Here is a 103,846-nt window from a genome sequence, read left to right on the forward strand (position 1 = left end):
AGGCAGCAGAGGCAGCGTGAGGGGTGAAGCCAGGAGAAACTCCCTCACACAGGCTCAGACCCCCGGGGCCCACCATGTCTTGAAGACCCCCTCAAAGACTCCCGTGTCTGTGACAAGCACCTGGATGGCAAAGGAAGTTGTCCAGAGTCAGGTACCCATCTGGTCCTGCCCCTGAGGGCCACCTGGACCCAGGCACGAGGAGGGCTGCGCAGAGGAAGCCCCCAGCAACACATGCTGGAGACAGCAGGGGAGCCTCGCCATTTCCACATGGAGAGGGAGGCCACACATGAAACCATAACTGGGAGCTTATAACTTCTGTCCAGGCCCATGACGCCCCTGCCCCATCTCCACACTCCTTTGCCCCCCACTCACCTCCATCCTGCCAGGCCCTTGCTTATACAGTTCCCTCTACCAGGAATGCCCTTCTCAAGTCCTCTCCCTCAGTCTCAGCCCCTCCCATCGGTGCGCCGCCATGCCCAGCCCCCGGTGGGTGGCCGTGAGAAACTCAGTGAGGGAGCCTGGCCATCCATCTCACACTTACACACCTAGTCTGTACGGGGAAGTGAAGCAGATGCAGGTCCCACCCTCAGGGGCCTCCAAACAGATTCTGTCATGAGGGGCGGGCTTTGGTCTCCTTGGGTGGGGGGTCTCCACCGCAGGGCCTCAGACATGACTGGAGATGAGGAGTGGAAGGGGTGAGAAGGGCGCTGGTGCCCCATGAAGCAGAGAGGTGCTAGGTTGGGGTGGATGAGTTTGAGCCGTGTTTGAGGAAGGCTATCTGGGGACTTGAGATGGAGACCCGTGGGACCCAGCAGGTCCATAGGACTGGGTGTGGGTGCCCCCTGTTCAGCCCACCATGCCTGGGGCAGGGCCCGAAGCCAGCAGCATCCATATCACTTGGGAACATGGTGGACATTCCAGGCTGTGCCTAGACTGTGATCGGACGCTCTAGGGCAGGCGGCCACTCTGCATTATCACAAACCCTTGGGGTGCTGATGCTCACAACATGTGGGTACCTATAGCGGCTGCTGTCTGCTCAGGGACTTGTGGGAGCGAGCCGCCCCACTCCTGTGGCTCGAGCCCCCTCCTGCTGCCAGAGCCCCAGGCGTGGAAATGCCCGCCTGGCCAGCAGGTGGCAGCATTTGCCCGACTTGGCTGGGCCCCTGGGTCCCGCAGCTGGAGTCGCAGCTCTCCCGCACACAAACGCAACAGACACACACCCTCCATCTTCCAGCCTCACCTTTAGGCTCAGAGACCCATACTTAACTACACACGCGTGTGCACCCCTCCACGGCCTTACGCATGCCAACACCGCACACAGCCCCACACACAGCAAGCACTGGACCCACCCAGACACACTGAGATATGTATGACTATGGGTACATCTGAGGGTACCTGGCTCTTGAGAGGTCTCTGCAGAAGGCATCCGGAAGGGCCTGTTTCAGCCATGGGAGTGGGCTGGATGAGGATGGGAAAGGGTTCAGGCAGGAGCAGCTAGGGCTGCTGTTTCCCGAGGACCCAAGGCAGTTCCCGGCCATCCTGCAGCTGAGAAAATGGGGCACCGCCCCCACACCTGCTCCCAAATGTCCTCGGGCAGGGCTGCTTCTGCCTTGGCTTACCATCCAGGAAGACTGCAGGTCACTCCAGGGGCTGCTCTGAGGCAGGCAGGGGAGAGCTGAGGGAGAAGGTCCTAGCAGAAGATTACATAAATGGCTGTATTGTTTAAGTGCGTCCCCTAATAGATCCCAAAGCCTGACACCAAGGACCTCTTGGCCCCACCAGCCCAGAGACCAGTGGGAGAAAAGATGGTGCCTTGGACCAGATGAGGAGATGCAGATGGAAGGAACAGGCTGAAAAAGTAGGGAGGGTACCTGAACTTGGGCAGCCAGAGGGAGAGCAGCTGGTTGGGGAGCGGTAGGCTGGCCTCCAACCCCCCAAACCCCATAAAGAAGGAGCTTTGCTGGGCACAACTGCCAGGAAGACCCACTGGAGAATGTTATTTCTCCAGTGAGCTTTCCTCAGCTTCTGGGGCCACAAACGCCTCCGAGAGTCTGGTTGCCCAGGAAAGTGTATAGACGGTCACACGCACACAGTGGGAAGAATCCGATAGAAAGGATCCCACAGAGCTGGCCTCAGAGGAGCAATCAGCTGCCAGGGAAGGGACAAATTCTTGACACTCTTGGGTGGCCAATGTCAGGATTCCTTGAAACACCCCCTCCCCCCCATGAGGGGACAGGATTTGGAGGCCTGTGGGTCCTGCCCAGGTCACCTGTGAATGTGCCATGTGTGGGCTCTGAAAATCCAGCCCTAACCACGAGCCTCCTTGTTTCTTTGCCTGTCCAGTGGGCGGGCAGCACATTCCCCGGACGCCTGCCCTCAGGGCCTGAGGTCCTACTGTTCTGCGGATTGTGGCCCAAAGCGGTCAAACTGCGCCCCTCGGGGCCATCTCTCCTTCTTCCCCACTCTGGGCCTGGGCACCCAAGGCCACAGCCCCTTTCCCACAGGGCACTGCCTACCTCAGTGATTGGCTGCTTGGCCTTGTGGACTGCAGCTCAAGGCCACCGGCCTCCTCCTGGGAGTCCCCAGGCAGAAAGAGGAGGCAGGACAGGCCTCCGGAGGCCGAGGGATTAGCTGAGCCTGAACAAACTGAACCTCGGCCTGTGCTGCCGAGAGACCCTGAAACCCATGCCTGGGGCCTAAGAAGCGGGGGTGGCTGTGTTCTGCCAACACCGGCTCTGAGGATGGCCGGGCTCTGGGCTAGGGGGCAGGAGACCTCCGGCTCGTCACCATCCTCTCTGCATCTGTTTTCCCACTCATTAAATGGGCACAACAATCACCAAAACTCCTTCCAGCCGTGACACGTGGAGGCTCTCTCCATGGCCTAAGTGCTGCGTCTGTGCTGGTGGATCTCACTGCTCTACCCACACCCTTTCCCCCCAGCATGCACTTGGCTCCTCCTTCAGGTCTGTACTCAAATGGCACCTCCTCTCTGTGGCCTCCCTAACCACCTGTTTAAGGTGGTAGCTGCACCCCCAGTGCCCTGCTGGGCCCCACTCTGCTTTATTTATAGCACATTTGACCTTCTGATGTGCCCCAGGACTCACTATTTAATGGTGACTAGACTCTTCCCGCAGCTAGACTCCTCGTGACTCAACTGGTTGTGTGTGTTCACAGTTTACTTTTAATGCCTAGAGTGGGTGGCATTAAAAGTTTGTGGGTGGGAAGGGAGGAAAGGACAAAGGAGAAGGGAAGGGAGCAGAGCGGGGCGGGGGGTGGAGGGGAAAAGGGGGAAAAGAAGGAGAAAGAAAGAAAGGAAGTCTTCCTGTGAGGAAGTGTGCGTTTCCTATCTAGTGATGTAACCACGTGACCCCAGCTCTCAGAGTTGGGAAATGTCCAGAAAATACTTCCTTCCAGATAATACTTGCTCCCAGTATCGCCTTGCCCCATGGGATCAATGGCCTCACTTGGGCAGCTGCAAGAAAGTGTGGCTATCGCTAACACTCAAGGACCTAGGACAGTCTCCAGGCAACAGCCCTTGTGTCCCAGGATATCAGAAGGTGTCACTTATTAGAGATGCTGATTTGATGGAGGACCACCATTCCAGGAGAAGGGGCTTGCCTGGCATGGTCCCAGGCTAACTCTCTCTACTATCCCTCAGGTGGGGTCCCCAGCTGTACCAGAACTGCCTGAGCCCAGCCTCCCAGGCAAGAGCCACCCATGGGAGCAGCCAAGGCAGCAACCCACCCCCACCCCCGCTCCCACCCCCCACCCCTCCGGGTGGCCCAGGCAGCATTTCATTGTCTCTAGGCCAGCTCCTGCCCTGCCCCTCCCACAGGCCACCTCCTGATTTCTAACTTAATTTATTTTGACATCATTGCTGCCATTTGACCTCCTTACAGAGTCACATGGTGCTTAAAACTCATTATCCCCCCATTGAAACGGGAAGTTAATTAAACCCTTCACAGAGCCAGTGTTGACAAATGTCAGGATAAGCCCCTGATGCAGCTGCCCAGCGGCTCCAGGGCCTTGGACTGACTGGTAGCGGGGGGAACGAGGCCTGGCCCCGCCAGGGACCACAGGACAGGCTGGGTCCCCTTTCCCAATGCAGCAGCCAGTGTCCATTTTGAAGCAGAGGGTATAGATTTCCTAGGGAGAATCCAACTCTGCCACTTACCTGCTGTGTGGCCTTGGGCAAGCGACTTCCTTACTCTGAGCCTCAGTTTACTCATCTGGCAAATGGGAATTCTAATAGTCCTGCAGGGAGCTTGGCACTGAGGAACCCGCCATGACCTTACTCCCATGGCTGCTAGTATAAGATGACAGAGCACTGAGTGTTGTGAAAGAGGCCCCTGGTCCCCACGAGCTGGAGCAGAGAGGAGAGGCCTAGTCTTGTCTGGGAGGAGTCAGGGCCTTCCCCAAGGAAGGATGAGTGAGCCAGGCAGTGGGAGGAAAGGGTGCAACCACAGCAGGAACAGCTTTTGCAAAGGCCCAGGCCACAGGATACCAGGACCCACGTACAAGGAGGTCCAGAAAAAAGGGTAAGAGCAGAACAGGCCGCAGCAGAGATTATAACAATGGCTTCAGCCTGCAGCAGGGATAGGAGTGGCTTTGGAGGGCTGGCAGGGTGGGGGCGACAGTAGTTAGGGTGGTGGGTAAGGGAGGCTTGGAGCAGGAAGGGGGTGGTAACAGTGTTTCAAGGGCATTTCAGAGCTATAAGGAAGTGAAGTCATGGACACTGGGGGGGCGGGGACGGTAAAGCAGAAAGAGGGTTCTCGGTGTGTCCTGGCATCCTGAGGTACTTCATGTGGCCTGGCCCCAGGATACGCTCCCCACAGTCTGCTCCAGCGCCAGGCATTTGAAACCCCACACTCCTCACCTTTGCACCAGCTGACAATGCCCTTCTCCCATCACTCTTTCTGGAGCAGCCTCTTCATCCTTCAATGTCCAGCTTAAGTTTCTAGAACTTTTTTGGATTCCTTGGTCATAGCCCAACAACCAGAGCAGGGCCTGGCACATGGAAGGTGCCACTATTAGTCTCCTCCTCCACACACAGCAACTGCCAGGCCCTGAGCCACCCTCCTGGGGCAGGGCAGCATGGAGCATGCCCACAGACTACCTGCCCACAGGTCCGAGGGCAGAGGTAGATGGGGTGTGAGAACCACAGTGGCATCAAGGCTAAAGGAACCCTGACGGGTCAGGAGCCACCCCCACTTACAGGTGAGGAAACCAAGGACCAGATTGGTTAAGGACTTGCTCAGATCACACTTTCTAGAATGGCAGAACCAGGATTCCAACCCAGTTCTCCCGGCTCCCAGGCCAGGGTTAAGAACATGAGCTCTAGAGTTAGCCTGCCTGGGATTACAGGAAGTTCTGCCACTTCTGAGCTGAAGGACCACTCTGAGCCTTAGTGTCTTCATTATGGCCACAGCAGTCTTGAATGCTATGTCCCAGGCCCAGCTTTGCCACTTTCTGCCTGGGTGACCCCGATGGTTGTAACCACCAGAAGGTTGCAGAAGGGTGCCATGACTGAATATGAACCAGCCCAAAGGAAGGGCTTAGAAAATGCTGGTGATGCGAAGATGACATCACCCCTGAAGTAGGTGCCCAGGACAGACCCATGCCCAGGAGCCTTTCCTGGGCCCAGACACCTTTGGTACCTCCTGGAAGGCCTCCAGGAAGCCTGCTATTAGCCTTGGAATCCAGCAAGCAGAGAACGAGCTTGGCCAGAGCAGCCCAGCTCCACGCAAAGCCCCTCTCAGTTCCACAGTGGGCATTGGCAGTCCCCTATGAGGACTGAATACAATTCTGTTTTTTTCCACTAATGACTTTTGGATGTGAATCCTGGCACTACCTGCAGACACACAGGGGCAGGTGGAAATTAGGGTTCACCACAGGCAGCCTATGGGGGATGGTCGTGGCCAAGTGGGACATCCTCAGCAACACCATACCCTGCTCCTCCTCTCCTACCTGATTAAGGACTCCTGCTAAGCCCCACTCAGATACCACCTCCTCCAGGCCACCTTCCCTGACTTCCCCAGACAGAGGTAGTTGCTCCCGCTCTGGGCTCACTTCCTTTCAACATTTCTTGCTCCACTTCCTTCATGATCAACAGACCTTCCCTGAGGGCATAGTAGTGTGTTCAAGTTCCGATGGCATTGCCACTGGTCACCATGGAATTTCCTCCTCTGTACAATGCCGGTAATAATATTCCTTGAAGGGCAGATTGAGGGGCAATGTATAGATGGAAAGTGCTCCAGAAACAGCTCTCACCTGTGTCAGTGCTGTCATGGCGCTTCATGGGCCTAAGACCCGCGCAGATGCATGGGGTCTGCACTTGGGAAGGCCCCGCACTTGGTTTAATGCTCTACTGTCGCTGCCCTGAAATTCTTAATTTTTGAACAAGGGGCCCCACGTTTTCATTTTGCACTTGGCCCCAAAAATGACGTGGCCAGTCCTGGTCAGCCGGTTCTATTTCCGACTTGCCTCTGCCCCTAAGTTGCTGGGTAATTTGGATGTCTTCCTCTTCTTGGGGCCTGGGTTTTTTTCATCTGTATATGGGCCAAGAAGTGGCCCAAGTGATGCCCATCTTCTTATCCTGCACCCTAGACAGACATCACTAATCAATCATGGCTCTTTCTCCTGCTGTCCCTCAGGATCCTCCTTAACACAGATCTCCAGCCATTCCAGCAGCACCAACCTGGGTGTGCATGAAGCCTCAAACACAGCACAGGTGCTAGCCTATTGCCACCTCCTCCAGGAATCCCTGACTCCCATGTCCCCGTCTTTGGGAAGGCAGTAAGGCCCAATGGGAAGCACAGACAGGTGGTGTGCCCCATCTAGTTGACAAATATTGTGGGAGCCCTGGGCTGAGTGAAACAGCTAGCCATGGGCCCCACATTCCTCAGTGAGAGGGTACAGCACCAGGCAGCTACATGAAGGTTTTACCCACTGGCCCTGGGTAGGGAGCCATGTGACCCTGGGCATATCTCTTGGCCTCCCAGCCTTAGTGTTCCTGTCTGTCCAGCAGTGGTGGGTGGTCCCGGGGTGGACCTCAACCTCCTGCCCTGCCTGCCACTCTCCTATCCAGAGATCCCCTGAGGGAAGTGACAGGGTAGGGGAGAGTTCCCAGGCTTCAAGGGTAGCCAACCCTTCTTCTCATCCATGGGGTGGGGACAAAGGTAACAGGAGTTGGAATGGTGGGGTGAAGGGGGGTTCATGGGCAGAGGGCTCTGCCCCGAACCAGCCTTGCATGTGGCAGTGGTGATGATCGTCTGCCATCTGGTGGGAGGGGATCTTTGCAAGTTCTTCCTGGTAGCCCTGGGGCCCTGCTAACTCCCTGTTTCTTATGAATATGTGGGAGAGGGGGCAGGCACCAAATGCAGGCCAAGACTATTAAAATAAAATTGTGCTCCTGGGGAAAACCCGAATATTGTGTGACCTTGAGCTTCACTGGAAATAGGTGGCCTCTCGGTATCCCATGAACACATCCAAAAGCCAGGAAAGTTGTCTCCATCTGGGACCCTCGCTCCCTTCCTACTGTCCAGGCGGGCAGGGGCATGGGGGTTCCCTCAGCCCACCCAGGGGCCTGTTTCCTGGGCCTCCAGCAGGGGCGCCCCACAGAGGAGAGGTTCCAAGGGACAGCCTCCGTGGGCTGCTGGGGTGGGGGGAGCAAGGACAGACCCCTGGCTTCCACACCCTTCCAGATTTCTAGCCAGATCTAAACGCAAGAGAAAACTCTCCATTTGGGGGTCACGGCAGACCCAGGGGATGCTACTTTCACCGTAATCTCGGACAGAGCCCTCACCAGCTAGAGCCGCTTCACACCCTAAATCCGGCCCAAGACAAACGTGGAACGTCAAGGAATTGGGCTTCCTGACCCCTCACTGCCCGAATCCCGCGAGCGGAAGAGGACACAGAGCCCAGGCGTTCTGAGCAGGACCGAGGACCTGGGGGCGGAGTTACAGAGAAGGGGGAGGTGCCATGTGAAGCCGAGGCGGGGCGAGGGAGGAGCCAGGCTGCCAGGGCAGGGGTGGGGCGGAGCCTGAGCGTCTAAGGGCCGAACCCAGTCTGGTCAGGCTTGGGGGAGGAGCTAGCATCGAGGGGCGGGTCCAGAAAGGCCTGGAGTCCGGCCGGATACGGTGCGGAGGAGCGGCGAGACGGAATAGATCGCCGAGTACGAGACAGGACTGGGGACAGGGCTGTAGGGCCAAAAGAAGAGTCGAAGAGGCCAGAGATCTACCCAGGGCCGTGAGCGCGACCTCCGGAAGGGGCTGGCGCGGTGAGAGCAAAGCCAGACGGGGCGGGGCCTCGGCGTCGGGGGCGGGGCCAAGAGGCAAGGAACTGGGATCAGCTCGGGGGCGTGGCCTCAGCCGAGAGGGAGGGGCGGGACCAGCGCTGTGCAGGCCGGGGCGGGCCCGCGCGGCTGGGGCGGGCCCGGAGGCGCGGCGTCCGTGACGCTCAGGCCCTGCCCCGGCCCGCCCGCCCGCCGGCCCCGAGCGCCCCGGCCCAGGCCGCCCGGTTCGCCGCGCTCTGCCCACAGGTTCCATTGAGAAAAGCTGAGCGGCGGCGGCGGCGGCGTCTGCGCGGGAGCCGAGGACCGGCAGCAGCCCGCCGCCCGCCGCCCCCGGCGGTCCGCGCGCCCGCAGCGCAGGGCCGAGCCTCCGGCCTCCGCAGCGGCTCCGGGCCGGGCGCGGCGGGCTGGGGGCGCAGGCCGGGGCGGCGGTGGAGCCCCGGGGCCGTGGGCATGAGCCGCCCCGCAGCACCGCCGCGCCCCTGCCGCCCGCCGCTGCCCGCCAGGGGCTAGAGGCGGCCGCCGGGAGGGCACGCGGCGCCGGAGACATGTCCAGAAGGAAACAGAGCAACCCCCGGCAGATCAAGCGTGAGTCAAACTTTGCCCGCCCGACCGCCTCGACCCCCGCCGGCCCCCCGCCCGAACCCGCCCGCCCCACTCTACCCGCGGCGCCGGCGACCTTCACCCCGCGCCGCGCCCCCCGCTCTCTGTGCCAAGCACGCCGTAATCTAATCTCCGCAGCGGGCTGGGCCCCCGCGTCTCGGCTCAGCACCGGGGGTCTGGCCCGGAGAGGTGTCCGCCCAGAGGTCCGGGAGCGGGGTGGCTGGGGGGCGCGCCTACCTAGCAGCCGGCCCCTCCCCTGCATCCCCCGAGATGGTGCGGCGATAAGGCGGCCCCGATCTGGGCTCAGATAAAGTTTAAAATATTCCATTCTGCAAGTCCCATCCTGATAAGATCGCTCTGTCGGGACGGGCTGAAATTGTGATCTTATCTCACGCGGTTGACTCTCCCAGGCTTTGTATCTAGAGGGAGAAAGAGAGACCTGGGAGGAAAGAGGGGGCACCCGGGGCCGCGTGGAAATGCATGGCCAAGTGGCGGGGACCAGCCCGCGCCCACCACCACTCCTGCTGCCCAAAGAGCAGCGTGGCTTGTGGGGGTGGGGGCCGCGTGCGGCTACCGCAGCCCGAGCGTTGGGCTCCAGCCACTCAGACCTCCGAGTCCTGTCACCGGTGTCTCGAACTCGAGCCTTCCTTGCTCGGAAACAGCCTTCTGGAGATCTGACCCGGCCAAGGCCGCACGGGCAGCAGAAGGCGCGCTCAGATGCCCTAGAGCACAACCCCTCATCCAAGGAGCAGCTCCAAATCAGAGGGGGGGCTCTGGGTCAGGGTCGCCTCTATGCGCGTCCAAATTTCTCGCCCATCTGGCCCACGGACCACTCCACGGGGACTGAGTGGCCGTTGTGTCCACACTGCGGATGCCCGGGTGATAAGAGCGCCCCGCACTCTCGGGGCTACTCGGCTGGTGGAGGAGCGACAGAGCTAGCGCACGGGAAGCGCCGCTCCCCACCCCACCCCACGCCAATAATAACTTAGTGCTTCGGCGTCCAGGGCCGGGGCGCGGGACTTCCTCCGGGGGTCGCATCTCCCTGGCCAGATGGGCAGGTAGTCGGGGCTGCCCGTGAGGCGAGGAGAGGGGGCCGGCCAGGCACCCGGGTACTGCTACTTCAGTCCACATGACCACTGCCACCAGGACCGCGTGTGTAAACTCCTGGGGGAATGTCTACTCCAGAGGTCCGGGGGAGAGGGGGGAACGCAAACATGAATCCGGGTTCCCGTAACCCGACTCCCTTAGTGTGCAAGTGGGACCTATTTTCAGAAAGTCGCCTTCTATCAAGTCAACTCAAGTATTAAAACCACCCACAGGTCCGGATCTGCGCGCGTTCTCTGGTTTCTTTTTCCCCTCCTCCCCTGTGCGCCTCTGTTCGGTCTGTTCTCGTGTGTGCGTATGTGTATGTGTTTCAGCGTGATGAGAAATGCAGATAGCGCGGGCAGGGAGATCGCAGGTTGGGAACCGATCGCCAGCGCTGATAAGGTCTCGAGCGGGGCGAGCGCCCGGGCCCAGCTGGGTCAGCCGAGCGGTGCGCGTTGGGGACAGGGACCACAGCGTGCGCACAGGCGAGCCCCTGCTGCCCACTCTCCGCGCCCCTACGACCCCGGCAGGGGAGGAGGCTGGGTCTGGGAGGCGGGGCCGGGCACTCGCCCTGCAGCCGGCGGCTCGGGGAGCCTCCTCCCTACTGCAGATCTTGGCGCGTTAAGATGCGAGCGCTGATTGTCACCAAGCGGCGGCGCCCGCCCGCCAGCCCTCTGCCCGCGGCTGTGCGTACGGCCCTCGCAGCTGTGCGGCCGCTGTGCTGGCCTCACCTGCAACCAGGCCGCTGGTGTACAGGGGAGGGGGCCGAGCGCTTGGGGCCGCCGCCCCCCATGCCCCCACCAAAGCCGGGGCGCAGCTGCCCGCGCCTCTGTGCGCCTTTTGTTCCGCGCAGAGATAGATGTGCCACGCTGATAAGGCGCGTAACCGATGGCGGCGGCGATAGGCGCTTCCATTTATTAACTTCAAACGTGGGAGCGGGGGAGGGCGAGGCGGGAGCGCGGCCTTGGCCGGCCAGATGGCTGACACGATAGGCCGGGCCGCGCTGGTGGAGAGCGCGGGGCAGAGCGCAGCCCGGGACCCCTGACTCCCCCAGCCCACTGAGCTTTCCTGCCGCCCGGGTCGATGTGAGCTCTGATAAACACTGGGGCCGGTCGGCTGGATGGCGATCGCCAAGAGTGATAAGAGGCCTTATCTATGGCCACCAGGCCCCGCCGGTTCGAGGCAACAACAGCGTGGGGGCGTCGCGGCTGAGACGAGTGGGGACCTCAGACCCCAGCGGAGGCAGGGGGAACTGGCGTCTGAGCCAGGGTGCGTCTGTCTGGGCGAGTTTTCGTCCCAAACACTTAATTGCCAAGAAGTTGATTCTCCCCCTGCGGGTGGTACAGTCCATCAAAATGAAAGAAAAGTGACTGCTGGCCTGGAGTGGGGAGGGCAGGGGAGGAGGACACCCCGCCCCTGATTCCTATTAGATAGTGTGAGATAGCCAGAGGTGGGGTTGGCACCTCCAGCAGGAGAGAAGGTGTTTTTCCCCTTGAATCGTGTTGAGGTTGGTATCGTTTCTGGCAAGTATGTGATGTGTAACCTGCTTGGAGTTTTCTTTAAGAAAAAAAAACAACAAGCTGGTTTCCATTGCCCAGGCTGAGTTTTGGGGGACCCGCTGTGCAGGTGTCTTTTTTAGCAGGTCCCCCAAATCAGAAGAGAAAGTCTTCGTAGACCTGCCTTGGTTCACTCAGAATGACTTTATTGAGCACTTGCTGTATGCAAGCACTGGGTCATACTACTTTGGGGAGATGGGAGGGGGTGAGGCTGGGAGCAGTATGGGTAATCAAGACAGGGTAGAGAATGGAGAGTAGATGGGGTATATTAAGTAGTCTGGGACAGTTCCTGGAATGGGGGGGGAGGCTTCCAGTGAGATCAGGAAAAGGCCTGTCATGGCGTTGCACCAGGGCCAGTGGGCCTCAGTTTCCAACTCTGAAAAATGAATCATGATTCCTGGCTGTTGTGGGGAGAGTGAAGGGCTGAGAGGCACATGATGCTAGGGAAGGCTCATTCTGTGGGAGGAGGCGAGAGTGAGGTCAGGAGGGTGGGGCCTCAGTTTCCCTTTCTGAAAAATGGGGATAGGAGTGAAGCCCCAGGTCAGACTGGGGATATTGAGCCCCTTTACAATGGGAGGGCTGTCAGGGACCCTGGGTCCCAGATACCAAGTGGAAACAGGCCAGCTAGGGAAGGGGCTTCCAGAAGAAGCTGGCTGCGCCTTCCCCAGCCCTACCACTCCCTGCCAGTCCCAGCCCCAACACCTGCTCCAGCTCTATCTCAGATGATGGTGTTTTTCACACATTCTCAGAGTTTGATTAAACAAATTATTGGTGGCCACAGGATGACTAATTTACTCCGAGCTTCAAAGTCACCAGGCTGCTCTCCCCAGCAGCCAAACCCCACCTGTGGGACTGGTAGTCAGTGCTTTCTGGCAAGGGCCAGTTCCGGCAGCGACTGGGTTAAGCCCCGAAAGAAGATGAGGTGGTCTCTGTGAGTTTTTATAAACGTAAGCACAATTGTCTGCACAGAGCCCTGCACACTCTCTTTCCATATGTGGGAGGCACCTGGAGTCTGCCTGGTTCCCAGGGGCCACCTTGCAATGCCCACCACCCCATGGGGATTGGCAGAGAAGTGAGGAAAGGGGGCTGTGGTGACCTGGCTGCCTCCGCCTGACTCAAGCCACCATGAGCAGCTCACTTTGCCTCCCACAGGCTCTGAGAAACAGGTGTGACAGTGCCTGCCATCCAGAGGTTGACAGGGACCTAAGTCCTGTTGTTAGTTGGCTTGGGCCCCTTCTTCAGAGCCCTGGGGGCATGGGGACTGGGCCATAGTGAGCAAAGGGGACAGCAGGCTTAGAGACAGCAGAGGGACTTGCTCACTACCCTCACTCCCGAACCTGGACTTGAGTAGCGTTCTGGTACACTCTGGAGCCTAGTCTTACCCGGATGGTGGGGCTTCACCCGGCTCCAGACAGTTCTTGGTTTTTCTGCATTCCTGGGCCTCTAGGAAGGTAGTTCATTTGTTAGTAATAATGGTATTAATAATAGCTAATACTTACAGAGATTACTCTATACCCAGCCACATATTAACTTAAAGCAGGTCCTATTCTTATCTTCGTTTATATCTGGGGGAACTGAAGCACAAAGAGGTTAAGTTTCTCACCCAAGAAAGTGGCAGAGCCAGAGTTGGAATGCAGGCAGCCTGGCCCCTTGCTCTGACCCAGCATGTCCATGAACATCACACTGCTTTCCCGCGGTCCTCTCACCTCTGCCTGCCTCTGGGCTTCTCTGGGCCTCAGTCTCCACACCTGTGAAATGGCCTTTGGGAGCAGAGGCGCTCTGGGGTCTTTCCCAGCCCTGCTCTTGCTGAGTCTCCCATGGCCTTCTTCCTGAGACATTCTTGTGCAGGGGTGGCCCCTGGGGAGACTTCACCCAGTCCTACCCGGGGGCCTGAGACTGGCCTAGTCCCAGCCGCCCAGCCAGCCCCTCCCCGGAGGTCACCGGGAGCCCAGCATGGCACCAGCACCGCCAGCGATTTAAATGGGTCAGTTGAGGAAGAAAGGAGGAGGGAATGCGATGCCATTAATTGTACCCCTTATCTCCTGTTTCTATGCCAACCAGACGTTCCTGGGGCTTGACGGGCTCGTGAATAATACTCCCGGCCGGCCTATCTGCCATCGACAGGCCTCCTCCTGGAGGCAGCTGTTGCCTCGCCGATCGTTATCACCTACCCCATAGACCCAGACCTAGGCCCTCACGTAGGCTGGCCAGGCCACACTCGGGCACCTGGCTGGGCTCCTGCCCACCCAGCCACCATACCCCTGGATCTTCCCGGAGCTACCCTTGGCCCCTATCCCCATTTCACAGATGGGGAAACTGAGGCCACAGCCACATGTGTGCTCTCTGGACCTCATCTGCTGCTCCCCACACAGGCAAGAGTGGCCAGTGGTGAAGGGGGTTCCACCTGCAGAAAGTGTCAGGCTCTGTGGGTCTCAGTGCCCTTGGCTGTGGCAGAAGGGGGCAGATGGCCCCACTAATAAGAGCTTAGCTCCCTTCAAGCTGCACTGCATGTAGCCCTGTGAGAAGGGAAGAGCCTGCACTCGTGGGGGCAGCTCCCATCAGGGCTGAGCCCCTCCGAGGGCTGCGCACAAGCTGAGACTGGGAGGATCTCTCGCTCTCTGGCTTCCTTCAGTCCCTTCCGGCCTCAGTGCCTTTGCACTGGCTGCTCAGAGCCCCCCACCAGTAGGTCATCCCCCACCCCCATCCCCATCTTTTGTGAAGTGACCTCATCAGTTGATGTGATCACTCACTCCCTGGGAGCAGGGAGTGGGTCCTCTCCCCACAGAGTGGGCCTTCCAGAACTCTGTCAGATAAATGATCTAACGGATACAGGACACGAAGTCGACATGGGCTGGAATCCTGGCTGTGGCACTCACTGGCCTTGGGACTAGGAGCAACACCTCCCCCCGCGTGAGCCTCGTTTTCCCCATCTACAAAATGGGAATGATGGCCTTGCTTGCCCCTGAGCACAACTGTGAGAATCGAAGGGACATACCCGTGAAACAGGTCCCACCAACCATCCTGCTGCTCCTTCCGCTTGGCGGTCTCTGCTTGGATGGGTCACATCTGTAGTTTCCAGCTTATATGAGATGGAGAAGTCCCTTTTCCCAAACTCTCTTCCGGAGAGTAAAACACAACCCCTGCCTGACCCTGTGGCCCACAGAGCTCACTGTGCCAGCCCCTGGTCACCGGCTACCCCTCTTCCTGTCTGGCCTTGCCCTCCTGCTCATCCCTGCCACATCTTGCCAAGTGGGTTCCCAGGCTGTGCAACCTTGGCACATTGCTTACCCTCTCTGGACTGGGATCTCCTTTGTCAGAGGAGAGGGAAAGAGGAAGGGCTGCACTGGAGATTGGTCGGTGATGTTCTTCTGCCCCCTACCCCACCTCTTCACCTTCCTACCTGAGCTCTGGATGGATCTGGACAGAACCAGCCCAGAGTTGAGGGGTCACAGGGCAGGCGGCCACACAGGGCAGGCGGCCAAGTGAGAGGACCCCAGAGTCTCCTGTGTCCCTGTGCCCATTTCACAGATGAAATGGGAGCTGGAGGCCTAGAGAGGCAGATGGGCTTGCGGAGGGTCCCCAGCCAGTAGTTGGAAGCGCCAGGAGAGCAGTGAGCCCATCTCAGCCTGGGAGAGCGGGTCTAGGAAGAGTGGAGATCTCCTCAGGAAGGCACACTTAGTGGTTCCTGGCAGGGGGCCAGGCAGCATCAATGTGGTACTCCCTCTGTGCCTCAGTTTGCCCACAGTGGGCACAGCCCAGTCGAATGCCCTATTTTTTCAAGTGAGGACGTGAAGGCCACAAGAGGTTGGGACTTGAATCCTGCTCTGGAGCCATGAGGAAATAGGGGCTATGGTCCAGCCCTGAGAGAGGCCTCCGCCCTCACCCAGCCTTTTGTCTCAGCATGTGGACCTGACCTAGACACCCCCAAGTGAGGCTGCAGATTCAGCTCCAGCCCATGGCTGCTTCCCAGCTGAATACCTTGGCGAGTGTCTCCTTTGTTCCCTGCCCTGGTTCTCTCATCTATAGAATGTATGTAAAATGGTACCTGCTCCAGTGGCTGTGCTGAGAACTCACACACCGCTGGGACACAATAGGTGTCAATACCTGAGGTCCCAGATCGGGTGGGGACCTGGGCCGTGTGCTGTTGGATGACATGTTCCCGCCACCCCAGCTGTCCATCGGGCCACCAGGTGGGCTGAGGACAGAGACCCTTCCCTTGGGGCCTCAGGGTTCCATCCCTACCCTACCCCCAGAGCAAGCAGCTGGGGCTCTGAGCTCCAGGTCTGGGCCACCCTTCGAGGGCTCTGGGCGTCAGGACAGCCCTCACCTCCAGAGTGGGAGGCCAATGCAGTGGGGGCCACTGCTGAGCCTTGAGTCCTGGCCTCACTGTGACCCTGTGGGCAAGTGGCTTCTCTAATGCCTCAGTTTCCACTTTTGAAGGAGGAGCTTAATAAGAGCAGCTCCCTCCTGGGGCCTTTATGTGGGGATCCATGAGATCCCAGATGCAAACTGTAAAGTGCTGACCTGGGGTTGTGTCCTAGGTGGACGCTATGGCCCTGAAATTTGCTGGCTGGAATACTGATATTTTGCCAGAAGTCCTGAGGGCTGGTCACTCCACATAGATCCCTGCCTCCTGCCTTCCTCCCCTGTGGGTATGCGTTTCTGAAGGAGGGACTCGTGGGCAGTGGTGCCCTGACTGTACCACACCCTGGGCTGGGCTGGCCCCACACCCAAGCCCGCTTAGTCCCTTCCTGCCCAGATAGTTTACTTGTTGTTATGATCTCATCATTATTGACTGACCCATTTTATAGGCAAGAAAACTGAGGCCCTGGGAGACTGTGACATGCTTGAGGCCTCATGACACAGGTGCTGGGCCTGTGGGCCCCAGAGGTGGGCAAAGGTTTCTTTGGACAGTGCCCGCTCAGCCCCCTAGTCCTCTCCAGCCCCTCTCCTCCCCTCCTCTTTTTCCCTCCTAGCAGCCCCATGTTTGGGAGAAGACAGTGGCCCTGCTGGGGCAGGAATGTGGCAGCTGACCTTGGGCCAGAGCCCGGTGAGGCAGATAAGCAGGCCCTCCCCTTGGCCTCCTGTCCCTCCATTCTGCCTCCCCTGGGTCGGCAGCCTGTGGACTCTCATCAGTTTCCCCACCTGTGAAAGGAGGGATGGGGTTCTAGTGTGTAGCTCTCTTGAGCCCAGGCCTGGTGCTCCTGGTTCCTCCAGTCCAGGAGCTGGGATGGAGACAGACCCAGCCAGTATCTGAGAGGGCCTGCCTGCGAAGTGCTCTCCAGGCATCCCCTCCTGTGGTTCTCTGGTGGCCTGCTCAGGCTGGGGTTCTCAACCCACTTTACACACAAAGAAATGGAGGCGCAGAGAGAGTGGGTAGCTGCACCAGTCACACAGCACGTGAGTGATGTGGAGCCAGGATGGATGGGGTGGTTTGCGGGCGGCCTGTCCCACCTGCCAGGCTGGGTGTCTGTGTTCCAACTCCCCCGGAACTGGCAGGTGGGTTGTTTCCTGGGACGGAGGGGAGGCCACAGGGGGCATCTCTGAATGTGGGGCTACCACCACTGACGGGTAGGATTCTGGCGTCGAGGCTCTTGGACTGCAGGTATACAGAAGTTACCTTACCTTCCTGAGCCTGTCTCCAGCTCTGCACGATGGCGGTGTCATAGGGACACTAGGCTGAGCTCTGAGGGTGCCCGGGCCTCACACAACTCATTGAGCCTCAGTTCCCCCTTACAAAATGGACCCGACCTCACTGGGAGCCTCCATGAGACGGATGAGACTTGACATAGGAGGTATAGCCTAGGCCAGAGCCGGTGTGTCATCTGAGTTGTTTGACAAAATTAAAATGAAGAGGACAGAGGGGCACCTCTCCCCTCCCCCCTTGGGCTGCTTCCTGACAGTTACTCTTGGTGTCTGACTTCAAGCCCTCCAGCTTTCCCAATCTGCGTATCACAGCCTCCGGCTTCAATTTCCCTTTTCTCCATCAAGCCCCCACCCTGAAAGTCAGACCCAAGGAGCAAGAAGGGAAGGGAGTCCCACGCCAGGGAGTCTTGGCTCCTTCCTGCAGTAGGGGGGGAAGAGCTGCCAGAGGGTCCCCCGCAAGGAACCAGGCCTCGCAGACAATAGTGGGTCCATCCTGGGCATTGCTGGATTCTCAGCCCCCAAGGAGTGATCTGGGGCCTGGGGCTGTCCCCTCACTGGTTTTTGGGCTGTCCTTGCAGTAGGTACTCGGCCCGTCGAGACAGGAGAGAAAGCAGAGGCTCAGAGCCGTGGGCAGCCATAGGGCCTCACGTGGCCTCCCCCATCTGCCCCCAGCTGATCTGGGTCCCCAAGCTCATCCCGTGATCACGCTGGGCTCGCTGGCCATTGGTCACTACAGCATTTCCTAAGTCCCTGCTCTGTGCCCAGGACTTAGCCGTGAGCTCACAGCCTTCCCCACAGCAGCCTTGGAGGGAGGTTTAGTGATTAGCCCAGTACACAGAAAGGACACTGAGGCTTAGAGAGTTTAAAGGTCAGACCCAGGACTGCAGCAAGCTCCTGGGGGAAGGAGGGAGAAAATGGCTACACTGATGGTTTTCAGAGTAGAGCTTTGTGCACCCTGCCAAGCCTGCGATATCCAAATTCAAGTCCAGGAAACCAAGGCTTTTCTGTGGTCCCGGGCAGCGTCCAGATCTGCTCTCCATACTGGTCCTCACGGGCTGCATCACCTTGGGCAAGTCCCTTCACCTTCTGGGCCAACGTGGCCACTGCCCAGCCTTCCAGCTGCAGGAGAGCAACGAGAGCCTCAGTCATCAGACAGCGGCTCCTCCAGGCAGAAGGGGCCCTAGGGTGAGACCCATGCGCCACACCTTCGCTGCCCCTCTCTGAGTGGGAGCTTTCATCCCTAGGATCTTGGAATGAGTGCATTTGGGGACGCCTTCCTCTGAATGGACAGAGGTGTTCTGTTTATGGGCCCTGTGTGCTCCCCCCGTCCCCAGGTGTTTCCTGCAGAGGCCCTGAGGAACGTGGGAGGCCCTCAGCATTTAAGGGGCACACTGAGCATACCCCAGGCTCCACAGGCAGCCGAGGGGCTGTAGAATGAGCCAAGTCTTAGGTCGGGACGGCAGGGGCAGAGCTCACCAGGATGTCCCCACCCTATTGATATTTCCTGCTTCCAGGACTTGGGCCTAGAAGAGGCCCAGGCAGGGGACAGGGGACCCTACAGGTTACAAGGTAGGAGGGCAGGGCATTCACACCCCAGCCCCACTTGCCGTGTCCCCACACCACTGGCCTTCTTTCTGCTTTATGGGCCTGTCATAGCTCAGGAGGGCCTGGGACCACCCAGCCCCACTGGGACCCTGAGGTGGCCTCCTTCCTCAGTTTCCCTTCCTATGTGATCGGCTCACACCCAACTCCACCAAAATCAAACATTTTCTCAGAGAGCAGAAGGACCCCCCTAGCTTACTTCAGTGGTCTTGAGGGTCCGCAGGCACCCAGGCCCTTGGGGGCCCTGGCCAGGCCAGCGGTCCTCCTCTCCCTTCCAGCTCTGCCGGCCAAAGCCCAGTCCGCCCCGAACTGTCTCCTGGTCCGGGCCTCTGGCGGGCGCAGGTTTCAGCTCCTGTGATAACTTGGAAAGTTGAACTGGCCCCATTACTGCGCTGAGATGGTTGGCGAGATACGGCCTTGATAATGGGGAAGATACGGTGTCTCCGTGGCCAATAGCCCAGCCTCTCCACCCATTAACATTCCCCACCAGCGATCCGCTCCCGAGCCTATCTCCTCCATTTCCACTCCTCCCGCAGATAAGAATGGAAATTCTGACTTCATAGCTCACTGATTAAAGTGTCTGGATTTCTTGATAATACACAGATAAATTATGTTTTTGAAAAAGAAGGTAGGGAGGAGGGTGGAGAGGGTGGGGGCCCTGGAGGGGAGCCCTGGGCTGTCTCTCCCGGCCTTTCCTGGCCCCCAGGCTGGCCGTGTACCTCGTAGCGTCCAGCATGCACCTCCCAGGCCTCAGTACAAAGACAGCATCCAGGGGCCCGACTGGGGAGGCAGAGCAGGCCTCCCTTAGAAGGAGGAATCACACTGGAGGAAATGGTGCCTGGGCCCGAGGGGCAAGCCCTCTGTTGGGGGAATTCATCTTTCCAGAGCCAGGAGTCTGGACTCAGCTGCCAGGGCTCTAACTCTTGGGGCATATCTCTGTGCCTCAGTTTCCTCATCTGTCAAATGGGCCCAGGCTTGTGGAAAGGATGCAGTGCCCCCAAGGGCAGGAATTTTGCCTCTTCAGGTCTCTGCTGTCTCCTGGGTACCTAGAACAGTGCCTGGTTACCCAGTAGGTGCCCATTAAAGGTTGAGGGACCAAGCAGGACCCCATTTGGGGAAAGGGAGGGCTCCCGGTTGTCTACCCACCTCATCTCCAGTCATCCTGCCTTCTGTGACTGGCCCAGCTGCCACGAGTGACAGCAGCGCCCAGATGGGACTGAGGTGCCATCTCCGCGTCTGTCTGGATAAAGCCTCCTCCTTCAGCTGATCTGAGATCCAGCGCTGATGGTGCGATTAGCGGCGATTAGGGCCGGTGTGTGGCTAATCCTCCTGGTGAGGGACAGGTGAGGGGGGCTGTAGGGGGCTGGCGCCTACAGAGGAACAGCCAGCCCCCAGCTGTGCAGGAGGGGAAATCGAGACCCTGGCAGCCTTGACATGCCCACTGGGGCAGTAGCCAGGTTGAGCCAGCCTCCCTTGCTGCAGAGAGCCCTGCAGAGGAGCTGCTGGGCTCCCAGTGGGCACAGGGCAGCTGGCCATTACCCATCTTTTTGCACTGGTTTTTAAAGTGAAATAAGATTCTCTGTGAGCCCAGAGGCAGGAGGTCTGAGTGGGCAGTCACCAACATTTTTGAGTGGCTCTGGGTCTCCCCGATTATAATCCTAATAGTAGCCATCGTTAGGTAAAAGCTCCCTTTACTCAGCGCTTGTTGTATGCCAGGCTTGGACTTAACCTGTATTATCTTGTAGAATCCTCCCAATAGTGCCCTTCCCAGGGCACTTCTGACCTCATGTTTCCTCAGAGAAAGACTCAAGGCTCAGAGAGGTTGAGTAGCTCACCCAAGGTCACACAGCATGGGAGGGAGCAGTAGAGACTCTGGCTTAGAAGCCTGGTCAAGGTGAGTGACTGCTCTAGGCCACGTAGCCCTGTCCAAGATCAGTGGACCATAGGTGCCTCTACATCTGCCCCCAGAAAATTGGCTCCTTTGGTAATAAAGTTGGCTCTTTCTGTCTTTTGGGTTTTGTCTTCTAAGGGAAGACAGCTATTTCCAGTAAAATGTGTGTATATGCAGGGGAGTGGGACAAGTTTAGGGTAGGGTGACACGTTTGATTCTTGCCTGGGTGGGTGGCCTGGGCAAGTGACTCAATATCCCTGGACGTCAATTTCTTCACAGTTCTGGCCTCCTCGGTCTTTGAGGAATGAGATGGGAGAGAAATGGGGACAGCACTGGGGGCTCAGGAGTTCTCTAGGGAGCACATATGTGCAGGGACAAGGGTCCCTGGGGCTGCCAGCTACCCAGGCTCCACGAATCCCACCAGCGTTGTTCCTGGACTGTTTTTGGCAAACAGCTCTGGTTTGTTGAAGCCCAGGACCCCATCCTATCCCCCAGTGATAGAGGTGGTTCTGAAACATTTGTCCTGTGGCCCTGGGCGTCCGTTCCATGGACTGCCCATAATTTTCACCAGAGCCAGAGGGAATGCAGAGGAAGTATGGGGTCCAGCCTTACCTGTCGCTGGACTGAGCTTCAGTTTCCACATCTGTAAAATGGAGCTGAAGATACTAAGACCTGCCCTGCAGGCCTTGGGCTCTGGCTGGCTCCCCTGAGGGCTCCACGTCCCTGCCCAGCTATGCCCACCTGGGCAGGACTTCTCAAGGTAGGAGTTCAGCACCCAGTCTCTAGACCACCAGCTTTGTGGCCCAGATTCAAATCCCAGCCCCACCCCAACATTGTCATGTCTCCTCTCTGAGCTTCCCTGCCCTTGTCCATGAAACAGGGAGTCACCAACTCCCAGGGCCCTTTTGTGAGCTGATGAGAGGGAGCTGGGTTCTTCACTCTGCAAAGGTAGATGTGCTGCCAGCTGCTGCTATCCCCATGGTGACAACCACCCTGGAACCTCCGCCCCTTCCAGCCAGGAGCTCTGGGCCAGGGTGCTGGGTGTGTGGACATAGCAGGAGGGAGCCTGAGAGAGGGAAGCCCCACCCCTCGGTTCCTCAGCTTGGGGGCTGGGGGTAGGGGGTGTGTTCCATCCTACCCCCCCAACAAGAAAGAAAGAAAGAAAAGGGAACTGTGATAAAAAGGGCGATAGGCCTGTGTGGTAGGGGAGTCCTATCGCTGTTATCTATCTGCCTGCTGCTCTGAGCGGTTCTGTTGTTTCCCCTTATCTCACCCACCAAAATGCCAGAAACAAAACGTGAGCGCGCACACACACACACACACACACACACACACACTCGCAAGCTCACTGCCCCACAACTCATGGAGCCCAAGAAAGTGGTAGCACTAGATCTAAGTTGAAACCCAGGGGGAGGTGGGTTCAGATTCTCTTAAAATCATCATTGTCATCATCATTTTGCAAAGGGAGCCAAAAAATAGCCCTCCCTGAGATGAGGCAGCTAAAATTATGAAGTTGCCCCCTATAGTCCCTCCCAGAAGGGAAGGACCCAGCTTGGGGGTCAGGGGAGCACAGGACTTGGGGCAAGATCCAGCTGTGCTGCTGCATCCTGACTGTGTGACCTTGGGTCAGTATCTTTCCCCCTCTGAGCCATTCCTAATTAGGAGTGGGGGCAGAACCTTAGAGGAAAAGGAAGAGCCTGAACTATATATAACCAAAGTCTAACCCATGCCGCAGGCAGCCCGTTGTGTCCCAGACTTGGGGCTCAGGTTACCCAGACCCCAGCATCCCCAGGACCTGCCCCCTCAGAATCTCCCCCTAGAGCCCAGCTCAGCACCCTCAGAGCCCAGGCCCCTTATCCTGCCACCCCAGAGTCTAGCATTCCCAGAGCTCAGGGCCCCCCTAGCAAGCCCCCCAGAGTCTGGCACTCCCAGAGCCCAGCACCCTTAGCGTGACCTCCCAATCCGGCCCACCCAACAACTTCCCCCCAGGCACCCCTTGGCCAGGGAACCAAGGTCCTTACCTGTGTGCTGGTAGCCAATGGAAATGGGTCATGCAAATAAGCATGAGTGAGACCCAGGGATTGGCTGAACACTGTGTGGGGCGGGGCCTCCTCAGAGAGGGTGGGTCCTCCTCCATTGGATGCCCTTATTATGGGGTACAGTGTCCCATCCCAGACCTTGCCTCAGTGGTAGAAATCCTCCCTTCCTCCTCCCCCAACTCTGACAGGGTGGACCTTGTTCCAAGCCTTACTGCCAGAGCCACCCATCTGCCTGGGTGCAGGAGGATGGACAGGACAGGCTGGCCTTTAGATAACCTGCTGACCCTCAGAGCCCCGACACCCACAGCATGAATTGGGGGGCCAGGACTTGTGTGTTCCTGAAATCAGCACTGCCAATTCTGACTCCCAGATAGAAACTCCAAGTTCAGAAGTGGGATGGGGACAGCTCAAGGCCAGCCAGCTCCCCCTCCTACTCCCTTTGGGCACCTCCAGACCCTGTGTGTGCTGTCCCCCGACTCTGCCCTCCTCTGGCTATGATTTCTGTCCAGAACCGTGTTCTGCCAGGCTCTTTGTAGCACTATCTACAAGAATGACAGTCCCAACCCGTGTCCCAGACCCGTGTCCCAGACCTGCCTCCCGTTCTGTAAAGGGGAGGGCCTGGTCTCCGCCTCGCAGAGCAGTTTCTGTACCCTCCAGCAAAGCAAGGCCTGTCACTCTGGACCTCAGGTTCCCCACCCACGCAATGACGAGGTTCGCTACACTTTCTGTGTCTGTGGCATGTTCTAAAAACTTGGGGTCTTCCAGAGCTCCCATTTTCAGAAATTTACAGGACAGGAGACTTCTGTCTGTAGGAAGTGTTCGAGCAATTTGGGGGGATTCTCATTGTGTTCAAAAGCACTTTGCACCCCATGTGATATTTTGTCGGCCAGACGGAGTTCAGGTAGGCCAGACAAGCCCACAGCCTGGCCAGAGGCCCCCCCCACCCAGCTCCCACAGTACCGGCAGGGCTCCGTGACCCGAAAACCAGCCACAGGCGTGGGTGTTTTCAAAAATGCGTAAGTGGAAAATAGCAGAGGGGTGAGGAAGGAACGAGTTTGGGCTGAGATCTAAGGGGAGGAAACAGCCAGAACCAGGCTGCTACTGTGTGATCTCAGCTGAGCCCCTTACCTCCCTGGGCCTCCGTTCTCCACCCCGTAAGATTGGGTGGTGGTGCCTCCTGGGTGGGGGTGTGAGGGTCAGAGGGACCCAGAGCACAAGGGTGACAGGACAGTCCAGGCAGCCTCACCGGAGAGAAATCTCCTAACACCGGCCTGAAATCTCTCCAAGAGGGGCCCCCATTCTACTACCAACTCTGTCTCCCCCAGGACAGTGTAGGGCATATAGTAGGTGCTCAGTAAATCCTCCCTTGATTGATTTATATCTTGGGTTTGTTTTTATCTACAAACCCAAGGGAAAAAGGAAACTGGAAGAAAAAAATAGTGCCTGCAAGTGAACATGTCATGGACAGAGGCCTAAAGCATGGGAGCTGGGGTCCTTACTAGTGGACAGTGAGGTCCCCATCCCAGAGGCAGAGCTGGGGTTCACTCCTTCGGGGTTTGGGTGCCTGGGACAGACAAGCTGACCTCTAACTTGTACTGAGCACCTACTGTGTGTGGGGCCTGGACCAGGGATCCCGGTGACTTTCACAGGCAGGACCTGGGTCCCTGCCCTCATGGAGCTCCAGGCTGGTGGGGAGATAGAGAAGCAAAGACTCCCTAACAATGGAAGAACCGCAGTAGCTGGGGGGCTGGTGGTCAGAGGAGGATAGGTGGCCACATTGAAGAAAACTCTAAGCAGAGACTGATGGCATGGTGGCATGTGTGGGGAAGAATGCTGGCGGAGGGAACAGCAGAGGCAAAGCTCTGAGCAGGGAATGAGCTATCACAGCAGGAGACGTGCCAGCCCCCTGCCATGCATGGACCAGCACAGCTAGGTCCCAGTTCAAATGCCAGCACCATCTCCAGGGCAGCCACACGGCCTGTGGGCCCAGAGTGTGAGCTGGGTACACGAGAACTATATGGCTCCTCCCCTCCCTTCTCCATCCCGCTTTCCCTCCCTCTCTTCTCCCTCCTCTTCCTCCTCCTTGTGTACCCGACTTTTCCTCTCCACTTACTTTGCGCTGGCCTGATGGGCTTGGGGAGTCCAGATTAAGCAAAGGTTTGGCACGCCAAAGGGTTTGCCTCAAAGCTGTCATGTCCAGGCCCCAAGGTGACCGTCAGCATCATGGCTCTCATTCACCCTAAAGATCAAAGTTGCCAATTCTGGAGCCACATGCCCTGGGTATAAATCCCGGCCCACCACTCGCTGGGTCCCCTTGGGCCAATCACTAAAACCCCTGAGCCTCAGTCTCCTGTGAGATGGGGATGGGGCCCTCCGAGGTCATGAGGAGACCATTAGGGGCTGTGTGGACCATGCTTCACCCAGGCCTGGGGCTCGATCCAGTCTTCCTTGGTATTCCTGGGCTGCAGGGCATGGAGCTGGATGCCAGGGAAGCCCCAGTCCCCTCCTCGGGGCCAAGCTATGACCAGCAGCAGAACTTTTCCCAGGGTCATTCATGGGATAGGTGAGCTGGTCTGTCCTGCCTCCTGGACCTGACACAGCCCCAGCATCCCACCCCTGTGTGTGGACATAGGACCAGACCCCAGCAAGCCCTGGCCTCAGTCTCCACATCTGGCAAATGGCCTGAGGCAGTGTGGTGGTGGTGGGGAAGGCCAAGTCACTGCAGAGAGCTGTGCACATAGGTAGGGAGGGACTTGTGTCTCTGAATCCCCAAGGAAGGGAACAGGCACTTATGGAGCACATGCTGCGTGCTCCTTGGCAACGGGTGGCAGATATTTTTTAATTATAGTGAAATATACATAAAATTTATCATTATAACTTTCAAATGTACAATTTAGTGGCATTAAGTACATTCACAAGGTTGTGGAACCATCATCACTATCCATTTCCAGAAACCTTCCATAATCCCAACAGAAACTCAGTCCCCATTGAACTCTAAGTCCCCACTCCACCCCCAGCCCCTGCAGCCTCCATTCTACTCTCTGAATTTGAGGCTGATGTTTTAACTCCCAATTTTCAATTGAGGAAACAGACTCAGGGTGGGTGAGGGCCCTGCCTGGTGGGATTTGAACCCAAGTATCCCCTACTTCAGCTTCCTTGACATTGTGGATGTGGGCCCCCTGGGAATGGGGCACACGGGGCCAGGAGGTACGAGGCCAGGAGGTGCGGGCTCAGGCCCTGCAGAGCTGCCAACTCCCCATGGGACTGGAGAGGTTTCTTTATATGTGCAATGGGAGCAGAGTAGATTTGTTGCTTGGGACCTGGCCACACCCAGCAAGGGAAAAGGCCAGCCTAGAGGACCGGCTTCTTCCTTCCTCCCTGCACACCATCCCCAGAGCACTGGAGAAACAGCCCAGGCTGGCTGCCAGGAGTCTGGACACTCGAGTCTCCCAGGCCTGGGTGTGCTCCTGACCACAGAGCTTCGGGACAGCCTGGCCTGGAAGAGGAGATGAGAACCGCCCACCCAAGGGGTGACTGAAATCCCGAACCCAGGCCTCCCTGGGCCGAGTTCCCCCTCTCTCCGGAGGCAGCCCTTCAGTGATGTAGGCAGTGGGAGGCCTCTCTCGGGCGGCTGTGCGGCCAGTTCCAGTGCCCACAGCTGAGAGAAGAGTCTGGAACTGAGGAGGGCTCGGTGCCTGCCTGTCCCTCCTTGGGGTCTCCTGGCCCCAACTATCAGATGGCAGGGCCCTGTCACACTGGGGCCATGTCCCCTTCCAAGAAGCAGTCTGCTGCCCTTTGACATGGGGGCCGCACAGCAACAGCTCCAATTGCCAAAGCCCCACTCCCATCTATCAGCCGTACCGACCCATCTGGAGAGAGAGTCTCTCTGGAGCCAGTGGCACCCCGTTTTCTTGGGCACTATTTCCCGTCTCCTGCCCAGGCCTCCTCTTGCTCTGTTCTATGCCATGACCTTGGCTGCCTGTGCCACACACCATGCGCTGACCAACACCCTCACCCCACACTGTGGCTTTGCCCCTTCACATCCCACCAGTCACGTGCCGGGGTCTTTGCCACGTGGCCCCAAGTGTGTTCTCCCTGACCCCCCCCCGCCCCCACCCCAGCTCATGAGTGGCCTGGCCCCTCCCCACCAGGCTCAGGCCACGTGGTCTGTGTCCCCTCCCCCGGGAGTATTAGTAATCGGTCCTCGGAGTGAAACAATCTCGTGTAATCTATCAGTGGCTATCGGGCCCATCGGAGGGCGGGGAGTGGCCAGGCCCAGAGATGGCGCCAACCTCCAGCGTTGATAAAGTTTCCGAGCTGAGCGGAGATGAATGTTGAGTAAGTGCAGGCCGCGCGATAGGATGTGGACTTGGCAGGCCCGGAGCTCCGGCTGAAACCAATCTCTCCCCTATCAGCCGGGCTGGGCTTTCTCAGGCCCCGCTCTTTCTTCCCACCTCCTCCGCCTCCCCTTTCTCTGCCTCGCCCTGCCCGGCCCCTGCCCCTGGGGACAGGGCTGGGGGACCAGCCCACTGGCCATGGTCCTGGCCCGAGAGAGGGGGCAAGCTCAGGGCAGAGGAGGATCCTGATGGAGGCCTAGCAGGTGGCACCCCGCAGGGGTTGCCTGGTGGTGGGGGCCACCCACAGGCGCTGCAGTCTAGTGCCCAGTCTTCTGCTTAGCTCCCCAGGTGCCTGCCAGCTGCCTTATGCTCCCGCCCCTCTCCCTCCCCAACCCCCACCGTGTTCCCCTGCAGCACCAGAATCCGCCAACCCTTCCCTGATTCCAGGATTTTGCATTGACAGTTCCTTCTGCCCGAAGTGGTCTCCCCTATTCACAGTCACAGCTTTAATATTGCCTCCTCCTCCAAGAAGCCCTTGCTGACCACCCCTATGCCCACCTGCCAGTCTGCGTCCTGTACCACCGTAGCTCTTCATGAGATCTGAGATTCGTGTCCACCCCCCACCCAGGATGTTCACACACACATACACACACCCATCTGGACCTGTTTGCTCACGGTTGATCCAGCACGCGGCAGGTGTTCAGGAACTGGTAGAAGGAGTCACAGTGCTCCTGGGAATAACCCACACCTGGGGGGTCTTCACCTCCTACAAAGTCCTTCTCGTACACTCCCTGTAACAGCACTACAAGGTCAGTGCATCAGTACCCACTTGCCAGATCTGTAAACCAAGGCCCAGAGCCATATGCCCAGGACCCCAACCCGACCTTGGTTCTGCCTTGCCCTGAGCAGCTGTGTGGGCAGATGGCCCAAGGCCTGTGATGGGGCCAGGTGAGGGCTTGTGTAGTGCTCTCTGCTTCAGTTTCCTCATCTGTAGAGAGGAACCAATTTCCTCACAGGCTTGTGCTGAGGAGAGTCCTGGCAGAGCTTCATAAACTGTTGAGGGCTATCCAGTGTGTCCCAGGGATCTAAGCCAAAGGGGGCACAGCTCCTGGAGGGAGGGGTACCAGCCATTGTGCACCCCTGCTGACCCTGTACCACAGCCAGGGAGGCAGGCAGCGCCTCCATATGGTGGAGAGGGGTATACTTGCCCTGGACCACGGAGCGAATAGCTGGCAGAGCCCAGGCCCTGGCCTCAGGAAACAGACAGGGGCTGAGGGTCGGAGTTGGGGGCAGACATGGCAGTCACATGGCGATCAGGGAATGGACGCGGAAAGCATGCAAGGCATAGGCAGGGCTTCTCCAGACCTATCTGTGATACAGGGCCAGGGAGGGAAATTGAGGCCAGGTGAGAGAAGAGACAAGGCTTCAGGCCTGGGAGTCTGCAGACCTAGGTTCGAACCCCCCCCCCCCACTTCTATAAACAGAGTGGGTGGGGGAGCGTAGGGAACACTGGGCTCAGGGCAGGGCACAGGAGAAGGGAGCAGGCAGGCCACCTGCCCACTCTCCTAGCTGTGAGGCCTTGGGCCAGTTTCTCTACCTCCCTTTGCTTCAGTTTCCCCATCTGTAAAATAGGGTAACAGTAAGTTGATGAATCAGGGATCAAAAGTGCTTTGTGGTTAAATCCTTAGAACTGGGCCTGCTGTGGAGGCCGCTCCGCATGCTGCTGCTGTGACTGTTGTCGTTATTGCTGCTACTGTCGTCACTATTACTGCTGGAGTTCACTCCTGCCTGCAGGGGCCAGGCCGGTAGAGGCCCCAGCGCTGCCTGGGATTCCTCCTGCCCCGCGAGGCCATGCAGGGAGTGCCTGGCTCACCCTTGGCTCCCGCTGGGCGTGGCCCCTGGACCGGAGCAGTTAAGCCCCCCAAGTTCCGCCTGTCGGTTACAGCGCTGGCCACAGGAGGAAGTGGTGGTGGCTGGGGGGCGGGATATGGATGCAGCACCCCCTTGCCGGGTGTCAGTACCCTATCTCCCTGCATCTCATTCCTCCCAGCCTGGAGCCCCCATCCCGCCCAGGCCTCAGAGACCCCAGGCAGGGCAGGCCTGGCTTATCTTCTACCAGTGGCAGGAGGTGGCATGTCCCTGTTTCGGTGCTCAGCCCCTGGTCATCCGCCCTGAACACATGGGCTCAGACCCCAAGACTCCCCCCTGGGGCCAAACCAGACTCCCCTTGCCCCTGTGCCTCAGTCCTATTCCTGGGGGGGCCAGGAGGCCCCCAGCCACACCTGGGGATGGTGCTGTTCCAGAGCTGGGGTGCTGGCATGGGGTGCAGTCCATGGGAAGGGTTTGGCTTTGGCACTGAGAGAGGTGGGGAGCTGTGGAGCGGGGGAGCTTGAGTAGAGGAAGGCGGGTGGAGGTTTCCAGGTAAACATCACCCCTGAGCCTGAGTGCAGTGGGGAACACAGGTGCAGACAACTGCCCACCAGAGAGTGTGTGCTTACAATCTGCGCTGACAGCCCTAGGAGGAAGGACCTGGCAAGCTAACCACTGGGTGGCCAGGGAGGGTGAGGCCTAAGGAGGAGAGGGTGGCCACAGGGCGAGGGGAGCCTGAAGCCTAGGAGGGGGTCCTCCTGTCCCAGAGGTGACACGGGTGGACAGCAGGTCTCATTTCTGCACCTGGGGCTGCTCTTGATTACAGCAGGCCTCCTAGGCATAAGGAGGACACAGGGACAAGATACCCACATGAGCACGGTCGCTCATAATGACGACAGTAGCAGCAATAACTTTACCTGTCACCCACCCGCTGTCTGCCGAGCAGAAGGTTTATTTTGTCCCTGACACCCAGGCCTCCCTCCACACCCTTGCAGTGAGGTCTGGTGTAGCCAGCCCAGCTGCCAGGCCTGTGACAGAGTCAGAAAGTGGGTGTGGGGAGAAGGAGGAGGAGGGAAGCGGGGACAATGAACATTCAAGTGGGGGTGCAGGGAGGGAGGGCAGAGGCCCAGGGACCTGGATTGTCTGGGTTTGGGGCCCGAGAGAAAGGGGCTGGGTGGCTGGGGTGTGGGAGAGTTGACAAGGAAAGGTGATAGAGTGTATCTTTGCATGAGACTGGGCCACAGGAGCCCCGGGTTTTATTGGGGTACATAAGACTGTCCTTCCCTTCTTTCAATGAACACTTACGCCTTTAAAAGCTGAGGATGAATTTTACTGTATGTGAATTACATCCCCATAGGATATTTGTAATTTGTTAGAAGCTGGAGTAGGTCCCTGTAGCTCTTGTCCATTAGAGCCTGGGTCTGTGTTCCCAGAGGGTATGCTTAGCCTTCTCCCCTGGCACCGCCAGTTCGTGCTTGATTCTGAGGGCATCTGTTTGCCCTCAGATGGCCCAGAGAGTGTTGTGACAGCGACAGCCATCTCTAGCCTGGCTTACATGGGACAGTCGCACTCACCAGCACCTCTGGGCTTGGCCTGGGTGCCTACTGGGCTATGAGCTCTCAGCCTGGCAGTTATACACAGCGTGACGGGGAGACAAAGGCCCAAGAGGTGCAAGGGTCTAACACTCAGATGTCTGGGCCTCTGGAAGAGCAGTGTGAGCTCCCCATTGCAGGATGCGTTCAAGCAACATCTGGCTGACCTTTGGTGAAGAAGTAGCGTCAAGCTGCTCAGTCCCCATGACTCCTCTGCCCCAGGCCTACTTGTGGAGTTGGGATGGGGTGGGGCGTGGGGGTGAAGGCGGGGCAGGCAGGACCAGTGCTAGAGGGCGTCTGGGCCCAGGTCCTCAGCACACGCAGAGGTTCAGACACTCACTCTGCCCTCTGCGGGATAGGCTGCCCGCTCGAATAAGCCAAGATTATCTTGCCAACATCCTCTTGTGGTCGCCCAAGCTGTCATCGGGGACTGATCCTGGGTTGATGAGAGCCACTGGCAGGCCACAGCAGGGGCCTGTGGGCCCCTCCTCGTCCACGCCCATTGAGGCCCCAGAGACCCTTCTGCTGGCACCACGTGCCTCTCCAAAAGCACTCCATCCTGGTGACCCTGGTGCAGTCCTTGAAAACGGGGCACATGCCACCAGGGCTACTGGGCTGGGCGGTGCCTTCCTTGAAGTTGACTGCAGGGGGGGGTCACACTTCATCCTCCCTCTGGGCACTGGGGGGCAGGCAGGGAGCATCAGCTGGCCAGCTCCTCCCCACCCTCACTCCTCCTCCCCCCCGGGAAAATCAAGAATCGCACAAAGGACTCGCAAATAAATGCGAGGCTTCTGGGACATGCAGACTGGGGGAGGAAGAGTTCGCTGAGGGGTGAGGAGGCCTTAACTGGATAGAGAGGAAGTGACAATGTCCTGGCAGAAGGACAGTGTGGGCTGAGGCCCCGTGGATGACGGGCCAGGGCAGCAAAAGGGGTTTAGTCGTCCTCCTGGGATAAGGATGGAACAGGGAGGATCTAGGGCCCAGAAGGGGACCTGCTGATGGACTGGGCCCCACTCTGGCAGTGGTGTGGAGAGAAGGGGGCAACTTCAGGCCACATTTAGGGAGGTGGAGTGGATGGTATGTAGACCCACCAAGATTACCAGTCTCCATGTGTCATCTGTGCCTGGCCTCAGTGTCCTGGTAGGAAGTGGGCATGAGAGGACCCATTGGGAAGGTCGTGCTAGGGTCTGGCTGGGTGCCCAGGAGGCCGTCCTAGAGCTCTAGCCTCCTCCTGTGAGTACCTGTACCTCTCCAGAGAGCTCCCAGCCTTCTGCGGCTGCAAGCTGCTAGGAGGCAGCGGGCCAGGAACCTGCTTCTGTTCCAGATGTTAGAGAAGCTGTTGAAGAAGTTCTGATTAAGTGAAACCCTTTCCCCAGGCTTTGTAACTTCCACTGGGGGCCTAGAACCTGCTCCCCGTGCCAACCCACCTTCCCTATCAGAAGCCCCATTGGGCATGCTCCAGCCCCCAGTAGGTAACACAAGCCAACCTCACCAGCCAGGGGGCGTCTGGGGCCGTACCGTGCATGCAGGGCCCTGCCTTCATTGGAGCCCCATATGCTGGATTCCCTCCTGCTCGTCTGAGCTTGGTTCTGACCCCCCCACCCCGTCCCCACCCAGTGCTCCCTTCTTCTAACCTGCTTCTCTTCGCTCAGCTGCTTGTCAGAATTGTGCATAAAGTATAAGTCACTTGGTCCCAAGGGGCCTGGACAGTGCGTGGAGGCTGCGTACTGGGGGGGTGTAGCTAACAGGTGGGTGCTGGGCCAGAGCAGCCCGCTTTCCCAGTGCTCAGTGACTCAGTTTCCCTGTATGTCAAACACTAGCCAGATCTCCTATATGGGCGGGGGCTTAAGAGCACCCAGTCCTGCTTGCCAGGACCCAGGGGAAGGAGTGCTTCACCAGAGGTCATGCTGCCCACTGCCGAGAGGTCAGGCTTCAGACCCAGCTTTGTCTGCCGGGCCCCTGGCATGGCTGGGTCCCCATCACCCTGAGCTCCCACAGCACAGCTCCCTCAGGGAAAGCAGGGCTGTCCTCACTGCCTCTCTGTCCCCGCCATGGCCTGAGCTACCCGCTACCCAGCAGTGGGAAAGTCTGAATCTGTTGCTATTTTCTCTCTGTTATCGGGGCCTTATCTGGCCGCTGTGCTGCCCAGAGGCCAGGGTCTCTCTCCTGGCAGCGCCATGCCCCCGCCCACCCACCAGCTGCCCAGGGCCAGCGAGACAGGAGTCCAGGCCTTCTGCCAGGTTCATGGGGGTGGAGGGGGCAGGTCTTTTTCTTCAGCTTGCACTGCCCTCCCCAGCCCTAGCCCCTCAGCCACCCCATACCTGTCCACCCTCACCCCTACCCCCAGAGGGTCAGGTGGCACCCCCTTGGAGAGTTGAAACAATAACAACAGTTGTAATAATAACCAACCACAAGTCTGTGCTCAGCACCCACTGACACCACCTCACTGAATCCTGACCCCAGCCCATGACACGAGGCTGCTTTCGTCCCTGGCTTTCCGGAAACCAGGCTCAAGGAGACATAGCCTGCACAAGCTCACCAGTCTCAGCCTCCTGCTGTTCCTTCTGCCCAGAATGCTTTTCCCTGGCTCCCATTGCAGGCAACCTCCCTGTCCCTTTCCAGATTGCCACTTGCTTGTTGCCTCCTCCAGGAAGCCATCCCTGACTAGCACCTCCATCTCTCTTTTGTGGCAATGGCCACACTTACATTTTTCACGTTTCTTTCTTGGGGGCAGGGTCTCCAATGCCTTTGGTACTCGGTGGACTCATGAAAGGTTTGATGAGTGAATGAAGAACTGGGCTAGTGAATTGTTGAGTGAGTGAAGGAAAAAAAAATGATTGAAAATTAGGTCATCAGAACACAGGTCCACCCACGCTCCAGGGTCTGCCTTGTACCTCTCTCCCACCTCTGCAACTCCCCAGGCAGGCCGGGATATAGGTGGGGGAGGAGCAGAGCACGTGGTCCTCTAGTGTCCACCCTGACCCTAGGCCAGCCGGCCTGCATTCAAAATCGAGCCCTGACACAGGAGGGGGTGCCTGAGCAGCTACCTGCTCTTCTTTCCTCCCCTGTAAGTTGGGACTATAGAGGACCTTCCCAGAGAGGCATAACCAACCCGTGCAACGGGCAGGCACAAGGGAAAGACCGCACCCGTGGTCAAGCCCCAACCCAAGTGGGGGCTCACTGGGACTTTGCCCTGGTTCTTTCACGTTTCCAATGACCTGGAGGGGGACAGTGAGAGTTCCCCAATTCGACACAGATACAGTCTGCAGGGACGAGGGGGTCTTCGCCCAGGGCTTCAGACTCCCGATCCAATGCTCTGCACCCATCTGCACCCACCTGGTAGATCCGTCTGGGGGTATTTTGTCCCCTCCTCAGCCACCAGCTTTCTTCAAGGCAGTCATTCAAAAGGACCCCCCAGCTGCCTGGCCATTCCAAGCCGGGAGGGGGTCGTTAATCGTTGCAGCTGGGGGACTTGGAAGGAGTTGGGATCCTCCCGCTGCACAGAGCCTGTCTTCATAATTCAGTTTTAAAGCATGAAAAAAGGGAGTTGATGAAATTCCGCTATCAGTGCTGAGCCAATATGCAAAATATCTCACCCCCAATCAAATAGCTATTATGTTTTCATTTCCATTTCGGCGTCCAGCTTAATGAGCAGGAGACGGATCGGCGCGTGGGCGTCTGCTCATCGTGATAACCAGGGGGGCTCCGGGCAGCGGGGGCCATGTTGCCCTGGCCGATGGTGACCACTCTGTCACCCGTGGGCTCCCCCGGATAGGTGCCCAGCCTCTCCCGCCTGCCGAGTAATGGGACCAGCATTGCCCCTGCTCTAGGTTCAGCCACAGCGGGTGCCTCTGGCACAGAGAAGGGCTATGGCCTGAGCCAGTGTCCAGAAGGGTGGCGTGTTGGGGGCGACTCCTGCCCTTCCCATCTCCCCTCGCTCCCCACCAAAGCTGCCCCGCCCACGCCCATGAGCAGGTCAGTTCACCCTGCTGGGCCTCAGTGAACTCATCTGCAAGGCGGTCCTGCCGTGCGCTTCGCTCTGGGAGGTGCTGGGAGGCACACTTGTCCATCACTGCTGGCTCCCCCCCCACCCCCACCCCCACCACCGTCCTGCTGTCCTCTCCCACCTGCTGTCCTCTCCCACCGCTCCTCCGCTCCTCCGAGAACCCTGTCTGGCTGCCCGGGAGTGTGCCCCACCCTCTCCACACACATTCCCCACCATCCCTACGCCCGTTGGCTACAGCCGGGTGAAGGGGATAACGAGGACGTGGTAAGATGCGCAGCACAGGGCTCACGTGGGCGGTACTTAATACTAGCACATCCTCCCGCACCCCACCATTTCCCAGGCCCTACTGGGCAGTGGGTGGTGGTAACCAATGGTGATAACAGTTGATGTTTGGGGTACACTTACTGTGTGCCAGCCCTGAGCTAAGCTGGAATAGAGGTGACACTACATTTCATCCTGCCAGGTAGGAGCTGTGTGGTTTCTGAGCACAAACAGGCAGAGTGACTTGCCTTGAGGTCACACAGCAAGGATACCTCCTGCCTGATCATGGGTTGGCCTGGCTCAGCTGTTGGGTTCTCTGGGCAGAGAGGGTCCCACAGGGGCAGGCGGGGCTCTTTCCTAGCACAGGGCACCCAGGAAGCATGACATCTCATTGACACCCCCAGCCAGCAGAGAAACCTTCCTACCTGAATCCCTGGTGGATCGGGGACCCAGGTGGCCCCAGGGGTGTCACAGGGGCTGAAGCAGGGGTGACGTGGCACACGTGTGGGGTAATGAGGTGGGCGTGGGGTGGAATTCGCCGTGCCACCTCCTGGCTGTGGGCTTGTAGCGATTTGCTGGTTGGCAATTGTCTCCTGCATTATCAGAGCTGTTTTAATTGTGCTGGAACTGAATTAGCGGCATTAGAATAAATTGCCGAGGCCGACAGCCTCTTTCTTCACGCTCATCGTCTCGCCTTTGTGTGGAACATGGGCCTTTGTTCTCCATAAATGGACCTGCCAGGGGCTCAGGCCTCCTTGGGTGGCTGAGGCCCACCTGGGCGAGGCACCCAGTCGGGGCGGCTGTCCTAGGGGCCTGGCAGATATAGGGAAGGGAGTCAGCTGTGTGCCCAGCATTGGCCAAGCCCCAATACTCTGGTCCCTGCTGAAAACAGGTGGCTTCATACCTATTCTCCTGAGCAGGCCCCTGAGGCCCTAAAGTTCCAGAGACATTCAGCAGGAGGGGCCACAGCTCTGGGGCACCGCCTCCAGCTCTGAATGAGACACGAAGACATCAGGCCTTCTAGAAAAGGGCCAGCGAATGGGCTGACACCAGGACTGGGTGCTGGCCCCATGCCTGGCAGAGCCGGCTCAGGGCTACCCCACAGGAGAGGGAGTGGAGGCCAGCCTCCACTGCAGCCTCTGCTTGCCTGGCCCGGAGTGTGCCAAGGGAGGTCATGGCGGGGCAGGCCTCCCACCTGTCACAGGGGCACGAGTTGGACCGGTCTGGGGTGTGCCCTGCCTGCCATGGAGCCTGCCCGTGTGGGCGCATGGAGGAGAGCACAGAGGCTTAGCCCGAGGCTGGTTCTGTGTGGTCTGAGTAATTACAGCTCTGAAGTGTCCCGGGGAGGCTGGGACTAGTCAGGAGCTGAATCCAGAGGTCTGCGGCTGGGAAATGACCCCGCTACCTCTGCCAGGACCCTCTGTGGCTCCCCAGTGTCCCCAGGATTAGGATCCATGCTTTCCGCAGCCTCTCGGTCAGCCTTGACTCCGCCCTCCTTCTTCCTCTACCACACCACAGCCTGTCCTGCTTCTGAGCCTTTGCACAAGCTGCCCCCTCTGCCCTCTTCTCAGCTGTCAGCCTCGTCAGCATCATACCAATGTCGTCCCCTCTGAGATCTGCTGATAGCATCTCTGCCTGTTTCTCTCTCTCTCTCTCTCTCTCTCTCTCTCTCTCTCTCTCTCTCTCTCATTTACCTCCCTCCCTTACAGCACATTTATAGTTTTCTGTTGTTTCGGTTTGGGGCCCATCTGTTGTTTGTCTCCCCTGCCAGCCTAGAGGTCCCCCTCAGAGTTCAGAGGTCCTGTCTTTAGATGTTGGTAGAAGGCAGGAAAGGCATCTGCCCCACCAGGAACGACTTAGTTTTTACTACTGTAGCCAGCCGTCATCCACCTGTGGTTAGAGAGGTAAGCTGAGCAAAGAGAAATCAGCTTTCCACCTCCCTACTCCATGTAAATTGCTAGATTTTGAAAGTCAGCCTGGGAACTGGGCCACAGCATTGCTCATTCTGTCATAGCCTCGTGGGTCTCCCTGTCTGTCCTGCTGCCATGAGCCAACTTCTGTGGCCCGTGTTGGACGCTGGCTGCTTGCACTGTTGGTACTCGATGGGCAGGCATCTAAGGTATCAGCAAGCCCCATCTCCCTCTATCAGCCACCCAAACAACTCCTTTCTGCCCTGGAAAACCGGGCAAAGGAGGAGAGTGAGGGCACCGGGAAGGAGCACACCAGCAATTTGGTGAGAAGCTTCTGAAACTGGACAAATTTTGGTCCCTCTGCGTGTTTTTCCAGGGAGAAGGCACTGGATTTCATCAGATTCCCAGAGGGGTCATAACATACAAAAGGTCAGGAGCTACCAGCCACAAAGGTGTGAATCCCAAGCAAGTCTCCCTCTGCTGCTACTTGCTCCAGGGCTGGGGGGCTCAGCCCTTAAGAAGTGGCCATTCCATTCCTCCCAGATCAGGCCTTCCTTCTGGTGCCTTCTGTTACTGTCACCAGCCAGAGCAAGCCCCATTCTACTCCATCAGGTACCTCTGATGTCTGAATTTGCAGATGTTGCCATGGCTTCTAGACTTTTCTTCTTGCTCGTTGTCTTCAACAGCAAGAGGGCCTGGCTGCTTCAGGCTCAGTGGCTTGGGCCCAGAAGTGCACTCCCCACTCCTGAGTAGACACAGCTGGGGTCCATGAGTCACGATGTTCCCCATGTCACACTTGGAAGATGAGTGTCATCTCCCTGATGACCAGTGGGTGGAGAGGCCAGGGCAGGTGGCTGCAGAGGAGGAACTTGGGGAGGTACAGTAAGTCCTCACGTAATGTCCTCTATAGGTTCCCTGATTTTAAGTGAAATGATGTAACGAAACCAGTTTTACCCTAGGCTAACAGAAATAAGCCATAGTTTGATTTCTGTAGCATCTCATCAACATTATAAGGAAACGATGTCCATCCAGGACCTGCTATAATTGGGGCAGGACGCAGCCTCACCGACAGACAGTGATAGAGGGGGCCTAGGGATTTGGGGACCAGGTGGGGTTCATACATCATGTCTTGGGGGCCCCTGGTCGCCACTGTTCTCTCTGCCCACCACACTGGCACCGTCCGTCTGACCTCGGGGCAGAAGTTGCCACCCTGTTCTGCACTCGGGCTTGGCAGGTCCAGCTTCAACACCCTTACAGGGGGTCTGGGGTCACGTCATTTGGACTCTCAGCTGCCGTCTCACCTGTATGGGCTCCGTGGGGCACCCCCTATAAGAGCCTCTAAGGGGAGATGGGGATTGGAATTAGGGGGCCCCAGACCTGTGGCACTCCAGCCCCCGGAGGTTGACTGCAGACACGTGTGCATTCACCTGTGCGCCATCAACCAATTATTCCTTTAGCTTCTCTAAGTGTTTCCTGTGTGCTGGGCGCTAGGGCCCACCCTTACGCAGCTCCCAGACCTCAGAACCGGAGCGTGACCCTCCCAGAGGAGGGGTCTGGGGCAGAGGGAATAGCTGTGCAAGGCCCAGGAGGTGTTTACCCACGGGGGCTGTGGACGCACACTGGGGCTCTACGAACCCCTGAAGTACGTACCTGTGGGCCGGGGGCGGGGGCCATGGCATTTGTGTAACCCCCAGGGGCTCCTGACCCAGAAGGGTCCCCATAGCTCCCATGGCTTGCAGCTGAGCGGAGGGGAGAGGCTGGGACCATTGTCCTGCAAAAGCAGTTTGCGGGGGGAGCAGAGGCTACAGGGCAGGTGAGGTGGGGCGCGGGGGCCAGTGACCCTCAGGCATTGGAATTGTTGCAGGGGTTGGGTTACTATAGGGTGAGGTTCACACATCAAGTCTTGAGGGGCCCTGAGGGAGCCCCCACGCTGATGGCTGCCTCCTCATGGCCTCTGACCCCGTGGGGTGGCCAGGGTGCACCATGAGGGGGCAGTGCCTCATGATTCCCCTCTGACTGTGTCTGCAGGTTCCCTCGGAGACATGGAGGCCAGAGAAGAAGCCCAGGCCGCAGACACTGGCCTCCCAGAACAGGAAGCTGCAGCGCCGGAGCCAGAGGCCGTGGGAGAATCGGAGCCCCTGAGCCCTTCCAGTCCAGGTGAGGCAGGCAATGGCATGACAGGCTGGGGTTTGGCACCCCGAGTTACACCACACTTTCCTACGTCATCACCTCTGACTTCATGGGAGCCAGGCCCTCTTATTTTCCACATCTGTGAAGTGGCATTGAGCTCGGTGTATCTGAGGGCTAGCTGTGCCCAGTGAAGTCAGGAGAGGCCACGGTGGCTCCCATCCCAGGGCCTGACCCCAGGGGCTGGAGCGGGTGTGGGGTAGCTGCGAAGAGGAGGCACGCACACCTTCAGTGGGAAGGTCTTAGAAGTCCTGCCCCTTGTGGGACAGATGAGGCCCCGGTGGGCTCCCTAGCCCAGGGTTAGACAGCAAGTCATATGGGCCACTGAGCGACCTAGGAAAGCCATGCCCTTTCCCAGCTGCAGTTTACCCTCTATGAAATGGGGCAGCGAGGCCTTGCCTGGCTGTGACGCCTGCCTCAGCACACATGGTGCTTGGTACATAGCAGATTCTCCTATTAAAGCATGTCACCCCATTTTACAGACAAGCGAATGAAGCCCAGAGAGGTTAATGACTTGCCCAGGGTCACACAGCCTGTAAGCACCTGAGCAGGGATCTGACCCCCAGGTCTGGATTCATGTTGCTTTGCCCCCACCCCGGTCCCTGCTCCCCACTCCACCCCACCCCACCCAAGGCACCTGGAGTCTCTCCTTGGGCCCTCTTGGTAGCAGTTTCCCCAAGGGAGGGAGGGACAAATTTCTCAAGCTGACAACAGGACTGGGAAGGAGAGACAGCCTCCTACCTGGAGATGAATTAATTTGACACCAGGGACTGCTCTGGCCAGGTCCCCTGTGGGGCCTCCAAGCTAATGAAGCCTCTCAGGCTAGCTGTACCCCCAGACACCTCCACTAGGAGGGGCCTCACTGAGGTGAAGGGCTGGGGCAGGTCAGCACCCTCAACCCTGTTTTCTAGAAGAGGAAACTGAGGTTGGGGGGTGGGGAGCTAGTGGTAGAAGGCTGAGGAGGGTGGGCTCTGCCCGGTCTGTTTGCTGGGAGCCCTGGCTCCCCTCTCCCCCACCTCCCCAGATCCTGTGCCATGGCCACAGGTCGTCATCTTGCTCCTGTTCCCGTTCCATGCCACGAAGCCCTTTGCGCACAGAGGCAGACTTACTACCCCCAGGCCATAGTCTGATAGGGGAGACGTAGCCACAAACTGGACCATGTGAGAGGGTGGTAAGTGGGCGGGCGTGATGGAGTGAAGGAGTGATGGGCGGGGGGACATGGAACAGAGACCCAAAGGATGCGTAGAGCCACCCATGCTGTGGGCGCACAGGGAAAGGTGTATTAGGTGGTGGCACCTGCAGCTCAAAGGCCAGGAGATGGGATGGAGAGTGGACAGCAGGAGAGCTCTGAAGGGCAGGATGGGGGCTTAGACGCCTAGGAGGGGAAGGGGGTGGGCAGAGAGCCCAGCAGACCTTGATCCCTGGCAGGAAGTGTCCTTCTCACTGTGGACCCTCTACCCACAGCATTTTCCAGTCTCAAAACATCAGGGTTCCCCCTGGGATGGCCACAGGCCCAGGAGCCCAACAAGCCTCATCCTCGGAGACCTGCTAGCCCCTGTGTCCCTTTGGGGTCACCAGGATCATGCAGTGAGAAGAGGCTGGGCTAGCAGGACTTGAACCCAGGGCCAAGGCTCACCAGGTCCTCTGGGCCAGGTGAAGGGATCCCGGGCCTGGCCTCTGGTACTGGGTCTGGTCTGTTACTATTATCTGTGCCGTCATCGTCATCATTGTCCCATGTTGCTTAGTGGCACAGCCAGCCTTGCGCACCGCCGGTCCCTAGGCCGTGCTCCTGTCCTTTCTGAGCCTCAGTTTCCACATCTGGAACTGGGCACGAGCCCCAGTGGGTGGCCGAGGGCCTGAGGGAGTGTGTGAGAGGCCCCTTGTCACCAGCACCATTACTATTAGGTGCTGCGCACTAATTGGGGGGCCTTGCAAGGCTGAGATCTGCCAAAGGGCAAATGGCTCATTACTGGTGGACTTTGACCTGGTGGCTTTCCTGGGGAGCCGGGCCCCTTATCTGATCTGGGAGCCGGGGCTGCACGGGGGCGGGGGTGGGGAAGGAGCTGGAAAAAACAGCCGGGGTTGCACCTGGCACAGGCCATGGTGATAACACGGCGATGGGCGCGATAAGGCGGCAGGAGCAATATCTGCCTCTCGGGCGGGCCTAGCGCGGCTCCCTCGCAGTGGCTGGAGCTCAAATGCCAGCCACGTTGATTTATAGCCAAAAATAATAGGACTTTTATACTGTGTGATTGATTTATTTGATGTTAATCACAGCCCTTATCTTGGGTATTAATAATCTGCCGGGCGTGTGACGTCACCAAGGGGGGGCTTTTATGGAAGCTCATCGATTGGGGGCCGAGGTGGTTATCAGGCCGACAGGGAAGGCAAATATGCCCTTTGGGCTGGAATTGGGTGCGGGGCCTACCAGAGGGGGCCCCCGCTGCCTGAGGAGGAGACCGGGGAGGTGGAGCCCTAGTGTGGCCTGGGCGTGCCTGGTAGGCCATCCCGCGCTCTAATTATTAACAGCAGCTGGAATAGCAATTATTATTGCTACAATTAATGAGGGGGATGAGGGGTGTGAAAGGCCAAGGGGAAAATTGGCATATCTGATCCTCCTCAATTAGACAAGCCTAGGGGTGGGTGACCTTAGGCAAACGCTCACCCACCTGGGCCTCCTGTCCTTCCTGGCCCCAGGGTAGGGCGGGCGGGCGACTCTGGCCAGTGCCCACAGCATTGGAAGGGCCTGATTGTGTTTTCCTCTCTGCAGAAGTTAATTCCCTGCTCCCACCACAACCACCGTCCCCCACATCCCCAGGAGGCCCTGAGGAGACCAAGGGGCAGGAGCCAGAGACGAGTCTGGAGGAGGCAGTCAGCAGCTGGAGTGGGCCAGGTAACCATGCCTGCGGTTGAGTCCAACAACATTGCCTCTCTAGGATGCCCCTGGGCCCCTCTGCCCCCGACTCCTGGGAGTCCTGGGAGCTGGCCACCCTGATGGCTTGGGTGGGATTGGCCTGGCCTACTGGCTGAAGAGGTTGGTGGCAACCCACTGGGCCTGTACCTGTTCCAAAGTCCAGCCTGCCTGTGGGGCCGGCAGTATTGCTGGAGGCAGGCACCGCGCCATGCCGATGCTCAGAACTCAATCCCAGGCCCTGTGTGGCAGACCAGAGGTGTTCTAAGGATTCCTAGGAGGTAGAGTCTGACCTGGCTGGGAAAGAGGAGTAGATGGTGAGGGCAGGGAAAGGCATCCCAGGAGGCAGAAACAGCCAGGACAAAGAGGGAGGTGGGTGCGTGTGGAGGGCCTTCCCAGCCAGGCTGGGGGTTCACGCCTATGCAGGTGTTCAGGACTGCGCAGGGTAGGAGAGGACGCATCCCCACCCTGACCCTCCCTGGGGTGGCTGCAGCCACCTGGGAGTCCGGAGGCACACTGCCCGGTCCTGGACCCCAGGGAGTGTCTTTGAGGGCAGTTTTGTGCTGCTCATCACGCCCCTCCAATTTGCAGCTGGAATTCTGACCTTGGAGGTCCCACCAGATGTGTTCTCTCTGTGTGCTCCCAATTCCACCCATTTGTGAAGAGAAGGAAGGCTGGGCATGTCGTTTGTCTGTATGGTTCCTCAGCTCGGGGACATGGGCTAGCGTGTGGGAGGGTTTGGCATGACTGAGTCTCCACGCACAAGTACAACTTGCCATCGAGGGCGATTGCACGGGAGTTGGGGTGGAAGGAGGGAGGGCATGGTTCTTGAGGTTACTGGAAAGATGCAATAGAGACTGCGTCGTCATGCCAGGCACCTGTGTGGATGCAGTAAGCATTTATTGAACCCCTGTGCTGTAACAGATATACAGCTGTGAGCAAACACAGTCGTCAGGGAGCTTGCATACGGGTGTAATCATACAAGTGAGGTTCATGACCAGTGTGAAAAAGGCACATGGTGAGAGCCTCACATCGCCGGGGGGTCAGGGAAGGCTTTGCCAGGGCAGAGGGGCACAGCGTGACCAAGAGGCTTGTCCAAGGTCACCAGCTGGGAAGTGGTAGAGCCGGGTGTGGACCCGCCACCTGGCTCCAGAGTTAGCTGTGGGTTTGTGAGCACCATTTTCAATTATCACCCCAGGAAGTGCCTATCCATGCTGTGGTGTCAGTATCATCATCCCCATTTCACAGACCGAGAAACAGAGGCCTCTAGAGATCAAAACCTGACCCTGGGGTGCACCCGGGAGCTTCCTGAGCTATTTGCATCCTTGGGGGCCAGAGGGCTCCCTATCAGCTCCCACAGATACGAATTTCTGTGCAGTGGGCAGTGATGAGCCGATAAGTGGCCGCTGGCCAACCGCCGCGGTGGCTGCCCCCTATCAGACCCCAAGCAGGCCACACTTATCGCCTGGCCAGGGAAGCCAGAGAGGCCTAGTGGACTCTTATCTCGCAGGAGCGGCCCGTGCCAGCAATGTGGCGGCAGGGCTTTCCTAGGGCCTGTCTGGGTTGGTGTCCCTGAGGGTACTGCCTGGCAGTGACCACCTGGGAGGTGGGGACGCATCCGGTGCTCTGTGCTCTTCACCTGCAAGTCCCGGCGCGCTTCACAAGTCCAAGGTCCTCTCTCCTGTTCTCTGTTCCTCTGGGCCCCTCTGCCTGTCGTGTGTGAGCGTCCCTCCTTCCCCATCTATCTCTCTCTGTTTCTTGATTCCCAGCCTGCAACTAATCCCCTGTCCCCAAGTGTGGGGAAAACCACAGCCCCCACCCTCACCAGCAACTTGGCAGGCCAGCCTGGGGGGCCACGCATCTTTCCATCTGGGATGGGGGACCACAGTGTGCCCCACACTGGCTTTGGATAAGTGACTGGGCCCGAGCCTCAGTTTCCCCATCTGGCCTGTGTGAGGATGAGAGCTGATTGCTGCACAGAGCCCATGCTGCAGCCCACGTTGGCTGCCTCCTTCTCGCCTTTCTGACCACCCTCTGGCCCAGACCCAGGCAACACCAGCCCAGGAGAGAGGCCAGGCATTGGTGCCCCTCTCTGCACCTGCGTGGTGGGTGCAGCGTGGCTGCCCTGCCTCCAGTGGTCAGGGCCCTGAGAACAGATGACCACAAGAACCCCCAGGAGGCACCCATATGGCACTGGGCAGAAGGGGGGCCTCCCGCCCCTCTCCTCCAAGGAGGCCCTCCACATACACTGCAAACTTAGGTGAAGTCCTAGGTATGCAAGGGCTCGGTGCGCACGAGAGTGCAGGTCCTGGGGCCCGAGAGTGACTGTCACCACTGCTTCCCATCCCATCATCTCCTGGCCCCATTACTGGCCCCCCCCAACTTCCTCCTGCCACTGCCTAATACCTGGTGAGCTCCAAACACACACTGGGGAGGTGTTCAGGGGATGTGTTTTCATCTTCAAAAGTTACAAGCTGTGTCAGCTGCTGGTGGCTTGGTTCACAGGGATCACTACTTCAAGTGGGACCCCCAAGCTGTGCTGAGAGCAGGAGCACAGACCCTGAGACTCCCTGCTAGGCCTGGGTCCCGACTTTGCTGAGTGATTGCAGGCAGGTCGCTTAGCCTCTCTGGGCCTCAGTTTGCTCATGTGTACAACAGAGCTAAAGAGAGCGCTGGCCTCTAAAGGGAGCGGTGCCTGGTACAGGGCGAGCGCTTAGCTCAGCTTCACCCTTAAGGCTGTCATCCCTGCTGGCAGAGTGGGTTCCTCTGGGACTAGGGGTGTCGGCAGTTTCCACTGTCTGAGACAACCAGAACTCTACTCTCAGGGCCAGCCACGCTGTACAGCTATGGAGCAGAGAGAAGCATCTTTTGCTCCCCGTGGGGGGTGGTCATCTCAGCCCCACAGATTCCATCCCCCCCCACCCCAGATGCTCCCCTGCACCAGAACCAGATCTCTGTCCATCAGAGCCTAGGGCTGAGTTTGAGGCCCAGCTCTGCGGTGACACCAGTGTGGCCTCTGAGATGTCACCTCTTCTGAGTCATCAGGGGTGGCTGAGAGCTGGAGCAGAGCTGCACCCATTGAGTATTGGAGAAATGCTGGGGGTACCGGGGATTTTCATCCTCCTGGAGTTCCTACAACACCAACTTTACCTGTGGGGTATGGGGGAAGTAAACGGTCCTAAGGAGTGCATGACCCCAGAGGGCCCAACAGGGCAGAAAGGGCCTCGAGCATGTGGGAGGTGAGGGTGCCAGGCGCAGGGCAGAGCCCATGCAAAGGCTCTGAGGTGGGATCAGGGCCCAGCAGAGGCCCTGGGGCCTAAGGAGGGGAGGAGGGGTCAGGAAGGAATCAGGTAGGTGGAGTCTAGTCCCTGGGGAGGGGGGTGAGGGTGGGATCTGAGCAGAGGGGGATCCCTCCCTGCTTCTGGTCTGTGGGGAAGGGGTCACAGCCCGTGGTGGGGAAGGCACCCCCAGGTCCAGGGAAGGGGTGTTGGCCTGGAGCTGCCCTGGTCTGAGTCTCTAGCCCAATTCAAAGGGAGGCGGGGTAGGCAGCAAGAAGGCGGAGAGCTCAGTATATTTATCTTTGAAATGACCTTGTTTGCTAGAGAGGTTGGCTGTTTAAAATTCTGATATGCAAATGGATACAAGCTATAATCTATAATCCCCAAAGCCTGTCTGGGAGGGCGGCTGCCACTGTCTTTGCTCTGCTGGCCCAGAGTTCTGTGCTACTCGGGTTGGCCCCACCCACCCCATGTCCCACCATCACTCTGGCCTGCTGCCCCTCCCTGCATCCCTACTTAATGTCCAGAAAAAGCAGGTCAGACAGACACGCAGCCCCCATTAGGGTCCCATCTGACTAGAGTCCTGGGCCTGTCACGCACCTCATGGCCCCATCCAAGCCTCTGTCCAGTGGTAATTAGCCTGACCTTGGCCTGCCTGGTGGGTTCTGAGAAGACAGATGGAGGGAACAGCTACATGGGGGCTAGGCCCAGGTTTGGGCCCCCAGGGCAGCCTAATCTGTAGGATCACCTCCCCCAGGGCTCTTCAGGGCTCTTCCCACGAGTAGCCCCTCAGCCAGCAGAGGGAGGGTGACTTGCCCCAGGGCTGGCCTGAGAAGGCTTCCCTTTCTGACCTCCCTTCCTGCCCTCGGTGCCCAGCACAGAGGGGATGTGAATGCATGTGTCTCCATCCAGCTCTAGCTAGCTCTCCATCTGCCTGCCTGGGAGGCAGTGGGGTACAGACACCCTGGATACTGTTCACCGTGGGTGCCGGGCTCACTGGGGAGCAGGAGGGGAACCCTACAGGGCTCCCCACCAGCTCTGGAGACGTCAAGTGGCCGTGAGGGCGGCTTGGGCTTCACAGGCCCAGGAAGGAAGGGGGTGGCCAGGGGCACATTTAGTGGTCAGGACAGTGGGTGCCCAGGCCTGTGGCCTGGCTGTGTGATCAGGGCCCCTGGAACAGGGCCTCTTCACCCATTAAGTGTCTCAAGGCCTGGAGCTCTTTCCTGGTGACCACTGTTTACAAAACAAATCCAACTGGGCAGAGCCTTGGAGGCTGGAGACCAGGTGAGAAAGCCTGTAGGTGGTGGGGCAGCCTGTGTGGGACCAACTGCTGTTGGCTTTATCCTGAGGGAACTGAATGGGCAGGAGGCTCGTCATGGGTCTCCAGACTGGCACTGGGCAGGAAGGCAGAGCTGGAGCAGGACGGGACGGGGGTGCATAGCTGGGGACCACCACGTTTCACTCATCAATACTCAACAGTAACCTGGGCCCAGCCCTAGGCAGGGTAACAATTGTGACACTCCTGGGGTAAAGAGTGCCCACAAGGGGCCAGAGTCTGTTGCCCCCAGCCTGACTCCAGGGGCGAGTAGGTTCTGCTCCCACTGGAAACCAGGGCCTTTGGTGGGGGCATGGCCTGGGTTTCCCTAGAGCTGAGACTGTGGTGGATTCCCCTGGGCCCAGCAGCCCCTGCCTGGGGTGGCCCAATTTCAGGAGAGATGGTCATGGGACAGGGATGGGGACCCATGTCCACCAGGAGCAGGACTGTGGAGCATGGCAGGGTCACATGTATGCTTAAGACCTGATGAGAACTGCTTTTGCTCGCGTTCTCTCCGTATCTTAAGCTGCACTTATCCCTTTGTGCCTGTTATCTCTCCTAATCCTGTCAGCGGTCCTGTGAGGGAGCTACTAGTTGAACCCCATTTTACAATGTGGGAAACTGAGGCCCGGCAAGGTGAAGTGTCATGGCCAAGGTCACCCAGCCCATAGGTCACCCAGGGATCTGATCGGGCTGTGCCTGTTTGGTGGGGGGGTGTCTCTTGCCTTCATTTTAGTGTCCACCCCCGCCATACCCCCCACTCCTGGCCTCCAGGAAACACACCTTGCTCCTGGTCTGGCTGTGTGATCAGGGCCCCAGGAACGAAGTCCCCTTCACCCATCAGTGTCTTGGTGCCTGGAGCTCTTTCCTGGTCACCACTGTTTACAAAATACATCCAATTGCCCCAACATCAGGTGTCACCTTCTTTGTCCCAAGCTCCATCTCCAGGCCACGGAGGGAGTGATGAGTAGGCGGGCCAGGTCCTCTCGGCACTGCAGGTCAACAGAGGGAAACAGCCAGGTGGGCAGAGCCGGGTCTGTACCATAGGAGGGCCCCCTGACCTCCTCTCCCCACCGCCATCCAAGCTGAGGCCTAGAGGACAAATTGGAGTGGGGCATGAGTGTTCAGCTGAGGAGCTGGCACACACCAAGGTCCTGAGATTTGACGTGTGGGTGTGGCTGGGGCATTAGAGGTTGGAGTGGGGGTGGGGAGAGGTAGGACAGGACATACACGGGTCAGGGTTTGGACTCAATGCCATGGACTGTGGGAAGACACTTTTGTTTTCTTGACTGTAAAATGGGAGAGCTGAATGAAGGGTTTTCAGCAGGGTGTTTTGTCGGCTGCCACAGAGCGAATGGGTTGGGAGAGAGTACCCCCAGGAAGCGTGAGTGAAGTGGCCGCTGTGAGGGGCCAGACGAGGCATCTGTCAGCCATTTCCTGCTCTGGGTCGGGAGCCTGGTCCCCCATCCTCGGGGTCCCGGGGGGCCTGCTAAAGGTTGGGAATCCTCACCCTGGAGTGTGAGCGAGGGCGTTGGGCTGGCTATCTGGGCTGTGCTTGGCCGACTAATCTTGCTGCCTGGAGTTTCTATGCAAACCTCAAGGTTTGTTATCGGGCAGCGGAGGGCTGGCAGCTGAGGCAGGACAGCCTGTCTTGATGGACAGCCCAGGAGATGGGCCGATACGGCCCGGCCACGAGTCTCCTCCCGCCAGCTCGCCATGTGTGGGTGGGAAAAATCATTTCAGCTATTTTGCGTTATCACCAGACCTGGCATTGCAGCCTGATAGGCCTATTTGTCTTAGATTAACAGATGGGGGAGGGACACCGGAGGGAGAGATGGCGGATGGCAGGGGTCAGCCTGGGGTCAGCTCCAGAGACCAGACCAGCTGGGTCAAGAGCGACCTTTTTCTGGGTGGCCCAGGGAAAGGGACCCAATACTCGGTGCCCCAGAGGGATATGTTCCCTGAGACTACCCAGCGGGCCCTACGCCATCCTGACCTCCCACTTCAGAGCTGAGCAAACCGAGACTCAGGGGAAATGGAGCTTTTGCTGACAAGGGGGCTGTGTGTCCCTGTAGTTGGCTATTCTTTCCTCTCAGGTGTTTCCTGAGGACCTACTAGGGGCCACTCACACTGCAGGTGCCTGCAGAGACACGGACAGTCTTGCCCTCATGGAGGTGTGTTGTGGGGGTGACACAGGCCATAGGTCCAGAGGAACATGGGGTCTACAGCCCAGGGTTCGGCAAGAGAAGGAAGTCGTTTATTCACTCAACCGATATTTGTGTATTAAGTACCTGCGTGCTGCTGGCAGAGTCCAGGCGCCCAGGGAGCTGATGTTCTAGTCAAGGAAACAAACTAAATAATAAAGAAGTAAAAATGTCATGGGTCCGAGGGGTGGGGCTCTGAAATAAAATGAATAAGGGGGAGCAGCTCTAAAGTGGGTGGTCAGAGTGGGCCTTGCTGAGCCCACATTTGACCGAAGACCAGAAGAGTGAGGGGAAGAAGCTGCCATCTGGGGATGGTATACCAGGCACAGGGCACAGTGCAGACAAGAGTCCTGAGGCTGGCGTGTTCCTGTCTGGGTCTGGAGCCAGCAGAGGGGAGAAGAGGGGAGCTCAGAGCAAGGGGGCCCCACCTATGGTTGGTTATCTTGGAAATGGAGTTCAGAGGTCACAGGCTTTGGCCAGCACAGGCCAAGGGTGGCTGACTGACTCATGGAAACCTCAGCTACCCACTGCCCCTGGACCCCCAGCTCTTTCCATGACCCCTTGTCAGCCCCACCCCAGAGCATAAGTTCCCAGGTCAGGGTAGGCCTTAAACCCATGGCTGGCGTCCACCACCAAAGCTCAGGACTGCCCACTTCTCTGAGCAAGGCCCTGTGGGCAGAACCCCTAGGACAGGGCTGACGTGGGACTAGGAACCGTGGCCTCTCCTCTGTGGCTGGCCTGGCCCACATGGGCGCCACCTCCTGCGCTGCCCGGGAGGCCCCAGCGTCCTGCGCACCAGGCCCTGCACAGCACCCCAGAAAAGCCTGTGCTCCCACTCCCTCTCTAACTGGTGGGGAAACTGAGGCACAGAGCTGGCAGTGGCCCCCCCATGGCCGGGTTGCTGACCCCTCAGCCCTGGGTAGCCCCCTTAATGTGTTCAGCAGCTCCTCACCCAGCACTCACGTTGACACTGCCATGGCAGTTGCCCCTTGGCCTGGTTCTGACTCCAACCTCCATGGTTTCTGACTCCAACCTCCATCCGCCCTTGACAAAGGTGCCTGGGCCTCGGGGTCATAGGTCGGTGGGGGGGCAGAACCGGTGGGAGGAGCAGGCAGTCAGTGGATCGCTCTTTAGCAAGACTCGACTGCCATCCTATCCAGCCGCTCCATAGGAGCTGATCTCCATGCACTCACTCACATGCCCTTTTATTTATTGAGCGCCTACTGTGCACCAGCTCCTATTGTAGACACTGGGGGTATAGCGTGAGCAAAACAGACCAGCCACTACCCTCCTGGAGCTGCAGTCTGTAGCGGAGAGAGCGGTCAGCGGGGGGCTCAGGCTAAGCAGATAATGCGAAGAGGAATAGAAGGGTGGTCAGGGGGCTGGGGCGGAGCCGCCCCCACCCTCGGGGGTTTGCACAGAGAGCTCAGTGGATACCCCAGGTAAACCGCCCCACAGAGCACGGCATACAGAGGCCCTGTGTTCAGGGGAGTTTAGTGGGACCTGCAGGGGAGACAAGGACAGAGCAGGGAGGCGAGGGCTGGCAGGTGGGCGGGCGGCCATGTGGGGAGTCAACTGTAGGGATTCAGGGTGGACATGGGAGACCCGTAAAAAGGCTGAGACTGAAACTTGGCTTCAGATGCTGGACTCCCTGTTTTATAGATGTGGAAACTGAGGCCCAGAGAGGCTGGGCAGCTGCTCCAGTGCCACTGCTGTGTGATTGAGAGACCTGAACCCTCAGTCCACCTCCCAGGGAGGGGCTCTCGCCCACCCTCTCCTGGCCCAGCCCCCGTGTAGTTCTCATGGGCTTCTAGGGCCCCTCCTCGGAGGGTGTGGACACTGCTCCAGGGGAGGGTGAGTGGGCAGCAGGGTGCCCAGCGAGGAGCATGGCTGGAGCTCGGGGGCCCAGGCCTGGCCGCCTGCCCGTGCTGCCCACTGACCTCACCAGCCTTCCGGGAGTGCCTATCTATGGCCAGGGCAGCCTATCTTGGCCGCGGGTGCTAATCAAGCCCCGCTTCCTCCTCCGCCCTCCCACCGGCTTCCTGCCCCAGCCAGCTCACCCCACTGGTCGGCTGTGTGTCTGAGCATCAGCCTTTGCCTGGCCTGCCCCTGCCAAACATCAGTGGGGTACAGGTTCACCCACCCCTACCCGGGGAGACCCGAGAGCCTTGTCTGCCTTTTCCAGAAGTTTCCCTTCCTGTTCTCCTAGGCCCAAACTCAGACTTACTGTAGCCTAGCCCTGTGGCCTGGGGTTTGTTAGCTCACTTCTCTGAGTCTGTTGCCTCCCAGTAAAATGGTCCTACATGTACACAGAGGACCCCAAGGAACAGGAGGGCTGGTGCTTGACAGCAGGCCGCTAATTGCCATTACGGCCACTGTCGCTGTTCCGTTGTCATTGCCAGTGCTAGTGCTGGCATTATCCCTCCACCACCACCAGTGCTCATACCCCCCTGGTACTGTCACCAGGTGTCATGCTGTCAGCCTTCTTGGCGCTATCAGTGTCACTGGGACTAGCAGTGTCACTGCTGCCAACACTATTACTGTCACTAATACGGGTACTGTTATTGCTACTCTCACTTACAGCACTGTCACTAGTACTGTCCCTGTCACCAGCACTGTTACTGTCCTATTACTCCCTGCTGGCGCAGCCCCCACACTGACACCAGAGCAGACCCATTTTCCAACTGTCACCTCTCTACCTGGGGGCCTTGGGCCTACTGTACCCCTCTCTGGACGCAAGCTGTTCCTCTGTGGGACAGGGTGCTCAGACTGTCTGAGGTGCCAGGAGGGCAGGGCAGGGCAGCGTGTGCAACGTGGTGTCTCTCTCCAAGCATGCCCAGGGCTGTCCCCAGGGCTGTCCCCAGGGCTGTGCGATCCCCAGGGCATGGTGTTAGGCTCTCCCTGGGGTTCTGCAGCCTCAGCTGGGGCACGTCTGGGTCACCATCAGGGAGTTCCCTCCCCTATACCAGCTGGCTCTCATTGCCCGGGAAGGAAATAGAGGCAGCCCGCTGGCAGTTGTAGGTGGCAACTGTCCTTGTACCAGGCACCATTTGTCACAGGATCTCCCCCAGCCCGAGTAGTGGGCTCTTCCATCACACCTACTTGACAGACGAGGAAACTGAGGCTGGATGTGCTGCATGGCTCTCTGAGATCCAGGATGGGAACCAGGCCCCCGCTGACCCCTCAGCACTCCACCCCGCCGTGACTTAACACTTTGTTCTTGAAGATCCCCTCCCCCTGCCAGGCGAGCTGGGCTCCTTATTTATTTATTTATTATTCCTCTATCTCTGTGCGTAACTTTTGATTTCCTCACCACGTTTTTCCATTACGGCAGCGGTGGACGAGGCCGATAAGATCGGTCCCCGGAGATGGGACAAAGGGGCCGCCATTGGCTCTAGGGCTGGTCATATCCTGCCCGAAAGGGCCGAGCTGGGGCCTGAAATGAGGCGTGATGCTATCTCGGGGGCTTATTGTGTGCTGTAGTGGGGAGGGGGCTCTGCCTGCCTCTGCCCTCTCCCCTCCGTGCCAGAACCCGCCTTTACCCCTCTAGACATCTGGATTCCCGCCCATGCTCAGCCCCCCCACCCCCCCGCCATGGGATGCCCCCGTGCCTTCAGCAGCAAGTCCTTAGAAGGGCTTTGGCCCCAGGCACCCATCTGGACCATCCCAGTGCCTCCTGCGCTGTTTCTTCAGCCTCCCTGAGCCTCAGTCTTCCTCTTTGTCACCAAGACTCCCCCAGCTGCCTGAAGCTGCTGGACACAGTGGTCTCTGAGGACCTGGGCTCGCCCCCCCGCCCCAACCAGAAAGTGCTCACACAAACACAGGTGCCCAGGCTGGAGCCACCCAGACCCCACACGGAGCTGTGATGCTCTTGCCTTGACTCAGCAGTTCAGCTTCTAGAATTTATCCCAGAAAAATAATCACAGGATGGCCAGGCATAGAGTGGTGAGGATAGTCATTGCGCCGTGTTGAAGATAGCAAGCCATTTATTTTTATTTTTTTGCTGGCCCGCAGAATTTCTACAAGAAGAGGGAGAAATGGTTCTAAAAGAAACAAATTCTGCACAGATGTCCCCACCGCTTTGCCAACATGGGCATCTCCCCACACGCACACAGTGGGCAGTCATGCCCAGCACCAAAGGGCACGAGCAACAATAGCAGATCTGGGGCTGACGTGGGAAGCCCCACCATCTCCCACTCCCTTCTGAGCTTTGTTGGTTCTACCAAAACTCTACCTGCCCCGCCCCCGGGCCCAAGGCCTTTGCTGGGCCTCCGAGGGCACATGCAGTCACCTTGGCAGACGAGAGACAGGGGCAAGCAGTGGAACTGGGAGCAAGCACTTGTGGCCCTGAGACAGGGACCCCAGTGGAGCCTAGCCATAGGCTCAGCTGGATGAGCAGCACAGTGTTCCATTTGGGGCCCAGTGGGGAGCCCCAGTAGTTCCTGAGTAGAGGCTCAGCAGGAGGGAGCTATGTCCAGGGAGGAGACCGGCCTGTACCCGTTAGTGCAGGGCAGGGCTCTCTGTACTCCGAGCCTCCTTACCCTCCTCCCCAGCCCTGCGCAGGCCCAGTCATTGTTCTCCCCACCTTCTCTTCAGGGGCATGAAGGATAGAGCACTGGACAGGGTCGGGGGCCTGGGTGTGAGCTCAGTCACCCTGCCCTACTGTGTGGTCGGGTCTTCTCTGCCCCTCAGTCTTATCTGTAAAGACGATAAACCAGTCCCTGGGGTAGGGGATGTTTGGAGGATTCAGTTGATCAGTGCCATGAAAGAGAGGGTCTGCTGGTTTTACACAGTGCAGTGAACATGCACGGCTTTCGCAAGAGAGTTTTAATAAGTCCCGGGACTCCCCTTGTGCTGGGTCATCCCTCACAGACCCTGGGGTCGGGGGCCAGTGTCCCAGTTAGAGCTGTGAGGGCTTAGTGGGGTACAGGGTAAGCAATAGCTCTACCTAAGCCTCAGTTCCCTCCCCACATGGAAACACCTCCTTTGTGGGCGGAGCAGGTGGGAGGTGCTTGGTGCTCATAAAAGGTCAGTAGGTACTCAGGGACTGACTGTCTGTCGTCTTTCCTGGAAGAGTCTTTGTAGTCCCTAAGGGGCTCACCCTAGTAGTGGTGGCAGTGTCATGATATTCTCAATGGTGTCAGCTCAGTGCCTGCTGCTGCCCCCTCGGGGGACTCACCTGGAACTGGGGCCAGCACCCAGCGTCCCAGCACCGGGAGGAGGGAGGAGGGAGGCGGGACCTTCACCTTTTCAACCATCGGGACTCTGCCCAGACCCTCACTCACCCTCATGCCCACCCCTCCTGCCCATTTACAGAGGAGAGACAGAGCCCTAAAGGGGCTGTGCCCTTGCCCGGCACAGGGAACCGGGTAGGCTGGCCAGGCCAAGGGCTGAAAGGTGGTGAGCTGGAGGCTGGACAAGAAGGAAGGGCCCCCTCAATGGCGTCGGCCCCTGGAAAAATGGAGCAGGGGCCAGGACGCCCAGGCCGATAGGGGCCAGATAAGCTATTTGCACAGGAGGTATTTTCTTTACCTTATCACACATCCTGCTTCCAGCCTGCTCACAGGACAAGGCAGGGCCCGGGAGAGCCAGGGACCCTGACCCCAGTGTTCAGGACTCAGAATTTCCCAAGACCAAAGTACCAGGGCCCAGGAGCTTACGGGGCTCCCTCTCCCCACTTCACAGGTGGAAAGACTGAGACCATGGACAGTTAACTTTTCCAGAAGGCAGGAGAGATCATGAGTCCTCGCACTTTGAGGCACCCAGGAAGCTGTGATTCCCAGGCTCCATGGGCCCAAGGGAAGGCTCCATCCAGGGTGGGGAACAGGGAGGGGCCTGTCAGAAAACTCAGTGAGCACAGGGCACTGTCCTGAGCCCAGGACACTGGGAGTCTCAGGCCCCACCTCATGGCTGCTCCTGCCAGTCAAGCCCGTCCTCTCGGCTATGCCTGGATGGGGCAGAGTGTCTGACATCCCACCCCAAGGGGCCCCATCTTGGGGATTCAGATGGAGTGATCAGATTTCGAGACAATCCCCCACCACAACCTCCTCCAAGACTCTGAGCTGCCCACAGGGCCTCAGATAGGGCACCTTTGGGCTTGAGTGTGGCCCCAGTCCCAGGGATGGCCAAGGCTAAGCTCCTTCCCAGCCCTTGAAAGCCCTGCTTTCCCTAGGGCCACCTTCTTGCCAGGACAGGCCTCTGGGCCTGCTAGTGATGAAGGGCCCCTGAGGTTGGGGGTGGAGGAGCTGGGCCCCACCCTGCACTCCAGCTATCCCAGGCGGTCCCAGCTCCACCATTAGCCGGGGCCAGGGTTCAGCCCGATAAAGATGGGCTGTTGTTCTGTATCAAAAAATCAATAATCCCCAGTGATGTTCCAGCGATAGGGAAAGAAGTTCACAGGCACCAGCTGGCAGGTGAGGTGGGGGGCAGGGCCGGGGGCTCTAGCACCTGGGGCTGCCCTCCCTGCCTGGCCCTCACCTGGCTGGCTGGCGGGGCCAATCCATGTGGACTCCAGACCCAGTCATCCCTCTCCTTGCCTGCCGCCTCTTTGTGGGTGGACAGTTTGATCGCCACCCCTCTGAAGTGGCCCACAGTGGCTGGGCCCCTCCCCAGGGTTGGGCAGGGAGGTGGCCAGTAGGTGAGAACAAAAGCAGAGAGGGGGCCGGTATGGGGCCCCTCCCATGCCTGGCAGGACCAGCTGCCCCATTTCCCAGGCCTCTGCTTGTCGATTGGACTGGAATGTCCAGCTCCGGTTCCACCTCCTGCTACCGTGCTCCAGACACAGGTGTTCACTGAGTCCGCGGCACTATCGGGGCCATCAAGACACAGCCGTTGGTGACCCTGGCCTAAGGGGCTGGCATTCTAGTGAAGAGACAGAGAGTTAATAAAATACAGGCATCAGCTCCTCCACAGTGATGGGAGCAGTGGCGCTCAGGATACAACAAAGCAGGAGGCGGAGGGGCCGGTGGCCAAGGGCATTGCCTCCACTGCACACACGAGTGCAGTAGGGCACACAGAGGCCTTGGAGGGCCCCCCTCCCCAGCCCTGTGCTGAGCACTATGGCTGCACCCACTGGCTCACATTGGAGCCGGCCACAGTGCCGTATTGCCAGCCCCCTCTGCCATCAGCTCCCAGGAATGTCACTTGCCAGCTCTGCCCAGGCTCAGCCAACCCTCCATGGTGCAGCCACAGTGCAGAGTTTGGCAGGAGAGGGGAGGTTTAAGAGGTGCTGCCTCAGCCGGTGGGCAGGCACTCGGCCCACGTCCAGTGGAAGGAGAACCTCAGGTAGGGACAGGGAGCTGAGCAGGCCGCCGTGGGTCTCCCTGCAGGTGTGTCCACCTCCCATGGGAGGAATTTAAGATGGGCCCTCAGAGTGGGAACTCTGGTATCCCCTCCAGTCTCGCCCCCTGCAGCCAGCCACTGCGAGCACAGGGTCTGTGGGATACTTCTTAGGAAGGAAGGGTCTGGGCTTGAAGCCCTTGGAAAAGCTGTAACCTGGAATGAAAGGGGAGACTTCTCTACTCTCCCCGCCCCCACCCAGGGAGGACTTAGGCTTTGTGCACCCCACTAGCCTGGGCACTTGGGGGACTAGGTGCCAACAGAGGCTGGACTCCCATAATCAGGCCTGGGGGCCACACTGGGCAGAGGACACACGGGGTCAGGGTGAGAAGCCGGAGACTTCCGTGGGTAGTGGTGGGACCAGGTTGGGGAGCCCAGGAGACCTGTGCCATTGGTTGGGCGGTTCCCAGAAATTTTTTCTTCTTTGACTTTTCCCATCAGTGAAATGGGCGTTGGTCTTGGTCACATTTACATCGTCAGTGCTGGGCTTTCAATAGCATAAAATAACACAGAACCCACTATTCAGAGCTAGATGGGGGTTGGTCAAAGCCTGGGAAAGGTGGGAAGTCACACAGCAGATCTCAGGCCAGGGAACTGAGACCTGGGCTGGGGATTGGCAACGGTCACCATGACAACCCATCTCCCTGATCCTGGGGAGGCCATGCTGGGGCCAGAGGTGCTTGGTGTAGTGGCTGCAGCTGTATCAGCACCGTGATGCCATACCAGAGCCATTAGGAAGCCCTGTCACTGCTGAGAGTGGGCACTGGTGTCACCTGTTTTAGGGAGGGGGCCTTGGTCCAGAGGAGATGAGCACCTGGCCAAGTTTTGGCAGAGACTGCAGCTTGGCCCAGCTGGACCCTCACTGGCTGTCTGAGGGCCGTGCTTCTTGAGTGCTCATTGAGCACTTACTGTGTGCAGGCCCTGTGCTTCCCATACCGTATCCATTATGTCATTTCACCTTGCAGTGACCTGTGAGGCAGGTGCTCTTATCCCCCATTTCACAGAAGAGGAAATAGGTCTGGAAGAGAAATGACCTGTCCAGCTGGGAGATGGCAGTGGCAGGATACAAACGCAGGGGCTGACAGAGGTTTATACATCATGCCCTAGCAGTTGAGTTAATTGGAGTCAGTCCCCCACCCCAACTTCAAGGCAGCTCAGTCCCAGAAGGCAGGGCCAGGGTCAGTTGCTGAAGTTGCAGAGAGGATGGTCAGATCCTGGATGGTGGTGGCCACATGGGGCAGGAGGAGCAGCCACCCAATCTTTTAGGGGCTCAGCTGCCACACAGCTCACAGCTTTCCCAGTCAAGAGGGTCAAGTGGGGAGCAGGGAAAGGGATGGACTTTCGATCCGGAGACCTTGTGCAAGTCATGCCACCCTCAGTAAAATGGGCACAGCCCCCCAATGTTCCAAATAATGGGGGGTATCCAAGGAGGTTTGTCTGCAGTGGGAGGGGCTGAGCAGGTGTGTGAGTGAACAGGTCCACATGACACATCACTGCAGGAGAGCTTGTGCCGGTCGATACCAGGCCAAGGCAGACAGAGAGGGGCCAGCCATGATCTGCTGTGTGACTTTCACAGAACCGCTCGCCCTCTCTGGGCCTGGTTTCCATGTTGATACAGATGTGTTGGAAGCACACATTCTCAGGGTCCACACAGCCTCCAAGCCAGCCCCACTCTGGGCCTACACCCAACAGAGACACCTAGAAACCTGGCAGGGTAGTGCCTGCTCTCCCCAAGGTTTTCCTCCTCTCTTTCTCCCTCCTTCTCGCCCTCTCACTCCTTTTTCTCTCCCTTTTCTATGACTTTTATCAAAGGCAAACAGCGTGATCCCTGAGATAGGGCCACTCCCCAACAAAGCCGAGGCAGCTGGCCCACAGGAGCCACAGGGCAGGGCTGAGTGGGAACGATGAGCCTGATTAGATAAGTGGATGCTGGCAGTGACCCCAGGGTGGGCGCCCACGTGCTGATCCCACAGCCCACCGTTCAGGGTGTGGACTGAAGGATGGCTGGACTCTGCTCTGGAGGCCACTGCTCACTAGAGAGCCTGGGCTTTGGAAGGAGGGGCCAGCCAGCAGGGTACAGGAGGCAGCCCCCAAGCTCATGGACATGCCTGCAAACCCACAAGGCCACTCCAAGTCAGAGTTGCAGGCCAGCCTCCTGGGGCCATTGCTCAGGGGGGAAACTGAGGCCTGGGAGGCTGAGCACAGTGAGCTCTCAAGGCGGATGGTCCAGGTTGGAGCCCTGGATCTTCCATCAGAAAGGAGTTTGGGCCTGGTCTATGTGGGGTGACTGCTGTGCAACCCTGAGAGAGTTGCTCAAACTCTCTGGGCTGCCTCTGTGGGATGGGGCTGAAAGAGTGGAACTTTCTCACTGGGTTGTTACTCATATTGTTGAGGGAGGCTATCATGAGCTCCAGGGTAGGGGCAGAGCTAGGAGCCGAAGCTGAAGGCAGCAGCTCAGTGGCAGCCCCAGTCTGTGCCCTAGACCTCAGGGTACCTGGGCTCCCAGGAGAGGAAAAGCAATGCTGGCCATACCTACCAAAATACTGGCCTCTACTTGCCCAGGCACCAGCCCAGCAGGTAAACTGAGGCTCAGCGAGAGCCAGGCAGAGGCGGCCTTGGCCTGGCCCCAGCCTCTTAATTCCAGACTACAATTCTCCCACCCGGCCACCCCCTCCAACAGGCTCTCCCAAGAGTGTGTCCTGAGCTGGCCTGGGTGGCAACAATCAGCCCTGCCTCCCTTCTCTGTCCCCTCAGGATGCCATGGGAGCATTTTGAGACCTAAATAGATATGTAAATCATATAAATATGCAAAGGCTGGATTTTCTCATCTGGTTCCTTGCAGATGCTTGGGGATGAAATTGAATCCTGTGCGGCATGTTTGTTCTGGAAATAACGTGTGTGGGGTTGTTTGCCAGAATAAATTAGTCTTTGTCCCGATGCTGTGTCTGTAGTGATAGCACAACCCCTATGGGGGTAGGGGTTCCACCCAGGCAGCATGGGCCTGCCCATCCCCCAGAGGAGGCCATCTGCAGATGGGGAAACTGAGGACAAAGCAGGAAGTCAGCCACAGGACAGGAAAGCTGAGGGCCGGCCTGCCGTGCCCCCCACAGCCCCTCCGGCAGCCCCCTTGTCCTCTGTTTTCTCTATTGCCTCCTGCCTCAGCCCAGAAAAGGTGTCAAACCCTGGCCATGAGTGTGGCTGGAGCTCTGATTCAAATCCCACCAACCTACTGTGTACTTTGGGCTGGTTGCTTACCCTCTCTGAGCCTCAGTCTCCTGCTCTGTACACTAGAGAATATGTTCAGTGTGGCTAGGAAGAATCCCTGTGGATTGTGCCAGGTGCTGGGCTAAGGCCAGAAATCATGTGAGCATTGTGACTTCTCAGAGCAAATGGCATCACCCCGACTCTCCAGCTGACGGGACAGGGACCAGGATAAATAGAGCGGGGGAGAGTTGGCCAGGACCTGGCTGGAGCTGGTGTCTCTCTCTGCCTTGTTCACCCCAGCTGCTCTGGAGCTGGGGAGGAGGAAACAGAGATACAGTTCACCAGAGATGACCAGGGAGGAGGACACTTCACCTGGAAGCCTACCGTCACTGTCCCACCATGGGAAATGCCACCACAGAGCCCTGTGCCTCCCTTGTCCCTGCCCAGCTGCCCATACGGGGTTTTGTGACTGAGTGAGCCCTAAGCCATCAGTCCAGAAACCTGGGTTTCAGGCTCACCTCCAGCCTGAGTTCAGGATATGGCTTGGGTGCTCCTGGGCCTTCCTGGGTCCTGGATTTCCTCTCAGTGTGGTTGGGAGCTGACCATCTTCATAGCCACCCCTGTCTGGGTCCTCCAGCTGTTACAGAGACTGTTTAAAAAGAACTATATCTTCCTGCCTGTCACTCTCCTTGCCAGTTGTCACCCCTGGCTCAGCATCTCCTACCCCTTAGCCCCTCTCCCTCACTCATTTCTGCTTTCATTCATGCCTGGCCTTGAACTGATACCCAGTCTGTCAGGAGTAGGTGGTCCTACCCACCCCCACTTTTCTGATGCAATTTTTCTTCTGGTCATGAGAGTCTCTGCTAGGTGCTAACTGGGCTTTAACCATGCTTGACCCAACTTCGGCCATGCAAGGGATTGAGCAGGAACTGGGAGCTGGAAATAGGTTATCTGAGCAGATGGGTGTTGAACATCACTAGGGCCACCGTGGACAGTTGCACAGGTTGTGCACTGCACAAGGGCGGTGGGTGAGCTGGGGCTGAAATCCAGCCGTGTTCCGCTCATCAAGCTAGGCACCTGCCATGGCCTTATAGCCACCCACAGGGGGCACCAGAAATGGTCTCCCTAGGATCAGGGAGATGGGTTGTCATGGTGACCATTGCCAATCCCCAGCCCAGGTCTCAGTTCCTTGGCCTCCCACCTTTCCCAGGCTTTGACCAGCCTCCATCAAGCTCTGAATGGTGGGTTCTGCTCCTGGGTGCAGAATGGCCGCCTTTATCAGGAGCCAGCTTTCTCTGGCCGTGCGTGATACCCAGAAATGGAGCAGCTGCCATGGGGAACACCAATCATGCTGTTATCTAGAGGCCTGGCCCACCAGCCGTGGGGCTCTGATTAGGGAGCACGGCCGTTTGCCTGTGGGCTCACGCGTGGGCAGGTGAGGGGCCCACTGGCTCTGTGCCTTCCTCTACTCACACAAGGGCAGGGGACAAGCCAGAGCGAGGGCTCCAGGAGAGGGACGACAGGCCCCCCACAGGTGTGACAAGCTGGGGCAGACCCAGGGCGGCCCCACTCTTCTTGTTGTTCAAGAGGTGACCTGAGTCAGCCACCTCCCTCCCCCTCCATGTCCCTGAGTCTGGGTGGGGCTTGGCCCACACATGGGAAGACGTGAGCTGAATTCCGAGTTCCTTTTCCCTCAGGAAGGTGGGTGCCAGCCTCAGAGGAAAGACGTCGTCTCCTCGTGGGGACTCCATGACCAACAAGGCCAAGAACAGCTTCTTCATGAACATTCTGTACATGGAAAGGAAAATATGTGAGAACAGAGGGAGCGGTGCCCACTATCCCTGTCCTGTCTATGGCACCAGCAGGGGAAATAGTGCCCAGAGAGACCCATGGGCACCACTGTCCAGAGGCCCAAGTGCGGGCCAACTCCTGTGTGGCTTAGTGTGTGTCTGGTTGTCAGGGTGGGGACAGGCCATTGCTTTAGGATTCTGGATGCTTCCCTCTTGACCCCAGTGCCCTGAGTGGGTAGCGCACAGGTTCAGTCCCTGGTGGGCTCTCCACCAGACTCAGAAGCAGCACTCGGACCCATCAGATGGCTGGACAGACAGAGGCACGGATGGACAAATGAGTGCCCAGCAAGCTCGTGTCTACACAGCCTCTTCCATCTCTCCCTCACACACACCCACCCCTGAAGGCCAGCCACGTGGACAGTCCGAGACCCAGATATACCCAGGACACAAGGGTCCAGGACCCCAGGTCAGCACGTGGAGCCGGGTGGCCTGGGTTCAGATCCTGGCATCCTGCTGCCAGGTGCATGGCCTTGGTTTCCTCATCTGTCCAGGGGACACAAGGAGAGGGCCAGCTTCATAGGGCGACTTGGGCAGGATCTGGTGACTGCATGCAGCTGGGCTACACTTTCATCCCTGATGACCAGCTGGCTCTCACTCAGCCCCTCAGTGCCAGTCCCTGCAAGGGCCAGGGGATGGGCCCATGGGCTGGGACCCATGCATCCTGGGTGGGCTGGTAGGGAATGAGGCCGCTCGTGGGCAGGCCACGAAGTGACAGAGCCGGCCTCTGCCCCCCTCTCTGCAGGTTTGATAAAGGGGCGCCGGCCTCCTCGGCCTCGCCCTGGTCCCCTGCCATCTTATCTGCCCCAGGGAAGACAAGGACCCAGTTAGAACGTTTTAGTCAGGCCTCCTGGCATATTTACACATTATCTCTGCCATTAGGCCGGCAGTTATCTGATAATCGGGCCCATTAAGGCCACAGCCGGCCCAATCGGGGCTCCAGGAAGTGGGGCCGCCACAGCAGCACTCGCTCAGGGACCAGGCCAGGCCACGTGAGGCCTCCATGGGCCCAGGCAGCCTGGTGGCACCTGAGGCATAAGGTTGCCTGGCCTTCCTGGGCAGAGTGTGTGCAGCCTTAGGAGAGGCTGCCCTCGGAGGCCGTAGCCACCACCATCCCCTTGTCCAATGAGGACCCTGAGGCTCGGGGGGGTACAGGTAACATGCAGGTGTGAGTCTCCCAGGGCAGCCCTGGCACATTTGCACAACTTTGGTGCCGTAACACATCAGAAATCTATTCTCTCACAGTTCTGGAGCCAGACGTCCCACGTCCAGGTGTCAGCATGGCCGTGCTCCCTCTAGAGGCTCCCCCAGGGGAGGGTCCTTCCTGCCACCTCCAGCTCCGGGGACCTCAGGCACAGCTTCCTCCCGGCTGCAGCACTCCATCTCTGCCCTGGTCTTCACGTGGCCAAGATTCTTCCTCTCATTTCTTCTGTGTGCCTCTTCTTGTAAGGACATTTGTCATTGGATTTCGGGCCCCCTGGATGATAAAGGATGGTCTCCTCTTGAGATCCTAACTTGATTACATCTACAAAGACCCTTTTTCCAAATGAGGGCACAGTCACAGGTTCTGAGTGGACATATTCTTGGGGACCACAATTCAGCGCACTCTACAAAGTCATAAGGAGTATGCATGAGGCTGGGCTGAACCCCGAAGCCTGACTGCAGACCCTGTTTGACCCCAAGGTCCTGCCCCATGACAATGACCGCAGCAGGGGCTCACAGTTCAGGCCTGTCTGTGTGTAGAAACAACAGAATCCTGCAGGTGGCCCTGCAGCGGATGCCACTCTAGCCATGCCATGAGAGTCATAGCCAAGGCCACGCGAGCTGGCATAGCCCGGAGAACATGGCCCCTGCCCATGGCACAGGAAGCCACAGCCCCCTGGGTGTCTTCCACCCTCAGCTAGGTGACAGACTGTGAGAGAGGCCGCGGCTAGCCAAAGGCCTCAGCAAGAGTCCAGGCACAGACCTTGAGGAGAGCGAGCAGAGGTTCTGAGAGGGATATGGGAGCAGCAGTGTTCAGGTGTCCCTGCCGATCTGCATGCAGGCAGTAAACGGTGCTGACCTCAGCATCACCTAGGTTAGATTCTGGCTTTGCTGAGGGACTTGGAGAGAGTGCTTGGCTCTGTGCCTCGGTTCCTCCACCAGGCCCTGGTGCTAAGCATGCTAGGTGGATTAACTCCTTCCATCCTCTACCACCCTGAGGAGGTCGGAAGTATTGGGGATCCCATCTGATAGATGCGGAAAGCAAGGCCCAGCATTTCCACAGCTGCCCTCACTGGCCTGCTGTGCAGATTCGGGGACTTGGCCGACATGGAGGGGACTGGGTGGGTCTCGTCAGCATCATTGTCCTCTGCTCTGGGCCCACCCAACACAGGCAGCAGGGGTGACCTGGCTTCATGCTTGCATCTTAGGCACAGGCAACCTTGCCAGTGCCACCCTTGACTGCATGAGGGTCATAGGTGTCCCTGATACGGCAGCTGTGGTCTCAGGGCCAGGTATGTTCCTGACACAGCAGCCATGGTTCCTGAGCTGTGCACCTGCCTCCTCAAATCCAGCTGCAGGCACCCTTCATTGTCCTATCTCTGCAGCCCATTGTCTCTAGAAACAGTCTTGGCACAGGGGCTGCCCTAACCCCCAAAGCCAGGCACCAGCCACCATCCCTGTAACTCAGGCCCAAGCCCACAGGGCGGCCCTCCCTTCTCTGCCTTGCAGCCTCCCAACGGCTCCTGGAGGACTGGGGCTGCAGAAGTGAGCTGGACCTGGGCAGGCAGCAGGGCTCAGCAGTCACCACAGCACGTACACCTCTCACCTCTGATGTTTCTCCGCACAGACGAGCTGGAGCAGGTCCTGCAGGACGGGCAGAAGTGCGTGCGAGCTCGACACAGCCTCACTGAGGGCCTTTCCTGGGGCCCATTCCGAGGGAGCATCCAGAGCAGAGCTTCATCCCCCAGGCAGGCCGAACTGGTAAGAAGCCCCAACCATGGCTAGCCCACCCACCAGCCACAGGGGAGTGGCCAGGGCAGCATCCTGTCCAGGGCACAGGTCCCTTTGACCCCCCCTGAGCCAGGCCCGGGTTAGACTCCAGCCCAGGAGCTCCCACTACTCCATGGGAGATGTGGGTGTTGGGACCAGGATGGCAGGGAGGGATTAACTGCCTGGGAGCACAAGGAGGGCTTCCTCGAAGAGGTGATGTGGGGCCTTTGGGACCTTGGTGTGACACAAGAAAGGCTTCCTGAAGGAGGGGTTTTGTTTTGTTTTGGTTTTTTCCCCTTCTTCCACCTCCCCACCTCACTCCGGTTCAAGCCGTTGTTTCTCAGTCTAGCTGTGTAGGACGCAGCTCCCTGGCCCAGGCTGGTATTATGGGCCTTGCCCTCCCCCCTCCTGGCTGAGGCGGTCGGTCGCCGGTTGTCAGTCAGCCACTCAGAGCGGCTCACGGCTAGAAGGGGTTTTTTAAAGTGGGCCCTTAATGGATGAGTAGAAGTTGGTAAGGCAGAGGAGAAAGGCTTTCAAGGAGAGGAAGCAACAAGGAGCCAAGTCGTCGGGCTGGACCTGGCATGTGGCTAGCTCATCAGTTATGAGAAATGAGTAAGCATGGGGCAGCAGAAGGGGCAGCCTATGGTATGGGAACCTGGAGGGGTCTGTGTATGATGAATGTTCAGGAAACACTTCCTGGTCCTGACGGCCCTTGCCTCGGAGGCCAGGCAGCACCTGGCTGAGAGGTTGGTCCACTCAGGCCCAGGCTCAGGTGTTCCCAGTGTGCAGGCACATCCATGGCCTGGGCCCTTTTTGATTCCTGATGTGGCATTCAGGTGTGGCTTGATTCGGGGTATATACTAGCTAGTGAGTGCCCCCAGTGCTGGGTCTCCTGGTCCCAAGGCCCCAGGTATGGTCCTCCAATCAGCCTCCGTATAGTTAGCAGGCAATGGTGGGGTTGTGTGGGTGGGTCTCTCCCCCAACACCTGCACCTGGAGGCCAGATGTTGCCCTGACAATTCTAACTAGCTCCAACCTGGCAGTTAGAGCCTCTGTTTCTCAGTTGCAGAAACCAGGGCCCCAGGAACTCTGCCTAGAGTAGTGTCCAAGGGCTGATGGGTATCATAGGCAGAATCCCCAGCTGCAGACCCTTGGACCAGTGCTCATAGCCCCCTCCCACTCCCATGGGCAATAAAACCTGGGCTCTGGGTCACCTTGCGTCAGAAACTCTGGGCTTGGACCTAGGCCTCAGGAGATTAGAGAAATCTCCCAGGGTCCAAATGTGCAAACCAGCTGAGGCCCCCTGGGCCACCCACACTGCCTGTCATGGCGGAGCAGCCAGGATCAGAAAATTAGGCGCTTGCCCAGACTGCTCAGCAAGTCCGTGGGAGGCTGGTCCAGGACAAAGGGTGCCCACCTTCATGGCTAGGCTGCCCCCATGGCACAGGATCTGGATCCTGGGGTCTTCTACCTTGTGGCTATTTTGCTGTGTGTCCCCAGGCAGGCCCCTAACCTCTCTGAGCTTCTGTTTCCTCAGTCTTTGGGACATTGGGGTGAAACAGGGAAGCCCTGAAGGATCTTTGAGACTTCAGCCTGCAAACCCTCCAGCCTCCCCATAGCAGAGGAGCTGCAACTTATCTGTGGGGAAGCTGGCGGCATACCTGTTTCCCAGGACAGCCGGGCAGGTTAGAGGAGAGATGATCCACATGTAGTGCCTACCACAGGGCAGAGCTCGGCAGGCATTAGAGCCAGCAGCCTTGCAGCAGGGATGACCGTCTTGTCCTGTGGCCCAAGCAGGGAGGAAACAGTGGAAGCTCCAGGGTGGATTTTGGCTCCGTGAAAGGAGCCTGATTTTGGCTCCCCTATGGGACGGAGGCTCTGGTGTTTAGAACAATCTCTGGAGGCAGTGAGCTTCTTGTCACTGGAGGCATTCAAGCAGCAATTGACTCTTCAGAGGGTAGGCTGTTGGGGGGCACTTAATAGTTGGAAGGAGGAGTGGGAGAGCTGCGAGCTCTTTGGCTCTCATCTCTAAACTCAAAGTGTCAAGAAAACCCATGAGCAGGGATGGGACAAAGTCAGGGTAGCTAAGGACTGCGTGTCTCGGCAAGTCCTGAGTGGGGCCTACACCTCTCTCATCTGTTCCCTCCTGGAGATAATCAGCCCCTTCCAAGATGGACAGGTGTGTGTTCCAGACTCTCTCCCCACACTGTGCTGTGCTGTGCGCGCATCCTTCCAGCACCTCGTTTCCTCCTCCCTTCCACCCTGTTTGGTGGAGACCTCTGTCCCTAGTCTACAGATGAAGTAACTGAGGCTGCAAGAGGTTAAGTGACTTTCCAAAGTCATCCGATCAAATAGCAGAGGGAGAATTGGAACCCATTTCAGCCCAACCCCAGAGAGCCCTGCAGGCTCTGTGAGGACAGCCTAGGGGTCGGAGACGGCCCAGCCAGCCCCACGCACACCCGGTCCTCCCGCCTGCAGCCTCCTCTCTGGGAGTTTTGTCCTCCTTGGGCCTGGGGCACAGGTCACCCTGGGGAGACTTGGCACGAGGCTGGAAACCCTCTCCAAGCGGAGAGATAATGTCCAAGGGGAGCGAGGGAGCCAGCGCCAGAGAAGCCAGTGGCCTTTGAGGTTCTAGTGGAGGAGCCCAGAGAGGAAGGAGCCTCACTCTTCCCCGCAGCTTTATCTCCTGCAGAATTAAATCCTTGATTAACCCTTATCTCCCCAGCAGGCGCTATCTGTGCCTTGGCGCCGAGTGTCCAGACGCACCATACAAGATGATTGATTTCTTAAAGATATGCGTGCCTTTCTGATACTTCATTTATTGTCTAAATATTTTTACTAACATTTCAGCGGGCCCTTTATCAAGCTCAGCTGATGGGTCCCAGTTCTCTCCCCCCACACACCTCCTGCCCCATATCGTCCCATTCGCTGCCAGGAGGTTTGTCTTCTCCCTTTGGAGAGGCAGGAGGGGGAGGGGCGCTGATGCGTAATGGCCGCCCTTTCCTGCTGGTCTCCTAGTTGTGGGGACACGTGCAGGTTGGAGCGGGAGGCGGGGGGCATGGTAGCTGGACGTTTCGGGTGAGAGCCCCAGGAAGGACACAGGGGGGCACAGAGCCTGGCGGGGGGGTTGAGAGCTGGTCCTGGCACCAGCCTGCTGTGTGACCTCTGGGAGATCCCTGCCTGATCCACTAGCGGCTTCCACTGTTGGAAATCAGGGCTTGAAGACCCAGCCGGTTCTAAAATTTGCAGTCAGATACAAAAGGAATGTTCAGGATGAATGGAAGGATGGATGAGGGGATGGTGGCTAGGTGAATAAATGGATGGTGGGTGGATGAATGAATGAATGGACAAATGAATGAATCAATGAATGAATGAACCAACTCTCACCCCTAGCTTGGCCCATCTGTCTGCCCGTTTGTCCCCCCAGGGCTCACCCACTTTAGCCATAAGACATCAGTGAGACCTAGGAGGGGCCCCATGGCTACCATGCAGGGCGGCAGGTTCAGTGGGAAAGACCCTGCCTGAAAGGTGAAAAGGGGACCCCCTGGGCCCTGACGTGCGGAGTGGCGCTAGGTGAGGTTTTGCCCAAGTTGAGGTGTAGAGGTAGGCTTCCTTGGTCCTTCACCTGGAGAGGGAGCTAGAGCTGGGGCTGGGGCCCTTGGAGGCACCCCAGGCTCTGAGTGGCCCTCCATGCTGGGAGCCCCGAAGGCTGGTGTCAGCTGTCACTGTCATGGCAGCGCCAAACCTCACAGCAGGGACTGGTATGGGCTGAGGCAGGATGCCCAAATGTACTCCTAGTACTGTGTCTTTCTCTCTCTTTTTCTCTCTCTGATTCTCACTTACATCTGTTTGTAATAGGTTATAAATTCACAAGGGACATGGGAATACACAGGGAAGACCCCGCACACACACCCATCACTACACTGCTTTCCCCGGGATTTTGGGACATCCAGCCCAGGTGTGGGGTGCTGCAAGCCCTTTCTTTACCCAGGTAGGGATCCACTGCAAGCTGCCCTGGGTCCTGCTCTGCTCACCTGCTGAAATGTTTCCAAGCATTCTACATCAGGGCAGCCTCTTCTCACTGTGCCAGGTGCAAGGGGGCGTCCCACTGCTGGCTGCAGCTGTCCAGCCTCAATGCTCCTACCTGCAAAGAGGGAGTCAGTGACACATGACATGTTGTGGACACACCCTGACAGCAGGCAGTTGCTACCCACGAAGGTCTGGGCACAACAACTGGAGCTGGCCTGCCAGCCATTCCTGCCCGTGCCCGTCCCAGCACTGCCTCCTTACTTACCAGCCCGTGAGCCTCTCCGTGCTCCGTGCTCCCAGGAGCGTCTTCCCAACACCCCAGCCCATCGTCCTCTGTCCTATGAACCTTGCAGCCCCATAGAACCCCACGGGAATGCCTTGAGGCTGTGCTCCCCTCCCACATTACTGGGGTGTAGCCTGGTTCAGAGATGGGGTGCTAACAGATGACTAGGACCGCAGCGGTTCTTCCCCAACAGGCCCTGAGCTCGAGGTTTACACTGACACTGCTGACCTACCTCGGCCATGAGGCAGCAGTTCCAACTACTCTATTGTACAGATGGGGAAACTGAGGCTCAGAGAGGGCCCCAGCCTGTAAGAGTGTCCTGTGGCTGCTGTCACAAAGTACCACAATACGGGTATCTTAAGCAGAATTGTATTTTCTCCCAGTTCTCAGGCCAAGTGCCATTAGGGCTGGTTCCTTCTGGGGTCTCTGAGGGAGAATTCATTCTAGGCCTCTCTCCAGCTTCTGGTGACTGCTGGTGATCCTTGGGGTTCCTTGGCTTGGAGATGTATCCGTCCTACCTCTGCCTCCTCTTCTCCCTGTCTCTTCTCTCCTTCTCAAGGACACTTGTCATTGACTTTAGGACCCACCTGGATAATCATTCATCTGGATTATCCTTAATTTAATCATAGCTGCAAAGACCGTTTTTCCAAACGATCACATCAGGCTGCGGGGTGGACGTATCTTTGAGGGCCTCATGCATCCCACTGCACAGAGCTGGCAAGCAGCAGAGCGAGGGTGTGGCCAGGTTGGCCCCTGGCCCTTCGTGGGTGGCCCCTGAGGGGATGGTCAGGTCTGGGCTCTGCTGGAGCACCAGGGGAGGCAAGAGGGCGGCATGGGGTGGGTGCCCTCCCGGGGACAAGCCCCAGACAGGAGACCTGCTGCTGGCCTTTCTGGGCCCCTGGCACACTTCCTCTCCACACCTACCTGCTATTGTGGGAGCTGGGAAAGTGCCAGGGGGTGTGGAAGGCGCCGTGGCGTGAAGGGTCTCTGGCTACGGTCAACCTCGGCTGGGTTCCTGGGGTCTCAGGAGAAGGACTCAGCTGGTCTAAGGGACTTAGTACCCCTCCCCACACACTGGAAAGACCCATCTGAGGGCTGGGAAAGGCCTCTCCTCCTCAGCCCTGGCCAGCCCTCCCTTGGAGTCAGGGCACCTACTGGCTGGCTCCCTCCCTAAGGCTAGGGCCACCCTGAGGAAAACAGCTAGGGGCCACATGGCCCTCCCCAATGCCATGCCCTCCCCCCTTCTGTTCCTTACCCTATTGTCCCCTCCTCTGCTCTCCCTCCCTTTTGATGTCCCCTCCCCTCTGATGTCTCATAGCTTCCCTCCTCACCTCTCCAGGCCCCACCCCACGGCCCTGTCTACAGCAGTCCACATCCTGCCCCCACCTCGGCCAGGCCGCAGCCCTTCTCAGCCTGTCCCTGTTTCTCTAGCACTTTCCCCTCCAGCCTCAATGGCTTGTTTCTTGCTGGCCTCTCCATTCCAGCCTCCACACCGAGACATCAGGGACTGTGTGTTCTGTTGACAGTGTCCCCACATCTGGCACAAAGCAGGCCCTCAGGGACTATTTGCTGGCTGAATGAATGAATGAATGAATGAAAAGGCTGCAGTGATGCAGTAGAGCTCATGCAGACTTGGATTCTAGTCCTGTGTACACACAGCCACATCCCATGGCTTTGAGCGCCATTCACCTCTGTAGGCCTCAGTCTCCTCACCTGTGAAATGGGTTCTTCACAAGAGGGGCTCAAAAACTGAAAGGCTGTTGTTTTTGTCAAGGTGAGTGGGGACGTGGATGAGGCTTCTCAGGTGGGGGGGGCCAGTCAGAGCCCACCCTGGCCTGCCCTAGCCCTGCCCTCCCACGAACCTGCCCATGGTGTCACAAGGGAGGCCCAGTACCCCACTGACCTTCTGCAGGGCTGTCTGCTCCCTACGCTGGACCCCTCCTACCCCACAACAGGGCCCCCACCTCCCCTTGACTCTGCTTCATGAGAAGCACCGCGAGGTTTGGGAACAGCCTCAGATAAAGTTGTCACAGCGGATGCGGCAGAGATAGGGTTTCTGATGGTTATCGGTGGGCACAGAATCCAGACACTGACCTCTTTGTTGGGGAAACAAGGAGGGTTCTCAGATGCACCCAGAGAATTTAAAGTGGCCGCCCGTTATCCCGGGGCTGGGTGGGGCCGGCCTGGAGCCAGGAGAGAGGGACAGGGCAACCCCCAAGGGGCTGCAGGCAGGGCCCGTGGGGCTTCTCACTGACTGTGGACACGGCCTGCCCAGGGCAAACTGAACCCAGACTGGACACTGAGCCTGGGGCCACTCGTAGAGGGTAGGCGCTGGCGGCACACACGACTCTGTTAGTTTTGGCAGAAGGGCAGGGGTGGAGTTATGAATAGCCCCCCCACCAGGTATGTACCCCGCTGCCCACAGGCAGGGCAAGCCAGGAAGGGGTCTGCCTTGGCTGGTGCCTTCACCACCAGAGAAAAGAGCTTCTGTTCCCGTGCTGCTCAGAATTGGGAAGAAAATAGTAAGGAAAAAAGAAAACAAATAATGGGGCAGCCCCATGTTTTGTCACTCCCTCCAAAGGAGAAGCAGAGACAAATCTGCCCCTCACCCAATGTCCTCGGTCCCCAGGGCTGGGCGTGCTCCTGGGGGCAGGGAGGTGGCCTTCGGGCTGCAGCCCAGCAGCCATTGGAGGTCCAGCTGCCTGGTACAGGATGAGGGGCTTCCTCAGGGGGGCGGGGCAGGCTGGGTGGAGCTATGCTCTGCTCCCCATCAGCCGCAGGCTGGTGGCCCTTGCACACCTACGGGCCCAGGGCAGGCATGCTGCATTTAGATGATTGCATTCCGGCCTTCCCGGCTTTAGAGATTGCATCTCTAGCCTTCCCCACTTGAGTGGGGGGCCAGCTCCCCAAGAGTTAAGGGCTGAGGGAATGTGAGGGTGAAGGTCAGTCATGAAGACCTGGATTTTCTGGCCCGTTTCCTCCTGAGAGTCAGGTACGGAGTGCAGGATGGAAGCCCCTTCCAGACCCCTGCATTCCTTCCTTCCTCACCTGCCCTCACAGATGGGGGTTGTCACCCAGCCTGGCCAGCACAGCCACCAGGCTTGGGTGCTCAGTACCCGTTGGGACACAGAGATGGACTGCTCCGGGCAGAAGGCACAGAGCTGGCCAGAGACATGGCACTACTGCCTTCCTTCTGCTTAGAACACACATGGAAAATTAGGGGTTCTGCAGCGTCAGCAAAGCTGGGCGCAGGGGTTTTTATCATGCTGCGAACACGCGCTCCTGAGAGTGATAAGCATTAAACCGACCGGGAGGCTGTCAGTCTCAGTTTGAGGGTTTAGAAATATTGGGACGAATAATTAGATTTCATATCGTTACTGCAGCACCCATCGGAGGATCAGGCAGATTAATTTTTTTCACCCTCCTCCACTCATTAATATTCATTAGAGACTCGGGGAGGCCCCGGCCGGCCTCTGCCTTGCTGCTAGCTGCTGGCCCTACTCGTTCACCCACCACTGTGCCAGCCCTGCCCGGTCTACTTTTTCCCAGGCTTGTCCCTGTATGTGGCCTCCACAGACCTCCCAGCTGGCGGAGACCCCCAGCTGGCACCCAGCTCCCATGCCCTGTTCTGCAATGTCAGAAGAACCAATGTCTATTAAAAGCTGGGCAATGCCTGCCACCAGCCTGCCCCGAAGCAGGATCCTTGGTGGAGACCCCACCCCAGGTTGACATTTGGTGACTGCTGGCCTAGCATCCCAGTGGATGCCAGCCTCCTGAGCCCAAAGGCACAGCCCCTGCCTGGTGTGTCCTACTAGCCAAAGAGATTGTGAAAGTACGGGTGGTGGGGGCTCATTTGTCATGTGCTGGTCACACATCAGGTGGGTGCTGTTCCAAAGGAGGGCTTCACACAGATTGCTTCTTCTCAATGCCCTGAGGGAAACTGAGTCCCAGAGCCATGGATGTGGCAGGTTGCAGGACCAGGATGGTTCCCAGAGTAAGCATGCAGGCTTGGGCCAAAGCTCCGAATAGCTGGGGCTTTACGCATATCCAGAAAGATGCCAAGGCCCAAGGAGGGCTTTGTGGGGTAGCACGGCGGGGCTCTCCCTGACCCACGGGACAGCTGTTCCACGCCTGAGTCAGGGTGCCCTGGCCTGGCTAGGAGTCATTCCTGGGAGGGTCCAGCACACTGGTCTGATCTTGCTGGGCCCCCGAGTCTACCACGGGATGGGGACAAGATGCAGAGGTGGTCAGAGGGGCCGTCAAGAGGTGATAGCTTGCTCAAGGGCACAGTGGGGCAAGTCAGGCCTGGACTGGACCTGATGCTCAGCTCTGGAGCTCCTGTGGTCCCCACAGGCAAAGCCCAAGAAAGTGCTGTAGACTCTGACCTGGCAGGGTGGTGCCCAGAACCCATCAGAGCATGTCCCACATGCCATCGCCTACCCTGGCCACCCTACCATGGCAGCATCTCCGTCAACTGCCACATGCACCCCTAAGATGCACAAAACCACCCATCTAGGAGGTAGCATTTTCAAGTGACAGCAAGTGACACTGCTGTCTGGATGTACACAGTTTCTAAGTAAAAGTCATTTATTTGCATAAAACAAAAATACTCAAATGTTGACATACGACATACCTTTCCATACGGGACTCAGTGGCTGAGCTTGGGGACTTCCGGGCAGAGGAGCCCAGAACCAGGGTCCAGTGGTGGGGCTGATGCCCGAGGGGTGGCAGCAGTCACCCCAATCGCCTCAGGCGAAGAGGGCCAGGGTTCTGCCCTGCCCATCAGCCTGCCATGGATCTGCACCATGTCCTGCAGATGTCTAACCAGGGCCAGGCCACAGAGTGGGGCTGCAGGTGCCCCTCCCCTCATCTCCTGGCATCAGGCTGAGTTGGGACAGGGGACGTGTGTTTCCTGTGCTCTGCAGGGCACCGGAAATCAGGCCACCCCCCTCCAAGGCCCAGCAGGCAGCAGCCCTGAGGGCCTAACCCAAAGCGCTCTTGCTCTTTCCTTCCGGGCGCGCTGCAAAGGCCAGCTGGCAGACCCAGCTGGGGAGAGAGAGCATGGCTGGGCCAGGTGCTGGCTCAAGCTGTCCCTCCCCTCCCCTCCACATGCCTCAGTTTCCTCACTTATGAGATAGGAAAAGGACACTGCCTGCTATTCAGGCTGGCAGCAAGGCCGGTGTGTCACAGGCTGGTCTCTGGGAGCCACAGAGATGGGGCCTAGTGTGGAGCCAGCCTCAGCATAGAAACATGCTGAGATGCTGGGCCCAGGCAGGTGTTTTTTGAGTGTCTGCCATGTCCTGGCCCTGGGGATGGTTGGAACAAAGGTGGGCCTGCTGCATGCCCTGCATGCAGCAAGAAGGGTGCCCCTTTCGGAGAGGACATGAAAGCCCCTCTCTGGGGAGATGCTGTCTACATGGGGCCAATCTTTGCCTCGGCCCACAGGACTCATTTTAATGAGGCCGCTGGGGGCCCATGTGGGAGGAGCCTATGCCTGGTACAGCTCCATGCACCCCGTGTATATGCCATAGCACCCAGCGGCCTGCCAGGATGGGAAAAGTAGTAAGGAGAGAATATAGGTCTGGGTGTGAATACCCTCTGCCACTGACTGGCTATGTGACCTTGGATAAGTTGCTTGACCTCTCTGAGCAATTGGTTTCCAAGAGAACCCAGCGCCTGACCCCTGAAAGGTATCGCCAGCACAGCACTTGATGAGTAGCAGGCCCCAACCTGGCCCAGCCCTCAGGCAGTCTCTTGGACTTACCCCCACATTCCCCATTGGGAACCCCTGGCTGAGCTCTTCCCATTCCATGCCCTTGCTAATCCCCCTTTTTGTCCCCCAGAGCCCAGCCCTGACCCTGCTGCTGGAGGATGAAGCCTGCTGGCTGAGGACGCTGCCCAGGGCCCTGACAGAGGCCGAGGCCAATGCGGAGATCCACAGGAAGGGTTGGTATCTGGCGCTTCCCTCTCGGCCTTCCGGAAGGTGGAGGTCCTTTGGCTCTTCCCGCGCCGGCCTTAAAGGGAAACTAGCCTGCTCTGAGCCAGGCTGAGGGGGGGCTGGCCACCACACCCCCAGCACCCCGATTAATCTGGGGCCAGAGAGATACCTGCCCTGGGGATGGGGGAGTCGGGTCTCAAGAAGCCAGCAGCACTCTCAGGGCCTCTGGGAGACCACCACGGCAGTGAAGGAACCCAAGCCAGAAAGGCCAGCAGGCCGAGCCGCGGTGCCGACTGGACCAGGGCCTGTGCAGTCAGGCCGCTCCAGGAACGTTCAGGAAGGCCATGTCCACACCTAGCTGTGGGGCCTAAGTCCCCTCCCCTTCTGGGGTCTCCATTTCTTTGTGACGTTGAAGAAAGAGCTTGGTCAAACAGTTCATGGCCCAGCTTCTGCCCTGGCCTCCTTCCTGTGTCCCCCCTGCCCCCCTGTACCTTCCGGAAGGAGGGACCCAGGAGGGAGGGCCTGGGCAAGAGGAGGGAGAGCAGGATATGGGTCCTTGCCCCCCTCACTTTCTCAATTCAGAGTTCAGGCCACACAGACGCAGGGGCTTCCTTCTCCATCACTACAGTCCTCCTGTCCTGGGTGGTCTTGTTCCTGAGGAAAGTGTGGCACAGCCTTCCCAGGGTGAAAGTGAGGGTGTCAGGGCAATGGGGAGCCCCATTACAGTCGAGAAGGCTTGGGTCCTAGAGAACGATGTGGGGCCAGACGCATGACAACTTCTAAGCAAGGGCCGTTCGCCACATGTTCATCCACTGACCACAGGAAACTCATCTCATTCCCCTGTGGAGGGGGAGGCTCCACTTTGCTAGAATGTTCTGGGATGTCACCCTGACCACTGCCTCCTGAGCATGTAGCACATTCAGAATGCCCCAGTAAAGGCAAAGCTCCATCCTGAGAGTGGCTGTCATTTCCCGACAGAGCCAAAGGCCACTGAGGGCAGGCGGTGGCCCTGGGACCCAGCTCCTCAGGACAGCCCCTACCTGCCTGAGGGCTGCCAGGCCATAGCAAGGGTGCAGAATGGGTGCTGGGCTTAGCATCTGGGGACCTATGCTTTCCATTCTACACTGCCATCGACCTGTACACATGGGCTACCACTTCACCCGATATACCTGTTTTCCCCTTCTCAGCGGGGAGAGGACCCTGGCCCCTCCTACCCACCAAGGGGCACTCTAGGGACCCAGAGAGCAGCTGGAAGGCACTAGAGGGTCTGGTGTTGGCAGCGAGTGGTCGGTCAGCCATGGGTTTGTACACCCAGCCAGGACATAGACCATTTGGCACTGCCTGGACCTCCCCTCCTGCTAGCCTGGTCAGCAGGGCTCTGGCCACTTGTGTCTGCCTAGGCAGGACAAGGGTCCTGGTGGCAAACAAGGTGGCCGGCCTGGTGCTGGACGCTGGAGGTGGATGGTTGGGCACTTCACCGGGTCCTGTTGGCAAAGGCTGCCCCCTGCAGGCCGCCTTGGGAACAGTGCACCAGCAGAGTTGAGTGGAGCTGAGAGGCCCATCCAGGGCCTGGCCCAACAGCTACTATGAGTAGATCCTCCCAGGTGCTCTGCCACCTGTCCCACATGCCACCCCCTCCTGGAAAATGGGACTGCTGTGCTGGCCACCCCCGGAGCCCTCCCACTTCATGGGCTCAGGGCAGAGGCCCAAGCCACCGGCAGGCCTGGGGGACCAGCCAGTTGCCCCACAGAGGAAGGACGGCTTGTTGTGGAAACCAGCCAGCCACAGCTGGGACCCGGGCATGGCCACTCCCTGACCATGGCCGTGGCTCCATCCCCCACCCTGGGGCTTCAAAACCCTGGTCTCTAAGATGAGGGATTCAGGAGGACACAATGGGGGAGTCTTTGCAGGGTAGGGTGGTAGGCCCAGAGCTGCTGGCTCTCCCATCACAGGCGCCCTTACCCCCACAGACGAAGCCCTCTGGTGCAGGCTCACCAAGCCAGTGCCAGCGGGTGGACTGTTGAGCGTGCTCCTCGTGGCCGAGCCTCACAGTACCGCCAGCCATCCTGTGAAGAAGGAGCCCGCAGAGCCTGAGAGCCTGGCCCCCTCCCACACCGACATCCAGCTCCTGCCCCAGCAGGCCGGCATGGCATCCATCCTGGCCACAGCTGTCATCAACAGTAAGTACACTCTTATGCCACCCAGCTATGTGGCAGAGACAGCACTGTCCCTGGGCACAGAGCTACAGGTAGTGCCCAGGAGCTCAAGATCTGCAAAGATCTATGACCCGTGGGATCTGAGCAGAGGAGGAAGTGTGCTGCAGTGGACGTGCGTGAGGCCATTGAAAGGGGTCCCTGGAGCAGGGCCGGGGCAGGGGTGGCTCCAGGCTGCAGCCAGTGCATGAGAAACGGTTGGCTTATGGGTAGTAATGGGGCAGCCGCCAGCAGGCTGCAGGAAAGCAGGACAGCAGCGTGAGCCTAGACGAGCGCAGAGGCAGCAGGCTCCCCGGGCCCAGGTCTCACACTGGGAAAGGCCCAGCAAGCAAGCACACACCTGAGCCCATGCCTCCCACTTTGGAGCAGAGCTAGGTTTCTGTTTCTCAGCTTCTCGGCCTCTGCTGACAAGCGCATCCAGGGATGTGGAGGGCCTCCGGCCCTGCCCACTAGATGCTGGTACCACCCCCACCTCAGGTGTGACTGCCCAGGTACTCCCTGGGGACAAAGGCACATGCTGAGAACCCCTGAACTGGGAAGCTGTCTGTCCCTCACTTCTCCCAATACACACTAAGCCTCAGTGAGTCATTGTGAGAATTAAAGAGAATTCACACATTCCATAAATGCTTATTTAACATTTAACATCCACGATGAACCAAGCGGTGCAAGCACCAGGGTCTCAGAGGTGCGACGCTGGCCTGTCCTGAGGGTGCTACCGCTCTAGAGAAGTGGCCTTACTTGGAGGCAGCAGCAGCAGCTGCAGGCAAGAGTACACCCCATGAAGGAAGGAAAGCAGTGATGTGATGAGTCAGTGGTAGGGCCACTTTAATCGGGGTGCTTGGGGAAAGCCGCTCAGGTGAGACAAGTCAGCCAGAGACCTGCACACCAGGAAAGAGCAGTTGCGTGGTGGCCCACCAGGTGCAGGCCCAGAAGTTGCTCGCTGGGGTTGGAGCCTGGCAGTGCAGCAAGCACAAAGGGGGCAAATCTCTGAGGGTCGTTCCACACAAGGACAGGACTTCTTCTCAGAGCCACGAGGCGGCTTTAAGCAGAAAAGGGCAGGATCCAATTTGGTTGTAAAATCACTCTGGCTGCTTGGTGGCAACTGTGCGGTCGCAAAATTGGGAGAAAAGTGACCTTTTTGAGTAAATCAAAGGTGATGACAGCTTGAAGCAGGTGGAGGCAGCTGTGGCAGAGCCAGATGGGACCTGCCAGCTACAGTGGGGCCTGGTAAGGGGCTTTGGCGTGGCTGCCTGCGTGGATGTCGCTCAGCAGTCATTGGCAGGGAAGTTGGAACGCCCCTCTGAACATCCTGACCCCCAGACCGCTGGGGGAATGCGTGCTGTGGCTCAGGGCTCCAGCACAGCCCCACAGCCCCCTGGGGAGCTCTGGGGCAGGATGCAAGCCCCAGGGAGAGCAGGCCCTGTGGACACTAGAGTTGGGGAGTGTCTGCTAAGGGCAGTGGTGTCCGATGTGTCCTGGGTGTGGTGAGACCAAGGCTGAGAAGTGACTGCTGGTCTAGCAAGCCTGGAGGTCCCTGTGGCCCCAATTTAAACCACCGGAGCAGAGTGAGCAGGGAATGAGGAAGCATTCGCAGGGGACAGAGGAAGAACCTGTCAGAGGGCACACAGCCTGCGTTGCTGGAACTCAGGCCATCCTCGTGTTTGTATGCTGGTGGACATGACATTGGGATAGAGAAACTGTTGACACCAGTGTGGAAAAGGGACAGGCTACAGGTGTGGGCTGCCCCCAAAGCCCACGTAGAGGGGCTAGGCCAGAATAGGGCAAGGCCACTGTTCCAGAAGAATGTGGGTCCTGCAGGTGGACTGAGAGGGTGGCACTGAGCAAAAGGATGCTGTTTGGATGTCAGGGTTTCAGGGGAGAAGGGAGGGTGGAAGGGTATCTCAGAGGCTAGGACGGCCACCTCACCAGGGCAGAGAAGTACAGCCACAGGGTGCCCGGAGAACCTGACTCACGAAATGGCCTCTAGTGCCCAAGGAGGCACGAGAGGCGTCAGTTGAGTCCTTGGCACGGAGGCTGCCTTCCCAGCTCTTCCACGTGGGCTGCTCCAATGGGGGATTGCAGGGACCTTCAGGTGCTAGGAGGGCTTGCAATCTCAAGCTAGCCCAGGCTCAGCCCCTCTGGGCCCCCAGCTTTGGTGTCAGTGCCTAAACCCCAAGCAGCAGTGTCTCAGGAGCATTTGATTTGAGAAGCCATCTCGTTTAAACCTCCAAACCCCAGCCCAGCCCTTTGCACGGACCTCTCCCACTGGTGGTCCAGAAGGACCTTAAGAACTCGAGTACCAATGTCTATTAGACCTGGCCAGTTTAATTCTTGCGACTCCAGCACTCTGGACCTGTTTTCTCACCTGTGAAATGGGGGTAATGGTAATACCACCTCAAGGTGTTTGTGCAGGTTACCTGGGCTTTACCCATCCAGGACTTGCCCCGTGATGAGCTCTGGGTTGCTGTCCAGGGCTTGAATGGGCTTCCGACGCTCTGGTCCCTGTCTTGACACTGCAGCCAGCAGCAGTCCCCAGCACTGACCTTGCAGATATAAAAACAAACCCACCGGGGGCCTCCCCATCCCAGCTCAAGGCCTCAGCTGATAGAGAACAGAGCTGCCCTGAGGCCCCCAAATGAAAGGCAACTTGAAAAGCAGAGAAAAACGATACAATGGGAAGGAAACAGAGCCAGAAAAGTCACCAGAAAAACTGCAAGTATAGGGAGTATGAGGGGTGGCCTCCTCACCCAGACAGATAGGTACTTAAATTCCTTAAAAGTAGGAAAAGTGGAACCCTGGCAGCCTCCGGAATGGAGGAGCACTTCTGCAGTAACTGTGAAGCCAGGACAAACATTGGAGAAGATGGGCTGAGAAACACATCCTAACTGCAGGAGTAGAAACCAAGATCGGACATTGGTCTGTAAATTCCACAGCCAGATAAGGAACCCCAGGGCCCCTCGTTCCACCTCAAGGTCAAGGTGCAGAACAAGCCCTCCCCAGGCAGTCTTCAGCCAAGAGGCAGCTAGCCACGGAGCAGGGGCAGAGACTAACAGAACATTCCTTTAAATTCTGCTATAAAGATACACTGAGGACCAGAGAACTAGTGAAGCACCCATCAGAGAAATCCTCACCTGCTGGCAAAATCACCCCTGCGATCCAAACTCCTATAAACTGGAAAATGAGAGGCAGCCCATTTTGAGTAAATTTGGTGGATTCAGCAACGTGACCATTTAGCCAGTAACTGATGTGGAACCATCCAGGTGTAAGGGGGGTGAAGGGGAGACAGCAAGGGCTCTTCCCCGCAGCTCCTGGCCTCAGCCCCTGCCTGCCCCCACCCCAGAAGCCACCCAGAGCCATGCTCAACTCTCGTCCTCAGGCTCAAGTGCTTGGGGATTCATGCATATGGTTCCTGTGCACCTGGCCACTCACACCTATTCCAGTGCACGGGCCTAACCCTGTTCCGTCCTCCACAAGCACGCGGGTCCACAGCAGCCCTCGTGACCCCCTCGCCGTACACACGCACCTGCACATGCTCACCCACCTTCTTCACCTGTACGTGGTCACCCTGCCAAGTCACTGACACAACCACCTCCCGGACCCGTCTCACTCACTGCGTGTCCACTAGCATGTCCACGCTTCTCCTGTGAGCACCCTCTGAGACCCCAGCATCTCCTTATGGGGCTGTGTTGGGAGGCAGCATAGAGGCCACCCTGGGGAACACTAAGAGACCCCATCCACGTAGTCCCACAGCATCCTGGAGATCTGTAGAGAGGGCACCCCAAGTTGTAAATGGAAATGAGAAGGGGCAGCAGTGATGGAGGGGGTATAGCAGGTGACAAACCTCACTGCTCACAGCGGGAGGACGCTGGGGGCAGCCAGGGCAGAGCCCCCACCTTGCAGAGTCCCCTGCCTTGTCCCGGGTTGCAGGCGGATCCCCTCTGCTGCCAGGATGTCCCCTCAGGCTTCACCCACCTCTCACCCCCACAGAAGATGTTTTCCCCTGTAAGGACTGCGGAATTTGGTACCGCAGCGAGCGGAACCTGCAAGCCCACCTCCTGTACTACTGCGCCAGCCGCCAGAGCGCCAGCTCCCCCACCACAGCCGCCATCGATGAGAAGCCCAAGGAGCCGTACCCCAACGAGCGCATCTGTCCCTTCCCCCAGTGCCGCAAAAGCTGTCCCAGCGCCAGCTCCCTGGAGATCCACATGCGTAGCCACAGCGGTGAGGCCCCAAGCCCCTCAGGCCCCCCACCTGCTCAATGATATCATGTGTGTGCCCAAGCCACAGCTGTACCTGTGTGGTAGTCCCACCCCACCACGCAGCCTCCCACAGCTCCCAGGGCATGAAGCCCACCTGTGGCTGTCGGGATAGTCAGCTCAGGGCTGGGCCCGGGCCAAGGTCCTGGGAGGCTTGAAGAGCCCTCCACACATGGCCCTTGTCACGGCCCCTCACTGGGCCCTGTGTTCCAGGCGAGCGCCCCTTCGTGTGTCTCATCTGCCTGTCAGCCTTCACCACCAAGGCCAACTGCGAGCGGCACCTCAAGGTGCACACAGACACGCTGAGCGGTAGGCCTGCTGGGAAGGGGACAGCGGGTGGGTGTGGGGGAGTATGTGGAGCCTACCCATCCCAGGGCCCTGACCCTACAGCCCGTCTGCAGGTGTCTGCCACAGTTGTGGCTTCATCTCCACCACAAGGGACATCCTCTACAGCCACCTAGTGACCAACCATATGGTTTGCCAGCCGGGCTCCAAGGCTGAGATCTACTCGCCAGGGCCTGGGCACCCCGTGGCCAAGCACCCCCCAGGTGAGCCCCCCCACCCCCGTCCCCCCAGGAGTTGGGAGGGGAATGATTCATGAGATAGCTGGGGAGTCAATTCGGCCTTGGCCCTCCATTTCTGCCCAGCCCAGCTCTCCCTTCCTGCCCTGCCCCCTCCTCAGGTCTGGCCCAGGTAGGTCCTGCTCCAGTCCTGAAGTGTGGCCCCTGGGGTCTCCCTGCAGAGAGTCTGGCCGGCTTCCAGCAGCACACAGCCCTACACGGCCCCCTGGCCTCCGCCGACCTGGGGCTGGCACCCACTTCATCTCCAGGACTGGACAGGAAAGCCCTGGCTGAGGCCACCAACGGAGAAACCAGAGCGGCCCCACAGAACGGGGGCAGCGGAGAGCCCCCGGCTGCGCCCAGAAGCATCAAGGTGGAGGCGGCCGAGGAACCCGAGGTGGAGTCAGGGCCCCCACCAACCCCTTCTTCACGGACGCCCTCACCTCCCAGCCCCGCACCCGCGCGTATCAAGGCCGAGCTGCCCAGCCCAACGCCGGGCTCGAGCCCGGGACCCGGCGCGCTCTTCCTGCCACAGTTCCCCGCAGCGCCCCCGGCCTCGGAGATCCTGGCCAAGATGTCCGAGCTGGTACACAGCCGGCTGCAGGCAGGGGTGGGAGCGGGCGCAGGGGCGTCGGCCGGCCTACTCGCGGGGGCCCCCAAGGGCGCCACGTGCTTCGAGTGCGACATCACCTTCAACAACGTCAGCAACTTCTATGTGCACAAGCGCCTCTACTGCTCAGGCCGCCGAGCGCCCGACGACGCGCCCCCCGCCCGCAGGCCCAAGGCGCCACCCGCCCCGGCGCGCGCGCCCCCTGCCCCGCCGCCAGCCGAGCCCGACGCGCCAAGCTCGTCACCGGGCCCCGGGGCGCGTGAGGACCAGGCGGGGGACGCGGCCACGTCCGAGGCCGAGGCGGGCAGTCGAGGCAGTGAGGGCAGCCCGAGCCCCGGCAGCGGTGCGGATGAAGATGACGACCCCCGCCGGACGCTGTGCGAAGCCTGCAACATCCGCTTCAGCCGCCACGAGACCTACATGGTGCACAAGCGCTACTACTGCGCCTCCCGCCACGACCCGCCGCCACGCCGGCCGGCGCCCGCTGCGCCTCCAGGGACCCCTGGGACCCCAGCGCCCTCCGCACCGCCCGTGCGCACGCGCAGGCGCCGCAAGCTCTACGAGCTGCAGGCGGCCAGCCCTGCCCCCGCGGCGCCAGGCTCCGCCTTGCCGGCGCCGGGCCACGCCCCCGAGCCGCCTGGTCTTGCCCCGCCTGCGCCAGGCCACGCCCCCGAGCCGCCTGCGTCGCCGTCGCCGCGGCCCGGAAGCGGAAGCGAGCCGGACCCCTCTGATGGTCCTATTGACCTGAGCAAGAAGCCACGACGCCAGGCTCCCGCCACTCCCTTGAACAGCCCCACGCCCGCTCTGCCGTCCCTGGCGGACTACCACGAATGCACGGCCTGCCGCGTGAGCTTCCACAGCCTCGAGGCCTACCTGGCACACAAGAAGTTCTCGTGCCCCGCCGCACCACGCCGCCCGTGCGCCCCCGAGGACCCCGCCGTCGTGTGCCCCTACTGCCCCCTGAACGGCCTGGTTCGCGGAGACCTCGTCGAGCACTTGCGCCTGGCTCACGGCCTGCTGCTGGGCAAGCCCCTGGCTGGCCCCGGCCCCGGCTCGGAGGCCCGGACTCCCTCTCCTTCTGCCCCCCGGGAGGGCCTAAATGGCCAGGAGCCGCCCGCGGGCCCTCCTGACAGCAGCCCCCGGCCGGGCCCGCCCGCGGCCCCGCCAACACCCCCTTCCCACTCGGACAAGGGCGTCCAGACCCCCAGCAAAGGGACGCCGGCCCCCTTGCCCAACGGCAACCACAGGTACTGCCGCCTGTGCAACATCAAGTTCAGCAGCCTGTCCACCTTCATCGCCCACAAGAAGTATTACTGTTCCTCGCACGCTGCCGAACACGTGAAGTGACCAGCAGCCACACTGCAGAAGGGAGACCGCTTCACACGCCCTGCTGCTCCCCTGGATCCAGGGCCCACAGGCCTGCTACTAGCAAAGACAGGATCACCTTCCAGGCCCCTGGCTCTTGGGGACTCTGGCTCCTGAAAAACGTACCAAGCACAGGCCTCAGCAGAGGGGGCTGCAGGGGGCAGCGCCCACGTGGACCCTTGGCACTTAATAAAGAAGTTCAGTTTGATGAGCAGAGTGGTGGAACAGCCTAGTTCTCTGAGCCCTGCGGGGTGGGGGTGCACAGGGCCAGCATCTTGGGTGATCTGTGTACCCAGCACTTAGAGGTCTACCACCACCACCTCCACCATACACACAGGCCACTGCAGTCTGAAGTGACCGGATCCCCTGCCAGAGCCGTGCAGTTAGTGGTGCTAAGAGCTGGATGGAGCCCCAGGTCAGTCTGACACTACCACTCACACCGGGAACGGCTGTACCCATTGGGGCACAGGGGAATCAGGCACTGCCCTTCTAGGCCCACTGCTGCCTCCTCCAGGATCCGACCAGGAGCGCTGGTTTGGCAAATACCAAAGAGAAGGGCGTCATCCTACCCAACCGACAGTCTTTTCACCTCCCTCTGTCGGGCCTGGGGTCTGGATGTCACCCATCCAGTCCCCAGCCCCCAAAGTTCCAGGAATGGGAGTGTCTTGGGGAGGATGACGCTCTGGGTGCCAAGGCTGGGAGTGGAGAAGGGAGCAGTCGGCAAGCACCGAGGACGCAGGGGGACACGGGGACAGCCCACAGTGGCTCCTGGGGTGGTGGGGGTGGGGAGGTCCTGACCTGGGGGCACCATGGAACCTGTGGTGGCTGCAGTGGGCATGAGGGACAGGGGCACCCCACGCCCAGTATGCTCTACTGGCGCTGTGGGGCTCTACGTGCCACGGCTGGACTGCACAATGCTGGGCCAATCCCAAGCAAGCGGAGTCCAGCCATGGTCCTGCCACTTCGCAGCTGGGCGTCCACGGGCACTCTCCAGCATGGTGTCCTTGCTAGAAAATGCACCATTTGTTCTTTTCCAACTTTGCTTGAAGTAGCAAACACGCAGCCGACTACAGTGGATACAGGTGAACTCTGACCTTTGACCTTCCTCTAAAGGAGGAGAGTTCAAGGCTCTCAGAGCCCCTCCACCCTTCCCTCAAAGCTCTCACTGCACACACTCTGGGTGGGCACACGGAATTCCGTGCCCCTAAATCTCCCTCTAGCCCAGCCATGGCTCTTCGGAGACCCAGACCTATCTGCCCACTGCCCTGATATCGCCCCGATGTCCTCACGGGCCCTGCATGTCCAGGACTGCGTACCCCCCCATCCTTGTGTCTTCTTCCCACCCCTGCTCAGACGTCACCATCCACCCTGATAGAACACCACCCTCCCTACTCATAGCTCGCTGTCAAAGCAACTCCTGATGTCGCCCAACCCGCCTCTCCCGCCCACCATCCGGCCGCTAGGTCTGTGACTTCACCTGGGTTCTCTTTCAATTCCCACTTCCAAACTTACCAGTGAGTCTGCTTGGCCCTACGTGTCAGGGTGGCTGCCGCTCCCAGATCAGGGGGTGCTTGGGAGATCAGGTGGCATCACGCTCTGCCCTGGCCTTCAGGGCCTCCCTCCGCACAGAAGTGGCCTCCAGGCCCTGGTCACCCAGCACACTCTGGTCCTATTCACGCTGCTCAGGTCACTACCTCATCATGGTCTGCTTCTCCGGAAGGGCTGCCCTTCTTGTCACACAGCTTAGGGACCATCCCTGATCCTCCATACTCTCACCCTATTTATTTTCCCCGTAACAGTGGCCACTCTCTGCATCTCCTGGTTTTGTTCCCCTCCCTTGCCTCTCCCCAGGGGCCTGGCCCACCTTGACCACTCTCTTAGGCACCTGGCCTGACACTGGGGAGGGGCACATGGTCATTAAAGCCACCGAGGGAGTGAAAGGGCCAGTAGACAAATAAGCACGTCCTCCTCTCCAACGTCCTGATGGTCTACAGCCCTGCCTGTCCGCTCCTGGGCTTCTTCCTCCACCCCCTCATCCTTCCACTGTGCCAATTGCACCTCCCCGGAGCCGGCTCTGACCAGGGATGCAGTGTCACAGTTCCTCGCACACAAGGTCCACGTTCAAGGCCACCATTTGGCCCCATCTCCTCCTAACCGGGCCATCCCCCCAGAGTTCTGTGAGCAGCCCGAGATCAGATGAGAGAAGCTGACTGGGTAACAATTCCTGGAGAGCTGTCTGCTCAACCATTTATCCAAACAGGACAAGATCAGATTCTTTAAAAATGACCATGACACTGCTGAACTTTCTAAGCCCTTTATCTACATTAAGATGACTTGAAATGGGCCGAATACCCCCATGTGGTCTCAGTGAGACAGAGAAGGATATGTTGCTGTCCTGGCCGCAGGTGAAATGCACTAAAGCCTTGGAGGGCAGGCAGACAAAGGCAGAGCTCGCAGAGGCCACTGGAGCACAGGACTCAGATTGGCAGAGTACCGGGTGTCACTAAGTCACAGAGGGAGAGCACCTAGGGTCCTGCCAGAGCAATGTGGGGACCAGGCTCCCCACCCGGCTCACGCCCCACCACACTCTCCCCACATTTTTTTGGTTTTAATTGAGGTAAAACTCACACGTCATCACATACACCCTTCTCACGTACACAATTCAGTGGTATTTAGCACATTCACGAGGATGTGCAACCACCACTGAGTCATATTGATCTTCGGAATGGTGACACACTTCATTGTGCAACATCAGAACACAGCACTCATTGCTGTCACCACCAATGTCTTCAGAAAAGTCATGGAACACTACAAAGCGGTCAAGCTCACGGGGGAGATACAGACTCTCCTAAATTCTAATTTTCACTTGAGACCTCGAATTTTACCATTAGCAACAGATACTGTCAGTTCTCTTTGAAGCGGTAGGCTCCCTGGGTGAGTCTTTGAGACGATTTGGTTCTGCGTCGCTATGGCGTGTCGCGGTCGTTCCTGCAAGTGAACGCATGCTCTGTGGGAAGAGCGGCTGGCTCAGCTCACAGCGCAAACCTGGCACACGTGCCCTCCCTCCAGACAACCTGGGCACCTCCCATTTGTCACCAAAACTGAAAAAGACAGAATTCAAGAGTTGAGATTTAATGCAATTCATGTTCGTTGTTGCCTCATCAAGGACTGTCTCAGAGGAAGCCATGTTTCTTTGGCTGCGTGTGTGAGCATAAAGGATGTGGTGATCGTGAGTGCAGCTTGGGGTCCAGCTCAGGCAGCAGCAGTTTCACCACACTGATTCTGTCCCATCCGTGTGAAAGTCGACTTGTGAACAAGGCAAATGACGTCTAAGTGGTTTTGACATCATAGACCTTGAGGGTTCTGCCAACCACACTTGGAGAACTGCTAGATTAAATACTTTCCCACCCCGGTCATGGGAGTGAGCTCTCTGTTTGGCCAGAGAAGAAACTGGAGGCTCAGGGACATTAATGTGGTACCTAGACACAAGGCCAGTTCCAGTGCCCCCTTGAGACCCTGCCCTTGTCCACATGCTTCGGGGCCTTGCCCCTCTGTCTCTAACACAGTGGGAATCTGAGTGACCATCGTGGCCCTGGCCCCCATCTCCACATAGGGCCAGGCAGGGAGCTTCCTGATCCTTGGAGTATTCAGCCCAGTGGGCGCTGCAGCCCCCACCCCACACACATCCAGTTCTCTGCACCCCAGACCTCCCCAGTTCACCTCCAGGGGCCTGGGTCCCCTTCCCAGGAGGTGGCCTTCACCAGCTGGGGTCCTCAGATACCCAAGTCACCTAGATGGCTCCTGACAGCCTACTGAATGATGGCCCACCGAGTGGGCGAAGCCCATACACCAGTAACACTTCATAGTTTACCACACGCGTTGCACCCTTCATCCTCAGGACCACTGTGGGGATCTGTCAAAGTGGGAAATGAGAGACGGAGGCGCAGAGAGGCCCTGGAACTACTCCCCTCCCCGAGCATGGCTCCCAACAGCCCCCTGGCTCCCCCCACCTCCCCCGCCCAGGCTCTGAGTCAGGGAGCCAGAGACAAATGTGTAGGAAAAGGCCTTGGTTTCATTCAGGCCATTGCAATAGGGAGAGCTCCATGGATCTGAAGACCACCTGTTCTGTCAGGTGGTTTTGCCCTGGGCTTGCACAGGGAGTAGACAGGTGACAGGTGATCTGCGGGTAATAGGTGGGTGCTTTGCAGGTGACAGGTGGGTGGTCTACAAGTAGACTTGTTTTGCAATGGGGGGGTCAGGGTCAGCAAAGTGGGAAATGTTTTTCTCTGCATCTAGCTAGTTTCGGGGACAAACAGCTCTAATCTCAGCTAATCAACTATGAGTCAAAGAGCTGGGAGCTAGAGGGTGGGGGTCTGGTCTGGTCACGGGTAACGCAGCGGGTAATCTGAGACTGGAGTCAGCTCAGTCATTTGGGGAAGGGGTTCTTTGCAGTAGGCAGTCTCCCAGGATATTTGGAAAAGAAAAGGGTTGTGGGGGCTTCTTCCCTATGCCTGTCTTCTGGGAGCACAGGCTCAGGTAAAGTCCAAGAAAGCTCAGAGGGGACCACACACAGCAGCGCTTCAGCCATGTCCAAAGGCAGCACTCTGCAGCTTAAGCTCCAACTCTGTACCAGAAAGCACACAGCCCCACGTCTTTTCCTCCATCCTCACGACTGTCTCTGGCAGGAGGACATGGAGACCCCGCCAGGATTCGCAGATCTGCCTGTGCCAGCACCGGGCCCTGTCCCCTTTGCCACACCACACAGGGCATTTACCCTGAGGCTTCAGTTCAGCCCCAGGTTGAGGCCACACATGCTCGCTGGAGAGCAGAAGCGGAGGCAGTGAGCTCCAGCGGCACTTAGTAAGTTTTCTTGTTTCATTTGCAGGGGAGTAGGGGATGCACACATCCACTGACTTCCTGATTTCCCTCTATGTCCTGGATAAGGGACAGTAAAACAGTTAACCTCCCGCTGGATGAATAGTAAAGGAACCGTTCAGACGGCAAGACTGACGTTGGACTGGCCTCTCAATGCCAATGACCGGACCTCAACACGAACACACCATCAGGGCCCGAAGGAGATGCCTTTGTCCACTGCACTCAGCCACGACGTCACAGGGAGGGTGCCCTTCCTCCAGCAAGGCCCCGAATCTTCTCAGCCTCCCCTGTCCATCCCTCAGCCCCTATAGAATCACAGCTGGGCGGCCCCAGCTTCCAGGATGACTTTCTGCCCCTGCTCACCTTCATTCTCGCCTCCTTCCACCCTACACAGGTGCCCTGCTGCCAAGGTTGCACTCGGGCCACCTCTGGAAAACTCAGACCCACTCCCAAACAGGTCTCCACCGAAAAATCTGCTTGTAATGACCATTGCAGGGGCCCAAGAGGAAAATAATCTCGAGAGGAATAGGGATGGGGTCTGGGGACCCATGCTTTTGTCATGTCTAGCTCTGGGGTCAGGAGCTCTGGGATCAGGTCACCCAGCAGGGAATAGGTGGCTATGCCTGAAGGTCAGCGTGGGCCCCGTGAGCCTGAGCTTGTGCCAAAGTTTGGGAGCCAGGGAGCTCAGACATGACTTCCTGTTTCTGGTTAAGTCAAGCGCTCTACCCCATTTGTAACCCAGACACAGTCCCACTCAGGGATTCGGGACCAAGGACAGAACCCAAAAAGGAGAGAAGCAGGAGTCCTATGTACTAGGTCATTCTTAGCACACATGAGCAGCCAAGTGGCCAATGATGAGGCAGCATGATGTGTCTCTGGGTGTCAGCCAGTAGAAGCTGGGTACCCTTTTGATGTGGCACCAGGTAGTACTGTCCACAGCTTGACTGATGGATGGATATTATCAAAGGCTGGAAGTACATTCCTTTAATACCCACCAGGACTTTTCCCCTGGGAAAAAAAAATGTTTAAAATAATGATGGACGTTCATAATTTTACACGGATGAAGGCTGGGGTCCTTGCAGCTTCTTCTTCCTGTTTCTCACCTCTCCCACTTCCGGAGGAGGTGACAGCATCACACTTGAACCTCAACCACCTGACCCACGATACTTTAATGTCCTAGATTATGAAGGAAGCCACTGGGGACCCAGAGCGAAAAGTCATTGGCAACAGGGATGTGTGCCCCTCTTCTGGCCCTGCCAGCCACAGTGGGCAGGGCAGACACCGGCAGGACCTAGCAGTAAGCAGACGGAGGGAGTGGAGACGGAGGGAGGGAGGCAGGGAGGGGCTGGGCAGCAGCAGGACACCCCTCAGACCGTACTGAAAAATGGCTCCTGTGGCTGGGGTGGGGGCCGGTGACCTCGCTCCTGCGGGTTGCGTCTCCTGAGGCGTCTCTCGGACCACGTCATAGCTGGTGGTGCTGAGGCAGGCTGCGTGCCTCTGGGGCCCCTCTGCCCCGCACCTGCACAGCTGCCTGAAGGCCACCCGGAACTTCTGGGACATGAGGCTGTAGATGACGGGGTTGATGGCACTGTTTGTATAGACACAGGTGCGGCAGAAGAGAAGGACCCAGGGGTCCAGGAAAGGCTGGGCCACAAAGGAGTTGAGCAGCACCAGCGTGCGGTAGGGCATCCATAGGACAGCAAAGAGCAGCACAACCACCACCAGCATCTTGGTGACCTGCAGGAAAGCGGGAGAGGGGAAGCCACCGGGGCCCAGCGTCCCCATGGCTGGGGGCCGAGCGAAGGCCACAGGAAGGTGCAGCCATGGCTGCTGCCTCAGGAAGTGTTTGCTGAGCAAGTGATGAGCATGTGACTAAAATAACAAGTTAAACGATCACTGCACATCCGCTGGGCATTGTGCTAAGAAACACTTCCTATGCCGCATCCCGGGGCTGACATTTGAAGCTGGGTCTGTTGATATGATCCTGAAATAGTTCCACATAGGGTGGTAAACAGTAACTTCCCGGAGCCCCCCAAGTGCCCCTGCCCCCCAGACCTCTCAGATTCCCGCCAAGCAAACGTTGGATGCCTGGAGCAGGGCCCCAGAACCCTGAGATGCAGTGGTGGCTGACACCCCCTCCCCCCTGCCCTGGGTTCTTCCCACCTCAGGCAGGTGCTATTATCACCTCTGCTCTGGCGGTGAGGAAGTGGAGGCTCAGATCTGAGGGATCACACAGCACATGCCACCCGTGACCCAGCTTCTTCTGCAGCCCACCTGCGCCGGTGGCGGTCTGATGGCTCTACAGCCATGTCCCTTTGGGTGGGACACTGTTCTGTTCTTTCAGCCCAGGCATGCATCGCCAGACCCCCCAAAAACAAACCTGTCAGGGAGAGGGAGGGCACAGGGGTTTCACAGCCCAAGGACAGTCTGTTAGGATCAGGGCTTCTCTGTGCCCATGTCTGAGGGAGGTGGTGTCATGGGGAAGGGGAAGAGGCATGTGTCCTGGCCACCTCAGAGGGGCAGCCACCAGCCTCACCCATGCGGGGAGCTTCCTGGGTGCCGCAGAGCTGAGGGGAGGTCTCTGGATGTCCCCTCATTTGCTCTAATCCTGGCACCTCCCTGCCTCTGCCTCCAGGGTGCAGAGGCAGCAGGTGAGTGTGGGTGCTGGAGCAGGCAAGCCTAAATTCGATCCCAGCTCCCCGTTTCCTGGTTGTGTGGCTGTGGGCAGTTCACTGAACCCCTGTGGGCCTCCCTTTCCCACGTGTGGCAGCAGGAGAATAGCGGTCTCCTCCTAAGTATGGTGAGGAAGGGGGCACCCACGAAGTCATCACTCCCTCTGCCCCAGGAGCTTTGACTTTCTGTGTGTCCATAGCTTTGTGTCTGGGGCCATGCTCCACCCCACCTGTGAGCAAAGGCCTTCGCCACGCCCAGGGCACCTGGCTCTATTCTCTCTGTCTCCATCCCTTTCTCTCTCGCTATCTCTCCCCGTCTCTGTCTCTTTCGCTCCCTGTCTCTCCCCGTCTCCCACCCTTTCTCCCTCCCTCCCTTCCTCCACTAGCATCTCTGTTGCTCAGTCATAGGTGCCCTCTCTGGGCTCAGTCATAGAGGGCTCAGTCATAGGTGCCCTCATTTCCCTCAGGTCTCTCCTTGCCTCAGTCTCTCTGCGCGCCCATTGTGGTTACACGTGGAAGCCTGTAAACACCTGTCTCAGACTCGGAACGTGTGGGGATCCTGCTGAAACCTGAAGCAGAGGCTGCCCCTCCACTCAGAATGCCCCAGACTTTTGTCCCTACGCCCTCTGGTCAGAGCCAAGCACTCCCAGACCCCAGGCCCTTCCCCTTCCCCCCCCCCCCTTGCTGATTTCCCAGCTCCAGGCATTCTCCTGCCTCAGGCCTTTGTGCTGCCTGCTTCCCCCACCTGGAATGCTTGCTTGGCGTGGATATTTGCTGTGTGAGCTCCTTTGCCAACTTCAGATCTGTATTCAGTTGTCACCTCACAGTGAGGCCTTTCCCAACTTGCCCCTAAACTCCCTCTCCTCCCCACTTCATTTTTTCCCTCATTTGCAGTCTTTCCTCTGACAGTCTCCTGTGCCTCTTTGGTACTCACGGTGTGTTTCCACCTGCCATGAGCCCCGGCCAGGTGGATGTCTATCTTGTCATGTTCTCCCCTGTGTCCCAGCACCTAGAACCATGACTGGCACATAGTAGGTGCTTGGTAGACACCTGTTAAATGAATGAACAAATGCTGAGCTTGCGTCCTCTCTCTCTCTGCCTCTCTCTGTGTACCAGTTCCTCCCACCCTCCAACACGTCACCTGCCGCCCCCACCCAAACCTGGAGGGTTTGATTACCTGCTTCCTGGAAGACGGGAAGCTTTTGGGCCTGGGGTAGCTGCCCACCTTGCCCCCACCTGGCCCATGGGGATCTCCCTCCTTGGTTCCTGACTCCGGCCAGGCCTCGCTGCCCCCATGGTGGGTCAGGTGGGCCCTGGAGCTCCGGAACAAGAGTGTCCCAATGAGCACATAGAGGACAGTGGTCACCAGCACAGGCATGATGAAGAAGACAGTGAAGTCCAGCAGGTAGATGGGCAGGTAGAGGCTATGGGACACCTTGTAGCCACACTCCAGGCCCTGGCTCTCGCTGACGTTGAGGTCCACCAGGAAGAGCCAGAGCAGGCAGTAGACTGACATGCTCCCCCAGACGCCCGCAATGATTCGCTTGGCCCGGGCCACGGTGCACACAGTCTGTGCCCACATCGGATGGCATATGGTGATGTACCTGCAGCCACAGGTCACCCAGTTGCCCCTGGGCCAGTGACGTCACATGACCCACCCACCAGTGTGCGATTGGACCACAGTGGGGACATCTGACCCAGGTTAGCCAATCAGATTCCCCATCTGGGGAAACTGGAATGGGGACGCGATGGTTGAGCTGGTCCTTTCATGGGAAGAACTTGAAGGCCATGAAGATTTGGGGAGCCAGTTGGCCATTCTGAAGCAGCTAAGGGGTGCTGGCAGAGCAAAGAGAGCCAGTCTTGAAGGGGGAGGGCGAGTGGGTACTCACCTCTCAAGGACGTTTGTCCCTGAGGCTCACCAAGTACGGCTGCATCTGCTGCAGCCCAGGGATCCCGGTGCCCTTCAAAAGCCTTTGGCCATGCACCAATCCCAGTGGATTTCCGGTTGCCCACCTCCAAAGGATGCTGACTGAAGCAGCCAACAATACTGCGTGCCCCTCGTGGTCAGGTTCACAGCCTAGACCCTCCACCCTGCAACACTCAGGTCACCAGGTCTATGCACGTGGCCAGGAGATGGAGGCCACTGGACCCCAGATGGGTACAGATGCGGAGAGCTAGGACCAGGCCAGCCTCTGTACGTCAGAAGGCCTCGGTTATGTCCTGATTCTGTGTGGCCCTTGGCCAACTTGCCCAAGGCTATGCATCTAGGATGTGGCAGAGCTGGATTTGAATCCATTCAATGGACTTCAGAGTCCATATTCTTAACCACGAGGTTAGAATATTTCTCAGGTGTTAAAATCAGAACTGGAAGAGACCCAAGAAATTGTCCGGTCCAAATGTCCCCTTTCCAGATGGGAAACCAAGACCCAGGGGAATGCTGGGATTGCCTTGGCACGCCACGGAGAGTTTGCGACAGAGTGGAGATGAGAACCTTCCTTCCTAATGCCTGCCCCCAGTGCCACGTTCTTCCAGGGTCCCACCCCAGCTCCCCTCTCCACTCAACTGAGCCTCAGTTTACCAAGGATCGCAGCCAGGAAATCATGGCTGTATTGCTTTGTGGTGAGGGAAATGGCATGCAAGGGGAAGGCGGGGTGAATGCCAGGATGGAGCAGGAGGAAACATTGATGCCCAGATACTGCAAGTAGGTGATACCCAGGCAGCCGGCATGCCCGTAGACCCACTGCCCAGCCAAGCTGTCGGAGACATTGGGCAGCCCCGCGGCCACCAGCACAATGAGGTCAGCCAGTGCCAGGCTGACTAGGTAGCAATTGGTGGGCTACCACCAGGACCACCATGGCATTGCCCACGATGCCCACCGTGCATACCAGGAGCACCAGGAAGACCGAGACTGTCCTGTACTCGATCGAGCCCAGGACGGTGGCCCCGTGCACCAGCGACACATTGTTAGAGTTATCCAGCTTGCTCCCGTTTTCCATGGTGGCTGACCAGGTGCTGGAGGGAACAAGAAGAGGAAGCTCCAGGAGGCATCCATACCAGTGGGGTATTTGCAGGACCCAGTGAACACCTGCCTGTCTGATGAGCCAGGCCCCCAGGGACATGCGCTTGTGAGGTTATCTGCTAGGCTGGGCGAGGGGATAGAAGAGGGAATGCATGTTCTGGTCTCTGCCATTAATAGTATTAGTGAGTCACACCGCTCTGCAAACCTCAGTTTCCTGGTATGTAAATACAGATAACAATCCTACCTGACGCACAAGACTGAGGGGGGTTTAACCGGGCAACATGTATGTCGAGCCCTTGGCCCAACACAACGTGAGTGCTGTCAGCTGCCCTCTGTCATTAGGAAGTCACACAGCATCTCTAGACCTCAATGAGCTCATCTGTGAAATGGGGAGAAGTACCTACTTTTCAGGGATGTGGTGAGATTCTTGCAAAATGGCAGGGCATGAAAAGTTCTGGACGTGGAGCTTGGTGAAGGTTCAGTGTCTGTTATTGAATGTTAATATTAAGGCTCTAATCTCCCTGAGCCTCGATTTCCCCATCTGTCAGTGGGGATAATACCAGTAGCTGGTAACAGGCTGGCGAACATCTCCTGTGCTGTAGGGAGTGAGTACGATCGACACCCCCAGGGTTAGTGGGTGCGCAGGCTCAGTTTCCTGGGAACAGAGCCAGAAGCCGATGACCGGCTCTTGCCCGGGAGCCCCCAGGCCTTGACCATGCAGACCCTTGCTCCACCTCAGGCTGGAAACAGATCCACAGACCCCTTTCCACGTGTCATTGTTCAGAGGTGCCCCCCTTCTCATACTCCTGAGAATGACAGCCAAAGAGGTTTCATTGTACACTGATAGAGCCACAGAGTCATCTGTCCAATGAGTGAAGTCAAAGCTGGGACTTGGGCAAACAGGTGAGGGCACAGGACACACACACACCACACACTCACACCGCACCTCACACTCATACCACACATACATCAAACACACAGCACACCACAGAATAGGTAACACTTATATACATACGAAACACACCACACACAACACATACACATGCCACACACAACACTCACACCACATACACACGATACACATACATACACCACACACATACCTCTACCCTTTAACACATGTCCGCTCCCCTCAGAGCCCCGACTTGGTGTTGGAAGCCAGGGGTGTGCGGAGCTAGCCCGCAGCAGCCCCACCCTGCCTCCCCACCAGCCAGGCCGACCCCCATGATGACCTGGAGCGGGCAGCAGATGCCCCTCGGTGCAGAGCCAGTTTCCGGGCCAGGGGCTCCATCCACGCCTGCCCAGCCCGAGTGACCAACAGCCCTTACCGTCCCTACAGCCTCCACTGCAGCCCTGACAGGGCAGGGACCAGGGCACAGAATTGGGCAGGGCTGGGAGAGAAGTGGTGGTCCATAGGATGCTGCCCACACACCTGCACACACACATGCAACATACACACAACACATACACATAACACCTACGCACACACAATGCATGCATGCATCAGACTCGCAACACATGTCTGCACACGTATGCTGCACACAACACACATGCAACATGCATGCACATAACACACCTCTGCACACATGCACACAATATACCTGCAACACACACCTGCATACACATGTCATAATCTCCATGCACAATACACCTTGCTCACACATTCAAGCATGCACATATTCGCACACATGCAACAGTCATCATAGTCACACACACATGTGTACAGACACATGCTGCACACACATCCTGTAACTCCCCCCCACGTACACCAGTACACAGAAACACTGACACATGAGCACACGTACACACAAAAGCACTCATGAACCCAAACTCCCCTCCACACATACCCAACACACATGACCACACACACATACACAACAGACCTCAACACACACATGTGCAGTGCACACTTCTCCATGGACACACATTTGCACTCACCGACGCACACACCCTGTATCCAAAATCCAGGGACCCAAGCGCACACATGCATATTAAATACACAACAGAAGCTCTCTCACACCCCACAGCGCAGGTATGTACTGTAAATGTACACACACCCACACACCGTTCACTCTCCTGGGCCCACGTGCACAAGTTCACAGAGCACACATTACACCCCTAAAGTCACAGATGCCTACATACACCCCAGGCCCTTCCCTCTCCTGAAAATGAGCCTCCCTTTCTGCGTAGCTGAGGAGATGAGCATCCCAGGATCCCGGCGCAGCACTGCGACTCCCCGGAGACCTCATTTCCCTTCCAGCTGCAGAGGCTGGCCGCCCTGGGACTGAATCCAGAGTTCTCACAGCAGACCTTCCAGATGTGCAAGTCCCCCCTGCAGCCACCCCTGCCACCTCGGCATCTCAGTGGGCCCCCCTCCATCCCTCCCTCTTCTGCCTGCACACTGGCCCTCTCCACAGAACATTCCACCAGGTGGGCAGCCAGGACCACTGTCTCCCAGCCCAGGCCCCAGGAGAAACCTGCAAGCACTAAGAACTTACCCCGCCAAGAACCTTGGTGCCTTCTTCCTCCTTTTTCCAGGAAAGACAGGGAACCGATCCCACACCTCAGCCAGTCCACGGACGAAGGCTTCTCATCCTGCAGGCTGCAATGCCGCGCACACACACGTATGCGCACACACACAGCCCACCCAACTTCTCCCTGCTCTCATGCCCCTCACCCTCCCCCTGCATGGATGAACACTCCAACCCCGCGTCAGCTGATGCAGTTACCCAGCAGGGAGACCTGTGAGAAGAAAGCCCAAAGCCCGCTGCCTCCCCTCCCAGGCCCTGGGCATGGGCTCCCCAGGAATTCATCAGTCTGGGAAAGACACCCCTCCCATCCCACTAGCCAGCTGAGCCTTTAACAGCAGCTTGTCAAGAGGAGGCAGAGACCAGAGGGGAGGGCAGGGACCAGTCCTCTTCTCTGTGAGAAACCAGGCTGGGATTAACTGGGGAGGCCCCGCTGTCTGGAATCTGAAGGTGACTCTGGTGTGGTGGCCACCCCCTTGAGGGCCTTTCACAGTGACCTGGAAAGGGAAGGAGGACACACTTGCTGAGCACATCCTGTAGCACGTGCCAGAGGGGAAACTGAGGCTCAGAAGGGGAAGTGGCTGGCTCAGGTGAAGGAGTAGAACTGTGGCCCCAGTTTTGGAGCTTTTGGGGGGCAGGGGTACCCAAGACCCTTTTTGCTGAGACTGGGGCTTGCTGCTGTGCACTCCACGAGGGACACGGTTCGCACATGGGACCACAGAGATGAGGTGAGGGGAGAGGGCTGAAGGGAAGAAAAAAGGGTCACAGAGGAGATGATATATGTGCCAGGCTGTGGTCCGTAATACCCCCAAACACGGCACCTAGATCCCCACTGGGGCTGCCAGGAATTCTGGGAAGGCTGCAACTCCACAAGCCACAGTCACACGCAAGGCTCCGTTGTGCCCATTGGATGCTGGCTTTCTCCATCTCTCACCATCCACTGCTGCCACCCCCAGCCCACCGCCCACACCTCAGCTGCCCTCTCCTCCAGGAGGTCCTCTCGAGAATTCAGCCCCATGGACAGCTCCTGGGCTGCTGTCCTCCATCGCTGGTGCTGAAACCACCCTGCTACCTTCCATGCAACATTCCAGAAGAAGCCGCAGACTCTGGTGACCTTGAGAGAGAACGGAATCCAATTGTATGGAATGGGGCTACAAAGCCATCCACGCCAAGACCCTCATCACATGGCAGTGAAAACGGAGGTCCAGAGAAGGAAAGCGGTTTGCCCAGAGTCACACAGCTAACAGCAATAATGATTGAAACTGGCAATGATAACTGAGATTCAGTGAGCCCTTTTACATGCAGGCACCATGCTGTCTGTGTGGGGACTACCTCAGCCAATCCTCACAGCAGGCTGAAGAGTAGGAACCTTATTATTTTGCCCCCTTGATAGAGGAGGAAGCTCATCTAGAAGCGTCAGAGCTGGGACTGGAAACTGTATCTTCAGCCTCATGCTGGGCCCTTCCTCTACTCCATTCCCTCTCCCTTGATCTTGGGGGAGGGGGGTGTTCCTCCTTCACAGGAGAGAGATGGCCACTGCAGCAATAGCATCATTGCCCAGCTCCTATGTGGAAAGTGTTTTCACTCTGCCTTGAGTTCTCACGCCCACTAACTCACCTACGGACAGACCACATTTCACAGATTTTTTCATGTCCCCACTTTCTGCGAGCTCCTCCTGGAGTCAGCAGCCCCCCACCCCTCAACCACCAGCAGCAGCAGAGGAACCCTCAGTGACACCTGCCCTAACTTTAAAGCACAGTTATGTAGCTTTTGTTCATAGTAAGATAACGTGCTGACAACTTAAGTGTCCACAGAGTGGTAAGAATGATGCTGTGTCTCCACAGCAGAGTATCTGGCTGTTAAAAACGGATGTCGTAGAGAAGTACAGTCATCCCCCATTATCCACAGTTTTGCTGTTCACAGTTTCACTTACCCATGGTCCAAAAATGTTCCATGGAAAATTCCAGAAATAAACAATTCATTAAGTTGCACACTGTTCTGAGTAGCACTGTTCTGAGCACACTGTTCTGAGTAGCAGGACGAAATCTCGCAGAGTGCTGCCCAGGAAGCGAATCATCCCTTTGTCCAGTGTCTCCACGATCTGTACACTCTCTGCCCGTGGGTCACTTAGTAGCCGTCTCGGTTATCAGATTGACTGTCATCGTATCACGGTGCTTATGTGCAAGTCACCCTTATTTTACTTAATAACGACCCCAAAGCACAAGAGGAGTGATGCTGGCAATTCACATATGCCAAAGAGATGCCGTAAAGTGTCGCTGCGGGAAGAACTCCCAGGGCCTTGCTAAAGGCCACGGGTGGGAACTGAACTGACATCCATCCACTCACTCACCCAAACCAGCCGGCAGGGGTCCTACAGTGTGCTGCGGATGGGCGGTGAGTCGTCTGGGGCGGCAGAAACAGCAAAAACTCCGAGCCTCAGGCGCAGAGGTCCTGGGAATCCTTCACCCAACGTGGGAGGGTGGGGGGGCGAGAACCTTGTCGGAGAGGCAAGGGTAGGGAGCCACCACTGGGCCAGGTTCGAGGGTCGCCCCTGGGTGTCTTGCGAGAGGGAATGAGGCCACGTGGGTCGGCTTTGGGTGCCCGTCCGAGGTGGGGGGAAGGAGCCTGCAGGGGAAAGGGTCCAGACGTGTCAGGTTCCCTGATGGCAGAGCCCCGCCCCTGGTCGCCCTCGCACTGTATCTGGGTAGGGCCTGTGATGTGAGTGGGGAATCCCTCACAGACCGGGGCGGAGGCCTTCCTGCATCCACCACGTGGCTCTAAACAAGTGGAAGGGGATGTACAGAATTTGAATGTCCAGGAGCCTGACCCTGCCGGCGCCTTCCAGTTCTTCCGTGTTGCGACCTGAGGATGAGAAACTAGGCCCTGGAAACTAGGACAGCATGATCCACCCGGAAGCAACAGCTGGTCTTGCCCACTCACCCATCCCCAGGATCCCGCATCCTGGCCCACCCAGCGCCCCCGTTTGCCGAGAACACCGGGGTTGGCGCGCCCTCTGGCGGCAGCTTGAGAAAACAGCAAAGGCTGACCCTAGGTTTGGGCCAAGTTGGACAAGTGAGAGAGAGCCCTCTGGAGCCCTCCTCCCTGTCGTTTTGTCCTTCAGATTCACCGTTCTAAAATGCTGCTTTCAGACAGATTCCTTGTATTGAACTCCCCCACCTCCCGGTAACGACAATTATAAAAGCCGGACAAACACAAAGATACACATGCATATATTAAGGTATTTGGAGGCAACCAACACTGGTGGGATGAGGGGGCTCTGCCCCTTGAAAGAAGGGAAACAACAAAGTCACACCAACTCCTCTACTCCGTTTACCACGAGGGCTCGCCCCCCGACTGGCGTAGGGGAGATAAAAGCAGCAAGCACAGCCTTACTAAGCAGATGGGTGTCCAAACCAGTAGAGATATGAGGAGAAACCCAGCAGAAAAGGAGTCCCAAATCCTGAGTACAAATCCTCTGAGGTTGTGGCCAACCCTAAGCTGCCCAAGCCAGGAAAACTGCAAGAACCAGCAGAAAAGAGCACCTGGAGGATAAGGAGCTGAGCACACATTCAGCAGCCACGTGGCATGAGGAGAAACAGGTTGTAGATCATGTCTGCGCAAGTGGACGCCACGCAGACAGTGCAGGCTTTCCTCTGACAGGGCACGAGGTCCACTCGCCAGGAAGATGGACCAGCCTCTCCGAAACACTGAGGTCTAGAAGCAAGGCTTCACCGGGGCCCAGTGGTCTTCTGAAATCATCTGCCTGTAAGAAGAAAGCCTCACCCTCATTGGGAGTACAGAATGCCATCCCAGTGCCCCCACAATAATTTATTCACAATGTCCAACATCATATAAAAAAGTACAAGGCACGCTGTAAAAAGGGACCAGAGCACTGAAACCCAAGAGGCAAAGTGACAGACATAGGAGCTATAAGATACAGGGGCTTTAGGGCGGCCGGATGGCTCAGTTGGTTAGGGCGTGAGCTCTGAGCAACAGGGTTGCCGGTTCGATTCCCACATGGGCCAGTGAGCTGTGCCCTCTGAAACTGGATTGAAGACAACGAGCTGCCGCTGAGCTGCCGAGGGGCAGTTGCCAGTTTGACTCCTGCATGGGATGGTGGGCTGCGCCCTCCGCAACTAGATTGAAAACAGCAACTGGACTTGGAGCTGAGCTGCGCCTTCCATAACTAAGATTGAAGGACAACAACTTGACTGGGAGCTGATGGGTCCTGGGAAAAACACACTGTTCCAAAAAAAAAAAAAGAGAGAGAGAGATATCAACATGCCATTTTCTTCATGTCAATCCCCTGCTTAAGAGTCTCCTGTGGCTCCCCATCGCTCTTCAGTAGGGTGGTCAATACCCTTTCTGGAAGCAGCTTCACATAGTGGAAAGAAAACAGCTTTACCCATCTATATATATTTGACTTTTATGTATTACAGTTTTTAACAATTACAATATCATACAACATTACAATCACCTACGAGTTCTGACAATTAAGTTCGCAAACTTGTTACAATGCTGTGGCTAACCTTTTTTGATATCAGAAGGATTATTCGTTATGAATTTGTACCAAATGGACAAACAGTTAACCAGGTTTACTATTTGGAAGTGCTGAAAAGGCTGCGTGAAAAAGTTAGATGACCTGAACTTTTCGCCAAAAATTCATGGCTCTTGCATCACGACAATGCACCAGCTCACACGGCACTGTCTGTGAGGGAGTTTTTAGCCAGTAAACAAATAACTGTATTGGAACACCCTCCTCACTCACCCGATCTGGCCCCCAATGACTTCTTTCTTTACCCAAAGATAAAGGAAATATTGGAAGGAAGACATTTTGATGACATTCAGGTCATCAAGGGTAATACGACGACAGCTCTGATGGCCATTCCAGAAAAAGAGTTCCAAAATTGCTTTGAAGTGTGGACTAGGCGCTGGCGTCGGTGCATAGCTTCTCAAGGGGAGTACTTTGAAGGTGACTGCAGTGATATTCAGCAATGAGGTATGCAGCACTTTTTCTAGGATGAGTTCGCAAACTTAGTTCTCCAGATCATTTCTCTGTGTTTGCTTTTCTTTCAGTTACTACTGAAAAATCTATGAATGTCCTGATCATGTCTTCTCGTGCCCATAGACAAGAGAGGCACCAGTCTAGTGGTTCTCACGTTCCCTGAAGCAGCAAAATACCCGGGGCCTGTTAACATGCACACTGCTGGCCCTACTGCCAGAGCTTCTGATGCAGCAGTTCTGGGATGGAGCCTGAGAATGTGCATTCCTAACAAGTCCCCAGGTGCTGCTTTTAGTCCAGGGACCCCACCTTGAGAACGCCTGTCTAGGTGTATGCCTGGGGTGGAATTGCTGGTCACCAGGTACTGCTCTCAGCAATACCACATCGTTCGCCAACGTGGTTGTGGCTCAGTGTAGCTTACCACCCGTGTTAAATTCAGATTCCGTGTTCCACGGTCTGTCACAGCTCAGTGGTGGCAGCTATCTTACATGGTAAGTCATGCCAGTGCAGGTGTTGTCCTTGACTGACCCAGTGGCCCTTGCGGGATGTGACCACAGCCTGTCAGCACTCAGAATGTGGGGGAATATGCCCATCAGCATCAGTGACAGTGACCCCAAATGATAAAACAGATGTTTACATTTCTTTTACATATGTCACAGCCAGAGTAACAATCTGGAGACAGCCTCGTTCATTATGTCAGAAAAGGCTTGGGTCTTGTAGTCCAGCTGCCTGGGCTGAAATCGCAGCTCTGTGACTTTACACTTCTATTTCCCCAACTATAAAATGGACATAACAATGGGGGCTTTATCCACGAGGAGCTCGGCACAAGGCCTGCTGGAGTGAAGAGCAACACAAACCAACAAAGTTTGTGCCTGTTACCGTGTGGTCTCTTCATTCTGCAGCAGGTGTGAATAGCCCCACTTTACAGAACAGGAAAACTGAGGCTTAGAGGGATGTTGCTTTCACTCTCACACCTGGGGCAGACAGACCTGGGTTCTAATCCGACCTCAGCCATTTTCTATCTTTCTAAATGCTCCCCTCCACCCCAATAAACACACACACACACACACACACACACACACACACACACACACAACTAGATGTTGCAAACATTGTGATTAGCCACTCAATGCCTGACCCAAGGTTACAGGGAGATCACTGCAATCCTGCTCTCCAGGAGCTCGTGCCCACCTGCAGAAATAGACCAGGGCTCTGGTAGGTGGTCCATTCAAGGTGAAACCTGAAGAATGATTAAAAGTTAGCTAGATGAGGGGTGGCCAGTTAGCTCAGTTGGTTAGAGCACCATGCTTGTAACACCAGGGTTGCTGGTTCGATCCCTGCATGGGCCAGTGTGAGCTGCGCCCTCCACAGTTAGATTGAAACAACTACTTGACTTGGAGCTGATGGGTCCTTTAAAAAAAAAAAGTTAGCTAGAGGGAAAGGTGGGAACAGTGTTCCAGGCAGCAGGAGTGGCATGTGCAAAGAAAAAGTGTGGAGCGAGTTGAGAGCCAGAGAGGGAGCATGAAGACTGGCAGGCCAGGCTGGTGGGGCCAGATTACAAAGAGCAGGTACATCAGGCTTTGGTGTTTGGGTGCAGAGGGAGCCCCTGGGGGGGGGGGCCTCAGGCTGGAGTAGTGAGACTGAAACAAACCCGAGATTATAGAAAGATGGCTCTGGATATCTGGGGGAGGGTGGGGGTCAGGGGACAGTGACAGAGCAAGTGGTGGTAGCTAGAACCAGAGTCAAGGGGGATGGAGAAAAGGGAAGACAATTCAAGACTCAGTTGGGAAGTAGAGTCACGGGTACTGGGCAGGAGACCTGCCCCATTTGCCTCTCCTCACCTCTCCCAGCCCTTTCCTCTTTTTCACCCTCACCTCCTCTCAGCTATCCCCCTGCATTTTCTCCCCTTCTCTCCTGTTTCCCTTCATTTCTTTTCTTCTTAGAAAAATAATAGTTTCATTAAGGTATCATTCAGATGCCATAAAATTCACCCTTTTAAAATGCATACTTCAGTGGTTTTTAGTATATCCACAAAGTTGTACAACCACCACCACTGCCTAATTTCAGAATATTTTCATCACTCCTAAAATAAACTTTATCCCCATTTAGCAGTGACTCCGTATTTCCCCTCCTTCGGCTCTGGTAACCACTAATCTAAGTTCTGGCTCTATGGATTTGCCTCTTCTGGATATTTCATGTAAATGAAATATGTAAGTCGGCTCAGGCTGCCATAATAAAACCATAGGCTGGGAGCCTTAAACAACAGAAATTTATTTTCTCACAGTTCTAGAAACTAGACATCCAAGATCAGGAGGCTGGCTTGATTCGGTTCTGGCTCTGGTGAGAGCCGCCTTCCCGGCTTGCAGACATCACCTACGTGTGTCCTCACGGGATAGAGATTGGGAGGGAGACACAGAGGGAGAGGGGACTTCATTCCTTTATATGGCTGAATAATATTCCATGGTGCGCATAGACCACATTTTATTTATCCATCATCAGTTGATAGACATCTAGGCTGCTTCCACTTTGGGGTATTGTGAATGATACAGCTA

General features: G+C 57.9%; 2 protein-coding genes across 2 annotated transcripts; one reads left to right on the top strand and one right to left on the bottom strand.

The window, feature by feature from the left end:
• Positions 1–8,716: 8,716 nt before the first annotated feature.
• On the top strand, positions 8,717–83,410 carry ZFPM1 (zinc finger protein, FOG family member 1). The gene is made up of 10 exons (XM_033128101.1): positions 8,717–8,878; positions 38,717–38,845; positions 41,646–41,768; positions 63,803–63,936; positions 74,100–74,202; positions 76,165–76,374; positions 80,395–80,628; positions 80,877–80,972; positions 81,065–81,211; positions 81,406–83,410. The coding sequence occupies exons 1-10, from the start codon at positions 8,839–8,841 to the stop codon at positions 83,178–83,180; spliced, it is 2,991 nt and encodes a 996-aa protein (XP_032983992.1). The 5' UTR covers positions 8,717–8,838; the 3' UTR covers positions 83,181–83,410.
• A 4,001-nt stretch (positions 83,411–87,411) lies between these two features.
• Positions 87,412–93,796, bottom strand: LOC117034793 (thyrotropin-releasing hormone receptor-like). The gene is given in 4 exon segments (XM_033128102.1): positions 87,412–89,810; positions 91,923–92,353; positions 93,392–93,582; positions 93,584–93,796. Coding segments are annotated over 4 exon segments (1,341 nt in total). The 5' UTR covers positions 93,742–93,796; the 3' UTR covers positions 87,412–89,249.
• Between the last annotated feature and the right edge of the window lie 10,050 nt (positions 93,797–103,846).

This window comes from Rhinolophus ferrumequinum, chromosome 15 (assembly GCF_004115265.2).
Source record: "Rhinolophus ferrumequinum isolate MPI-CBG mRhiFer1 chromosome 15, mRhiFer1_v1.p, whole genome shotgun sequence".
NCBI lineage: Eukaryota > Metazoa > Chordata > Mammalia > Chiroptera > Rhinolophidae > Rhinolophus > Rhinolophus ferrumequinum.

Bases quoted from the DNA above. Each gene is read 5' to 3' on its own strand.
- ZFPM1 (XM_033128101.1), top strand. From the start codon at position 8,839: ATGTCCAGAAGGAAACAGAGCAACCCCCGGCAGATCAAGC. The intron at 76,375-80,394 runs GTAAGTACACTC...TCACCCCCACAG, and splicing joins GGCCACAGCTGTCATCAACA to AAGATGTTTTCCCCTGTAAG. The intron at 80,629-80,876 runs GTGAGGCCCCAA...CCTGTGTTCCAG, and splicing joins CCACATGCGTAGCCACAGCG to GCGAGCGCCCCTTCGTGTGT.